This window comes from Lissotriton vulgaris, unplaced genomic scaffold, assembly GCF_964263255.1.
Source record: "Lissotriton vulgaris unplaced genomic scaffold, aLisVul1.2 SCAFFOLD_3302, whole genome shotgun sequence".
Lineage (NCBI taxonomy): Eukaryota > Metazoa > Chordata > Amphibia > Caudata > Salamandridae > Lissotriton > Lissotriton vulgaris.
Window position 1 is genome coordinate 86 of NW_028253576.1, and position 144179 is coordinate 144264.

General features: G+C 51.4%; 1 protein-coding gene across 2 annotated transcripts; it reads left to right on the top strand.

Moving 5' to 3' along the window:
* Positions 1-661: 661 nt before the first annotated feature.
* Positions 662-103440, top strand: LOC147660924 (uncharacterized). 2 transcript variants are annotated; one of them, XM_086951422.1, is made up of 6 exons: positions 662-683; positions 58966-59013; positions 65942-65989; positions 67457-67528; positions 94569-94593; positions 101965-103440. In XM_086951422.1, the coding sequence occupies exons 4-6, from the start codon at positions 67471-67473 to the stop codon at positions 102935-102937; spliced, it is 1056 nt and encodes a 351-aa protein (XP_086807548.1). In that variant the 5' UTR covers positions 662-683; positions 58966-59013; positions 65942-65989; positions 67457-67470; the 3' UTR covers positions 102938-103440. The 2 variants fall into 2 exon arrangements, with proteins under 2 accessions (XP_086807548.1, XP_086807547.1); XM_086951421.1 differs by lacking the exon at positions 662-683 and adding an exon at positions 1580-1668.
* The last annotated feature ends 40739 nt before the right edge of the window (positions 103441-144179 follow it).

A 144179-nucleotide genomic window follows, 5' to 3' on the forward strand; every position in this document is an offset into this window, starting at 1 on the left:
GGGGGGGGGGGAGGAGGGGGGACAAGCATTGGAAGAGGTGGGGGCAATGCAGCAGGTGGAGGCCCCGGGGGCCACAAGCATTGGAATAGGTGGGGCCATGCAGCAGGTGGGGCTGGGGCCCGGGGGGGGGGGGGGGGTACAAGCATTGGAAGAGGTGGGGGCCATGCAGCAGGTGAGACCCCCGGGGGTCACAAGCATTAGAAGAGGTGGGGGCCAAGCAGCAAGTGGGGCTTGGGCGGGGGGGGGGGGGCACAAGCATTGGAAGAGGTGGGGGCCATGCAGCAGGTGAGACCCCCGGGGGTCACAAGCATTGGAAGAGGTGGGGGCCAAGCAGCAAGCGGGGCTGGGGCCCCGGGGGGGGGGGGGGAGGCACAAGCATTGGAAGAGGTGGGGGGCATGCAGCAGGTGAGACGCCCCGGGGGTCACAAGCATTGGAAGAGGTGGGGGCCAAGCAGCAAGCGGGGCTGGGGCCCCGGGGGGGGGGGGGGAGGCACAAGCATTGGAAGAGGTGGGGGCCATGCAGCAGGTGAGACCCCCGGGGGTCACAAGCATTGGAAGAGGTGGGGGCCAAGCAGCAAGTGGGGCTGAGGCCGGGGGGGGGGGGGGTCACAAGCATTAGAAGAGGTGGGGGCCATGCAGCAAATGGGGGCTGAGGCCCCGGGGGGACACAAGCATTGGAAGAGGTGGGGGCCATGCTGCAAATGGGGGCTGGGGCCCCACGGGCCTTTGTCCCCGCCCCCCGCCCGCGTTGCGCCATTAATTAATTAATTTAATTAATTAATTGTGCGTCACAATTTTTACTACCTCAAGTATTTTGTTTGCTCACAATTGTCACTATTACCTTTACTACCTCATGTATTTTTGGTTGCTCACAATTTTTACTACCTCAAGTATTTTGTTTGCTCACGATTGTCATTATTACCCTTACTACCTCATGTATTCTTGGTTGCTCACAATTTTTACTACCTCATGTTTTTGTTTGCTCACAATTGTCACTATTACCTTATGTAACGTAACGTATGCTTTTGTAATCTGCTCTTTTGTAATGTTTCCCATTATGTTTCATTTCTGTTCCTTTTCTGAAGCGCTCTGACGCCCTCGGGTAAAGTCCGCGCTATATAAAAATGCATAAATAAAAATAAAATAAAATAAACAAGCATTGGAAGAGGTGGGGCCCATTCAGCAGGTGAGGCCCCCGGGGGTCTCAAGCATTGGAAGAGGTGGGGGCCATGCAGCAAATGGAGGCTGGGGCCCGACGGGCCACAAGCATTGGAAGAGGTGGGGCCATGCAGCAGGTACGGGCTGGGGCCCCTGGGGCACCAGGGCTCCATGAATTATGGTAGGGGCCATGAAGCAGGGGGGGCGGCACGTGAGGGGGGGCGATCCCTGTGGGTGATGCACAGAGGGGGGTGCACACGTCGGGTGCGGATTTTATTGGAGGAGTGTGAAGTGGGGGCGTCCGATGACGTCAGGTCACAGCAGCCTCACCCCCGCACTGTCCTTTTCCAAACTGTTGCTTTCAGTTGCGTTTCTTCCATCGCTAAAGCAAACCCAGCCTACAACTCCCAGAATGTACTGCTCTCATGAAGGAAAGTACAGGACACGAGGCGCCCGCACCGGCCCATCTTGGGCGCCGCACCCTTGAGAGCACACTGTGAAGTGCCGCAGGTACTGGGGGCCACGGGTACAGCTCTGGGGTACTGGAGGAGGCATATACTGCACTGGGGTACTGGAGACGGCAGGTACTGCACTGGGGTACTGGAGGCATCAGGTACTGCACTGGGGTACTGGAGACATCAGGTACTACGCTGGGGTACTGTAGGCAGCAGGGACTGCATTGGGGTACGGGGGCAGCAGGTACTGAACTGTGGTACTGAAGGCAGCAGGTACTGCACTAGGGTACTGGAGGCAGCAGGTACTGCACTGGGGTACTGGAGACAGCAGGTACTGCACTGGGGTCGTGGGGGCAGCAGGTACTGCACTGGGGTACCTGGGGCAGCATGTACTGCACTGGGGTACTGGAGACAGCAGGTACTGCACTGGGGTACTGGAGGCAGCAGGTACTGCTTTGGGATACTAGGGCAGCAGGTACTGCACTCGGGTACTGGAGGCAGCAGGTACTGCCACTGGGGTGGTGGGGGAAGTTGGTACTGCACTGGGGTGTTGGAGGCAGCAGGTACTGCACAGGAGTACTAGGGGCAGCAGGTATCGCACTGGGCTACTGGGGCCGCAGGTATTTCACTCGGGTACTGGAGGCAGCATGTACTGCACTGGGGTAATGGGAGCAGCAGGTACTGCACTGTAGTACTGGAGGAGCAGGTACTGCATTGGGGTACTGGGAGCAGCAGGTCCTGCACTGTGGTACTGGAGGTAGCAGGTCTTGCACCTGTGTACTCGAGGCAGCAGGTACTGCACTGGGGTACTGGAGGCAACAGATACTGCACCGGGGGTACTGGAGGCAGCAGGTACTGCACCGGGGTACTGGAGGCAGCAGGTACTGCACTGGGGTACTGGAGGCAGCAGGCACTGCACTGGGTATACCAGAGGCAGCAGGTACCTCACTTTGATACGGGAGGCAGCGGGTACTGCACTGGGGTCCTGGAGGCAGCAGGTTCTGCACTGGGGTACCAGAAGCAGCAGGTACTGCCCTGGGGTTCTGGAGGCAGCAGGTACTGGCCTGAGGTACTGGAGGTGGGAGGTACTGCCATGGGTAAGGGCTGCAGGTTTTGCACTGGGGTACTGGAGGCAGCAGGTACTGCACGGGGTAGTTGAGGGAACTAGTACTGTGCTGGGGTACTGGAGACAGCAGGCACCACACTGGGGTACTGGAGGCAGCAGGTACTGCACTGGGGTACTGGAGGCAGCAGGTACTGCACTGGGGTACTGGAGGCAGCAGGTACTGCACTGGGGTTGCTGGAGGCAACATGTACTACTCTGAGGTACTGGAGGCAGCAGGCATACTGCACTGGGGCACTGGAGGTAGCAGGTACTGCACTCGGGTACTAGAGGAACAAGTACTGCACTGGGTTAATGGCAGAAGAAAGTACTGTACTGGGGTATGGGAGGCAGCAGGTACTACACTTGGGTAGTGGAGGAGGCAGGTACTGCACTGGGGTTGTGGGGGCAGCAGATACTGCACTGGGGTCGTGGGGGCAGCAGGTACTGCACTGGGGTACTGGGGCAAGAAGGTACTGCACTGAGGTACTGGAGGCATCGGGTACTGCACTGGGATACTGGAGGCAGCAGGTTCTGCTCTGGGGTACTGGAGGCAGCGGGTACTGTACTGGTGTACTGGGGCAGCAGGTACTGCTTTGGGATACTACGGCAGCAGCTACTGCACTGGGGTACTGGAGGCAGCAGGTACTGCACTGGGGTGGTGGAGGAAGTTGGTACTGCACTGGGGTGTTGGAGGCAGCAGGTACTGCACAGGAGTACTCGAGGCAGCAGGTGCCGTACTGGGGTACTGGGGGCAGCAGGTACTGCACTGGGGTACTGGAGGCAGCAGGTACTGCACTGGGGTGGTGGAGGAAGTTGGTACTGCACTGGGGTGTTGGAGGCAGCAGGTACTGCACAGGAGTACTCGAGGCAGCAGGTACCGTACTGGGGTACTGGGGGCAGCAGGTACTGCACTGGGGTACTGGAGGCAGCAGGTACTGAACTGGGGTACTGGAGGCAGCGAATACTGTACTGGGGTACTGGGGCAGCAGGTACTGCTTTGGGATACTAGGGCAGCAGGTACTGCACTGGAGTACTGGAGGCAGGAGGTACCGTACTGGGGTACTGGGGGAAGCAGGTACTGCACTGAGGTACTGGAGGCAGGAGGTATCGCACTGGGCTACTGGGGCCGCAGGTATTTCACTGGGGTACTGGAGGCAGCATGTACTGTACTGGGGTAATGGGAGCAGCAGGTCCTGCACTGGGGTACTGGAGGCAGCAGGTACCGCACAAGCTTACTGGAGGCAGCAGGTACTGCACTCGGGTAGTTGGGAGAACAAGTACTGTGGTGGGGTACTGGAGATGGCAGGTATCGCACTGGGGTTCTGGAGGCAGCAGGTAGTTGACTGGGGTACTGGAGGCAGCAGGTACTGCACTGGGTTACTGGAGGGGACAGGTACTCTACCGGGGTACTCGAGGCAGCAAATACTGCACTGGGGTACTGGAGGCAACAGATACTGCACCGGGGTACTGGAGGCAGCAGGTACTGCACCAGCGTACTGGAGGCAGCAGGTACTGCACTGGGGTACTAGAGGCAGCAGGCACTGCACTGGGTATACCAGAGGCAGCAGGTACCTCACTTTGATACGGGAGGCAGCGGGTACTGCACTGGGGTCCTGGAGGCAGCAGGTTCTGCATTGGGGTACCAGAGGCAGCAGGTACTGCACTTGGGTCCTGGAGGCAGCAGGTACTGCACTGGAATACTGGAGGCAGCAGGTACTGTGCTGCGATACTGGAGGCAGCAGGTACTGCTTTGGGGTCCTGGAGGCAGCAGGTACTGCACTGGGGTATTGGAGACAGCAGGTACTGCACTGGGGTATTGGAGGCAGCAGGTACTGGCCTGAGATACTGGAGGCTGGAGGTACTGTCCTGGGTTACTGGGGGCAGCAGGTACCGAACGGGGGTACTGTAGGCAGCAGGTACTGCACTGGGGTACTGGAGGCAGCGGGTACTGTACATGTTGTACTGAGGGCAACGGGTACTACACTGGGGTACTGAAGGCAGCAGGTACTGCCCTGGGGTACTGGAGGAAGCAGGTACTGGCCTGAGGTACTGGAGGTGGGAGGTACTGCCATGGGGTAAGGGGCTGCAGGTTCTGCACTGGGGTACTGGAGGCAGCAGGTACTGCACGGGGTAGTTGAGGGAACTAGTACTGTGCTGGGGTACTGGAGACAGCAGGTACCGCACTTGGGTACTGGAGGCAGCAGGTACTGCACTGGGGTACTGGAGGCAGCATGTACTGCACTGGGGTACTGGAGGCAGCAGGTACTGCACTGGGGTGCTGGAGGCAACATGTACTACTCTGAGGTACTGGAGGCAGCAGGTATACTGCACTGGGGCACTGGAGGTAGCAGGCACTGCACTCGGGTACTAGAGGAACAAGTACTGCACTGGGGTACTGGCAGAAGAAAGTACTGCACTGGGGTACGGGAGGCAGCAGGTACTGCACTGGGGTAGTGGAGGAGGCAGGTACTGCACTGGGGTAGTGGGGGCAGCAGATACTGCACAGGGGTCGTGGGGGCAGCAGGTACTGCACTGGGGTACTGGAGGCAGAAGGTACTGCACTGTTGTACTGGAGGCATCGGGTACTGCACTGGGATACTGGAGGCAGCAGGTTCTGCTCTGGGATACTGGAGGCAGCAGGTACTGAACTGGGGTACTGGAGGCAGCGGGTACTGTACTGGTGTACTGGGGCAGCAGGTACTGCTTTGGGATACTAGGGCAGCAGCTACTGCACTGGGGTACTGGAGGCAGCAGGTACTGCAATGGGGTGGTGGAGGAAGTTGGTACTGCACTGGGGTGTTGGAGGCAGCAGGTACTACACAGGAGTACTCGAGGCAGCAGGTACCGTACTGGGGTACTGGGGGAAGCAGGTACTGCACTGAGGTACTGGAGGCAGGAGGTATCGCACTGGGCTACTGGGGCCGCAGGTATTTCACTGGGGTACTGGAGGCAGCATGTACTGCACTGGGGTACTAGGAGAAGCAGGTACTGCACTGTGGTACTGGAGGGAGCAGGTACTGCATTGGGGTACTGGGAGCAGCAGGTCCTGCACTGAGGTACTGGAGGCAGCAGGTCTTGCACCTGTGTACTCGAGGCAGCAGGTACTGCACTGGGGTACTGGAGGCAGCAGGTCCTGCACCTGTCTACTGGAGGCAGCAGGTACCGCACAAGCTTACTGGAGGCAGCAGGTACAGCACTCCGGTAGTTGGGAGAACAAGTACTGTGGTGGGGTACTGGAGACGGCAGGTATCGCACTGGGGTTCTCGAGGCAGCAGGTACTTCACTGGGGTACTGGAGGCAGCAGGTACTGCACTGGGTTACTGGAGGGGACAGGTACTGTACCGGGGTACTGGAGGCAGCAGATACTGCACTGGGGTACAGGAGGCAACAGATACTGCACCGGGGTACTGGAGGCAGCAGGTACTGCACCGGGGTACTGGAGGCAGCAGGTACTGCACTGGGGTACTGGAGGCAGCAGGTACTGCACTGGGGAACTAGAGGCATCAGGTACTGCACTGGGGTACTGGACGCAGCAGGTACTGCACTGGGGTAGCGGAGGCAGCATGTACTGCACTGGTGTACTGGGGCAGCAGGTACTGCACTGGTGTACGGGGGCAGCAGGTACTGCACTGGGGTCGTGGGGACAGCAGGTACTGCACTGGGGTACTGTGGGCAGCATGTACTGCACTGGGGTACTGTGGCAGCTGGTACTGAACTGTGGTACTAAAGGGAGCAGGTACTGCATTGGGGTACTGGAGGCAGCAGGTACTGCATTGGGGTACTGGAGGCAGCAGGTACTGCACTGGGGTACTGGAGGCGACAGGTACTGCACTAGGGTACTGGAGGCAGCAGATACTGCACTGGGGTACTGCAGGCAGCAGGTACTGCACTGGGGTAGGGGGCAAGAAGGTACTGCACTGGGGTACTGGAGGCAGTAGGTACGGCACTGGGGTACTGGAGGCGGCAGGTACTGCACTGGGGTACTGCAGACAGCAGGTACTGCTCTGGGGTACTGGAGGCAGCAGGTACTGAACTGGGGTACTGGAGGCAACGTGTACTGCACTGGGATACTGGAGGCAGCAGGTACTGAACTGTGGTACACGAGGCATCAGTTACTGTACTGTGGTACTGAAGGCAACAGGTACTGCACTGGGGTCGTGGGGGCAGCAGGTACTGCACTGGGGTACTGATTGCAGCATGTACTGCACTGAGATACTGGGTAAGCAGGTACTGCACTGGGGTCGTGGGGGCAGCAGGTACTGCACTGGGGTACTGGAGGCAGCAGGTACTACACTGGGGTACTGGGGCAGCAGGTACTGCACTGGGGTCATGGGGGCAGCAGGTTCTGCACTGGGGTACTGGGAGCAGCAGGTTCTGCACTGGGGTACTGGGAGCAGCAGGTACTGCACTGGGGTCGTGGGGGCAGCAGGTACTGCACTGGAGTACTGGAGGCAGCAGATACTACACTGGGGTACTGGGGCAGCAGGTACTGCACTGGGGTCATGGGGGCAGCAGGTTCTGCACTGGGGTACTGGGAGCAGCAGGTTCTGCACTGGGGTACTGGGAGCAGCAGGTACTGCACTGGCATACTGGAGGCAGCTGGGCTGCACTGTGGTACTGGAGGCAGCTGGTACTGCACTGGGGTACTGGGGCAGCAGGTATGCACTGGGGTACCAGAGGCAGCAGGTACTACACTGGGGTTGTGGATGCCGAAGGTACTGCACTTGGGGTACTGGAGGCAGCAGGTACTGCACTGGAATACTGGAGGCTGCGGGTACTGCACTGGGGTGATGGAGGCAGCAGGTAATGCACTGTGATACTGTAGGCAGGAGGTACTGCACTGGGGTCGTCGGGGCAGCAGGTACTGCACTGGGGTACTGGTGGCAGCAGGTACTGCACTGGGGTACAGGGGCAGCAGGTACTGCACAGGTCGTGGGGGCAGCAAGTACTGCACTGGAATACTGGGGCAGCAGGTACTGCACAGGGGTACTGGGGCAGCAGGTACTGCACTGGGGTCGTGGGGGCAGCAGGTACTTCACTGGGTTACTCGGAGCAGCAGGTACTGCATTGGTGTTGTATGGGCAGTAGGTACTGCACTGAGGTACTGGAGGCAGCAGGAACTGCACTGGGGTACCGGAGGCAGCAGGTACTGCACTGGGGTACTGGAGGCAACGGGTACCACACTGTGGTCCTGGAGGCAGCAGGTTTTGTACTGTGGTCCTGGAGGCAACGGGTACCACACTATGGTACTGGAGGCAGCAGGTACTGCACTGGGGTAGTGGGGGCAGCAGGTACTGCTCTGGGATACTGGAGGCAGTCGGTACTGAACTGGGGTATTGGAGGCAGCGGGTACTGCACTGGGGTACTGGAGACAGCATGTACTGCACTGGTGTACTGGGGCAGCAGGTACTGCACTGTGATACTAGGGCAGCAGGTACTGCACTGGGGTACTGGAGGCAGCAAGTACTGCAGTGGGGTGCTGGAGGCAGCAGGTACTGCACTGGGGTACTGGGAGCAGCAGGTACTGCACTGGGGTACTAGAGGCCACGGTTACTCCACTGTGGTACTGGGGGAAGCCGGTAGTGTGCTGGGGTACTGGAGGCAGGAGGTATTGCACTGGGGTACTTGGGCTGCAGTTACTTCACTGGGGTACTGGAGACAACAGTTACTGCACTGGGGTACTTGAGGCAACGGGTACTGCACAGGGGTACTGGGAGCAGCAGGTACTGAACTGTGGTACTGGAAGGAGCAGGTACTGCGCTGGGGTACTGGAGGCAGCAGGTACTGCACTGGGGTACCAGAGGCAGCAGGTACTGCACTGGGGTACCAGAGGCAGCAGGTACTTCACTGGGGTACTGGAGGCAGCAGGCACTGCACTGGGGTACTGAAGACAGCAGGTATTGCAATGGGGGAGTGGGGCCAACATGTACTGTACTGGGGGCAGCGGGTAGTGTGCTGGGTCCTGGAGTCTGAGGTATCTCACTGGGCTACTGGGGCCGCAGGTACTTCACGGGGGTACTGGAGGCAGCATGTACTGCATTGGGGTACTGGAGGCAGCAGGTATCGCACAAGCATACTGGAGGCAGCAGGTACTGCACGGGGTAGTTGAGGGAACTAGTACTGTGCTGCGGTACTGGAGACAGCAGGTACTGCACAGGGGTACTGGAGGCAACAGGCACTGCACTGTTGTACTGGAGGCATCGGGTACTGCACTGGGGTACTGAGGCAGCAGGTTCTGCCCCGGGATACTGGAGGCAGAAGGTACTGAACTGGGGTACTGGAGGCAGAGGGTACTGTACTGGGGTACTGGGGCAGCAGGTACTGCTTTGGGATACTAGGGCAGCAGGTACTGCACTGGGGTACTGGAGGCTGCAGGTACTGCACTGGGGTGGTGGGGGAAGTTGGTACTGCACTGGGATGTTGGAGGCAGCAGGTACTGCACAGGAGTACTCGAGGCAGCAGGTACCGTATTGGGGTACTAGGGGCAGCAGGTACTGCACTGGGGTACTGGAGGCAGGAGGTATTGCACTGGGCTACTGGGGCCGCAGGTATTTCACTCGGGTACTGGAGGCAGCATGTACTGCACTGGGGTAATGGGAGCAGCAGGTACTGCACTGTAGTACTGGGGGGAGCAGGTACTGCATTGGGGTCCTGGGAGCAGCAGGTCCTGCACTGCGGTACTGGAGGTAGCAGGTCTTGCACCTGTGTACTGGAGGCAGCAGGTCCTGCACCTGTGTACTCGAGGCAGCAGGTACTGCACTGGGGTACTGGAGGCAGCAGGTACCGCACAAGCTTACTGGAGGCAGCAGGTACTGCACTCGGGTAGTTGAGAGAACAAGTACTGTGGTGGGGTACTGGAGATGGCAGGTATCGCACTGGGGTTCTGGAGGCAGCAGGTAGTTCACTGGGGTACTGGAGGCAGCAGGTACTGCACTGGGTTACTGGAGGGGACAGATACTGTACCGGGGTACTCGAGGCAGCAGATACTGCACTGGGGTACTGGAGGCAACAGATACTGCACCGGGGTACTGGAGGCAGCAGGTACTGCACCGGGGTACTGGAGGCAGCAGGTACTGCACTGGGGTACTGGAGGCAGCAGGCACTGCACTGGGTATACCAGAGGCAGCAGGTACCTCACTTTGATACGGGAGGCAGCGGGTACTGCACTGGGGTCCTGGAGGCAGCAGGTTCTGCACTGGGGTACCAGAGGCAGCAGGTACTGCCCTGGGGTACTGGAGGCAGCAGGTACTGGCCTGAGGTACTGGAGGTGGGAGGTACTGCCATGGGGTAAGGGGCTGCAGGTTCTGCACTGGGGTACACTCCTGCATCAGGTACTGCACGGGGTAGTTGAGGGAACTAGTACTGTGCTGGGGTACTGGAGACAGCAGGCACCACACTGGGGTACTGGAGGCAGCAGGTACTGCACTGGGGTACTGGAGGCAGCAGGTACTGCACTGGGGTACTGGAGGCAGCATGTACTGCACTGGGGTACTGGAGGCAGCAGGTACTGCACTGGGGTGCTGGAGGCAACATGTACTACTCTGAGGTACTGGAGGCAGCAGGTATACTGCACTGGGGCACTGGAGGTAGCAGGTACTGCACTCGGGTACTAGAGGAACAAGTACTGCACTGGGTTAATGGCAGAAGAAAGTACTGTACTGGGGTATGGGAGGCAGCAGGTACCGCACTTGGGTAGTGGAGGAGGCAGGTACTGCACTGGGGTCGTGGGGGCAGCAGGTACTGCACTGGGGTACGGGGGCAAGAAGGTACTGCACTGAGGTACTGGAGGCATCGGGTACTGCACTGGGATACTGGAGGCAGCAGGTTCTGCTCTGGGGTACTGGAGGCAGCGGGTACTGTACTGGTGTACTGGGGCAGCAGGTACTGCTTTGGGATACTAGGGCAGCAGCTACTGCACTGGGGTACTGGAGGCAGCAGGTACTGCACTGGGGTGGTGGAGGAAGTTGGTACTGCACTGGGGTGTTGGAGGCAGCAGGTACTGCACAGGAGTACTCGAGGCAGCAGGTACCGTACTGGGGTACTGGGGGCAGCAGGTACTGCACTGGGGTACTGGAGGCAGCAGGTACTGAACTGGGGTACTGGAGGCAGCGGGTACTGTACTGGGGTACTGGGGCAGCAGGTACTGCACTGGGGTACTGGAGGCAGCAGGTACTGAACTGGGGTACTGGAGGCAGCGGGTACTGTACTGGGATACTAGGGCAGCAGGTACTGCACTGGATTATTGGAGGCAGCAGGTACTGCACTGGGGTGGTGAAGCAAGTTGGTACTGCACTGGGGTGTTGGAGGCAGCAGGTACTGCACAGGAGTACTCGAGGCAGCAGGTACCGTACTGGGGTACTAGGGGCAGCAGATACTGCACTGGGGTACTGGAGGCAGCAGGTACTGCACAGGAGTACTCGAGGCAGCAGGTACCGTACTGAGGTACTAGGGGCAGCAGGTACTGCACTGGGGTACTGGAGGCAGGAGGTATCGCACTGGGCTACTGGGGCCGCAGGTATTTCACTGGGGTACTGGAGGCAGCATGTACTGTACTGGGGTAATGGGAGCAGCAGGTACTGCACTGTAGTACTGGAGGGAGCAGGTACTGCATTGTGGTACTGGGAGCAGCAGGTCATGCACTGTGGTACTGGAGGTAGCAGGTCTTGCACCTGTGTACTCGAGGCAGCAGGTACTACACTGGGGTACTGGAGGCAGCAGGTCCTGCACCTGTGTACTCGAGGCAGCAGGTACTGCACTGGGGTACTGGAGGCAGCAGGTACCGCACAAGCTTACTGGAGGCAGCAGGTACTGCACTCGGGTAGTTGAGAGAACAAGTACTGTGGTGGGGTACTGGAGATGGCAGGTATCGCACTGGGGTTCTGGAGGCAGCAGGTAGTTCACTGGGGTACTGGAGGCAGCAGGTACTGCACTGGGTTACTGGAGGGGACAGATACTGTACCGGGGTACTCGAGGCAGCAGATACTGCACTGGGGTACTGGAGGCAACAGATACTGCACCGGGGTACTGGAGGCAGCAGGTACTGCACCGGGGTACTGGAGGCAGCAGGTACTGCACTGGGGTACTGGAGGCAGCAGGCACTGCACTGGGTATACCAGAGGCAGCAGGTACCTCACTTTGATACGGGAGGCAGCGGGTACTGCACTGGGGTCCTGGAGGCAGCAGGTTCTGCACTGGGGTACCAGAGGCAGCAGGTACTGCCCTGGGGTACTGGAGGCAGCAGGTACTGGCCTGAGGTACTGGAGGTGGGAGGTACTGCCATGGGGTAAGGGGCTGCAGGTTCTGCACTGGGGTACACTCCTGCATCAGGTACTGCACGGGGTAGTTGAGGGAACTAGTACTGTGCTGGGGTACTGGAGACAGCAGGCACCACACTGGGGTACTGGAGGCAGCAGGTACTGCACTGGGGTACTGGAGGCAGCAGGTACTGCACTGGGGTACTGGAGGCAGCATGTACTGCACTGGGGTACTGGAGGCAGCAGGTACTGCACTGGGGTGCTGGAGGCAACATGTACTACTCTGAGGTACTGGAGGCAGCAGGTATACTGCACTGGGGCACTGGAGGTAGCAGGTACTGCACTCGGGTACTAGAGGAACAAGTACTGCACTGGGTTAATGGCAGAAGAAAGTACTGTACTGGGGTATGGGAGGCAGCAGGTACTGCACTTGGGTAGTGGAGGAGGCAGGTACTGCACTGGGGTCGTGGGGGCAGCAGGTACTGCACTGGGGTACGGGGGCAAGAAGGTACTGCACTGAGGTACTGGAGGCATCGGGTACTGCACTGGGATACTGGAGGCAGCAGGTTCTGCTCTGGGGTACTGGAGGCAGCGGGTACTGTACTGGTGTACTGGGGCAGCAGGTACTGCTTTGGGATACTAGGGCAGCAGCTACTGCACTGGGGTACTGGAGGCAGCAGGTACTGCACTGGGGTGGTGGAGGAAGTTGGTACTGCACTGGGGTGTTGGAGGCAGCAGGTACTGCACAGGAGTACTCGAGGCAGCAGGTACCGTACTGGGGTACTGGGGGCAGCAGGTACTGCACTGGGGTACTGGAGGCAGCAGGTACTGAACTGGGGTACTGGATGCAGCGGGTACTGTACTGGGGTACTGGGGCAGCAGGTACTGCTTTGGGATACTAGGGCAGCAGGTACTGCACTGGATTATTGGAGGCAGCAGGTACTGCACTGGGGTGGTGAAGCAAGTTGGTACTGCACTGGGGTGTTGGAGGCAGCAGGTACTGCACAGGAGTACTCGAGGCAGCAGGTACCGTACTGGGGTACTAGGGGCAGCAGATACTGCAATGGGGTACTGGAGGCAGCAGGTACTGCACAGGAGTACTCGAGGCAGCAGGTACCGTACTGGGGTACTAGGGGCAGCAGGTACTGCACTGGGGTACTGGAGGCAGGAGGTATCGCACTGGGCTACTGGGGCCGCAGGTATTTCACTGGGGTACTGGAGGCAGCATGTACTGTACTGGGGTAATGGGAGCAGCAGGTACTGCACTGTAGTACTGGAGGGAGCAGGTACTGCATTGTGGTACTGGGAGCAGCAGGTCCTGCACTGTGGTACTGGAGATAGCTGGTCTTGCACCTGTGTACTCGAGGCAGCAGGTACTGCACTGGGGTACTGGAGGCAGCAGGTACCGCACAAGCTTACTGGAGGCAGCAGGTACTGCACTCGGGTAGTTGGGAGAATAAGTACTGTGGTGGGGTACTGGAGATGGCAGGTATCGCACTGGGGTTCTGGAGGCAGCAGGTAGTTGACTGGGGTACTGGAGGCAGCAGGTACTGCACTGGGTTACTGGAGGGGACAGGTACTCTACCGGGGTACTCAAGGCAGCAGATACTGCACTGGGGTACTGGAGGCAACAGATACTGCACCGGGGTACTGGAGGCAGCAGGTACTGCACCAGGGTACTGGAGGCAGCAGGTACTGCACTGGGGTACTAGAGGCAGCAGGCACTGCACTGGGTATACCAGAGGCAGCAGGTACCTCACTTTGATACGGGAGGCAGCGGGTACTGCACTGGGGTCCTGGAGGCAGCAGGTTCTGCATTGGGGTACCAGAGGCAGCAGGTACTGCACTTGGGTCCTGGAGGCAGCAGGTACTGCACTGGGGTACTGGAGGCAGCAGGTACTGTGCTGCGATACTGGAGGCAGCAGGTACTGCTTTGGGGTCCTGGAGGCAGCAGGTACTGCACTGGGGTATTGGAGACAGCAGGTACTGCACTGGGGTATTGGAGGCAGCAGGTACTGGCCTGAGGTACTGGAGGCTGGAGGTACTGTCCTGGGTTACTGGGGGCAGCAGGTACCGAACTGGGGTACTGTAGGCAGCAGGTACTGCACTGGGGTACTGGAGGCAGCGGGTACTGTACATGTTGTACTGAGGGCAACGGGTACTACACTGGGGTACTGAAGGCAGCAGGTACTGCCCTGGGGTACTGGAGGAAGCAGGTACTGGCCTGAGGTACTGGAGGTGGGAGGTACTGCCAAGGGGTAAGGGGCTGCAGGTTCTGCACTGGGGTACTGGACGCAGCAGGTACTGCACGGGGTAGTTGAGGGAACTAGTACTGTGCTGGGGTACTGGAGACAGCAGGTACCGCACTTGGGTACTGGAGGCAGCAGGTACTGCACTGGGGTACTGGAGGCAGCATGTACTGCACTGGGGTACTGGAGGCAGAAGGTACTGCACTGGGGTGCTGGAGGCAACATGTACTACTCTGAGGTACTGGAGGCAGCAGGTATACTGCACTGGGGCACTGGAGGTAGCAGGTACTGCACTCGGGTACTAGAGGAACAAGTACTGCACTGGGGTACTGGCAGAAGAAAGTACTGCACTGGGGTACGGGAGGCAGCAGGTACTGCACTGGGGTAGTGGAGGAGGCAGGTACTGCACTGGGGTAGTGGGGGCAGCAGATACTGCACTGGGGTCGTGGGGGCAGCAGGTACTGCACTGGGGTACTGGAGGCAGAAGGTACTGCACTGTTGTACTGGAGGCATCGGGTACTGCACTGGGATACTGGAGGCTGCAGGTTCTGCTCTGGGATACTGGAGGCAGCAGGTACTGAACTGGGGTACTGGAGGCAGCGGAAACTGTACTGGTGTACTAGGGCAGCAGCTACTGCACTGGGGTGGTGGAGTAAGTTGGTACTGCACTGGGGTGTTGGAGGCAGCAGGTACTGCACAGGAGTACTCGAGGCAGCAGGTACCGTACTGGGGTACTGGGGGAAGCAGGTACTGCACTGAGGTACTGGAGGCAGGAGGTATCGCACTGGGCTACTGGGGCTGCAGGTATTTCACTGGGATACTGGAGGCAGCATGTACTGCACTGGGGTACTAGGAGAAGCAGGTACTGCACTGTGGAACTGGAGGGAGCAGGTACTGCATTGGGGTACTGGGAGCAGCAGGTCCTGCACTGAGGTACTGGAGGCAGCAGGTCTTGCACCTGTGTACTCGAGGCAGCAGGTACTGCACTGGGGTACTGGAGGCAGCAGGTCCTGCACCTGTGTACTCGAGGCAGCAGGTACTGCACTGGGGTACTGGAGGCAGCAGGTACCGCACAAGCTTACTGGAGGCAGCAGGTACAGCACTCCGGTAGTTGGGAGAAAAAGTACTGTGGTGGGGTACTGGAGACGGCAGGTATCGCACTGGGGTTCTCGAGGCAGCAGGTACTTCAATGGGGTACTGGAGGCAGCAGGTACTGCACTGGGTTACTGGAGGGGACAGGTACTGTACCGGGGTACTGGAGGCAGCAGATACTGCACTGGGGTACAGGAGGCAACAGATACTGCACCGGGGTACTGGAGGCAGCAGGTACTGCACCGGGGTACTGGAGGCAGCAGGTACTGCACTGGGGTACTGGAGGCAGCAGGTACTGCACTGGGGTACTGGATGCATCAGGTACTGCACTGGGGTACTGGAGGCAGCAGGTACTGCACTGGGGTAGCGGAGGCAGCATGTACTGCACTGGTGTACTGGGGCAGCAGGTACTGCACTGGTGTACGGGGGCAGCAGGTACTGTACTGGGGTCGTGGGGACAGCAGGTACTGCACTGGGGTACTGGGGGCAGCATGTACTGCACTGGGGTACTGTGGCAGCTGGTACTGAACTGTGGTACTAAAGGGAGCAGGTACTGCATTGGGGTACTGGAGGCAGCAGGTACTGCATTGGGGTACTGGAGGCAGCAGGTAATGCACTGGGGTACTGGAGGCGGCAGGTACTGCACTAGGGTACTGGAGGCAGCAGATACTGCACTGGGGTACTGCAGGCAGCAGGTACTGCACTGGGGTAGGGGGCAAGAAGGTACTGCACTGGGGTACTGGAGGCAGTAGGTACGGCACTGGGGTACTGGAGGCGGCAGGTACTGCACTGGGGTACTGCAGACAGCAGGTACTGCTCTGGGGTACTGGAGGCAGCAGGTACTGAACTGGGGTACTGGAGGCAACGTGTACTGCACTGGGATACTGGAGGCAGCAGGTACTGAACTGTGGTACACGAGGCATCAGGTACTGTACTGTGGTACTGAAGGCAACAGGTACTGCACTGGGGTCGTGGGGGCAGCAGGTACTGCACAGGGGTACTGATTGCAGCATGTACTGCACTGGGATACTGGGTAAGCAGGTACTGCACTGGGGTCGTGGGGGCAGCAGGTACTGCACTGGGGTACTGGAGGCAGCAGGTACTACACTGGGGTACTGGGGCAGCAGGTACTGCACTGGGGTCATGGGGGCAGCAGGTTCTGCACTGGGGTACTGGGAGCAGCAGGTTCTGCACTGGGGTACTGGGAGCAGCAGGTACTGCACTGGGGTCGTGGGGGCAGCAGGTACTGCACAGGGGTACTGGAGGCAGCAGATACTACACTGGGGTACTGGGGCAGCAGGTACTGCACTGGGGTCATGGGGGCAGCAGGTTCTGCACTGGGGTACTGGGAGCAGCAGGTTCTGCACTGGGGTACTGGGAGCAGCAGGTACTGCACTGGCATACTGGAGGCAGCGGGGCTGCACTGTGGTACTGGAGGCAGCTGGTACTGCACTGGGGTACTGGGGCAGCAGGTATGCACTGGGGTACCAGAGGCAGCAGGTACTACACTGGGGTTGTGGATGCAGAAGGAACTGCACTTGGGGTACTGGAGGCAGCGGGTACTGCACTGGAATACTGGAGGCTGCGGGTACTGCACTGGGGTGATGGAGGCAGCAGGTAATGCACTGTGATTATGTAGGCAGGAGGTACTGCACTGGGGTCGTCGGGGCAGCAGGTACTGCACTGGGGTACTGGTGGCAGCAGGTACTGCACTGGGGTACAGGGGCAGCAGGTACTGCACAGGTCGTGGGGGCAGCCAGTACTGCACTGGAATACTGGGGCAGCAGGTACTGCACAGGGGTACTAGGGCAGCAGGTACTGCACTGGGGTCATGGGGGCAGCAGGTACTTCACTGGGTTACTCGGAGCAGCAGGTACTGCATTGGTGTTGTATGGGCAGTAGGTACTGCACTGAGGTACTGGAGGCAGCAGGAACTGCACTGGGGTGGTGGAGGAAGTTGGTACTGCACTGGGGTGTTGGAGGCAGCAGGTACTGCACAGGAGTACTCGAGGCAGCAGGTACCGTACTGGGGTACTGGTGGCAGCAGGTACTGCACTGGGGTACTGGAGGCAGCAGGTACTGAACTGGGGTACTGGAGGCAGCGGGTACTGTACTGGGGTACTGGGGCAGCAGGTACTGCTTTGGGATACTAGGGCAGCAGGTACTGCACTGGATTATTGGAGGCAGCAGGTACTGCACTGGGGTGGTGAAGCAAGTTGGTACTGCACTGGGGTTTTGGAGGCAGCAGGTACTGCACAGGAGTACTCGAGGCAGCAGGTACCGTACTAGGGTACTAGGGGCAGCAGATACTGCACTGGGGTACTGGAGGCAGCAGGTACTGCACAGGAGTACTCGAGGCAGCAGGTACCGTACTGGGGTACTAGGGGCAGCAGGTACTGCACTGGGGTACTGGAGGCAGGAGGTATCGCACTGGGCTACTGGGGCCGCAGGTATTTCACTGGGGTACTGGAGGCAGCATGTACTGTACTGGGGTAATGGGAGCAGCAGGTACTGCTCTGTAGTACTGGAGGGAGCAGGTACTGCATTGTGGTACTGGGAGCAGCAGGTCCTGCACTGTGGTACTGGAGGTAGCTGGTCTTGCACCTGTGTACTCGAGGCAGCAGGTACTGCACTGGGGTACTGGAGGCAGCAGGTACCGCACAAGCTTACTGGAGGCAGCAGGTACTGCACTCGGGTAGTTGGGAGAACAAGTACTGTGGTGGGGTACTGGAGATGGCAGGTATCGCACTGGGGTTCTGGAGGCAGCAGGTAGTTGACTGGGGTACTGGAGGCAGCAGGTACTGCACTGGGTTACTGGAGGGGACAGGTACTCTACCGGGGTACTCAAGGCAGCAGATACTGCACTGGGGTACTGGAGGCAACAGATACTGCACCGGGGTACTGGAGGCAGCAGGTACTGCACCAGGGTACTGGAGGCAGCAGGTACTGCACTGGGGTACTAGAGGCAGCAGGCACTGCACTGGCTATACCAGAGGCAGCAGGTACCTCACTTTGATACGGGAGGCAGCGGGTACTGCACTGGGGTCCTGGAGGCAGCAGGTTCTGCATTGGGGTACCAGAGGCAGCAGGTACTGCACTTGGGTCCTGGAGGCAGCAGGTACTGCACTGGGGTACTGGAGGCAGCAGGTACTGTGCTGCGATACTGGAGGCAGCAGGTACTGCTTTGGGGTCCTGGAGGCAGCAGGTACTGAACTGAGCTGGGGTACTGGAGGCAACGTGTACTGCACTGGGATACTGGAGGCAGCAGGTACTGAACTGTGGTACACGAGGCATCAGGTACTGTACTGTGGTACTGAAGGCAACAGGTACTGCACTGGGGTCGTGGGGGCAGCAGGTACTGCACTGGGGTACTGATTGCAGCATGTACTGCACTGGGATACTGGGTAAGCAGGTACTGCACTGGGGTCGTGGGGGCAGCAGGTACTGCACTGGGGTACTGGAGGCAGCAGGTACTGCACTGGGGTGGTGGAGGAAGTTGGTACTGCACTGGGGTGTTGGAGGCAGCAGGTACTGCACAGGAGTACTCGAGGCAGCAGGTACCGTACTGGGGTACTGGGGGCAGCAGGTACTGCACTGGGGTACTGGAGGCAGCAGGTACTGAACTGGGGTACTGGAGGCAGCGGGTACTGTACTGGGGTACTGGGGCAGCAGGTACTGCTTTGGGATACTAGGGCAGCAGGTACTGCACTGGATTATTGGAGGCAGCAGGTACTGCACTGGGGTGGTGAAGCAAGTTGGTACTGCACTGGGGTGTTGGAGGCAGCAGGTACTGCACAGGAGTACTCGAGGCAGCAGGTACCGTACTGGGGTACTAGGGGCAGCAGATACTGCACTGGGGTACTGGAGGCAGCAGGTACTGCACAGGAGTACTCGAGGCAGCAGGTACCGTACTGGGGTACTAGGGGCAGCAGGTACTGCACTGGGGTACTGGAGGCAGGAGGTATCGCACTGGGCTACTGGGGCCGCAGGTATTTCACTGGGGTACTGGAGGCAGCATGTACTGTACTGGGGTAATGGGAGCAGCAGGTACTGCACTGTAGTACTGGAGGGAGCAGGTACTGCATTGTGGTACTGGGAGCAGCAAGTCCTGCACTGTGGTACTGGAGGTAGCTGGTCTTGCACCTGTGTACTCGAGGCAGCAGGTACTGCACTGGGGTACTGGAGGCAGCAGGTACCGCACAAGCTTATGGAGGCAGCAGGTACTGCACTCGGGTAGTTGGGAGAACAAGTACTGTGGTGGGGTACTGGAGATGGCAGGTATCGCACTGGGGTTCTGGAGGCAGCAGGTAGTTGACTGGGGTACTGGAGGCAGCAGGTACTGCACTGGGTTACTGGAGGGGACAGGTACTCTACCGGGGTACTCAAGGCAGCAGATACTGCACTGGGGTACTGGAGGCAACAGATACTGCACCGGGGTACTGGAGGCAGCAGGTACTGCACCAGGGTACTGGAGGCAGCAGGTACTGCACTGGGGTACTAGAGGCAGCAGGCACTGCACTGGGTATACCAGAGGCAGCAGGTACCTCACTTTGATACGGGAGGCAGCGGGTACTGCACTGGGGTCCTGGAGGCAGCAGGTTCTGCATTGGGGTACCAGAGGCAGCAGGTACTGCACTTGGGTCCTGGAGGCAGCAGGTACTGCACTGGGGTACTGGAGGCAGCAGGTACTGTGCTGCGATACTGGAGGCAGCAGGTACTGCTTTGGGGTCCTGGAGGCAGCAGGTACTGCACTGGGGTATTGGAGACAGCAGGTACTGCACTGGGGTATTGGAGGCAGCAGGTACTGGCCTGAGGTACTGGAGGCTGGAGGTACTGTCCTGGGTTACTGGGGGCAGCAGGTACCGAACTGGGGTACTGTAGGCAGCAGGTACTGCACTGGGGTACTGGAGGCAGCGGGTACTGTACATGTTGTACTGAGGGCAACGGGTACTACACTGGGGTACTGAAGGCAGCAGGTACTGCCCTGGGGTACTGGAGGAAGCAGGTACTGGCCTGAGGTACTGGAGGTGGGAGGTACTGCCAAGGGGTAAGGGGCTGCAGGTTCTGCACTGGGGTACTGGACGCAGCAGGTACTGCACGGGGTAGTTGAGGGAACTAGTACTGTGCTGGGGTACTGGAGACAGCAGGTACCGCACTTGGGTACTGGAGGCAGCAGGTACTGCACTGGGGTACTGGAGGCAGCATGTACTGCACTGGGGTACTGGAGGCAGAAGGTACTGCACTGGGGTGCTGGAGGCAACATGTACTACTCTGAGGTACTGGAGGCAGCAGGTATACTGCACTGGGGCACTGGAGGTAGCAGGTACTGCACTCAGGTACTAGAGGAACAAGTACTGCACTGGGGTACTGGCAGAAGAAAGTACTGCACTGGGGTACGGGAGGCAGCAGGTACTGCACTGGGGTAGTGGAGGAGGCAGGTACTGCACTGGGGTAGTGGGGGCAGCAGATACTGCACTGGGGTCGTGGGGGCAGCAGGTACTGCACTGGGGTACTGGAGGCAGAAGGTACTGCACTGTTGTACTGGAGGCATCGGGTACTGCACTGGGATACTGGAGGCTGCAGGTTCTGCTCTGGGATACTGGAGGCAGCAGGTACTGAACTGGGGTACTGGAGGCAGCGGAAACTGTACTGGTGTACTAGGGCAGCAGCTACTGCACTGGGGTACTGGAGGCAGCAGGTACTGCACTGGGGTGGTGGAGGAAGTTGGTACTGCACTGGGGTGTTGGAGGCAGCAGGTACTGCACAGGAGTACTGGAGGCAGCAGGTACCGTACTGGGGTACTGGGGGAAGCAGGTACTGCACTGAGGTACTGGAGGCAGGAGGTATCGCACTGGGCTACTGGGGCCGCAGGTATTTCACTGGGATACTGGAGGCAGCATGTACTGCACTGGGGTACTAGGAGAAGCAGGTACTGCACTGTGGTACTGGAGGGAGCAGGTACTGCATTGGGGTACTGGGAGCAGCAGGTCCTGCACTGAGGTACTGGAGGCAGCAGGTCTTGCACCTGTGTACTCGAGGCAGCAGGTACTGCACTGGGGTACTGGAGGCAGCAGGTCCTGCACCTGTGTACTCGAGGCAGCAGGTACTGCACTGGGGTACTGGAGGCAGCAGGTACCGCACAAGCTTACTGGAGGCAGCAGGTACAGCACTCCGGTAGTTGGGAGAAAAAGTACTGTGGTGGGGTACTGGAGACGGCAGGTATCGCACTGGGGTTCTCGAGGCAGCAGGTACTTCAATGGGGTACTGGAGGCAGCAGGTACTGCACTGGGTTACTGGAGGGGACAGGTACTGTACCGGGGTACTGGAGGCAGCAGATACTGCACTGGGTACAGGAGGCAACAGATACTGCACCGGGGTACTGGAGGCAGCAGGTACTGCACCGGGGTACTGGAGGCAGCAGGTACTGCACTGGGGTACTGGAGGCAGCAGGTACTGCACTGGGGTACTGGATGCATCAGGTACTGCACTGGGGTACTGGAGGCAGCAGGTACTGCACTGGGGTAGCGGAGGCAGCATGTACTGCACTGGTGTACTGGGGCAGCAGGTACTGCACTGGTGTACGGGGGCAGCAGGTACTGCACTGGGGTCGTGGGGACAGCAGGTACTGCACTGGGGTACTGGGGGCAGCATGTACTGCACTGGGGTACTGTGGCAGCTGGTACTGAACTGTGGTACTAAAGGGAGCAGGTACTGCATTGGGGTACTGGAGGCAGCAGGTACTGCATTGGGGTACTGGAGGCAGCAGATACTGCACTGGGGTACTGGAGGCGACAGGTACTGCACTAGGGTACTGGAGGCAGCAGATACTGCACTGGGGTACTGCAGGCAGCAGGTACTGCACTGGGGTAGGGGGCAAGAAGGTACTGCACTGGGGTACTGGAGGCAGTAGGTACGGCACTGGGGTACTGGAGGCGGCAGGTACTGCACTGGGGTACTGCAGACAGCAGGTACTGCTCTGGGGTACTGGAGGCAGCAGGTACTGAACTGGGGTACTGGAGGCAACGTGTACTGCACTGGGATACTGGAGGCAGCAGGTACTGAACTGTGGTACACGAGGCATCAGGTACTGTACTGTGGTACTGAAGGCAACAGGTACTGCACTGGGGTCGTGGGGGCAGCAGGTACTGCACTGGGGTACTGATTGCAGCATGTACTGCACTGGGATACTGGGTAAGCAGGTACTGCACTGGGGTCGTGGGGGCAGCAGGTACTGCACTGGGGTACTGGAGGCAGCAGGTACTACACTGGGGTACTGGGGCAGCAGGTACCGTACTGGGGTACTAGGGGCAGCAGGTACTGCACTGGGGTACTGGAGGCAGGAGGTATCGCACTGGGCTACTGGGGCCGCAGGTATTTCACTGGGGTACTGGAGGCAGCATGTACTGTACTGGGGTAATGGGAGCAGCAGGTACTGCACTGTAGTACTGGAGGGAGCAGGTACTGCATTGTGGTACTGGGAGCAGCAGGTCCTGCACTGTGGTACTGGAGGTAGCTGGTCTTGCACCTGTGTACTCGAGGCAGCAGGTACTGCACTGGGGTACTGGAGGCAGCAGGTACCGCACAAGCTTACTGGAGGCAGCAGGTACTGCACTCGGGTAGTTGGGAGAACAAGTACTGTGGTGGGGTACTGGAGATGGCAGGTATCGCACTGGGGTTCTGGAGGCAGCAGGTAGTTGACTGGGGTACTGGAGGCAGCAGGTACTGCACTGGGTTACTGGAGGGGACAGGTACTCTACCGGGGTACTCAAGGCAGCAGATACTGCACTGGGGTACTGGAGGCAACAGATACTGCACCAGGGTACTGGAGGCAGCAGGTACTGCACCAGGGTACTGGAGGCAGCAGGTACTGCACTGGGGTACTAGAGGCAGCAGGCACTGCACTGGGTATACCAGAGGCAGCAGGTACCTCATTTTGATACGGGAGGCAGCGGGTACTGCACTGGGGTCCTGGAGGCAGCAGGTTCTGCATTGGGGTACCAGAGGCAGCAGGTACTGCACTTGGGTCCTGGAGGCAGCAGGTACTGCACTGGGGTACTGGAGGCAGCAGGTACTGTGCTGCGATACTGGAGGCAGCAGGTACTGCTTTGGGGTCCTGGAGGCAGCAGGTGCTGCACTGGGGTATTGGAGACAGCAGGTACTGCACTGGGGTATTGGAGGCAGCAGGTACTGGCCTGAGGTACTGGAGGCTGGAGGTACTGTCCTGGGTTACTGGGGGCAGCAGGTACCGAACTGGGGTACTGTAGGCAGCAGGTACTGCACTGGGGTACTGGAGGCAGCGGGTACTGTACATGTTGTACTGAGGGCAACGGGTACTACACTGGTGTACTGAAGGCAGCAGGTACTGCCCTGGGGTACTGGAGGAAGCAGGTACTGGCCTGGGGTACTGGAGGTGGGAGGTACTGCCAAGGAGTAAGGGGCTGCAGGTTCTGCACTGGGGTACTGGACGCAGCAGGTACTGCACGGGGTAGTTGAGGGAACTAGTACTGTGCTGGGGTACTGGAGACAGCAGGTACCGCACTTGGGTACTGGAGGCAGCAGGTACTGCACTGGGGTACTGGAGGCAGCATGTACTGCACTGGGGTACTGGAGGCAGAAGGTACTGCACTGGGGTGCTGGAGGCAACATGTACTACTCTGAGGTACTGGAGGCAGCAGGTATACTGCACTGGGGCACTGGAGGTAGCAGGTACTGCACTCGGGTACTAGAGGAACAAGTACTGCACTGGGGTACTGGCAGAAGAAAGTACTGCACTGGGGTACGGGAGGCAGCAGGTACTGCACTGGGGTAGTGGAGGAGGCAGGTACTGCATTGGGGTAGTGGGGGCAGCAGATACTGCACTGGGGTCGTGGGGGCAGCAGGTACTGCACTGGGGTACTGGAGGCAGAAGGTACTGCACTGTTGTACTGGAGGCATCGGGTACTGCACTGGGATACTGGAGGCTGCAGGTTCTGCTCTGGGATACTGGAGGCAGCAGGTACTGAACTGGGGTACTGGAGGCAGCGGAAACTGTACTGGTGTACTAGGGCAGCAGCTACTGCACTGGGGTACTGGAGGCAGCAGGTACTGCACTGGGGTGGTGGAGGAAGTTGGTACTGCACTGGGGTGTTGGAGGCAGCAGGTACTGCACAGGAGTACTCGAGGCAGCAGGTACCGTACTGGGGTACTGGGGGAAGCAGGTACTGCACTGAGGTACTGGAGGCAGGAGGTATCGCACTGGGCTACTGGGGCCGCAGGTATTTCACTGGGATACTGGAGGCAGCATGTACTGCACTGGGGTACTAGGAGAAGCAGGTACTGCACTGTGGTACTGGAAGGAGCAGGTACTGCATTGGGGTACTGGGAGCAGCAGGTCCTGCACTGAGGTACTGGAGGCAGCAGGTCTTGCACCTGTGTACTCGAGGCAGCAGGTACTGCACTGGGGTACTGGAGGCAGCAGGTCCTGCACCTGTGTACTCGAGGCAGCAGGTACTGCACTGGGGTACTGGAGGCAGCAGGTACCGCACAAGCTTACTGGAGGCAGCAGGTACAGCACTCCGGTAGTTGGGAGAAAAAGTACTGTGGTGGGGTACTGGAGACGGCAGGTATCGCACTGGGGTTCTCGAGGCAGCAGGTACTTCAATGGGGTACTGGAGGCAGCAGGTACTGCACTGGGTTACTGGAGGGGACAGGTACTGTACCGGGGTACTGGAGGCAGCAGATACTGCACTGGGGTACAGGAGGCAACAGATACTGCACTGGGGTACTGGAGGCAGCAGGTACTGCACCGGGGTACTGGAGGCAGCAGGTACTGCACTGGGGTACTGGAGGCAGCAGGTACTGCACTGGGGTACTGGATGCATCAGGTACTGCACTGGGGTACTGGAGGCAGCAGGTACTGCACTGGGGTAGCGGAGGCAGCATGTACTGCACTGGTGTACTGGGGCAGCAGGTACTGCACTGGTGTACGGGGGCAGCAGGTACTGCACTGGGGTCGTGGGGACAGCAGGTACTGCACTGGGGTACTGGGGGCAGCATGTACTGCACTGGGGTACTGTGGCAGCTGGTACTGAACTGTGGTACTAAAGGGAGCAGGTACTGCATTGGGGTACTGGAGGCAGCAGGTACTGCATTGGGGTACTGGAGGCAGCAGATACTGCACTGGGGTACTGGAGGCGGCAGGTACTGCACTAGGGTACTGGAGGCAGCAGATACTGCACTGGGGTACTGCAGGCAGCAGGTACTGCACTGGGGTAGGGGGCAAGAAGGTACTTGTAGGAAGGGGGAGGCTCCAGTTGGCGCAGTGTAACACTAGCGACAAGCAGGGACTCTCTCTTCCTCGTCAGGGCTGAGGGTTACCTTCCAGACAACCTCTGCTTACCCTCTAGGTAGTGTGGCTTAAGCAGTCGTAGGCTAATCTTTGGGGCACATAGGGTTAAACACTTGCAACAGTACACCTTTACAACCAACCCACCACACAACGAGACCAGACTGTATTCTTGTAAAAATATATATCTTTATATAGATTTTAAGCAGGCTTATGAATACAGTCAATAACTTTATGAAGACGGTTGCAGGTTACTTAATTTGGGTTACCACAGTTCTTATGGAAGTTCTCTTGAGGCCCGTAGGCCGGGGTTACTCAATGTTCTTGTGGAGCCGGCGGCTTCCAGGGGATCTGTCCCACGTCGCGTTGCCTTCCCGGGGTCGCTGATCGTTGCGGCTCTTCAGCCGAGCAGGTCACTGGTCGTCCGGGGCAGCGGTGTTCTGTGGCGGCAGGGTCCTTTCCTCGTCGTCCGCTCCGACCCTGGAGGCGGCGGCTGTGCGGGGGTGACAAGTGGCAGTACGGTCCCCAAGTGCAGGACGTACCCAGCCAAATGTCGGTGCAGCTGTGGGCTCACAGCTGGGCTGTCGGGCAGGCTTACCGACCTTGCGGATTCTCGTAGGGCAACTGTCCGTCTTTGCAGGTGAGTGAGGGCTCGCTATGCCGTCACCTCGATAGCTCGGACCGGACGGGTCCTCCTTTGCTTTGCTCTCGGGCTCCCGGTGCAGTTGCGGTCACGGTGTTCGGGCCAGCGGCGGCTGGTCCTCACTTTGCTTCTGCTGTTGGTTTGGGCCCCGGTCACGGTGGTCGGGAGGATGTTGATGCCTTAGAGGAGATTCCTCCGTCGGTGCTGCGGCGATGGTCAGCACCCGCAGTCGCTTTCCAAGGGGGTAGCGTCCACTGGTCCTGGGACGCTGGTCAGGGGGCAAGTTCAGTTGCAAGCCCTTGGAGATCTCTTTGCAGAATTTGGCACAAGTAGCACAACAGTCTTTTCGTAGTCTTATTGTCTTCCTCTCCTTCAGCAGCAAGGCACCAGACACAGGCAAGAGTCAGCACCCTTCCTTGTCTCTCACGGTCCTTCTCGTAGGGCAGAGTCTTTCTGTGGCCCAAACCGGATCTAAATTTCAAGGAGCAGGGCTCTGTCTTTTATAGGCCAATTCTTTTGTTCTCGCAGGCCAGGGGGGCCTTTGCATAGCCACTCTCAGTTCTGGAGTACCCCCGCGGGTGTACTCCGGCTTCTGCTTTCAGTGTGAGGGGCAGGCGCATCAGACGCCCCACAGGAGGTGGAGCCAGCATTGTCCGGACAGGAGTGGCCAGAGTACCTTGTTGATGGGGGCTTCGCCCTTCTTGGGCCAGGTGCCGGCAGAGTCATCCGCCGCTCCCCAGGAGGGTGGAGCCAGCATTGTGGAGGTCGAGCACAGTGACAGCTCGAGTCAAGAGGCACTCCTACCTCCCACTAAGGTGTAATCTGCGCATTCACCACCCGTCATCCCTCCAGCCCTGTCACTCACACATCCCAGACAGTCAGATACACACCAGCAGAGGCGGCTGAAATGGTTAAGCAAGCACATGCTAACTTTCTAAAAAGTAGCATTTGCAAACCCAGGACACTGAAATAAACTTGACTACAAGAAATATCTCATTATCCTGAGTTCAGGCATACTAAACATGACTCACTACCATGCTCCTTGAGCCTGTGGGGGTTATAGGGTGTAATAACCCTCGCAGCTCAGTCTGGCCTAATGGAGCAGGTAGCCTTCAGTAGTGAAATACGGTCTTCGTTGTAAGTCACTACTAGGACATGCCACGCACATCAGGGCTTGTCCTACCTTGCACCTACAACGCACCCTGCCCGCAGGCCTACCATAGGGGTGACTAATATGTATTCAAGGGAAGGGTCGGTGCTGGCAAGTGGGGACACTTGCCCAGCTAGCGTGACAGTACGAGACCGCACGCGGGTTCTGCGGTCGCAGTTCCCAGACACATCTTTACGGCTGCTTTGGTGGGTGGCGCAATCAGCGCTGCAGGCCCACCAGCAGTATTGGCATCTACAAGCCCCGGCACTCTCTCGTGCGCTTTACTAGGGACTAACAGTAAATCCAATGCACCAATCATGGATACCAATCGCATGTACAATTTACAGTAGGGAGCACTTGCACTGCGGCACGGATCAGCCGTGGCGCAGTGCCCTGAGTATCGGAAAACCAGCAAAACATCGGAGGCACATCAGCAAAAAGTGGAAGGGAGACTCACGCCAAGGTGCCAGGTCTAACATGTGTCCCCTCCAGCTGAAATGTGGGGGGAACTACCCTTCCCCAGGGAGTTCCACATCACTAAGGCGGAAAAATCTGGACAGACCGTCAGCGTTGGCGTGATCGGTGCCAGGGCGGTGTTCCACCGTAAAGTCCATACTCTGTAGAGAAATGGACCACCTCAACAGTTTCGGGTTCTCACCCCTCATTTGCATCAACCATCTGAGGGGCCTGTGGTCCGTCTGAACTCGGAAGTGAGACCCAAACAAGTAGGGTCTTAGCTTCTTCAGCGCCCAGACCACAGCAAATGCTTCACGCTCTATTGCACTCCACCTACTTTCCCGTGGAAGTAACCTCCGACTTATGAAGGCTACGGGTTGGTCAAAGCCCTCCTCAGTCATCTGTGAAAGAACAGCCCCTACACCATGCTCTGAAGCGTCTGTTTGCACAATGAACTCCTTGGAGAAATCTGGGGCCAGGAGCACGGGCGCCGTGCACATGGCAGTCTTCAGGGTGTCGAAAGCCTTCTGACAGGTGTCAGTCCAAATCACATTCCTGGGCTGCTTTTTCGAAGTCAGCTCTGTCAAGGGGGTCACGATCGTGCCATAGCCCTTGACAAACCTCCTGTAATACCCAGTGAGCCCCAGGAAGGCTCTTACTGCAGTCTGGGTCTTGGGGGGTTCCCAAGCCAGGATGGTTTCGATTTTGGGCTGCAAGGGGGCTACCTTGCCACTCCCAACTTGGTGTCCCAAGTACACCACTGAACCCTGCCCAATCTGGCACTTGCTTGCCTTGATTGTGAGGCCTGCTCTGCGCAGGGCCATCAACACTTCCCAGAGGTGTCGCAGGTGTTCGGGCCAGGTGCCGCTGAACACCGCGATGTCATCCAGGTAGGCGGCACTGAACTCGTCCAGTCCAGCCAACACCTGGTTGACCAATCTCTGAAAGGTGGCAGGGGCATTCTTCATTCCAAATGGCATAACCCGGAACTGGAAATGCCCATCTGGTGTAGAGAATGCCGACCTCTCCTTTGCCCCATCGGTCAAGGCGATCTGCCAGTACCCAGACGTCAAATCAAACGTGCTGAGAAACCGGGCAGCCCCTAGCCGATCAATGAGCTCGTCAGCTCTGGGGATGGGGTGCGCGTCAGTCTTCGTGACTGAATTGAGTCCTCTGTAGTCCACACAGAACCGGAGTTCGGGTGTGGCTCCCGGCACAGCAGCCTTCGGAACCAAGACCACGGGGCTGGACCAAGGACTGCTGGAAGACTCAACCACCCCGAGGGCAAGCATCTTGGAGACCTCCTCCTTGATGCAGGCCCGGACCCTGTCAGTTACCCGGTAAGCCTTGTGCTTCACCGGTAAGCTGTCTCCAGTGTCCACATCATGGACGCACCAATCTGTGACACTCGGAACCAGGGAGAACAGGTCTGGAAACTGTCCCAGCAACTGGCGGCAGTCCTCCTGTTGTTCGGCGGTCAGGGAGGGTGAGAGGTTAACTCCATCCACAGACCCATCCTTCTCACAGGCCACCAAGAGGTCAGGAAGAGGCTCCGACTCCTCCTCCATTCCGTCATCGGTTGCCAACAACATGCCCACTTCGGACCTTCGCAAGTGGGGCTTGAGGCGGTTGACATGTAGGACTCGCAAAGGGTTCCTGGCCGTCTTCATGTCCACCAAGTACGTCACGGGGCTCTTGCGCTCCACAACCTCAAATGGTCCTGTCCACTTATCTTGAAGGGCACAGGGCTCCACTGGGGCCAAGACATACACCTCCTGTCCAGGCTGAAGCTCGACCAGAGTGGCATTCTGATCGTACCACCGCTTCATTTCTTCCTGGCTCGCTTCCAGATTTGCCTCGGCAAGTTGTCTGAAGCGTCTGGTCTGGTTTCTGAAGGCCAGCATGTAGCTATATACATTCTGGGGAGGTTTCCTGGGAGATTGCTCCCAGCCTTCCTTTACCAAACTCAGTGGTCCTCTCACGGGGTGACCGTACAGCAGTTCAAAGGGGCTGAACCCTAGGGACTTCTGTGGTACCTCGCGATATGCAAACAGCAGGCATGGCAAGAGGACGTCCCACTTACGCCTCATCGGGCCTTCCAGGCCCATTATCATGCCTTTGAGGGTTCGGTTGAATCTTTCAACCAACCCGTTACCTTGGGGATGGTAGAGTGTGGTGAACTTGTACGTTACGCCACACTCCTGCCAGAGGGACTTCATATATTTCGATATGAAATTGGTCCCCCTGTCGCTCACCACCTCTAGAGGGAATCCTACTCGTGAGAAAATTCCCATCAGTGCACGCCCCACCACGGGAGCCATCACTGTCCTCAGAGGGATGGCTTCAGGGTACCGGGTGGCATGGTCCACCAAGACCAGGATGAACCTGTTGCCCATGGCTGTCTTGGGGTCCAGAGGCCCAACGATGTCAATACCCACTCGCTGGAATGGCGTACCGACCACAGGGAAGGGTTGGAGGGGAGCCTTGTTCTTCCCTCCCGCATTCCCACTTGCCTGGCAAGTTGGACAGGTTCCGCAATAAGCGTCTGAGCTTTTATGCATTTGGGGCCAGTAGAAGTGGGTGACAAGCCTGTCATAGGTCTTGTCCATCCCTAAATGTCCTGCTAAAGGCACATCGTGAGCCAGACCCAGTAGGAAGGCTCTGAACTTCTGGGGTACCACCAGCACACGGGCTGACCCAGGTTCAGCAGCCTTAGGCTCCGAATACAGGAGGTCGTTCTCCCAGTATACGTAATGTGTTTTGGCCTGAACACCATTGGCCTGGTCTGCAGCCTGCTGCCGCATACCCACGAGAGAAGGGCATTCTTTCTGCTCCCTGCAGAATTCCTCCCTGGAGGCTCCTCCTTCTTGCTGCCAATGGGTCAGCTCAGGCAGGTCCCCCAGTTCGGCGATCTGTTCCCCTGTAGGCCCCAGGGCATCCCCCTCAAGGTCTGCCTCCTCCTGGACCGTAGGAACTTCAGGGGCCGGTTTCCCGCGCCCCCTGCGCCTTCTCCCTAAAGCCGGTTCCTGGGCCTCTCCATCAGGCCCCAGGACCTCTCGATCACCCTTACTGGCTGCCATCGACCGGGTGGTCACGCACGCCCAGTCAGGCAGACCCACCATCCGCAGGTGAGTCGCTTTCTCCACCTTTTCCCAAGGGGAGTGCTCCAAGTCGTTCCCTAGCAAACAGTCAACAGGCATGGTTTTTCTTACACAGACCTGCAGAGTACCAGAGACCCCCCCCCACTCGAAGGGAACTTGAGCCATCGGACACTGACTCTCTGAATTATCAGCGTTGATAACCCTACAGTAGGCATGGGGTACAACCTGCTCTTGAGACACCAGGTGCTGCCTCACTGCAGTCACACTGGCTCCTGTGTCTCTAAGAGCCTCAGCTTCCTTACCATTGATGATCACCACCTGCCCATATTTCTTAGTGTTAGAGGGCAGGTAGTTCGTCGGGATCATCTCACTGTCTCCTAGCGAGACCAGGGTCATGTGAACGGGATCTCCACCCCCCGGGACCATCCTTTCTTCTCCCAGGTGAACGCTAGTCACTTGTCGGGGCGGAGCACCAGTGGGTGCAGGTTTTCCAAATAGGCGACACTTGGGGTCACTGGATATGTGCCCAGGCTCGCCACATTTGAAACAATTGAAGGGCCCCTTTGGAACAGGTTTACCTGTCGGGGCCCCATGCTGCTTCGGGGGTGGGGGAGGCTGAGAACCCTGCTGCGGACTCCCTTAGGAACTACTTTGGGGGCCTTTTTGGAACCCTTTCTGTTTTCCCCCTTTGTCCCCCCCACTCTTCTGCTGGGGACCCTGCCCACTCTTGGCGGAATCTCCCACGGGACCCTTGTGGACCCTGGTGCTGAGCCAGCGGTCCGCCTCCTCAGCAAGCTTCCTCGGGTTGGACAGCTTGCTATCGATCAGGTGTTGGCGTAACTCAGGAAAACAGTGATCAGACAAGTGCTCACATGCAATTAAATCAAAGAGACCTTGAAAATCATTCACTTTGTTACCTTTCACCCAACCATCCAGTGCTCTGCAAAAGTAAGTCACATACTCCACATACGTATTCCCAGGCCGCTTAGTACATCCCCTAAACTTCTGTCTATACATTTCAGGGGTAAGCCCGTACCTGTTTAATAAAGCTTCTTTCATGTGGGCATAGGATCTCTGATTCTCAACGGGCAAATCTAGCAAGGTATCTCTCCCTTCGCTAAGGAACCTTCCCCACAACCCCGCTCCCCAATCCTTGTCAGGGACCCGGTGGGAGGACATGGCTACCTCGTATGCCCTAAACCACTGTCCTATGTCATCCCCCTTAAAGAACTCCTTAACTACGTCCTTCGGGATGTGCACTCTTGACTCTACCTGCACTGGCGATGTGCTGCCACCAGAGGGAGGCCGATCCAAGTCTCTCTCCTTGAGACTTATCTCCCTCATCTTGATTTCATAATCCATCTGATGCTTTCGCTCTTCCAGCGCCATTCTTTTGGTTTCCAGCTCCAGCTGGATTTTCAATTCTGCCAACTTTCTTTCGTGATTCCGGGTTTCCTTCCTGTCCGCCAGCTCCTCTGGCGACAGGCCTTTACCCAAGCTGTGCTCGCTGTCTTGCCTTTCCAGATCGATCAGATCCCCAAGTGCATTCTGCTCCTCCGTCGTATTCTGCTCGGCGAGGACGTCTTGCTCTTCCGGGGTCTTTCTGGACTCCACCCAGGCTTTCAGGGCCTTGTAGAGCTCCGGCTTGTTTTTGCAACCAGCGTGCGGAACCTTTAGTTTCCTACAGAAAAACTTCAGCTCCATCTTTGAGTATTTGTCCAGCTTTGCGGCGTCCCATTCTATCTCCAACACCTCGGAGGTCGTGGACTCCGCTCCATCCAGGCTCTTTGTGCCAGGCATGGTTTCTGCGCTCGGAATCTTCTTTCAAAAAGCAAAGTCTGTGGTTTAGTAACTGTACCGTAATCCTTGTGTAGTGGTCAGAAGCTCAGGTATAACTATCGCAAGAGTAAATTCGAGATCCTCACCGCTGCGTCCAATGTAGGAAGGGGGAGGCTCTAGTTGGCGCAGTGTAACACTAGCGACAAGCAGGGACTCTCTCTTCCTCGTCAGGGCTGAGGGTTACCTTCCAGACAACCTCTGCTTACCCTCTAGGTAGTGTGGCTTAAGCAGTCGTAGGCTAATCTTTGGGGCACATAGGGTTAAACACTTGCAACAGTACACCTTTACAACCAACCCACCACACAACGAGACCAGACTGTATTCTTGTAAAAATATATATCTTTATATAGATTTTAAGCAGGCTTATGAATACAGTCAATAACTTTATGAAGACGGTTGCAGGTTACTTAATTCGGGTTACCACAGTTCTTATGGAAGTTCTCTTGAGGCCCGTAGGCCGGGGTTACTCAATGTTCTTGTGGAGCCGGCGGCTTCCAGGGGATCTGTCCCACGTCGCGTTGCCTTCCCGGGGTCGCTGATCGTTGCGGCTCTTCGGCCGAGCAGGTCACTGGTCGTCCGGGGCAGCGGTGTTCTGTGGCGGCAGGGTCCTTTCCTCGTCGTCCGCTCCGACCCTGGAGGCGGCGGCTGTGCGGGGGTGACAAGTGGCAGTACGGTCCCCAAGTGCAGGACGTACCCAGCCAAATGTCGGTGCAGCTGTGGGCTCACAGCTGGGCTGTCGGGCAGGCTTACCGACCTTGCGGATTCTCGTAGGGCAACTGTCCGTCTTTGCAGGTGAGTGAGGGCTCGCTATGCCGTCACCTCGATAGCTCGGACCGGACGGGTCCTCCTTTGCTTTGCTCTCGGGCTCCCGGTGCAGTTGCGGTCACGGTGTTCGGGCCAGCGGCGGCTGGTCCTCACTTTGCTTCTGCTGTTGCTTTGGGCCCCGGTCACGGTGGTCGGGAGGATGTTGATGCCTTAGAGGAGATTCCTCCGTCGGTGCTGCGGCGATGGTCAGCACCCGCAGTCGCTTTCCAAGGGGGTAGCGTCCACTGGTCCTGGGACGCTGGTCAGGGGGCAAGTTCAGTTGCAAGCCCTTGGAGATCTCTTTGCAGAGTTTGGCACAAGTAGCACAACAGTCTTTTCGTAGTCTTATTGTCTTCCTCTCCTTCAGCAGCAAGGCACCAGACACAGGCAAGAGTCAGCACCCTTCCTTGTCTCTCACGGTCCTTCTCGTAGGGCAGAGTCTTTCTGTGGCCCAAACCGGATCTAAATTTCAAGGAGCAGGGCTCCGTCTTTTATAGGCCAATTCTTTTGTTCTCGCAGGCCAGGGGGGCCTTTGCATAGCCACTCTCAGTTCTGGAGTACCCCCGCGGGTGTACTCCGGCTTCTGCTTTCAGTGTGAGGGGCAGGCGCATCAGACGCCCCACAGGAGGTGGAGCCAGCATTGTCCGGACAGGAGTGGCCAGAGTACCTTGTTGATGGGGGCTTCGCCCTTCTTGGGCCAGGTGCCGGCAGAGTCATCCGCCGCTCCCCAGGAGGGTGGAGCCAGCATTGTGGAGGTCGAGCACAGTGACAGCTCGAGTCAAGAGGCACTCCTACCTCCCACTAAGGTGTAATCTGCGCATTCACCACCCGTCATCCCTCCAGCCCTGTCACTCACACATCCCAGACAGTCAGATACACACCAGCAGAGGCGGCTGAAATGGTTAAGCAAGCAAATGCTAACTTTCTAAAAAGTAGCATTTGCAAACCCAGGACACTGAAATAAACTTGACTACAAAAAATATCTCATTATCCTGAGTTCAGGCATACTAAACATGACTCACTACCATGCTCCTTGAGCCTGTGGGGGTTATAGGGTGTAATAACCCTCGCAGCTCAGTCTGGCCTAATGGAGCAGGTAGCCTCAGTAGTGAAATACGGTCTTCGTTGTAAGTCACTACTAGGACATGCCACGCACATCAGGGCTTGTCCTACCTTGCACCTACAACGCACCCTGCCCGCAGGCCTACCATAGGGGTGACTAATATGTATTCAAGGGAAGGGTCGGTGCTGGCAAGTGGGGACACTTGCCCAGCTAGCGTGACAGTACGAGACCGCACGCGGGTTCTGCGGTCGCAGTTCCCAGACACATCTTTACGGCTGCTTTGGTGGGTGGCGCAATCAGCGCTGCAGGCCCACCAGCAGTATTGGCATCTACAAGCCCCGGCACTCTCTCGTGCGCTTTACTAGGGACTAACAGTAAATCCAATGCACCAATCATGGATACCAATCGTATGTACAATTTACAGTAGGGAGCACTTGCACTGCGGCACGGATCAGCCGTGGCGCAGTGCCCTGAGTATCGGAAAACCAGCAAAACATCGGAGGCACATCAGCAAAAAGTGGAAGGGAGACTCATGCCAAGGTGCCAGGTCTAACATGTGTCCCCTCCAGCTGAAATGTGGGGGGAACTACCCTTCCCCAGGGAGTTCCACATCACTAAGGCGGAAAAATCTGGACAGACCGTCAGCGTTGGCATGATCGGTGCCAGGGCGGTGTTCCACCGTAAAGTCCATACTCTGTAGAGAAATGGACCACCTCAACAGTTTCGGGTTCTCACCCCTCATTTGCATCAACCATCTGAGGGGCCTGTGGTCCGTCTGAACTCGGAAGTGAGACCCAAACAAGTAGGGTCTTAGCTTCTTCAGCGCCCAGACCACAGCAAATGCTTCACGCTCTATTGCACTCCACCTACTTTCCCGTGGAAGTAACCTCCGACTTATGAAGGCTACGGGTTGGTCAAAGCCCTCCTCAGTCATCTGTGAAAGAACAGCCCCTACACCATGCTCTGAAGCGTCTGTTTGCACAATGAACTCCTTGGAGAAATCTGGGGCCAGGAGCACGGGCGCCGTGCACATGGCAGTCTTCAGGGTGTCGAAAGCCTTCTGACAGGTGTCAGTCCAAATCACATTCCTGGGCTGCTTTTTCGAAGTCAGCTCTGTCAAGGGGGTCACGATCGTGCCATAGCCCTTGACAAACCTCCTGTAATACCCAGTGAGCCCCAGGAAGGCTCTTACTGCAGTCTGGGTCTTGGGGGGTTCCCAAGCCAGGATGGTTTCGATTTTGGGCTGCAAGGGGGCTACCTTGCCACTCCCAACTTGGTGTCCCAAGTACACCACTGAACCCTGCCCAATCTGGCACTTGCTTGCCTTGATTGTGAGGCCTGCTCTGCGCAGGGCCATCAACACTTCCCAGAGGTGTCGCAGGTGTTCGGGCCAGGTGCCGCTGAACACCGCGATGTCATCCAGGTAGGCGGCACTGAACTCGTCCAGTCCAGCCAACACCTGGTTGACCAATCTCTGAAAGGTGGCAGGGGCATTCTTCATTCCAAATGGCATAACCCGGAACTGGAAATACCCATCTGGTGTAGAGAATGCCGACCTCTCCTTTGCCCCATCGGTCAAGGCGATCTGCCAGTACCCAGACGTCAAATCAAACGTGCTGAGAAACCGGGCAGCCCCTAGCCGATCAATGAGCTCGTCAGCTCTGGGGATGGGGTGCGCGTCAGTCTTCGTGACTGAATTGAGTCCTCTGTAGTCCACACAGAACCGGAGTTCGGGTGTGGCTCCCGGCACAGCAGCCTTCGGAACCAAGACCACGGGGCTGGACCAAGGACTGCTCGAAGACTCAACCACCCCGAGGGCAAGCATCTTGGAGACCTCCTCCTTGATGCAGGCCCGGACCCTGTCAGTTACCCGGTAAGCCTTGTGCTTCACCGGTAAGCTGTCTCCAGTGTCCACATCATGGACGCACCAATCTGTGACACTCGGAACCAGGGAGAACAGGTCTGGAAACTGTCCCAGCAACTGGCGGCAGTCCTCCTGTTGTTCGGCGGTCAGGGAGGGTGAGAGGTTAACTCCATCCACAGACCCATCCTTCTCACAGGCCACCAAGAGGTCAGGAAGAGGCTCCGACTCCTCCTCCATTCCGTCATCGGTTGCCAACAACATGCCCACTTCGGACCTTCGCAAGTGGGGCTTGAGGCGGTTGACATGTAGGACCCGCAAAGGGTTCCTGGCCGTCTTCATGTCCACCAAGTATGTCACGGGGCTCTTGCGCTCCACAACCTCAAATGGTCCTGTCCACTTATCTTGAAGGGCACAGGGCTCCACTGGGGCCAAGACATACACCTCCTGTCCAGGCTGAAGCTCGACCAGAGTGGCATTCTGATCGTACCACCGCTTCATTTCTTCCTGGCTCGCTTCCAGATTTGCCTCGGCAAGTTGTCTGAAGCGTCTGGTCTGGTTTCTGAAGGCCAGCATGTAGCTATATACATTCTGGGGAGGTTTCCTGGGAGATTGCTCCCAGCCTTCCTTTACCAAACTCAGTGGTCCTCTCACGGGGTGACCGTACAGCAGTTCAAAGGGGCTGAACCCTAGGGACTTCTGTGGTACCTCGCGATATGCAAACAGCAGGCATGGCAAGAGGACGTCCCACTTACGCCTCATCGGGCCTTCCAGGCCCATTATCATGCCTTTGAGGGTTCGGTTGAATCTTTCAACCAACCCGTTACCTTGGGGATGGTAGGGTGTGGTGAACTTGTACGTTACGCCACACTCCTGCCAGAGGGACTTCATATATTTCGATATGAAATTGGTCCCCCTGTCGCTCACCACCTCTAGAGGGAATCCTACTCGTGAGAAAATTCCCATCAGTGCACGCCCCACCACGGGAGCCATCACTGTCCTCAGAGGGATGGCTTCAGGGTACCGGGTGGCATGGTCCACCAAGACCAGGATGAACCTGTTGCCCATGGCTGTCTTGGGGTCCAGAGGCCCAACGATGTCAATACCCACTCGCTGGAATGGCGTACCGACCACAGGGAAGGGTTGGAGGGGAGCCTTGTTCTTCCCTCCCGCATTCCCACTTGCCTGGCAAGTCGGACAGGTTCCGCAATAAGCGTCTGAGCTTTTATGCATTTGGGGCCAGTAGAAGTGGGTGACAAGCCTGTCATAGGTCTTGTCCATCCCTAAATGTCCTGCTAAAGGCACATCGTGAGCCAGACCCAGTAGGAAGGCTCTGAACTTCTGGGGTACCACCAGCACACGGGCTGACCCAGGTTCAGCAGCCTTAGGCTCTGAATACAGGAGGTCGTTCTCCCAGTATACGTAATGTGTTTTGGCCTGAACACCATTGGCCTGGTCTGCAGCCTGCTGCCGCATACCCACGAGAGAAGGGCATTCTTTCTGCTCCCTGCAGAATTCCTCCCTGGAGGGTCCTCCTTCTTGCTGCCAATGGGTCAGCTCAGGCAGGTCCCCCAGTTCGGCGATCTGTTCCCCTGTAGGCTCCAGGGCATCCCCCTCAAGGTCTGCCTCCTCCTGGACCGTAGGAACTTCAGGGGCCGGTTTCCCGCGCCCCCTGCGCCTTCTCCCTAAAGCCGGTTCCTGGGCCTCTCCATCAGGCCCCAGGACCTCTCGATCACCCATCAAAAAGTGGAAGGGAGACTCACGCCAAGGTGCCAGGTCTAACAGTACTGCACTGGGGTACTGGAGGCAGTAGGTACGGCACTGGGGTACTGGAGGCGGCAGGTACTGCACTGGGGTACTGCAGACAGCAGGTACTGCTCTGGGGTACTGGAGGCAGCAGGTACTGAACTGGGGTACTGGAGGCAACGTGTACTGCACTGGGATACTGGAGGCAGCAGGTACTGAACTGTGGTACACGAGGCATCAGGTACTGTACTGTGGTACTGAAGGCAACAGGTACTGCACTGGGGTCGTGGGGGCAGCAGGTACTGCACTGGGGTACTGATTGCAGCATGTACTGCACTGGGATACTGGGTAAGCAGGTACTGCACTGGGGTCGTGGGGGCAGCAGGTACTGCACTGGGGTACTGGAGGCAGCAGGTACTACACTGGGGTACTGGGGCAGGGGGTACTGCACTGGGGTCATGGGGGCAGCAGGTTCTGCACTGGGGTACTGGGAGCAGCAGGTTCTGCACTGGGGTACTGGGAGCAGCAGGTACTGCACTGGGGTCGTGGGGGCAGCAGGTAATGCACAGGGGTACTGGAGGCAGCAGATACTACACTGGGGTACTGGGGCAGCAGGTACTGCACTGGGGTCATGGGGGCAGCAGGTTCTGCACTGGGGTACTGGGAGCAGCAGGTTCTGCACTGGGGTACTGGAGGCAACGGGTACCACACTGTGGTACTGGAGGCAGCAGGTTTTGTACTGTGTCCTGGAGGCAACGGGTACCACACTATGGTACTGGAGGCAGCAGGTACTGCACTGGGGTAGTGGGGGCAGCAGGTACTGCTCTGGGATACTGGAGGCAGTCGGTACTGAACTGGGGTATTGGAGGCAGCGGGTACTGCACTGGGGTACTGGAGACAGCATGTACTGCACTAGTGTACTGGGGCAGCAGGTACTGCACTGTGATACTAGGGCAGCAGGTACTGCACTGGGGTACTGGAGGCAGCAAGTACTGCAGTGGGGTGCTGGAGGCAGCAGGTACTGCACTGGGGTACTGGGAGCAGCAGGTACTGCACTGGGGTACTAGAGGCCACGGTTACTCCACTGTGGTACTCGGGGAAGCCAGTAGTGTGCTGGGGTACTGGAGGCAGGAGGTATTGCACTGGGGTACTTGGGCTGCAGTTACTTCACTGGGGTACTGGAGACAACAGGTACTGCACTGGGGTACTTGAGGCAACGGGTACTGCACAGGGGTACTGGGAGCAGCAGGTACTGAACTGTGGTACTGGAAGGAGCAGGTACTGCGCTGGGGTACTGGAGGCAGCAGGTACTGCACTGGGGTACCAGAGGCAGCAGGTACTGCACTGGGGTACCAGAGGCAGCAGGTACTTTACTGGTGTACTGGAGGCAGCAGGCACTGCACTGGGGTACTGAAGACAGCAGGTATTGCAATGGGGGAGTGGGGCCAACATGTACTGTACTGGGGGCAGCCAGTAGTGTGCTGGGTACTGGAGTCTGAGGTATCTCACTGGGCTACTGGGGCCGCAGGTACTTCACGGGGGTACTGGAGGCAGCATGTACTGCATTGGGGTACTGGAGGCAGCAGGTATCGCACAAGCATACTGGAGGCAGCAGGTACTGCACGGGGTAGTTGAGGGAACTAGTACTGTGCTGCGGTACTTGAGACAGCAGGTACTGCACTGGGGTACTGGAGGCAGCAGGCACTGCACTGTTGTACTGGAGGCATCGGGTACTGCACTGGGGTACTGAGGCAGCAGGTTCTGCTCTGGGATACTGGAGGCAGCAGGTACTGAACTGGGGTACTGGAGGCAGAGGGTACTGTACTGGGGTACTGGGGCAGCAGGTACTGCTTTGGGATACTAGGGCAGCAGGTACTGCACTGGGGTACTCGAGGCAGCAGGTACTGCACTGGGGTGGTGGGGGAAGTTGGTACTGCACTGGGGTGTTGGAGGCAGCAGGTCCTGCACAGGAGTACTCGAGGCAGCAGGTACCGTATTGGGGTACTAGGGGCAGCAGGTACTGCACTGGGGTACTGGAGGCAGGAGGTATTGCACTGGGCTACTGGGGCCGCAGGTATTTCACTCGGGTACTGGAGGCAGCATGTACTGCACTGGGGTAATGGGAGCAGCAGGTACTGCACTGTGGTACTGGAGGGAGCAGGTACTGCATTGGGGTACTGGGAGCAGCAGGTCCTGCACTGTGGTACTGGAGGTAGCAGGTCTTGCACCTGTGTACTCGAGGCAGCAGGTACTGCACTGGGGTACTGGAGGCAGCAGGTCCTGCACCTGTGTACTCGAGGCAGCAGGTACTGCACTGGGGTACTGGAGGCAGCAGGTACCGCACAAGCTTACTGGAGGCAGCAGGTACTGCACTCGGGTAGTTGAGAGAACAAGTACTGTGGTGGGGTACTGGAGATGGCAGGTATCGCACTGGGGTTCTGGAGGCAGCAGGTAGTTCACTGGGGTACTGGAGGCAGCAGGTACTGCACTGGGTTACTGGAGGGGACAGATACTGTACCGGGGTACTCGAGGCAGCAGATACTGCACTGGGGTACTGGAGGCAACAGATACTGCACCGGGGTACTGGAGGCAGCAGGTACTGCACCGGGGTACTGGAGGCAGCAGGTACTGCACTGGGGTACTGGAGGCAGCAGGCACTGCACTGGGTATACCAGAGGCAGCAGGTACCTCACTTTGATACGGGATACAGAGGGTACTGCACTGGGGTCCTGGAGGCAGCAGGTTCTGCACTGGGGTACCAGAGGCAGCAGGTACTGCCCTGGGGTACTGGAGGCAGCAGGTACTGGCCTGAGGTACTGGAGGTGGGAGGTACTGCCATGGGGTAAGGGGCTGCAGGTTCTGCACTGGGGTACTGGAGGCAGCAGGTACTGCACGGGGTAGTTGAGGGAACTAGTACTGTGCTGGGGTACTGGAGACAGCAGGCACCACACTGGGGTACTGGAGGCAGCAGGTACTGCACTGGGGTACTGGAGGCAGCAGGTACTGCACTGGGGTACTGGAGGCAGCATGTACTGCACTGGGGTACTGGAGGCAGCAGGTACTGCACTGGGGTGCTGGAGGCAGCAGGTACTACTCTGAGGTACTGGAGGCAGCAGGTATACTGCACTGGGGCACTGGAGGTAGCAGGTACTGCACTCGGGTACTAGAGGAACAAGTACTGCACTGGGTTAATGGCAGAAGAAAGTACTGTACTGGGGTATGGGAGGCAGCAGGTACTGCACTTGGGTAGTGGAGGAGGCAGGTACTGCACTGGGGTCGTGGGGGCAGCAGATACTGCACTGGGGTCGTGGGGGCAGCAGGTACTGCACTGGGGTACGGGGGCAAGAAGGTACTGCACTGAGGTACTGGAGGCATCGGGTACTGCACTGGGATACTGGAGGCAGCAGGTTCTGCTCTGGGGTACTGGAGGCAGCAGGTACTGTACTGGGGTACTGGGGCAGCAGGTACTGCTTTGGGATACTAGGGCAGCAGCTACTGCACTGGGGTACTGGAGGCAGCAGGTACTGCACTGGGGTGGTGGAGGAAGTTGGTACTGCACTGGGGTGTTGGAGGCAGCAGGTACTGCACAGGAGTACTCGAGGCAGCAGGTACCGTACTGGGGTACTGGGGGCAGCAGGTACTGCACTGGGGTACTGGAGGCAGCAGGTACTGAACTGGGGTACTGGAGGCAGCGGGTACTGTACTGGGGTACTGGGGCAGCAGGTACTGCTTTGGGATACTAGGGCAGCAGGTACTGCACTGGATTATTGGAGGCAGCAGGTACTGCACTGGGGTGGTGAAGCAAGTTGGTACTGCACTGGGGTGTTGGAGGTAGCAGGTACTGCACAGGAGTACTCGAGGCAGCAGGTACCGTACTGGGGTACTAGGGGCAGCAGATACTGCACTGGGGTACTGGAGGCAGGAGGTATCGCACTGGGCTACTGGGGCCGCAGGTATTTCACTGGGGTACTGGAGGCAGCATGTACTGTACTGGGGTACTGGGAGCAGCAGGTTCTGCACTGGGGTACTGGGAGCAGCAGGTACTGCACTGGGGTCGTGGGGGCAGCAGGTAATGCACAGGGGTACTGGAGGCAGCAGATACTACACTGGGGTACTGGGGCAGCAGGTACTGCACTGGGGTCATGGGGGCAGCAGGTTCTGCACTGGGGTACTGGGAGCAGCAGGTTCTGCACTGGGGTACTGGAGGCAACGGGTACCACACTGTGGTACTGGAGGCAGCAGGTTTTGTACTGTGGTCCTGGAGGCAACGGGTACCACACTATGGTACTGGAGGCAGCAGGTACTGCACTGGGGTAGTGGGGGCAGCAGGTACTGCTCTGGGATACTGGAGGCAGTCGGTACTGAACTGGGGTATTGGAGGCAGCGGGTACTGCACTGGGGTACTGGAGACAGCATGTACTGCACTAGTGTACTGGGGCAGCAGGTACTGCACTGTGATACTAGGGCAGCAGGTACTGCACTGGGGTACTGGAGGCAGCAAGTACTGCAGTGGGGTGCTGGAGGCAGCAGGTACTGCACTGGGGTACTGGGAGCAGCAGGTACTGCACTGGGGTACTAGAGGCCACGGTTACTCCACTGTGGTACTCGGGGAAGCCAGTAGTGTGCTGGGGTACTGGAGGCAGGAGGTATTGCACTGGGGTACTTGGGCTGCAGTTACTTCACTGGGGTACTGGAGACAACAGGTACTGCACTGGGGTACTTGAGGCAACGGGTACTGCACAGGGGTACTGGGAGCAGCAGGTACTGAACTGTGGTACTGGAAGGAGCAGGTACTGCGCTGGGGTACTGGAGGCAGCAGGTACTGCACTGGGGTACCAGAGGCAGCAGGTACTGCACTGGGGTACCAGAGGCAGCAGGTACTTTACTGGTGTACTGGAGGCAGCAGGCACTGCACTGGGGTACTGAAGACAGCAGGTATTGCAATGGGGGAGTGGGGCCAACATGTACTGTACTGGGGGCAGCCAGTAGTGTGCTGGGTACTGGAGTCTGAGGTATCTCACTGGGCTACTGGGGCCGCAGGTACTTCACGGGGGTACTGGAGGCAGCATGTACTGCATTGGGGTACTGGAGGCAGCAGGTATCGCACAAGCATACTGGAGGCAGCAGGTACTGCACGGGGTAGTTGAGGGAACTAGTACTGTGCTGCGGTACTTGAGACAGCAGGTACTGCACTGGGGTACTGGAGGCAGCAGGCACTGCACTGTTGTACTGGAGGCATCGGGTACTGCACTGGGGTACTGAGGCAGCAGGTTCTGCTCTGGGATACTGGAGGCAGCAGGTACTGAACTGGGGTACTGGAGGCAGAGGGTACTGTACTGGGGTACTGGGGCAGCAGGTACTGCTTTGGGATACTAGGGCAGCAGGTACTGCACTGGGGTACTGGAGGCAGCAGGTACTGCACTGGGGTGGTGGGGGAAGTTGGTACTGCACTGGGGTGTTGGAGGCAGCAGGTCCTGCACAGGAGTACTCGAGGCAGCAGGTACCGTATTGGGGTACTAGGGGCAGCAGGTACTGCACTGGGGTACTGGAGGCAGGAGGTATTGCACTGGGCTACTGGGGCCGCAGGTATTTCACTCGGGTACTGGAGGCAGCATGTACTGCACTGGGGTAATGGGAGCAGCAGGTACTGCACTGTGGTACTGGAGGGAGCAGGTACTGCATTGGGGTACTGGGAGCAGCAGGTCCTGCACTGTGGTACTGGAGGTAGCAGGTCTTGCACCTGTGTACTCGAGGCAGCAGGTACTGCACTGGGGTACTGGAGGCAGCAGGTCCTGCACCTGTGTACTCGAGGCAGCAGGTACTGCACTGGGGTACTGGAGGCAGCAGGTACCGCACAAGCTTACTGGAGGCAGCAGGTACTGCACTCGGGTAGTTGAGAGAACAAGTACTGTGGTGGGGTACTGGAGATGGCAGGTATCGCACTGGGGTTCTGGAGGCAGCAGGTAGTTCACTGGGGTACTGGAGGCAGCAGGTACTGCACTGGGTTACTGGAGGGGACAGATACTGTACCGGGGTACTCGAGGCAGCAGATACTGCACTGGGGTACTGGAGGCAACAGATACTGCACCGGGGTACTGGAGGCAGCAGGTACTGCACCGGGGTACTGGAGGCAGCAGGTACTGCACTGGGGTACTGGAGGCAGCAGGCACTGCACTGGGTATACCAGAGGCAGCAGGTACCTCACTTTGATACGGGAGGCAGCGGGTACTGCACTGGGGTCCTGGAGGCAGCAGGTTCTGCACTGGGGTACCAGAGGCAGCAGGTACTGCCCTGGGGTACTGGAAGCAGCAGGTACTGGCCTGAGGTACTGGAGGTGGGAGGTACTGCCATGGGGTAAGGGGCTGCAGGTTCTGCACTGGGGTACTGGAGGCAGCAGGTACTGCACGGGGTAGTTGAGGGAACTAGTACTGTGCTGGGGTACTGGAGACAGCAGGCACCACACTGGGGTACTGGAGGCAGCAGGTACTGCACTGGGGTACTGGAGGCAGCAGGTACTGCACTGGGGTACTGGAGGCAGCATGTACTGCACTGGGGTACTGGAGGCAGCAGGTACTGCACTGGGGTGCTGGAGGCAGCAGGTACTACTCTGAGGTACTGGAGGCAGCAGGTATACTGTACTGGGGCACTGGAGGTAGCAGGTACTGCACTCGGGTACTAGAGGAACAAGTACTGCACTGGGTTAATGGCAGAAGAAAGTACTGTACTGGGGTATGGGAGGCAGCAGGTACTGCACTTGGGTAGTGGAGGAGGCAGGTACTGCACTGGGGTCGTGGGGGCAGCAGATACTGCACTGGGGTCGTGGGGGCAGCAGGTACTGCACTGGGGTACGGGGGCAAGAAGGTACTGCACTGAGGTACTGGAGGCATCGGGTACTGCACTGGGATACTGGAGGCAGCAGGTTCTGCTCTGGGGTACTGGAGGCAGCAGGTACTGTACTGGGGTACTGGGGCAGCAGGTACTGCTTTGGGATACTAGGGCAGCAGCTACTGCACTGGGGTACTGGAGGCAGCAGGTACTGCACTGGGGTGGTGGAGGAAGTTGGTACTGCACTGGGGTGTTGGAGGCAGCAGGTACTGCACAGGAGTACTCGAGGCAGCAGGTACCGTACTGGGGTACTGGGGGCAGCAGGTACTGCACTGGGGTACTGGAGGCAGCAGGTACTGAACTGGGGTACTGGAGGCAGCGGGTACTGTACTGGGGTACTGGGGCAGCAGGTACTGCTTTGGGATACTAGGGCAGCAGGTACTGCACTGGATTATTGGAGGCAGCAGGTACTGCACTGGGGTGGTGAAGCAAGTTGGTACTGCACTGGGGTGTTGGAGGTAGCAGGTACTGCACAGGAGTACTCGAGGCAGCAGGTACCGTACTGGGGTACTAGGGGCAGCAGATACTGCACTGGGGTACTGGAGGCAGGAGGTATCGCACTGGGCTACTGGGGCCGCAGGTATTTCACTGGGGTACTGGAGGCAGCATGTACTGTACTGGGGTACTGGGAGCAGCAGGTTCTGCACTGGGGTACTGGGAGCAGCAGGTACTGCACTGGGGTCGTGGGGGCAGCAGGTAATGCACAGGGGTACTGGAGGCAGCAGATACTACACTGGGGTACTGGGGCAGCAGGTACTGCACTGGGGTCATGGGGGCAGCAGGTTCTGCACTGGGGTACTGGGAGCAGCAGGTTCTGCACTGGGGTACTGGAGGCAACGGGTACCACACTGTGGTACTGGAGGCAGCAGGTTTTGTACTGTGGTCCTGGAGGCAACGGGTACCACACTATGGTACTGGAGGCAGCAGGTACTGCACTGGGGTAGTGGGGGCAGCAGGTACTGCTCTGGGATACTGGAGGCAGTCGGTACTGAACTGGGGTATTGGAGGCAGCGGGTAATGCACTGGGGTACTGGAGACAGCATGTACTGCACTAGTGTACTGGGGCAGCAGGTACTGCACTGTGATACTAGGGCAGCAGGTACTGCACTGGGGTACTGGAGGCAGCAAGTACTGCAGTGGGGTGCTGGAGGCAGCAGGTACTGCACTGGGGTACTGGGAGCAGCAGGTACTGCACTGGGGTACTAGAGGCCACGGTTACTCCACTGTGGTACTCGGGGAAGCCAGTAGTGTGCTGGGGTACTGGAGGCAGGAGGTATTGCACTGGGGTACTTGGGCTGCAGTTACTTCACTGGGGTACTGGAGACAACAGGTACTGCACTGGGGTACTTGAGGCAACGGGTACTGCACAGGGGTACTGGGAGCAGCAGGTACTGAACTGTGGTACTGGAAGGAGCAGGTACTGCGCTGGGGTACTGGAGGCAGCAGGTACTGCACTGGGGTACCAGAGGCAGCAGGTACTGCACTGGGGTACCAGAGGCAGCAGGTACTTTACTGGTGTACTGGAGGCAGCAGGCACTGCACTGGGGTACTGAAGACAGCAGGTATTGCAATGGGGGAGTGGGGCCAACATGTACTGTACTGGGGGCAGCCAGTAGTGTGCTGGGTACTGGAGTCTGAGGTATCTCACTGGGCTACTGGGGCCGCAGGTACTTCACGGGGGTACTGGAGGCAGCATGTACTGCATTGGGGTACTGGAGGCAGCAGGTATCGCACAAGCATACTGGAGGCAGCAGGTACTGCACGGGGTAGTTGAGGGAACTAGTACTGTGCTGCGGTACTGGAGACAGCAGGTACTGCACTGGGGTACTGGAGGCAGCAGGCACTGCACTGTTGTACTGGAGGCATCGGGTACTGCACTGGGGTACTGAGGCAGCAGGTTCTGCTCTGGGATACTGGAGTCAGCAGGTACTGAACTGGGGTACTGGAGGCAGAGGGTACTGTACTGGGGGACTGGGGCAGCAGGTACTGCTTTGGGATACTAGGGCAGCAGGTACTGCACTGGGGTACTGGAGGCAGCAGGTACTGCACTGGGGTGGTGGGCGAAGTTGGTACTGCACTGGGGTGTTGGAGGCAGCAGGTCCTGCACAGGAGTACTCGAGGCAGCAGGTACCGTATTGGGGTACTAGGGGCAGCAGGTACTGCACTGGGGTACTGGAGGCAGGAGGTATTGCACTGGGCTACTGGGGCCGCAGGTATTTCACTCGGGTACTGGAGGCAGCATGTACTGCACTGGGGTAATGGGAGCAGCAGGTACTGCACTGTGGTACTGGAGGGAGCAGGTACTGCATTGGGGTACTGGGAGCAGCAGGTCCTGCACTGTGGTACTGGAGGTAGCAGGTCTTGCACCTGTGTACTCGAGGCAGCAGGTACTGCACTGGGGTACTGGAGGCAGCAGGTCCTGCACCTGTGTACTCGAGGCAGCAGGTACTGCACTGGGGTACTGGAGGCAGCAGGTACCGCACAAGCTTACTGGAGGCAGCAGGTACTGCACTCGGGTAGTTGAGAGAACAAGTACTGTGGTGGGGTACTGGAGATGGCAGGTATCGCACTGGGGTTCTGGAGGCAGCAGGTAGTTCACTGGGGTACTGGAGGCAGCAGGTACTGCACTGGGTTACTGGAGGGGACAGATACTGTACCGGGGTACTCGAGGCAGCAGATACTGCACTGGGGTACTGGAGGCAACAGATACTGCACCGGGGTACTGGAGGCAGCAGGTACTGCACCGGGGTACTGGAGGCAGCAGGTACTGCACTGGGGTACTGGAGGCAGCAGGCACTGCACTGGGTATACCAGAGGCAGCAGGTACCTCACTTTGATACGGGAGGCAGCGGGTACTGCACTGGGGTCCTGGAGGCAGCAGGTTCTGCACTGGGGTACCAGAGGCAGCAGGTACTGCCCTGGGGTACTGGAGGCAGCAGGTACTGGCCTGAGGTACTGGAGGTGGGAGGTACTGCCATGGGGTAAGGGGCTGCAGGTTCTGCACTGGGGTACTGGAGGCAGCAGGTACTGCACGGGGTAGTTGAGGGAACTAGTACTGTGCTGGGGTACTGGAGACAGCAGGCACCACACTGGGGTACTGGAGGCAGCAGGTACTGCACTGGGGTACTGGAGGCAGCAGGTACTGCACTGGGGTACTGGAGGCAGCATGTACTGCACTGGGGTACTGGAGGCAGCAGGTACTGCACTGGGGTGCTGGAGGCAGCAGGTACTACTCTGAGGTACTGGAGGCAGCAGGTATACTGCACTGGGGCACTGGAGGTAGCAGGTACTGCACTCGGGTACTAGAGGAACAAGTACTGCACTGGGTTAATGGCAGAAGAAAGTACTGTACTGTGGTATGGGAGGCAGCAGGTACTGCACTTGGGTAGTGGAGGAGGCAGGTACTGCACTGGGGTCGTGGGGGCAGCAGATACTGCACTGGGGTCGTGGGGGCAGCAGGTACTGCACTGGGGTACGGGGGCAAGAAGGTACTGCACTGAGGTACTGGAGGCATCGGGTACTGCACTGGGATACTGGAGGCAGCAGGTTCTGCTCTGGGGTACTGGAGGCAGCAGGTACTGTACTGGGGTACTGGGGCAGCAGGTACTGCTTTGGGATACTAGGGCAGCAGCTACTGCACTGGGGTACTGGAGGCAGCAGGTACTGCACTGGGGTGGTGGAGGAAGTTGGTACTGCACTGGGGTGTTGGAGGCAGCAGGTACTGCACAGGAGTACTCGAGGCAGCAGGTACCGTACTGGGGTACTGGGGGCAGCAGGTACTGCACTGGGGTACTGGAGGCAGCAGGTACTGAACTGGGGTACTGGAGGCAGCGGGTACTGTACTGGGGTACTGGGGCAGCAGGTACTGCTTTGGGATACTAGGGCAGCAGGTACTGCACTGGATTATTGGAGGCAGCAGGTACTGCACTGGGGTGGTGAAGCAAGTTGGTACTGCACTGGGGTGTTGGAGGTAGCAGGTACTGCACAGGAGTACTCGAGGCAGCAGGTACCGTACTGGGGTACTAGGGGCAGCAGATACTGCACTGGGGTACTGGAGGCAGGAGGTATCACACTGGGCTACTGGGGCCGCAGGTATTTCACTGGGGTACTGGAGGCAGCATGTACTGTACTGGGGTAATGGGAGCAGCAGGTACTGCACTGTGGTACTGGAGGCAGCAGGTCCTGCACCTGTGTACTCGAGGCAGCAGGTACTGCACTGGGGTACTGGAGGCAGCAGGTACCGCACAAGCTTACTGGAGGCAGCAGGTACTGCACTCGGGTAGTTGGGAGAACAAGTACTGTGGTGGGGTACTGGAGATGGCAGGTATCACACTGGGGTTCTGGAGGCAGCAGGTAGTTGACTGGGGTACTGGAGGCAGCAGGTACTGCACTGGGTTACTGGAGGGGACAGGTACTCTACCGGGGTACTCGAGGCAGCAGATACTGCACTGGGGTACTGGAGGCAACAGATACTGCACCGGGGTACTGGAGGCAGCAGGTACTGCACCAGGGTACTGGAGGCAGCAGGTACTGCACTGGGGTACTAGAGGCAGCAGGCACAGCACTGGGTATACCAGAGGCAGCAGGTACCTCACTTTGATACGGGAGGCAGCGGTTACTGCACTGGGGTCCTGGAGGCATCAGGTTCTGCATTGGGGTACCAGAGGCAGCAGGTACTGCACTTGGGTCCTGGAGGCAGCAGGAACTGCACTGGGGTACTGGAGGCAGCAGGTACTGTGCTGCGATACTGGAGGCAGCAGGTACTGCTTTGGGGTCCTGGAGGCAGCAGGTACTGCACTGGGGTATTGGAGACAGCAGGTACTGCACTGGGGTATTGGAGGCAGCTGGTACTGGCCTGAGGTACTGGAGGCTGGAGGTACTGTCCTGGGTTACTGGGGGCAGCAGGTACCGAACTGGGGTACTGTAGGCAGCAGGTACTGCACTGGGGTACTGGAGGCAGCGGGTACTGTACATGTTGTACTGAGGGCAACGGGTACTACACTGGGGTACTGAAGGCAGCAGGTACTGCCCTGGGGTACTGGAGGAAGCAGGTACTGGCCTGAGGTACTGGAGGTGGGAGGTACTGCCATGGGGTAAGGGGCTGCAGGTTCTGCACTGGGGTACTGGAGGCAGCAGGTACTGCACGGGGTAGTTGAGGGAACTAGTACTGTGCTGGGGTACTGGAGACAGCAGGTACCGCACTTGGGTACTGGAGGCAGCAGGTACTGCACTGGGGTACTGGAGGCAGCATGTACTGCACTGGGGTACTGGAGGCAGCAGGTACTGCACTGGGGTGCTGGAGGCAACATGTACTACTCTGAGGTACTGGAGGCAGCAGGTATACTGCACTGGGGCACTGGAGGTAGCAGGTACTGCACTCGGGTACTAGAGGAACAAGTACTGCACTGGGGTACTGGCAGAAGAAAGTACTGCACTGGGGTACGGGAGGCAGCAGGTACTGCACTGGGGTAGTGGAGGAGGCAGGTACTGCACTGGGGTAGTTGGGGCAGCAGCTACTGCACTGGGGTCATGGGGGCAGCAGGTACTGCACTGGGGTACTGGAGGCAGAAGGTACTGCACTGTTGTACTGGAGGCATCGGATACTGCACTGGAATACTGGAGGCAGCAGGTTCTGCTCTGGGATACTGGAGGCAGCAGGTACTGAACTGGGGTACTGGAGGCAGCGGGTACTGTACTGGTGTACTGGGGCAGCAGGTACTGCTTTGGGATACTAGGGCAGCAGCTACTGCACTGGGGTACTGGAGGCAGCAGGTACTGCACTGGGGTGGTGGAGGAAGTTGGTACTGCACTGGGGTGTTGGAGGCAGCAGGTACTGCACAGGAGTACTCGAGGCAGCAGGTACCGTACTGGGGTACTGGGGGAAGCAGGTACTGCACTGAGGTACTGGAGGCAGGAGGTATCGCACTGGGCTACTGGGGCCGCAGGTATTTCACTGGGGTACTGGAGGCAGCATGTACTGCACTGGGGTACTAGGAGAAGCAGGTACTGCACTGTGGTACTGGAGGGAGCAGGTACTGCATTGGGGTACTGGGAGCAGCAGGTCCTGCACTGAGGTACTGGAGGCAGCAGGTCTTGCACCTGTGTACTCGAGGCAGCAGGTACTGCACTGGGGTACTGGAGGCAGCAGGTCCTGCACCTGTGTACTCGAGGCAGCAGGTACTGCACTGGGGTACTGGAGGCAGCAGGTACCGCACAAGCTTACTGGAGGCAGCAGGTACAGCACTCCGGTAGTTGGGTGAACAAGTACTGTGGTGGGGTACTGGAGACGGCAGGTATCGCACTGGGGTTCTCGAGGCAGCAGGTACTTCACTGGGGTACTGGAGGCAGCAGGTACTGCACTGGGTTACTGGAGGGGACAGGTACTGTACCGGGGTACTGGAGGCAGCAGATACTGCACTGGGGTACAGGAGGCAACAGATACTGCACCGGGGTACTGGAGGCAGCAGGTACTGCACCGGGGTACTGGAGGCAGCAGGTACTGCACTGGGGTACTGGAGGCAGCAGGCACTGCACTGGGTATACCAGAGGCAGCAAGTACCTCACTTTGATACGGGAGGCAGCGGGTACTGCACTGGGGTACTGGAGGCAGCAGGCACTGCACTTTGTATACCAGAGGCAGCAGGTACCTCTCTTTGGTACTGAGGGCAGCAGGTACTGCACTGGGGTCCTGGAGGCAGCAGGTTCTGCACTGGGGTACCAGAGGCAGCAGGTTCTGCACTGGGGTACCAGAGGCAGCAGGTACTGCACTTGGGTCCTGGAGGCAGCAGGTACTGCACTGGGGTACTGGAGGCAGCAGGTACTGCATTGGGGTCCTGGAGGCAGCAGGTACTGCACTGGGGAATTGGTGACAACAGGTACTGCACTGGGGTATTGGAGGCAGGAGGTACTGCACTAGGGAGCTGGAGGCAGCAGGTACTGGCCTGAGGTACTGGAGGCTGGAGGTACTGTCCTGGGTTACTGGGGGCAGCAGGTACCGAACTGGGGTACTGTAGGCAGCAGGTACAGCACTGGGGTACTGGAGGCAGCGGGTACTGTACATGTGGTACTGAGGGCAACGGGTACTACACTGGGGTACTGAAGGGAGCAGGTACTGCCCTGGGGTACTGGAGGCAGGGAGGTACTGCCATGGGGTAAGGGGCAGCAGGTTCTGCACTGGGGTAGTGGAGGCAGCAGGTATTGCCCCGGGGTACTTGAGGCAATGGGTACTTCACTACGGAGCTGGAGGCAGCAGGTAGTGTGCTAGGATACTGGAGGTGGCAAGTACTGCACTGGTGTACTGGAGGTGGCAGGTACTACCCTGGGGTACTAGGTCAGCGGGTAATGCACTGGGGTACTGGAGGTGGCAGGTACTATCTTTTGGTACTGGGGGCAGAAGGTACCACACTGGGGTACTGGAGGCAGCAAGTAGTATGCTGGGGTACTGGAGGCAGCGGTTACCACGCTGGAGTATTGGAGGGCAGCAAATACTGCATCTGGGTAATGGAAGCAATGGAATCCTCCCTCTATATGCAAATCAGTCTTGAACTTGCTACAACCTGAGGTGGCGGGTGGGCAAAGTAATGTTGAACTGGGATGCGGCCCAAGAAATTACCCATGGCGGAGATTAATCCAAGCATTCATCCATCCCATGTATACTTTATTGTTAAATGTAAATGTAAATGTAAATTGATACTTGTATAGCGCACTACTCACCCGCAAGGGTATCAAGGCGCTTGTACGAATACCGCTGTGGAACCCATCCTGGCTTTCCCTGTGAGGCGTCCACTCCTGGGCACCCCCAAGGTGGAGGCCAGGCATCCTTAGCGTTGTGTGGGCCGTTGTGGAGATTAAGCAAGCTATTGCCCAGAGTTGCAGAGTGAGACTCCATGATTGGAATAGGCACCGTGGCGAGAATATCAGGTCCGTGGAATTTTTGAGCCCAAGACCCGCCAAGGCGGGGAATTGAACCCTGAACCCGGGCTAGACCTCGGCATCAGAGTCTGCCGCTCTAATCATTGAGCCACACTTCTCCACCCTAAAGGGGTCGGGGATGCCGAGATGTGGTCCGTGCACCCTGTGTCACTAGAACCAAGCTGTACCCGGCTGGGGAGCCCTAAGAAGGGTGGAACCGGCTCTGGGGGGCTTGTGTCCCGGTTCAGGGAGGACCTGGCCTGGTGGATGGGGCGGGACTGTTCGCTCAGGAGCAGGTAAAGACTGATCTGCCTATGGCAGGGTCTCAACTGAGGTGGCATGGTGGGCAAAAACAATGGATTCAGATGCAGCCTGAGTGATTACCGGGGTGGAGATTTATCCAAGCATTCATCCATCACTTTTAGAATACTTTAGTGCATCAGGGAGGGGTTTGGGGCTGTGAAAAGATGGTGTGTGGATAGGCTGTGCTTATGAACAGGAAAAGGTGCATAGAGCATGGAGTGCTTAAAACAAGAGTTTCTGAAGTACGCCGTAGAAGGATACTAGTCATGAAATCAGAATGCTGTGAGAGCAATGTGAGAAGTTAGCCTGGCATATGATGTCCACTATTCTAGTGGGCAACTTGCACCAATCTAAACGACCCTTATTGATGGTAGTTGTAAAGTTAACCTTCTAGAAAGCTATCCTAGTGGTAGCATGGACCAGCAGTCAATAGGCTAAGACTTCAGAGAGAGCATTAAGCAAGTTGTTTAACCAATTATAATCCCTTGAGTACCAAATGAAAGGACACCACACAAGGTATATATCAAATATATATGTATTTATTCTAAACACAACCCCTCTGCACTCTTTATGAGGTCAGAGGTAAAAGCACAATACAAGTTACTTAATTAGCATACGATAAGTTGCACAATATACAGTAATGCCCTAGGGGCCTCACAAACCATGTACTAATATAGTGGTATAAGAACCAGAACAAAAATAGTAAGTAGGCCTAGGGCCTAGGGAATCTTTGGGGATACACTAAACAACCAAAGGTTAGGAAGTAGGAGACCCACGGGAGATGCATGCAGTGACTAAACACAGTCGCGAGTTACCATTGACTTATAATGGAGAACGTAAAAGTTACAAAGTTACTGTTTGAGGCCACTTCCGGATGGGAGCACCAGAGTACTTATGTTACCTCACCCAGGGAAGCCGGGTGCATAGATGCCTTTTGGTGTCGGGTTTCCTCGATATTTTCTATGGAGATCTGAAAAAGAAGTGCTGCAGGCGACCAGAGGAAAGGTGTCCGGGTGGCTCCAAGGGAGGATCGAAGGTGTGAAGAACCTGAAAGCAGAGGGGACAGAGTCTGGGTCACAGGTCAGTGACAGGAAGGAACAAGGTGATGTCGCAATGATCTCAGGTGAAAAGGTGAAGCTTGTCTCTGCAGCCACGAGGTCCAGGAGGTGTTGACGATGACCAGGAGCTGGATTCGAGCTGTCACACAAAGGATCTGGTTGACTGCTGTATCAGTATCCGGATTGGCCCCAACAAGCCTTGGCAAACTTAATCCACGCAGGAAGTGAAGATTGGATTTGGTGCAGACCAGAAAGGTCTGTGGCACTTCTCCTTTGCAGGGAAGCTGGTGCAAGCCTGGAGCAACAAGGAAAGCAGTTTAAATTTAAAGGAAAGTCTTCAGGGGGCTCACTAGCCAACGGACTAGGAACCAGGAAGACACGTCGAGCTGAAATGCAAGAGCAGGCCCCACGCAGCACTCGCGGAGTGTGGAGGGCTGAGCTTCGGTGCACATGGTGCTCCAGTCTGGGGTTTCTCGTACCCCAATGCACAACTTCGAGTTACCTCAGGAGTTGATGCAGTTAGCAAAATGCAGGATGTCCAGGAGTTCCGGTCCCACGTCTCTCGTGTCCACCACGGGTCTCAGCTTTGCTGTGGGTGTGGGTCAGGGTCAGTGATGTCTGGAAGTCTATGTCCTGTGTCGCTGAGTCTTTGGGTTCCAGCGGGAGCATCGACAAAGCAGACCGGCAAGTTACTGGTGGTGCCTGTTTGCACACGGTGGTAAGTACTTGACCACAAGGGAGATGTCTTCCGTCTTCTAGTCAGAATAGAATGTCGAAGGTCCAAGATTTCTATATCAAAGTTGCGTTCCAGGATAACATAAAGTCCTGGGGACACAGCCCCTATACTTATACTCAGTTAGGGGCTGGATTAGCTGCTAGGTCCCTCCTATGGGTGGACCTACGAAGGGGTGTTTACATCCCTTTCCCTTTGTCCAGTTTCGTGCCAGAGCAGGGCTGGAGTGCCACCGGCAACTGGTTTGAACCGGGCTATGCATGGAGCACCTTGTGTGCCCCCGGCAGTGTCTGGAAAAGCATTTCTGAATGCAGCCCTCCCTGCCCCTATACACTACAGGCTGTCTGGGGAGGTGCTGGCACCTCCCTTGACAGGAAATCTATTGTCCAGGCCTCCCCTACTGGAGTTTCATCGAGCATCAGGAGGTCAGACTCGTGTCTGTGGCAGCAGCATCCATTTTGTGATGCTGAGGCTGTTTAACTTTAACTGGGGTTAGCAGTAACTACATGTCTTCTCCCTCTAGAAGGGTGGAATGCTGTTAGACGGAGACCCGGAGGGTCGGCCGAGTACAGGGGGGAGCGGCCTCCGGAGAGGGCCGTCTCCGGCGATCGTACAGACAAGTAACTTCCCCCCCACAGATGGACACCACACAAGGATGAAGTATACACACTTTATATAAGGTTCTTGAGGCAAGGTTATCAGCGATACAGTGGGGTCAGGACACGAGGGTCCTCCCAATTCTAGTCTCTGTAGGGAAAGGGGTAGCGGGACAGTCTTGGTACCTGTCTGGTACAGGGGGCGCAAGAAGGAGCTCACAATCCTCGAGCTTAGGGGTCTGCAAGGTCGGGCCGCGGCAGCGCCAGCAGGCTAGGATGATAGTTCTCGGCAAGGAGGGCCGCGGCAGCGCCAGCAGGCTAGGATGATAGTCCTCGGCAAGGAGGGCCGCGGCAGCGCCAGCAGGCCAGGATGAATGCTTTACGACGAGGAGGGCCGCGGCAGCGCCAGCAGGCTAGGATGATGGTTCACGTTGCAGAGGGGCCGCGGCAGCGCCAGCAGGCCAAGGTGGTGGTTCATAAGGATGGGCCGCGGCAGCGCCGGCAGGCCAAGACGAAGGTGCACGTTGCAGAAGGCCGCGGCAGTGCCAGCAGGCTTCAGAGGTGGTTCACAAGGCAGGGCTGTGGCAGCGCCAGCAGTCCGTCCAGGATGAGTTCTTCTCGGTGTCTCTCGACTCCAGGATACAACTGCCTTCCTGCTCTGGAGCTTCCCCAGTTATAGGTCTGGTCTCCTTTGATGTCCGGACCCTCGCACTTGGAGGTCGGGAGGTCCGGGATGAGGGAGTCCAGACACCCAGCAGGGGGGTGTAGCCAGCACCCGGGGATGCCGGGGGCGATCAACACCTGGCGGGGGAGAGCCATCGACACTCCTTCTCCCATTGACCTGCCAAGTGGTCTCTTCACCTCCTGGGTGGATGGTGGCGCCTCGATGTCGGGGCCTGGCCAGGCCCAGGTTTGGGGTCGAGTCGAGGCCATGTGGCCTCGTGATGCAGTGTCCAAAGATGGCGGCTGGGCCGGGGCAATGGTGCTGACGGGGGCCCGGGCTAGCCGATACTGGGGTGTTCGGGAGCTGGAGTTCCGTTGTGGACGAGTTGCGGGTTGCCTCGGTGGGTTGCCGGGATGGTTCTTGTCGAGAATACAGGAGAGCAGGGGTCCGGTCCCCGTCAGGCGGGGAGGGAGCGGCCCTTCCACGAGGCCTGTCAAACAAATGCTACCCCCGCCACCAGAACTGGTGGGGGGGCTAGTATTCCAAAGTGTTTGACACCTTACAAACATGTTTTGATGAAGCCAAACAAAAGCTAGCATTAACCGCGAGGACTATAATGCACTTAAGAGTATATGGTATGGCTGTATCATAGAACAGCTACAAAGAGATGGTTCCGAAAGCTGCGGAGGGGCTCAGCTCATGCTAGGGCACTCTCTCACATAACACCAATCACTCTGCCTCCAGGATTGTTAGGACCTTCCATAGGAGTGAATTATAGGTGCATATGTGTCTATATATAAGGTAGACATAGGTATACTATATCTAAGTAAGGGGTGATTACACCACCTTACCCAAGCTGAGTGAACAGCCTGTGGTGTCAGTTTGGATGGCCAGCCAGGGGTGGCATAATACATGCTGCAGCCACTGGTAGGCCTTGGATGCACCTTTGCCCTGGGTACCTATGGTACACTATACAGGGGCTCAGAAAGGTGACCCAGTAACGAATATGGTATGTACCTAAAGTACATGGTATCAATTTAGAGAGAGAACATCTAGGCTGGGTTCCTGATTAGCAGGGCCACAGCCAGTCTAAAGTCGAAAAAACAGAATATCACAGCAAAAAGTGGGGGTGACCATAGGAAGCAGACCCTATTCTCCTACAAGCAGTTTGGTCATGCTTAAGGCAAAACAAACATAATGAAAGGTAGGAAAGCCTTTAAAAGGGAGATAGCTGAAATAGGCACCAAAGCCATCCAATCAGGACCAGAGGTCTGTGATACGCACCAACGCCGTCCTATCAGGATCAGAGGGCTGAGATAAGCACCAAAGCCATCCAATCAGATACGAAGGGCTGAGATAGACACCAAAGCCATCCAATCAGGATCAGAGAGCTGAGAGAGTCACCAACATTATCCAATCAGGATCAGAAGGCTGTGATACGCACCAAAGCCATCCAAGCAGGATAAGAGGGCATAGATATGCACCAAAGCCATCCAATCAGATTCAGAGGGCTGAGATAGACACTAAAACCATCTAATAAGAATCAGAGGGCTGAGATCGACACCAAAGCCATCCAGTCAAGATCTCAGAGCTGAGATAGGCACCAAAACCATCCAATCCGGATCAGAGGGCTAAGATAGGCACCAAAGCCATCCAATCAGGATCAGAGAGCTGAGATGGGCACTAAAACCATCCGATCAGGATCAGAGGACTAAGATGGGCACCAAAACCATCCAATCAGGATCAGAGGGCTAAGATAGGCACCAAAGCATCCAGTCAGGATCAGAGGGCTGACGCAGGGCCCACTTTTATGTTATGCGGTTGAAACATTAGCTAAAAGTGTGCACTTCCCAGACCTAAACAGCATAAGTCTGTATCAATATGAGAGAAAGTAATGCAATAAAAAGTGTGCATGGAACTGAACACTCAAACTCTCTAACAGCTTGTGGGACAGAAATACAATCCCTAATTGAGTATAGCATTTTAGAGACACTATGGGTTTCATTAAGCTATTCAGTCATTATAGTTTAAAGCGCGCCTGTTGGTGAGAATGTTGACGTGGCTACACATGTTTGAACCTTCAGCTCTTTGGCTCAGGGCTGCATACATAAAAGCGAGAACTGTCAGGGTCTATATACTTATTGCTGTCTGAACCACACAGGAGCAGAATGACGCTAGATCCCAATACCCTTCTCAGAACCAACCCTGCTAGGTCTTTTAGTATTCCATTGCAGGTACGTTCTCAGGGGGGAAAGGGGTTGGGACAGAGAAGAGACTGCTCCCAATATTCTGCCTGTTCAGCTACGTTGTCTTCTTCTCCTTACAGGACTGCAACAGTAAAATGTAAAAAACCTTTATTTACTGTGCCTTTCAACTTACTGTTTTCTTATATTGTGTATAAATAACTTATCTTACCCGAAGGTTTACTGAAGCTTACGTCTCTTCTACTTCTCATGTATTGTTTGCTAGGTTGTATGAGAAGTCTTCACTCAAATCTCTTTTCTTTCGTTCTCAGGTACAATCTGCACTTGAACCTGCTATTCCTTAAAGTAAGAAAGATAAGGTAAGTATTTATTTCTGTATTCCTAATTTAAATACTTTTTGGGTTTCTCTTTCTTTCTATTAACTCACTGTTAAGAGACTGGAGTGGTCCTTGAACTGGGGTTTCTGGAGTAGGATGACTGTTTTTTCTGTATTTAATTAGTTCTTAAACAATGCTTCAGAACCTTGGTTAAATGTTAAAAGGAAGCCTTCATTTTATTCAGGCCATCAGTTTTAATGTTTGCTGGAAGCACAATTTATTTTGCACTGGTTTTAATGTTTGCCGAAGAGTTAATTTATTCTGGCCATACATTACTGGAGTACTTTAACTGGGCCTTCACTTATTTATCTTCAAACTTAACACATGGCGGCTTTTGACCCTGACTTCACCTTTTAATGAATTCTCTGAAGAGTGAACAAGTTGCCGACTTTTGACCCTGACTTCACCTTTTAATTAATTCTCTGAAGAGTGAACAAGTTGCCGACTTTTGACCCTGAATTCACCTTTTAATTAATTCTCTGAAGAGTGAACACATTTGTAAAACACAGCGTGAAAGGTCACACCTGGGTCTGACAGATTCTAGAACAGCTGAATAAGACAGCTTGATTTAAAAAGCTTTGTATTTAATCTTCTCAGCTAAGGAAAGCTTTTACTTAAAGGTTGTTCCAGTTTTCAAAGGAAGGAAAATATATTCTGACTTCGTTTCCATTTATCTCTGACATGATAACCTTGTCTCACAGAATGTTTATATTAGCTACAAGTTTAATACTAACCTGATTAGTGAGGGAATGTAGTTCTGATGAAGATAACCCAGATCGCAACTACCCTATCTGACTTTCACAATGCTGGGAAAGCAGGTGCTCTTCCAATTATTTCTTCAGTGAAGTGCACAGTGGAATGTTGAAGCACACTTCACCAGGTGTTCTGAAGTCTACAAGACTAGACTGCTAACAGCGGTATGCTGTTTAAGCATGGGCGGAAAATCCGTTACGCTCGCGGATTTTGCGGATTTTCGGGAAATCCGCAATCCGCGAGATTTGCGAATTTCCCGCAAAATCCGCAAATCCGCGAGCAGCGGATTTTGCTCGCGCTGCTCGCACTGTTCGCGTGAGTTCGCGCCCCGCGAATAAGTGCAAAATTGCAGAAATACGATCTTAGCAAAACTGAAAGTAACTACTTACCAGGTTCAAAAGTTCAGGCACATCATTAGTCGCCATTTCCTGTAGTGCTTCCTGAGGGGCCCCTCCAGAGTTCAGTTGCCAGTTGAAACTATTATGTGACCCTGCTCTGAACCTCAGAATAGTTACACATATGCCACAAAGGTCCTGAATTACAGCTAAGGGATACAAGCAGGAGCCAGGCTGGAAGTTAAAATCCATTAATCAGCCCCTAATTCATTATTGTCAGTTGGGGCAGGGCAGGTGTTGTAACTAATTTTGCAACAATGAAAGCACTTAGCAAGTGCAAAAGATCACTAATCAGGGCGCACTAAGGAAGCAGGTGCCAGCTAAAAAAATATTCTGTGACACATTAATCAGCCCCAAATTAATTCAGGTCACTTGAGGCAGGGAAGGTGTGCTTTGCTTTGCCGAAAATAATGTACACTGGACAACCAGAGGGTGTGGTGATGAAACAGAGGGTGGCATGGGTGGGCCAGAGGGTGGCATGAGTAGTCAGAGAGTGGCAGTGGTGACAGAGAGTGGCAGTGATGAAGAAGAGTGTCCCAAACAGGCTGGACACGTAGAAACAACAAGTTCGCGAAACTTGCGACCCGACAGGTAAGTTCGCAATTTGCGAAATTGTAAAAACCCTCGCGAACTGGCAGAAACACGGGCGAACACAAAAAAAAAAAATCCGCAAATTCGCGGGAATTCGCGGATTTTGCGGATTGCGAATCCGCAAATCCGCAAAATTCGCGGATTGCCAATCCGCAAAATCCGCTCATGCTTAATGCTGTTGCAGAATGTGCATGTTGTCAGCCATCTTGGAGTTCCATCAGTGCCAACAAGCACTCCAGCTTGAGAGATTAACTGACTTTTGATAACTTAGTAGGAGGGAGGTGGTAGCCAGCATTGCGTTAAAAGGAAGAAACCTCCAGTGAGTCCTGACAGTACCCCCTCCCAACGGGGTTTCCTCCAATCGTGGTTTAGCAGGGAATTGTGCATGAAAAGCTCTAATTCATCGAGGGGTATGGACATTAGTACTCTTTTCCCAGGAACGTTCATCAGGTCCCTAACCCTGCCAATCAATAAGATAGAAAAATTCATTACGTATGAATCTAAAATGCGTTTAACTTCATGCTCTGCCTCACCATCAACAATCAGAGGATCAGGAGGGGAGGTCCTGCGCAACCCCGGTTGAAATGGTTTGAGGAGAGAAACATGAAAGACTGGATGAATGTTGGTAGTGTTAGGAAGAGATAGTTGATAAGTGACTGGATTTATGACTTTCTCAATTGGATAAGGACCCATAAAACGTGGCTGAAATCTACGGGGACCTTTAAGTCTAAGATTTTTTGTACTCAAGCAGACTAAATCTCCTACATGAAGCTCAGATTCTTTTCTATGTTTAGGGTCAGCAAAGTGTTTGTATCGATCCTTCGCGATCGACAGATTCTGGGTTACTGAGTGATGTATCTTAGTTAACTGTCGGGCGATATATTGAACTGCAGGGACGTTAACTTCATCAAAATTAGCATGAGAATTGGGATGTCTGCCTGAGTTTATAAAGAAAAAGGAGTGGCCAGTGGATACATTTATAGCATTATTGTGAGCATACTCCACAGTCCATAATGGTCAGGCCAGTCACCCTCCACGTCTAACAAATAAGGTCTGAGGTGTTGTTCTAAGTCTTGGTTAATGCGTTGAGTTTGACCATCAGTTTCTGGGTGAAAACTGGTGGAATACTGATGGTCAATATTAAGGCCCTTGATGTAAGCCTTCCAAAATTGTGATAGGAACTGGGAGCCCCTGTCTGAAATGAGAACCCTAAAGATTCCATGAAGGCGAATAACATGTTGATTGAAAAGTTGGGACAATTGTTTAGCAGTGGGTGTACCTTTGAAGGGTATATAATGTGCCATCTTAATAAAGGTGTCGACAACCACAAGAATGGTATCATACCCATGGGAAGAAGGTAGATCAACATTCAAATCTAAGGAGACAGTATGCCAAGGATATGGGGGAGTAGGCATGGGTTGTAGGGGACCTTTAGGAGCTTGCCTGTCCGATTTTCCTCGTGCACAAATCTCAAAGCCTAGCACATATTGACGGACGTCTCTGCACATATATGGCCACCAGAAACGACGTTTGAGTAATTCTTCAGTTTTCACAACACCTTTGTGGCCGGCCAGAGGGTTGTCGTGACATTCCTGCATCGCCTTCAACTGTAGCTCTTTGGTGGGCAAATATAAAGTGGTGCCGAAATAGGGAAGCCCGTTGCGAATGAAACATTGTGGATCTTCCATGGCCCAGATCTCCATTTCAAGGTCGGACATCAAATTCTGAATGTGATGTTCAAAAGGTTCCAAAGAAATAGTTCCAATGAATTTTCCATCAGGCATGATTTGCTGATTTTCAATAGCTGAAGTTTGATTTTCTGTATTGAGTCTTGAGAGGACGTCAGCCTTTCCGTTTTTTGATCCAGGACGAAAGGTGATAACAAAGTCAAAGTCTGCAAAGTAAAGAGACCAACGCAGCTGATGTGGTGTGAGAGTTCGAGCAGATTGCAAAAATTTGAGGTTGCGGTGGTCCGTAAACACTGTTACCGTGTGTTTTGCCCCAATTAAATAATGTCTCCAATCTTTGAAGGCATCCTTGATTGCCAGGAGTTCTTTTTCTGTACTAGTGTAGTTGCGTTCCGCAGGATTAAGTTTGCGGGACGGATATGCCACTGGGTGTAAGTGTCCTGTGTCCTTGTGCCTCTGAGAAAGTATCCCTCCGATGGCTAGGTCCGATGCGTCTGTCTCCAGATAAAAAGGCTCAGAGCATGAAGCAACACTGGTGCTGTGGTGAAACTGTCCTTCATCAACTGAAAGCCTCTTCTGCTTCTTTGGACCATTGGAACGGAACTCCCTTCTTCAGAAGACGAGTCAGCGGAAGTATCTCATTGGAGAATCTATTAATGAATTTTCTGTAAAAATTAGAGAATCCGATAAAGCTTTGAACCTCCTTAATACAGGTAGGAGATTTCCAATCTGTTATCACCTTCACTTTTTCTTCATCCATTTGAACTCCTGCAGGCGATAACACAAAACCTAAGAATTCTACGGTATCTGTGTTGAAAAGGCATTTTTCCAATTTCACGCACGGAGAGTTTTCTCGTAGAAGTTGTAAAATAGCTCTGACCTGGTTGTGGTGTTCTTCAACTGAGTTGGAATAAATCAGGATGTCATCTATGTAGACTATAGCACATCAGTCAATGAATTCACTTAAGACATCGTTGATAAAGTACTGGAATGCTGGTGGTGCTTTACAGAGACCATATGGCATCACAAGATACTCATAAAGGCCAAATTTGGTCCTGAACGCAGTCTTCCACTCGTCGCCTTCTCGAAGTCTAATCAAGTGGTATGCTCCTCGTAATTATAGACAAGTGTATATCTTTGCTTCCTTCACTTGATCAATTAGTACCAATATGAGAGGCAACGGATAATGATTCTTAACAGTTATCATGTTAATGCTTTAAAGTCAATACAAGGCCTGAGATCTCCATCTTTTTTCTGCACGAAAAAAAGTGGGGAAGAGACAGGAGACTGCGACGGTCGAATAAATCCGTTCACCAGATTCTTAGCTAGGTATTCCTTCAAATGAATGTTTTCCTTCTCCGTTAAGCCGTAAACCCTGCTGCACAGTAGATTAGCCCCTGGTTCTAAATCAATTTTGCCGGCATAGGGCCTGTGGGGGGGGAGGGGGGTAACGTCTCTGCTTTAATCTCATCAAAGACATCAGCAAGGTCTTGGTATTCTTCTAGTATCTTAGTAGTTTGGATCACACATACCGAACTTCCACCTTCACACAGCTGGATGGCTGCGCAGGACACAGAAAAATCTGTTTGATCATTGAAACAATTTTTGGTGCAGTAGTTTGAATTTAATTGAATAGTTCGGGCTCCCCAATCAATTAACGGGTTGTGCTCAGTTAACCATGGTAAACCTAGAATCAGTTGAAACTGGGGGGCGTCTATTAAATTAAATTGCAAGATCTCTTGGTGTTCCTCGACAGTAATCATGTGTACCAATTCTGTATGGCTTGTTATGGGCCCTAAAGTTAATTCTGTACCATCCACCACTCGGACCTTCTCACTTTTCTCCTTCTTGATAGCTTGTAAACCAATCAGGTTAGAGAATTTGTGGTCGCAGAAGTTACCTGTTGCCCCGGAATCCACCATGACGGTTATTCCTGTCAAAACCATACCTCTAAACCTTAATGTCACTGTCATAACCAAATGTGGTGAGGAGGCTTGTAGTGTATTTGCCAATTGGTGATTTGTTGGAGTTGTTTTTCAATTCGCATCCACAGGCCCAACTCCGCTTACCTGTGGTGCCTATAGTTTTCCTTCTCCTTTGCTGGCAGTTTTGGTCTCTTTTAACAGTTCTTGACAAAATGTCCACTTCCTCCACAATATAGGCACAGTTTGTTCAGCCTTCTCTTTTCTTTTTCTTCTTCTGACTACACCAATTTGCATGGGTTCAATTCCCGAAGAACTCTCTACTGTCTGTGTGGATTCAGTTTTTAAAACGGTCAAAACAGGGAACACTTGGTCTAAACTCCTTCCGCCGTTCTCCTTTCTGCTCACTTTACCGATAATCAATCTCTAAGGTTAAATCCATTAAGGCAGAGATATCAGTGGGGCGAATAGGGATTTGAGATAGTGTCCTTCAGTTCCTCTCGCAATCCTCTATAGAATACTGCTGCTCTTTTATCCTCGGGCCAGTTGGTCTCGACCACTAGTTTATTAAATTGGGCTAGGTAAGACACAAGTTCTTGGTTTCCTTGTTTTAACTCCAACAGTTCGTTGTCTGAAGCTTCAGATGCTTTTCTCCTATCGAAAATTCAGAGTAATTCCTTCTTGAATTCATCTAAACTGTACAAAATCGGGTCATCCTTAGTTACTAGTGGCATGGACCATGAGGTGGCATCCCCACTAAGGTAGGACAAGATAAAAGCCACTTGTGATTGAGCATCGGGGAAGATCGTTGGGCGGCACATAAAATGCAGAGAGCATTGGGTCAAAAAAACGTGTGCTTTCTGCGGGTCTCCATTGAATCGCTCTGGAGTGGAGAGAGGAATGACTGGGGATAATGAGTCGATTACTTGTGCGGGGGCAAAGGATGAAGTGCTGATTTTAGGACTCTGGGTTTCAAAGGATGTGGTTCTTGGCCTAGATTTCAAAACGGGTGTTCCTGTTTTAAAGGTAATTATCTCCTCTCTTAGTATTTTATTTTCCTCTCTAACTGCCACTAAGTCCCTTTGTATATTACTCAAAATATCGTCCACATTTTTAAAATCAATTCCTTCTGCCATTCTGCTCAGGTGCTGTTACCAACGTGGATACTTCACTCTGTCAGGGTCTATATACTTATTCCTGTCTGAACCACACAGGAGCAGAATGACGCTAGATCCTAATACCCTTCTCAGAACCAACCCTGCTAGGTCTTTTAGTATTCCATTGCAGGTACGTTCTAAGGGGGAAAGGGGTTGGGACAGAGAAGAGCTCCAATATTCTGCCTGTTCAGCTACGTTGTCTTCTTCTTCTTACAGGACTGCAACAGAAACATGTAAAAAACCTTTATTTACTGTGCCTTTTAACTTACTGTTTTTTCTATTGTTCATAAATAACTTATCTTACCCGAAGGTTTACTGAAGCTTACTTCTCTTCTACTTCTCATGTATTGTTTGCTAGGTTGTATGAGAAGTCTTCACTCAAATCTCTTTTCTTTCGTTCTCAGGTACAATCTGCACTTGAACCTGCTATTCCTTAAAGTAAGAAAGATAAGGTAAGTATTTATTTCTGTATTCCTAATTTACGTAATTTTTGGGCTTCTCTTTCTTTCTATTAACTCACTATTAAGAGACTGGAGTGGTCCTTGAACTGGGGTTTCTGGAGTAGGATGACTGTTTTTTCTGTATTTAATTAGTTCTTAAACAATGCTTCAGAACCTTGGTTAAATGTTAAAAGGAAGCCTTCCTTTTATTCAGGCCATCAGTTTTAATGTTTGCTGGAAGCACTATTTATTTTGCACTGAGTTTTAATGTTTGCTGAAGAGTTAATTTATTCTGGCCATAGAACATTACTGGAGTACTTTAACTGGGCCTCCACTTATTTATCTTCAAACTTAACACATGGCAAGAGAAAGAAATATGCCGGCATTTGACCCTGACTTCACCTTTTAATTAATTCTCTGACGAGTGAACAAGTTTCAGTCAAAGAAGACATGTGTGAAAGGTCACACCCGGGTCTGACAGATTCTGGAACAGCTGAATAAGACAGCTTGATTTAAAAAGCTTTGTATTTAATCTTCTCAGCTAAGGAAAGCTCTTACTGAAAGGTTGTTCCAGTTTTCAAAGGAAGGAAAATATATTCTGACTTCGTTTCCATTTATCTCTGACATGATAACCTTTTCTCACATAATGTTTTATATTAGCTACAAGTTTAATACTAACCTGATTAGGGAATGTAGTTCTGATGAAGCTAACCCTGATTTTATCGCAACTGACTTTCACAATGCTGGGAAAGCAGGTGCTCTTCCAATTATTTCTTCAGTGAAGTGCACAGTGGAATGTTGAAGCACACTTCACCAGGGGTTCTGAAGCCTAAAAGACTAGACTGCTAACAGCGGTATGCTGTTGCAGAATGTGCGTGTTGGCAGCCATCTTGGAGTTCCATCGGTGCCAACAAGCACTCCAGCTTGAGGGATGAACTGACTTTTGATAACTTAGTAGGGGGGTGATGGTAGCCAGCATTGCGTTAAAATGAGGAAACCTCCTGTGAGTCCTGACAAGAAGCTACGAAAAGGGTACTCTTATTTCGCGTGTTCCCAAGCCCTAGCCGTACACTATTCATGCAGTCAGTGAGAATCGGGGGCTCAGCTACAACAAATGACACGGATTACACAGGGAGGGATGGTAGACCGGCTCCTTACTGCGGTGCCGGTAGCATGAGCTGCATACCGCAACCATACACCCGCAATCAACAATTAGTACCGTCATGTCTCCATCAGTGTAAAATGACAGCCATGTTAGGTGAACTTCATCAGCTAACAGAGCCCTGTGCTTTGCTCATGAGCAGCATCTGTGTGTGTACTGATGCGCTGCCTGCGGTATCCACCATAAATATGTGTCCCCAGCTGTCCGAGATTCTTAAAGTCTATGAGCTCCACGGTATCTATACGTAGCCGGTAGGACTATCTCACCTTCTGGCACATCTTCAACTCCCCTCTCTCTCACTTGGTCTCTTCCTGCAGATAATTTCACAACCATGGAGCTAACGCTGCTGGTGCTGGTGCTGGTCTTGGTCGCCGCTGGTGTTTCTGAAGGTAAGTTCTACACCAGGTTACTCATAGTATTTCATAAAGCAAGCAACTGTCGATAGAGCCTCTGGGATCTCACTAGGTCCATGGGACCGACTGCAGGTCTGAGAGCCTCTTGGATCTCACTAGGTCCATGGGACCGACTGCAGGTCTGAGAGCCTCTTGGATCTCACTAGGTCCATGGGACCGACTGCAGATCGTAGAGCCTCTGGGATCTCACTGGGTCCATGGGACCGACTGCAGATCCTAGAGCCTCTGGGATCTCACTAGGTCCATGGGACCGACTGCAGGTCTAAGAGCCTCTTGGATCTTACTAGGTCCATGGGACCATCTGCAGGTCTGAGAGCCTCTGGGATCTCACTGGGTCCATGGAACCGTCTGGAGTTCTGAGGGGTTCTGGGATCTCACCGGGTCCATGGGACCATCTGCAGATCCTAGAGCCTCTGGAATCTCACTGGGTCCTTGGGACCGACTGCAGGTCTGAGAGCCTCTGGGATCTCACTGGGTCCATGGGACCATCTGGAGGTCTGGGGGCCTCTGGGTCCATGTGACCGACTGTAGATCCTAGAGCCTCTGGGATCTCACTGAGTCCATGGGACCGACTGTAGATCGTAGAGCCTCTGAGATTCCCATAGGTCCATGGGACCAACTGTAGATCCTAGAGCCTCTGGGATCTCACTGGGTCCATGGGACCGACTGCAGGTCTGAGCGCCTCTGGGATGTCGCTAGGTCCATAGCAGCATCTGCAGGTCTGAGTGCCTGTGTCGCTTTCAGCAGTCAGATACTGTATGTCTACTCGTTGATCCCAATGTCCTGCAGAGCAGCCCTTGAAATAAGCTGCTAGAGGCAAACACGAGGTTTTAGTTTGGAGGCTTTGTTCAGCCACCGAACCGCAATCTAGACACGTAGGAACGACCACCTGGGAACCCCCAAGGCACAGTCAAAGGTAAAGTTACAAAACTAGAACCAGATGCAGTCACGTCGATAGGCTGAACTCACACCTCGGACACCCATGCTGGCGATGCCCCAGCAGTCATTGCAGCCTCTTCACCATCAGCCCATAACAGCCACTTCCCAGCATCCTTCACGTGCACCCACGTATGACGCATTTTGAATTCTACCACCCCTCATCTTCACTGCTTTGCTGCTCAGCTTGGCTACCGTGATGGGCTCCTAGAACTTGGACCATGCTGCACAACCCACAGCCTTAGTGGTGAGTCACTCGTATTATGGGAAGGCTTTACCTGCCTCTATTACTAAATGTGTGGTGCAAATCACAGCAGACCGCCTTATCTGCCATGCTCCTGCGAGGGTCTTGTCTGCCCCTCTTTTGCAGTCTTTACATTGGTTACCGGTTCATTAGAGGATTGTCTTCAAGATCTGGTTAATGGCTCACAAAGCCCTAATGGGGAAGTGCCCTAATACTCAACCTCGATGCTTTCCATGTACAGTCCTGAATAATTTCGTCCCTCTCTGTGGGATGAGGCTGCTCGTACTCCCTCGGATTAAAAAGTCTTGTCCCGGTGCTAGAGGGCTTTCCTATCTTCCCCTCTCTACTGGAATACCCTCGCAGTTCATTTACGTTTCTGTATGGAGCATCTCAAATTCGGAAAATCGCTTAAAATTGAATTGTTTTAGGGATAGTTTTGCGGTGACTGTGGTATGATGTTGCGAGGCTTCCTGCACAGAGAAACCGCTCAGGGGGTAATTCATGCGCAATATAAATGATTGTAACATGACATAACAGCTGCCACCACCCACACCCATACCCCCACCTATACAACACCTTCTCCAGTGGCTCATCTCCTATCATACTTTTCCTATTTTTCTCATGTTCAAACTGTTCAGGAGGATTTGATGGTCCTGGGGACTGGACCAGGGCAGCTTAATTTGTGGTGGTGCTTCTACAAAATATGAGAAAATACATGTGCAAACAATGGAAGCTGAATCAGGTTTGTTTGCACTTTATTGCCAGTAAATCATCTCCTTTATAAAGCTAAGGAGTTAGGCCCATATGGAGCATGGGGCAGGCTGGACCTTATTATATAAAAAACACAACAACTTGCCCACACCAACATTGATTTCGAAGAGTCGTAATCATCAAGATCAAGCACCGGTTTATTTGGTTTGACCCGGTATTTTTATTTACACCCTTCTATTCTATAATTCTTTTAGACTATCTTTTTCACATTTATGCACGAAAAGGAAAGACTGTACATTCATATATATATATTATTATACAATGCAATTTACAAACGTATATTTACATTCCACATATTCAATAAAAAATAAACATCATACATCTCAGAAACAGTACTTTATACAAACAAACATCATATCTTTATGTTTTTCTTTCAATGGAGTGAATCACTATCCAACAAATAAAGGACAAAGTCAAAAAAAGGAGCACAGTCACTAAAAGAAAACCACTTTTGTAACTAGTGAATGCTAGTTCACACTATAAATGACATTGCTCACTCCTTCAGGTGTGCCGACACGTTTCGAACCCAGGAAAACCAGTTCCCGGATGCTCATCAGGGCGTTGTCACTTTTCTGTATTACTCTGGCAAGCTGGACCTGGCAGCTTTTGAAAGAAGGCTTAGATTACACTGTGTCTCTCCTCATTTTGGAGGTAATGGCTCATTGTATTGATGAGGGATATTAATTCCATCTATTTCCCTAGTTGAGGTCTCTCTAGTGAAATAGAGGGAATTAATATCACTCATCAATACAAGGAGCCATTACCTCCAAAATGAGGAGAGACACAGTGTACACCTGAAGGAGCGAGCAAGTCATTTATAGTGTGAACTAGCATTCACTAGTTACAAAAGTGGTTTTCTTTTAGTGACTGTGCTCCTGTTTTTGACTTTGTCCTTTATTTGTTAAAATAAAAATACCGGGTCAAACCAAATAAACTGGTGTTTGATCTTGATGATTAAGACTCTTTGAAATCAATGTTGGTCTAGGCAAGTTTTTGTGTTTTTTGAGAAAATCATTTCCAACATGAAGTGAAAAAGAAACACTTTAAAATGTAATAATGAGCCTGGAAGTCTTAACAAAGACTTGGCATTTAAAGACACATTTCTGGAGTGAAGAACAAACGCATGCAACGCAAATATATTTTAGATCCATGGAAATGCAGAGAAGAGAGAAAGAGACAAATTTCCAAATGCACTAAGCTCATGCAGAGGAGAGAGAGAAGACAACATTTTCAAAACAAACTAAGCATTATAGCCTCAGCCAAGCATCCTAGAAAGATAGCTGAGGGGAACCAAACATGCACCATGATCCAAGGGGTCATCTCAGTGAGGTAGTTTGACAAATGGACTCTGGGCAGATTATTCATACTCCTTTAACAAAATCACAACATTATCAGGTGCTTTGGCCGCATGACGCACTTTGGTCACTTCTCGGAAATATTAGGAAAACAGAAGTGACGCCCACACCACGTTCCTTACCAATAGGTCACTTGATGTTTGACCGTGAATCGTAATGAAATTGAACAGGATTTGCATCACTTCAGGGAAAATTTTGCACGTTTATAAGAGTTCCTCTTAACTTGAGGAGTTCCCTGTTCTTGCGGAATGTACATGGGTGTAAAGGAAGAGGGGGACATCGAGGGAGTGGGGGCCTTACAGGCAGTTTGTTTACAAAGAAGTCTGAGCTAAAGCATTGTATGTGTCGCAGAAGAAATAACTTGTATTTTAGCAGAGAGGCATTTGGGCCTACTGAGACAGTATGGTCAACTTAACAGATTCCTATTTGCTAGCTGGTGGGGCCTTAATGAGGGTCTCATGCCTCAGGCGTGGGTAGGAATAGGCTAAGGCGTTTATACGGTAAAACTAGACCCTGCTTCAAAACTTTCCTGATATAAACTTCTTACACACATCTACCCAACCTTTGCTCCATACCATCAACCTAAAGTTAAGCTTTTCCTTAAATTCTGACTTTTCATTACTAGGATAAGTTTCCTTTCTGTAGTTAAAAATTAACTTCTCAGCATTTTCCTTCCGGTTGACCTTGTTCGTATGAGCTAGCTTGCTTCCCTGCTTGAGGCTGCTGTTAAACCGCACACTTGCACCACTGGACTAAGGGTGGAAGAAAGCACCATTATGCTTAGTGACGTTCTTCTCTAGAAAAACTGTTCACAACTGTGTCACGTTATCAGTTGCTCTAAAAATGTTGACATGTCAAGACTCAACGTGACTCACCCAAACCACTTCAGGTCACTGTGAAAGGATGTCTGTCAATAGCAACACATATTGTGCATGCCTCTTCCTTCTCATGGGTCCCATGTTTTCCATGGCCGTCTCATCTCAAGGCTAATTTATTTCGGTTGGACAAAGTGGTGGTGGAACTCAGGGACTCAGGCCATCTAGCAGTTTCCACACCTACAGACTACTGTCTCCAGATACAGGTCCAAAATAGGCCACGGAAATCCAGGACTAACTTTCCTGTGACCATGCCTAAACTTTCCCTATGTGCCAGGTTGATCAGAGACAGTAAAACACACAAAAGGTGATGGGAGGCTGCTTGCAATGTATTTTTTTTATTTATTTATTTATTTATTTATTTATTTACTTATTTATTTAGTGTTTTATAGCGCACAAATGTGACCTGTTAGGGTATCAGAGCGCTTTACAGAGCTAAGCAAGATGTTTACAAAAGTTCAGAACAGACGAAATCATGTGAACGTTTTGCTGTGATAAAGAGGATATTGCAATGAGTGAATAGGCAACATGGGTACAACTTATGAGAGAAAAACAAATGCTAAAAAAGAACAGCAGCCATGATACAAGGCATTGCATAGGCTACATCAAGGTGCAGATTGGCATACACTGGTAGAGGTCAAGAAGAGAGCATATGGCTAGGCAGCTGCTCTGTATATTAGCTGAGAGTGTTGCCGAAGGAATTTGCCCATTAGGAAAGTCTTTGCTTCCTTTTTGAATCCAGACAAGAAAGGTATTCTTCTGACGTTGGGTGGCAGCGAGTTCCAGATTCTGGGTGCGGCCCCAGACAAAGCTCTGTTGTGTTGTATGTGATAAGTCTAACCACCAGCAATGCTCGGGTAACATACCAACCCATCATTCTTTCACCCACCATGACACCTCAACTTAGACCCAGACATATGCAAATCAGTCTTGACCCGGCTCCTCATGGGAATAGTCCATTCTGAGCTGCCACGCCAGGCCCTCCCTGGACTGGAACACACGCAGCCCCGCGCTGGATTCCCCTGTGACTTCCAGAATAGACTATGGGAATGTGCTTCTGCTCGGAACATCGCAAAATAACATCAGGAGACTTCAAGTCCTGCAGAACACAGCAGCACGTCTAGTCCTTAGACTTCCCAAGAGAGCTCCTTCCAAACCTGCTCTGGCTACCCATAAAAAAGAGAATTCTCTTTAAAGCACTACTAATATGCTATAGGATCATCTCCCAAAAAGCTCCTTCCTACATGAAAGACTTAGCCATTCCTTATGAGCCCAATAGAACTCTTCGCTCCAGGGGAACTGGCTTGCTCACAGTACCCCGTATCAGGAAGGCCAGAATGGGTGGCCGCTCTTTTCGGGTTATGGCCGCCAAGGAATGGAATGCTCTCCCTATGGAGATCAGACTAGCGGACTCGGAGACCGCCTTCAGGAAAAGCTTAAAAACTCACTTGTTTTCCCTGTAATTCCCTACTATGCACCTGACTTCTTTCCACAGCGCGGGGACACGCCGTGATGGCGTCACCAGGCGCTTTATAAACTCCTTTGTTGTTGTTGTTGTTGTGATGGGCTCATCCGACGGGCTCATGTTTATGTCTGGGTCCAAACTGAGGTAGCATGGTGAGCAAAAGAACAGTGGGCCGGCCCACGAGGACTCTTGTACTCTTAACTCAAGTCATACATGTATCTCTTCATTGGCTTTCTTTGCCCATGACTATAAGGGCCTACTACTCCACAGCATTCTTACACAATCTCTCTACTCTTTCTTAACTAAATCGGCCATTTCTGAAGGTGGCTACCCCACCCTCGAACAAACCCCTTCTGGCATCATAACGCATTAACGAAGACCCCAGGAAAAGCCAATTGAACAGTCGCACTGAAATTATTCAGTTCAGATCCTGTGTCCTAATGTCTCAACTGTAGCACTATCTCTTCACAAATGTCACCTTGCTTCCTTTCTTGAATTACACTTCTGTAGCATTTCACGGACTGCGTCTCTCTCCCGTATGCATTACATAGCATGTGTTTGTAGAGCGCAGGTTCATTCATGGGCACTTTGGAGCTGAATAACAGATGTTTATTGTTACCCAATTCAATGGTACTCATCATATTGACTTCAGATGGATGAAAGGCTGAGTTGACCCCCAGGATTTGAACCTGTCACCATGAGGTTGAATGCAGGCCCCTATTGTGGATGCTTTAGTCCACTGAGCCACCAGATCTTGCAGACCCGGCCCATTACTGCTCACCATTGAGACATGAAAAGACTTCTTTGCTATGTGTTCCAGATCAACGCACCAATAATGTCATTTAGTTTTTCTCTTACTTTTCATAATGCCTAAGAGTTCTTCATACATAATCTCTAATACTTTTCCTCTTAGAGTTTGGGGTGGAATCCCCCTGATCCCTCTCAAGAACAGTCCATCATCTTCCCATGACAATTCCTCTTTTATTTCCCAGAGAGCTCTAATTTCTGCCGCCACACATCTCTTCCCAGGCCACCCATCCAACAAGTAATCTCTCACTTGACATAATTTATTGTCTGGTTCACAACCCTTAAGACAATCTCACTAACCTATGCGTAGCCTTCTCTATTCCGGCTGTGGGGGGTGTTTTGGTGAGTGGTTTGGGGTCAGTACGAATTGAGAATTCCGAGCACCAAATATAAAGCTGGAATTTATCAATTCCCCACACACACCCGGCCATTTCTCTCTCCATAGTACAGAAAGTTTCTCTGCAGGAGAAAGTCAACGTAAAGCGCACACAATTGTTATTGTTATGAAGTTTTCCCAATTTGTGAGAGAACTACGCCCAATCCATGCCCACAAGAGTTGGTGCTTATAATGGTTATAACCTATTATCAAGGGTTGCCTGCGATGCAAGCCATATATATTTAAGTGCTTTATAACCTTGCGGTACATGCTAACTTAGAAACCGCTTTTAGGAAACATATCGTGTTTGGTGTCAAGCACCTTGGAATCATACCTCCCACACCAGTAACTGGGGTGGGAGGTATGGATCCTCGCTTCAAGAACTAGGATCAGATCCCTGTAAATAAATGACAAGGCAAATGTCCTTCTTGAGGCAATCAAAGCAATTTAAAAGAATACTGTTTTACTAACATTTTCTAATGTTTTTGTTCCAAATCTTTAACAAATTGTGCATAAAATTCTGCTAACCTGAGAAAAGATCTGACATCCTCTTTAGAAGTGTGAGTGAGAGCTTTCTTCACAGCTTCAACCAATTCTTTCTCTGGAAAAAACAATTCTCAGCAATGCCATGTCCCAAATATGTGATGGAATTAAGTACAAAATGACAGGTCTTCATTACTACAGTTAACCCTTTGCTGCTCAACACGGGTCATGCACACTTCTCATTCTTCCGGATCTCTTGCCTTGATAAGGATATCTTCTTAACACACAGACTCAGGACCTTTGGACTTTTGGTACATCAAGTGTTGAATCCGAGACCCAGATGATGCAGCCCCAACACCACGCGTGTATATGGCAAACGCCAGAAAGGTGTGATAAAAGTAGACACATGCTCACTTTTTGGCTGAAGAGGCACTTGATGGTCAACCTAAGTGTGATCTAGAGATTCAACCTACTTGAACAGGAGTGGTAATGTCTTTCAACGCAATCTTATGACAAAACGCTGTAATTTGGGAAATGATTCTAGATTTGTGGTGGAAAACAATCTTGACTGTCTGAGGTCAAAACTTGTTGTGGACAATTGAGAATGAAAGTGATATCAAGACTTCTCGGTTCCAGCTTCCACAAAGACAACTCCTCTCTTTTTCAGCAACAAACCGTTCCCTTCTGCTTTTCTATCTTTATATTCAGACTTGACCAGACAATACCGGGCCATATGAATCCGTTATACGTTATCTCCAAAGGTATCCTTACATTTTTCATTCCATCTAATGACAATTGTACGATAGAACCAGAATCAGCTGCTGTGTCAAGTTGGACCCCACCCTAAGTGATAGGATATACTGATTCATTTCTTTATTTGAGAGTTTTATTTAGTGCTGACTATACCCTAGGGTATCAGAGACGTTTACAAGGCATGTGATTTGAGACCATAGACTTAATACAAGGATTCTGGGTTGACATAGGATATCCAAAGGTGAAAAATAATAGGAATATTATTAATGACAGATTTAGTGCTGAATTGGGTCAGGTGACCATATCGAAGGATCCTGTTGGTGTAGCTCAGGCGAGTCTTTTGAAGTCTTTGTTCAGCTGTAGTGATTTCAGGTTCCAGTTGAAACAAATGTAGGAAGCAGAGGTCTTTAGGAATTGATTTCCAAATCCATGGTGCATTACCTAAGGGAGAACGTTTCAGTTTTTTTTCTCCAGTTTGGGAGGGATGAGAAGGAGTGAGTTGAAGCTTTAGGGCCCAATTTCTACCTCGTCTCTATAATTTATTTTGTAAATATTTAGGGTTTTCAGTGTAGTGTGAAGCACTTTGTGGGTTATACAAGCTGTCTTGAAAATGCATCATCCTTCGTTCTGGAGCTAATTGAGACTATTGAGAGCAGGTGAGATGTTGTCAAAATGTTTGGCACCTCTGAGGAGTCCAGCGGCTGCAGTGAGTTGTTCTTAGAAGCACATGGTGGCTTGTTGAGTTTCCAGTGATTATGCTGTTGCTGTAGTCAAGTTTCAAGAGGACCAGTGATTGTACTAAGGTTTTTAGGTGGTAGAGCGCCCCTTTGGGTGAATTGTTGATGTGTTCTTTCATTGACATGTTTTTGTCTATGATGGTTCCAAGGGAATTCACGTAGTGGGAGAGTGCAAGAGATCCGTTATGAGCACCCATGCTCATGAGCCATCCTTGGATTGGCAAAGGCTTGTCATTGGGGGAAAAGAGTAGAAGCTCAGTTTTAGGTAATTGGTGCTTAGCCAGGTTTGTATCTTTTTTAGTTTGGTATTCAGATGGCAAAAGCCACTGTGGGCTGATATTTTGTAGTAAAGTTGTGTTTTGTCTGCATATAGGTAATATTTTACACCTGTTTGTTTCATGATAATTGTGAGGGGTTTCAATGGAGAGGTAAAAAGAACTGGGTCATGGACGGAGCCTTGTAGAACTTCTTCCGGAACTGAAGTAGGTTGTGAGAGACAACCGCTGTTTTTATTTGTTGAGCTCGATGCTGTAGATCGGGCGGAGACCATCTCAAGAATGTGCCAATGACACCACATACGATTCTTGAGGGTCTCAAGTAAAGCATGCTGGTTAACTGTGTCAAATGCCGCCAATAGATTAAGTAAGATCAAGATACAAGGGTCGCCTTCATCTAAAGTTCTGAGAATATCATCTGATATATTGAGCGTACCAGTTTCCGTGCTACGCCCTTTTTTGAACCCTGATTGGCAGGTGTCGTGGAGGTTGAATTTCTCATTGTGTTGGTTCAGTTGGATCATTTGCAGTTGAAGGTTGGTGACCGGTCTAAAGTTGTTGAGGTCATTAAGATCTGCTCCAGATTTTTTGAGAGTAATTGCGACTTGGCCTAGCTGGAGAGAGTCAGTAACACAGCCCGACGAGAGAGAAGCGTTGATGATTTTGGTCCATAAAGGAGAGATAATGTGGTTAAGGTTCTCTGTTGGTGAAGATGGGAGAGGATCAGTGGTATGGGATGTGGGTTTTAAGTTAGCAATTATCTTGTGAACTTCTCCTTCTGTCAATGATTTGAAATCCGATCAATTAGATTTTTTCTTCGGTGGTCAAAGTTCTTTCTTGATTTGGTTTTGTTGTGGGTTCCTCATATCTGAGGTAAACCCTGGAGAGGGAGTTATCCTGGAGATTGGTCCGTCATCCAAACAGGAGAGCTGATGTGTCTGACTTGCGACGTGGATAAGTGATTGTTCAATTTTCATTATTTTCTCAGTGAAGAAGTTCACTATTTCTTCACTGCGTTCATTAGTGGATAGTGTTTCCTTTTGGGAAGATTGATGTTTAATTATGTTGTAGATATCCCTCAGTCTATTCTTCACCTGGTCCAGTTGATTGTGAAAGAAAGCAACCTTTTCTCTAAAAATGTGTTTCTTGCAGGAGAGGCATTTGGATCTGAGGAGAGCAGGGTGTGTTGGTGTAGGGTTCTCTCTCCATAATCTTTCAGTCATGCTTAGTTGCCTCCTCTCTGTTCTTAGATCCACATTGAACCACAATCTAAACTGGGTCTTTCTGGATCTCTTGAGTTTAAGCGGGCCACTTGGTTGAGCATGTTTGTCATCATTGATTGATAGTGGTCGGTGATGTCATCTACCGTGTTCAGATGAGGCTGTAAATGAAGCTGGGCATTGATCTTGAAGTCGAGCGCGGAATTTCTTTGATCTTCATTGCCCAGTGTGTGTTTATTGGGTGTGTTTTGGTAGGGTGTCTGGTTGACTTTTAGGATGAAGTGTATGATGTGGTGATCTGACCAGTAGATGGGCGTGAAGGAATAAAGAGAGACAAGTTCACTTCTAGTAACTATCGCATCTAGAGCAGCATCTCTGTTGTGGGTCTGTCCTTTGCAGAGTGGCCTGAAGTCATTGACTCAGAGTCATTCTAAGTTACAAACCATTTGTCATCACTGCCATTTCAGTGAAGATTGAAGATTCCTAAGAACACGTCATGGGTGTCAGTTAGAGACACCCTTCTTTTCAGGTCAAATAGCTCTTCGGTGTAGGTTGAGCGATTACCAGGGTGTGATGGATGGTATGGAATTTGATAGGGGTTGCAACTTCTAGGTCTTCGAAAGTTGAGTTGTTTGTGGTCTCAAAGGTGTTGAGGTGTTGACATCTTCATGAATGATTGCGAGTCTGCCTCTTGTGTGTTCTGATCCATCCAGCCCAATAATGGAATAGCTAGGTGGTGAAATCATGTTGAGTAAGGGGGCTGAGTGTTCATTCAGCCAAGTCTCAGTTAGGAATGTAATGTTAATTCCACCCACTGCATAGTGTCAGCTGTTTCAGTTGTGTGCTTCATTGATGATCCGCAGTTCAGGCGCAGATCTCCCACAATGCCCCTCATCATCCTCTACAGCTGCCCAGCACTTTGTGGGCAGCTGCTACGTTTAGGTCTTGGCGCAGTGGCGCAACCTGGACCCTGGACTTTGATATAAATCATGTGCTATTATGATTCCTGCGCTAACTGTGGTTTAGATGCTGTTATGATCTATGTCCTATTGCTTTTGGGTGTTAGGAAATTTACTGCGTGTTGTATGTTTTGCGCACCCTGTGTCCTGCACCTCTGAATGTGTTTTTATGCGTCATGTGCCTTTTCCTTACACCGCTGAATGTAGGTTCTGCATCATGTGTTTTCCTGCCCTACACCGCTGAATGTGTTGTAATGCATCATGTGTAAATTAAGCATGGGCGGAAAATCCGTTTCGCTCGCGGATTTTGCGGATTTTTGGAAAATTCGCAATCCGCGAGATTCGCGAATCTCCCGCAAAATCCGCAAATCCGCGAGCAGCGGATTTTATGGCTTGCTCACACTGTTCGCGTGAGTTCGCGGTTTCTCAGTACAACTTCGCGCCCCGCGAATAAGCGCTAAATTGCAGAAATACGATCTTAGCAAAACTGAAACTACTTACCAGGTTCAAAAGTTCAGGCTTATCATTAGTAGCCATTTCCTGTAGTGCTTCCTGAGGGGCCCCTCCAGAGTTCAGTTGCCAGTTGCAACTATTATGTGACCCTGCTCTGAACCTCAGAATAGTTACACATATGCCACAAAGCAGGTCCTGAATTACAGCTAAGGGAGACAAGCAGGAGCCAGGCTGGAAGTTCAAATCCATTAATCAGCCCCTAATTCATTATTGTCAGTTGGGGCAGGGCAGGTGTTGTAGCTAATTTTGCAACAATGAAAGCACTTAGCAAGTGCAAAAGATCACTAATCAGGAAGCACTAAGGAAGCAGGTGCCAGCTAAAAAAATATTCTGTGACACATTAATCAGCCCCAAATTAATTCAGGTCACTTGAGGCAGGGAAGGTGTGCTTTGCTTTGCCACAATAATGTACACTGACTGGACAACCAGAGGGTGCTGTGATGAAACAGAGGGTGGCATGGGTGGGCCAGAGGGTGGCATGAGTAGTCAGAGAGTGGCAGTGGTGACAGAGAGTGGCAGTGATGAAGAAGAGTGTCCCAAACAGGCTGGACACGTAGAAACAACAAGTTCGCAAAACTTGCGACCCGACAGGTAAGTTCGCGTTTGCGAAATTGTACAAAACCCTCGCGAACTGGCAGAAACCCGCGCGAACACAAAAAAAAAAAAATCCGCAAATTCACGAGAATTAGCGGATTTTGCGGATTGCGAGTTCGCAAATCCGCAAAATTCGCGAACGCGAGATTCGCAAAATTCGCCCATGCTTAGTGTAAATGTGCCTATGCCCCTACTTGTATTGTGATACTTAGGTGGTTGTTCTTGCTAGTACTGGTGGTGCTAGTGAGGTCCTGGTTCCCTGCGTGACCTGTTCCTAAGGTGGTTAGGATTGCATAGGTGGTACTTACCCGATTACCAGTAGTTACTTGTTTTGTGCTACAGTGATTTTCTGTTATGTTGTAAGTGATATTCCAAGGGCTTGATACTGAGCTCGCCCCCTGACCAGAGTCCCAGGACCAGTGGACTCTATTGTGCCTTCCCTGACAAATTGCTGGGACTTGTCTGATCTCCCTGGGCCACTGGGGCCTCGCTGAAGTGTGCCTCGCTCACTCCCCTCAGCAGCTCGTGCCCGGCCGCCCGTCCAAGCCTCGAGCCGCGCCGCTCTCCCCTGAGCCGCGCCGCTTCGCTGGGTCGCCCGCATCCTGCCTCCCCCTCCTCCTCTGAGCCGCACACATTGGTCGCCCCAGAGAAACGCTTGTAGCTAGCCGGCCGCCTGCTCAAGTTTACTAAGGAGATCACTCGCATTATCCCGCGCAACCAGGACGGGAGGTACTGTCCGTTAGGCTCTATGTTCTAAGTTCTAGGCCTACAAGTATTGTATTCTAAGTTCTAAAAGTGCTGATTCCTGACAGTGGTCCAAGTGGCCCTGTCTTGTACATATCCCTTGTAAATTCTGCCCGTGCCTGTTGGCACATTGTAAAGTGTGTGTTTTATCTAATGTGTTTTGGTGTAATACAAAGGCTATTTTTATATATAACCTTGTGTGGAGTTTCATTCGTGGTGGGCCTTGGGTGTTGTTCCTGGTGTGCGTGTGCAAATACTTAACTCACATCGCCTCCAAGTTTAGACTTGCTGCTTGCGCCACGTTACCTAGAGGGTGAGCAGGGGTTATCTTGGCGTGTAACTCCCTTGCCCTGACTTAGGAGTGGTGGTCTCTGACTGACTTTGGCGCAAGCCCTGGCCAGCCAGGGATCCCATTTCTAACAAGGTGCAGATGGTTTACGGGATCAGGTCTCTTTTCAGGGAGTGGAGTGTATGGGGGTGTATTGAGCTGGGGTCTGGGTCCTGTGTTTGTTTGATGGATTCTGTTTGTATGGATAATTACTGGGATACTGGAGGGGGGCTTGGGGTTCATTTGAGGTGCTTTTGTGCAGTTTTATTCGCTAAGTAATATCGCTTCAGATAGAGAGAGTCGCATAAGGGCTCGGTGAGGACTTCGAGAAAAGTGACAATTGAGCATAGAGGTCCAAAAGGTTTGCTGTTATCACTCATGGACAGAACAGAAGGAGTCAGGTCCTAGGCGGGACTGAGGGGGGCTGGACCGTAAAATAATGCAGAACAATAGAGACTGCCCACACCTCATAGATTGGAATTATTTCAAAAAAAGGGGGTACAAGTGTAAATCAATGACACATGTATAGGTACTTTTATTTATACCCACTACTCATAATATTTTTTATCTCTGAAAACTTTAAGAACAAGAAAAAGATGTACCAAAACAATCAACACAATAGTTGTACAGTTATAGACAATCATGAAGAACAACAATTCATGAAAAACGTGAATACACAGAACAAAAAATATTGACACATTTAGTGATATGTAGTTACAAATAAATTCCTGTTTTGAGACAACCAAAGCTAAGTGAAAAAGCAAGAGCTCGTATAACGTTCAATCATTAACATAGACACACTTAATGTTTTGATTAGCTCTTGCGGAGTGCCGACGCGTTTCAGGTTCGAATCAAACGTGTTTGAACCCTCATCAGGGCTTTGTGAGTTGTCTGTGTAAGGTAAAGAATAGAACAATATTGAAAGCCAAGACTCACATGAATAAGTAAAATCCATGAGGTTGTGAAAAAAAGGGGGGGTACCTGTGAATATCAGGCTCCTAAGAACTGATCGGTGGACAGGGGGCGGCACCTCAATGGTTTGTTTCTAGAATGGATAAAGCATGTGTTGTTTGAGGAGTTTCAAAAAATACATTCTCATTTTAAAAAAATGGGGAGGCATATTATCATTGAAAGCCTACCTCTCTATGCACCGTCCGGCGCCTCTTAGAGGGTGGCGGTAGAGGTTGTGAATCTTTAAATCCTGTTAAATGAAAGCAGAGGCTAGTATTGTGTAGTCATATGAACCTTACTGAAAAAATATTACATTATTTCGAGAAGGCCCCGTACCTTGCGTCTTGTATTTGCAGGAGAGAAAGGTTTCCCATCTGAAATAATTTGCGAAGAAATTCTTGAACCTATAAAATTAAAATGAGTGTCACAAAAGCTTGGAGTTGCCGGAAATTGTGTAAATAATTTGATTCAGGCGGACAAGAGCCTACCTGGGTTGGCAGCGTGTGTCGTTGCAGCCCAGGCGTCGTTAAGGGAGTGCTTGAATTAAACTCTGTATGCGTGGCGCGCTGTATTAAGGAACGAGAAGGGAAATAAATGCCGGGACCGGCAATGGTTGGTTTTAAATGCGTGCAAACCAAGAAAGGGAGCTACTTCTTACCTGTCCGAGGACAGCTGATGTCCACAGTGCGAGGCTTCTGGGCGAATGCCTGGCGTTACGTGGGGCCATCTTGAATGGGTTTTAAATCGGAGGTGATCAGCGTCCCATTGCATTTTGGGATCTGTAGTCCCATTGTCGATGCTCAGCGCGCCGAGTATAAATCAAGTAACTGCATGTCTATTGGAATTGCAGAGGAGTGTTCAACGATAGTAGAAACACTCAATGAGACTCAATCTCCTCAACCTCCTTGAGGCATAGACGTTGTTCGGTCTCTATGGTATGGACCATAAGGTCCCGACTACATTTCGTATTTATGAAACTGAACCCTTTCTTGAACTCTTCGTCTTCGGTGAAGATGACAGGTATATTTTTCACCTGGAGCCCCCAAGGTATGGTCCCTCCTTTTAAATGTCGAAGGAGAAAGTGACCGTGGAGCTCAGTTCTGACATGCTTTTTGCACAATCTTATGAGTTTCTCGGATTCGTTTTGCTGCTTCGCAGTAGAGCTTAGTGTAATCGAAGCAAATGGTGACGTTGCAATGAGTGATTGAATATGGCTTTCGCTGAAAGAGAGGGTATCCTTTTCTGCCATACTATTTGAAGGGAACAAGGCCCTTCACCCAATTAAGGGAAATATTTTGTGTCCCTAACACTCTCGCGGGTGACAACCCGCTCTATATTGACAGAACAGAAGGAGTCAGGTCCTAGGCGGGACTGAGGGGGGCTGGACCGTAATATAATGCAGAACAATAGAGACTGCCCACACCTCATAGATTGGAATTATTTCAAAAAAAGGGGGTGCAAGTGTAAATCAATGACACATGTATAGGTACTTTTATTTATACCCACTACTCATAATATTTTTTATCTCTGAAAACTTTAAGAACAAGAAAAAGATGTACCAAAACAATCAACACAATAGTTGTACAGTTATAGACAATCATGAAGAACAACAATTCATGAAAAACGTGAATACACAGAACAAAAAATATTGACACATTTAGTGATATGTAGTTACAAATAAATTCCTGTTTTGAGACAACCAAAGCTAAGTGAAAAAGCAAGAGCTCATATAACGTTCAATCATTAACATAGACACACTTAATGTTTTGATTAGCTCTTGCGGAGTGCCGACGCGTTTCAGGTTCGAATCAAACGTGTTCAAACCCTCATCAGGGCTTTGTGAGTTGTCTGTGTAAGGAAAAGAATGGAACAATATTGAAAGCCAAGACTCACATGAATAAGTAAAATCCATGAGGTTGTGAAAAAAGGGGGGGGTACCTGTGAATATCAGGCTCCTAAGAACTGATCGGTGGACAGGGGGCGGCACCTCAATGGTTTGTTTCTAGAATGGATAAAGCATGTGTTGTTTGAGGAGTTTCAAAAAATACATTCTCATTTTAAAAAAATGGGGAGGCATATTATCATTGAAAGCCTACCTCTCTATGCATCGTCCGGCGCCTCTTAGAGGGTGGCGGTAGAGGTTGTGAATCTTTAAATCCTGTTAAATGAAAGCAGAGGCTAGTATTGTGTAGTCATATGAACCTTACCGAAAAAATATTACATTACATTTACATTTTTTACATTGAAGCCAAGAATTCTGTGCGTTCGTAACCGCCAGTTGGGGAGAACGCTGTTCACAGGGTTAGGTATGCTATGTATGGGATCAAAACCTAATGTCGTTTTGATCCCATACATAGCATACCTTTTTCACATATACTTTTGCGTTTAAACACTCTCTAAGATGGCGGTCATAGATCCCTTTAGAGTCTAGTCCGCTTTCACTGTTGACTAATTTCACGGCAATTTATTATTCCCCGACACACTAACCCTGTGAACAGCGTTCTCCCCAACTGGTGGTTACGAACGCACAGAATTCTTGGCTCCACGAGTAAGTTCATGGGACTAACTTTTATAATTTTTGGTGAGCGGGCACACGCGTAATTCACGGTCTGATTTCCATTAACTTTTGATGATGTAAGAGACTCAAACTGAGCTTCAGTTTAACCCACGCCATAACTGGTCATTGATTTTCTGATATTTGACATAACTACCTTTTGGCACCTTTTTCGTTACTTTCTCCTTTTTTTAATTAGGGCACTACCAGACTTCGTTACATCGTTTTTAACCGCATCACTCCAACTCACGTGGTGTTTCCTTCTTTATTAAATTACCCGACTAGTTCAACGTTTACTGTAGCGTCACCTGATACAGTTTTACTATGTGCACCTATGAAACCAGTAGTAATTTGAATACATATACTCTGATATATCCTTATACGTGATGGTATATATTGTTTGATTTGTAGAATCCAGTCCCTGATGAAGGCTATTCATTAGCCGAAATGCATTGGATAATGAAGTATTGGATATAAGGCTGGATGCCATTGATTATTTTTCGAACCAGTTTGAAGATCTGAAAATACCATAATGATGGAGAATAAAGAATCTTGGAACATGAAAGTTTCGGATTTGTGTTAAAAGATTCGTAGTTTCATACCGTGAAGAACTTCACAACCCTATTATAGGGATTCAGCTGTGACTAAGGGACGTCACCCAATCAAGGGTCACGCTAGTCATTGAGACTTCAGCAGGAGGCAAGCTGTGTTCGAAGCCGTTGGAGATCCTTACAAGTTGATGAAAGTACACAAAGTCCCTTTCTCCTCTCTTTGGCAGTCAGGCAACCACTGCAGGCCAATCCCCCAAGCAGCACTTCAGCTTAGGGATAGTCTCTCCTCAGTTTCTTCTGGTTTCACTCCTCAGCAAAGGTTTCTTCTTGTTGTCCAAAAGTGATCGGAGTCCCAATACTTATACCCCAAAATCCTTTGTCCTCTGAGGGCAGAGGGGCCTTGCCCAGTCCAAACCAGTTCTGGAGCACTCTGTGTACATGACTCCTTCTTTCCTTTCACAGTGCAGAGCAGAAACATCAGTCGCCCCTCAGGAAATGGAGCCAGCATTGTGAAGGAAAGGCACAGCCCTATTCAGGTCCCAGGTGCTACTCCTCCCTCCCATCTAGATGCAGATCTCTCTATTCACCACTGGGCTGACACATTCTATGTCCTGGAATCCCCTAGCCCTGTCACTCAAAACTCCAGACAAGGAATACACAACCTAGCAGAGACAGGCTTGGATAGTTAGACAAGAAAATACCTACTTTCTAAAACTGGTATTTTGAAACTTAGAATGTTAAAATCAACCTCACTAAAAGTTGTATTTTATACTAAACTCGAAGTTCTACCATGTTCTCCGAGTCAGTTAGGATTATAAGATGTAATAATCTAACTGCCCATTCTGGCCTATGGAGAACAGGTAGCCTTGCAATAGTGAAAAACGAAAATGGCTGTAATTCACTATTAGGACATGCCACACACACCAGGGCTTGTCCCACCTTATACTTTCAATGCACCCTGCCCTTGGGCCTACCATAGGGGTGACTAATATGAAAAAAGGGAAGGTTTAGGGACTGGCAGGTGGGTGCACGTGCTCAGTCAACATGGTAGTACCAGTCTGCACATAGGCTCTGCAATGGCAGACCTTAGACACACTTTTAAAGGCCGTTTCTTTGGGTGGCACAACCAGTGCTGCAAGCCCACCAGCAGCATTTGGTTTACAAGCCCTGGGCTCTCCTGGTGTACTCTACTAGGGTCTGACAGGTAAACCAAACCGGTCAATCATAGAATCACCAATTCATACATTGATTTACAATAGGGAGCACTTGCACTGTGGCACTGGACAGCAGTGGCACAGTGCCCAAAGCACCTTACACCTTCAAAAACACATGAGGCAACAACAAAAATGGAAGGGAGGCCCACGCCAATGGTGCCAGGTCTAACATTTATGATCATAGTTACCATATTTACCGAAAATGTCCTGTATTTAGATCGAGCCTGCACTCAGCACGCAAATTGCTACTGTCACTCAACGACCTATTGCGACTAACAGAAATAAATCTAAAAAAAGACTTTTAGCCTGCTCATTACGTAACATTTGTTGTCATTTTATCACTCTTTTTTGCTGCTTTCTGTGTCGGCATCGCGTGCAGGGCGTCACTTCCTTTTCTTTGGGCGGTGCCCGGCAGCCCGTGCAGGACATCACTTCCTTTTCTTTGGGTGGTGCCCGGCAGCATGTACAGGGCATCACTTCCTTTTCTTTGGGTGGTGTCCGGCAATATTGCAGGGCCTCACTTTCTTTTTTTTGGGTGGCGCCCTGCAGCAAGTGCAGGGTGCTGCTCTATTTTCTTTGGGTGGACAGCACGTGTAGGGCCTCACCCGGCAGCATGTGCTGGGCGTAACTTTCTTTTCTTTGGGTGGTGCCCGCCAGCACGTGCAGGGGGTCACTTCCTTTTCTTTGAATGGTGCCCTGCAGCACGTGCAGGGCGTCACTTTCTTTTCTTTGGGTGGTGCCCTTCAGTACGTGCCGGGTGTCACTTCCTTTTCTTTGGGTGGTGCCCTGCAGCACGTGCAGGGTTTCACTTCCTTTTCTTCGGGTGGTGCACGTACAGGGCGTCACTTCCTTTTGTTTGGGCGGTGCCCTGCAGCATGCGCAGGGCGTAACTTCCTTTTGTTTGGGTGGTGCCCTGTGGCACGCGCAGGGCGTCACTTCCTTTTCTTTGGGTGGTGCCCTGCAGCACGTGCATGGCGCCACTTCCTTTTCTTTGGGTGGTGCACGTACAGGGCGTCACTTCCTTTTCTTTGGGTGGTGCCCAGTGACACGTGCAGGGCATCACTTACTTATCTTTGGGTGGTGCACGCGCAGGGCGTCACTTCCTTTTCTTCGGGTGGTGCCAGGCAGCATGTGCAGGGCATCACTTCCTTTTATTTAGGCAGTGCCCGGTAGCATGTGCAGGGTGTCACTTCCTTTTCTTTGGGTGGTGCCCGGCAGCACGTGCAGGGCATCACTTCCTTTTCTTTGTGCTGTACCTGGCAGCATGTCCAATGCATCACTTCCTTTTTTTTGAGCAGTGCCCAGCGGCACAAGCAGGGCGTCACTTCCTTTTCTCTGGGCGTTGCCCGGCAGCACTTGAAGGGCGTCACTTCCTTTTCTTTGGGCAGTGTTTAGCAGCACGTGCATGGCACCACTTCCTTTTCTTTGGGGGGTGTTTGAGTTATGACTGTGTGCCCATTCAACCCTAGGCCTCTCTGCTGAAAGTACACAGGGTGTTTATTTTACATTTTAACTTCTTTAGGATCTGATTTCACCTATTAGGTACCTGGACCTATCAAAAGTTGGCATCTGAGAAGCAACATGAGGCTTCTTTCTATTTACTCCTAGAGAGGAGAGTGGTGCAGTCACACCCAGCCCGCTATATCGCTTCAGGCCTCCTGGCTCAGGACCAAGCCGCCTGCGCTGGGCCTTTCATGGACCTGAGCCCTGGTCACAGGCCCTGCTGCTGCCTTTGTCCTAAAAGAAGAGCCTGCAATGGCTTTCCTTTCCCCGCCCTGGGCAGCGGCCTCAAATATGAACTGTGAAATGCTGCTGACGGTGAGACGGGGTCATGTCCCTGGAAACCAGATGTTTTATGTCTAGGTGTATCCAGTGTGAAAGAGAGGGGCGTGTCTATGAGAACAAAACATCGATGACAGTAACTTCCTTTTCAGGTCTTTAAGTCAAATTTGGGCCTTTGGCCTCTGCTCCCAGCTAAACATGCCCCATGTATTCATTTATTCCCTTATAGTACTTTTATAAAGCGCCATTGAGTAGCTTGACAGCCACTTCCAAGCGCTCTCACCAGACTCATAACTACGTACAGTGTGATTGCTGTCAGGGCTTAGTAGTTTTCTAGTCCTGAAGGTGGTAAGTATTCTCATTCTAAACCATTTTACCCAGGACTGCATACCCTGGAAGGATGAAAGGCAGCGTTGGTCTGCCCTGACTTCTACCTGTAACCCATACAATAATCTTGGCATTAACCCACTGAACTATTGTGCAGGTTAATTACATAACTGCTGTGTTTTTTGCTTTATTAAGGGCCAGATGTAGGAAGCCTAATACCGGTCCGTAACGGCCAAAATTACCGAATTTTGGCCGTTTCCGACCGGTATTAGGCATTTGAGACGTAGGGGCCCTATTTAAGGATTCGGTAATTTACCTACTCGGTAATTTAAGGAATCTGTAAATTACCTAGGGCTAGATGTAGGTAAATCTAATTTACCGATTCATAAATACCGAATTTTACCGATTCGGTATTTATGAATCGGTAAATTAGAAGGAGGCAGATGTAGGTAATTTTTAAAACACAATTACCGAATCTGTAAGATTCGGTATTTACCGATTCGGTAAATACCGAATCGGTATTGCCCATTGATTCCTATGGGCCTTGAAGCCCATAGAAATTAATGGTAAATACCGAATCCTGCAAGGGTGCAGGGGGTGTCACTTTGACCCCCTCTAGCACCCCAAGTACAGGTTTGTGTGACATGTGGCACACATACATGCCCTAAGGGCATGTCTGTGTGTCACATTGCATAGGTGTGCATGCACAGATGTGCATGCACACCTGAATTCGGTATTTTACCACACAAAAGGATTGTGTGGTAAAATACTGACTCTTAAGGGCCTGTGGCACTCTTAGGAGTGTCAGCTACATATGGATTTACCGAATCGGTAAAATTACCGAATAGGCCCCCTACATCTCAAAAGCCAAATGCCAGTCGGTAACGGCCGAAATCGGCCGTTACCGACCGGTATTAGGGCTCCTACATCTGGCCCCTAATTGTTAGATACCGATTCGGTAAATTACCGAATTCTTAATGTAGGGAGCACTCAAGTGAGTGCTTTTCACTTGTAAGGATTCGGTATTTACCACCAACTGCAAGTTGGTGGTAAATAACGAAAACCGTTAAAAAAGCAATTTTGTGCTTTTTTAACAGTGCCATGTGGGAGACATTCATGCCCTTAGGGCATGTATGTGTGCCACATGTGCACCCATGCACTATGCAGGGGTGCAACAGGGTGTCAATGTGACACCCTGTCACCCTTGTAGGTCTTCCCCCTCTTACCGATTCGGTATTTACCGATTCAGTAATTCCCTTTCATTCCTATGGGCCTCCAGGCCCATAGGAATAAATGGGGGATACCGAATCGGTATTTACCGAATTTTACCGATTCGTTAAAAATTACCAAATGAATAGCTACATACCATTTACCATTTACGATCAGTAAAATTCGGTATTTTAGAATCAGTAAATGGTATTTACCTACATCTGGCCCTAAGTGTGCTTACGTGTAGCACGTGCCTCGGGCATCTTAAGAGCTGGCTTCACCTGGGCAGGTGTGAGCAGGTGTTTGTAAGTGTCTGGCGAGGGTGTAAAGCAGCAATGCAGTCAAAGTTCAGGGAATGATTCTAAATGTTTTTTCTCACCTGCCACTGCCCACCAGTCTCACCCTTGCCGCAAGCCCACCCTCTCTGTGGGATCATGACATTCACCAATAGCAGGTATTGTCAGGAGATGTTGAACCCCTTTGAACATGGAGCTCAGAGGCCCTCGCCACTCAGCGCCTCATAATGTACCCATCACCACTGTCGTGGTCAGAGGACTTCATAGCAGGGCGCGGCGTGTAGCGCGCACATTAACATCATTGCTCTTTGCTTTGATTGACCAAAAAACCACATTTAACATTTACACAAGGAGCAGACAAACCAAGGACATCACCACTGCTGGTAGCCAAAAAGATGGAATCCATTCATTTTGCTCCTCTCAAGCGTGTTTTTGAGGACCACAATGCCAGCCCTCAGCCAGGCATTTGCTGTACGTTAATATCAAGGGGTGGCACAAGGGGTGGCTCAAACAAGGTGTAATTCACGCAGTAGCTGGAAGTGCACACTGTAACTGTAAAAAAAACAGTAGGAGCAATTGGGGAAGGGCACGGCATAACGGTCAGAGATGCAGACATGCAAACTGGGGAACCAGGTCCGAGTCTCAGCGTCGGCTCAACATCTTGTTATTGTGGCTAAATCACTTAGGGCTAGATGTATGAAGCTGAAATGGGTTCGCAAACGCCGAATTTCGGTGTTTGCGAACTCATTTGAGCAAAATGGTATGTATGTATCAAATTTCAGTGCAAAATAAGGAATTGCAAATTTGCGATTCCTTATTTTGAGATTGTATGTAAGGAATCGCAAAATTTGCGATTCCTTAAATGGAATGTATGATGCAAAAAAAAATGATAAATGTCCCTAAGGAATTGCAAATTACCACCAACTTCAAGATGGTGGTAATTTTCGAATTTCTTGAAAATGCCCATTTTTTCATTTTTCAAAGTGCAATGTGATGCACATACATGCCCTTAGGGCATGTATGTGCACCACATGTGCACCCATGCTTAGTTCAGGGGTGCAACAGGGTGTCCTTTGGACACCGTTGCACCCTTGAAATTATTCTCAATTTGCGATTAGCAAATTGCGAATCGCAAATTGAGAATAATTTCACATTCATTTCACATTCATTCTTATGGGCCTCCTGGCCCATAGAAATGAATGGGAAATTATACCTTAATTGCGACTAGCAATTTGCTAATCGCAATTAAGGAATTTTAAGAAATCGCTAAAATATAGAGAATTTCTACATACATACCATTTTGCAATTCTCAAATAGCGATTCCTTAAAAATTGCTTTTTGAGAATCGCAAAAATGTATCTTGATACATCTGGCCCTTAATCTCCCCATGCCTACCAAAAAAATGAATATGTTGTTGTTTTTAGAGTGATGGTGTGCACTAGCAGTGACAGAATTACAAAACAACAACCAGGAGTGAGCATATCTCATGTGCAACTCATTAAAACAAGGCAACGTCCTAAGAGGCGGCCATATTAAAGTCAGGCTGTTCAAGCATTACAAAGACAAACATAATATAAGAGCTGGCGCTGAAACTGACCAGGCACATGCAGTTCATATGAGTGGGGCAGGGCTGTGTTGAGAGATTTCAGGAAATGCACGCAAGTCTGGTGCAGGCAAAACATAAAAAAAAAAAAGTTCAGCTACAAAAGTGGATGGAAACAGTAATTGGGCTTCAGGAAACTGATAAAAGCAAACACATGAGGAAGATCAGGAAATAGCATGCTACATGTGATAGAAATTGCAGAAAAGTAAGTGAAAAAAGCACAGGCACCAATGAAAAGCAACGAGGAAGAATGTGAGCCCCTTTTAACATTTATGTTAACAATAGATTTCACAAGCACAGTGCATGCGCACTGCAGGTGAAACCAAAAAACACTGTGCAGTCATGCAATTAATTTTTATAGGCTTTACACGTGCAACCAGCTATTGTCTCCTAATACTCTTAACAATATTTTAAAGCACTACATTTCCAGGCATAGTATGTATTCTATCTTTTTTCCGGGTCAGTGTTTTGAATACTTTGGTGACCCAACGGGCCTTTGTGAAAGGCGCATTTTACAGAGAATAGAATAAGAATTGAATTAAAAGACCTCCATTGTCCACTAGGATTCAAACACCAGTTGTACACTGCGGGGGTGCTTTAAGTCGCATGCACCTTTGTTACCTTCTCCATAGGCACTGGATTGAGTCTGTCAAGAAAGTAGTCCCCACCCATGAGCCTGATGCAGCACCCGATGACTTGATGGGGCCACCAATTCCTAGGGCCACGATGGACACTACCCTCTCCTCCAAACCCCACGGCAAGGCCGCGGCAGCCGCCTGTTTCCGTCTGGTACATTTGCTGAGGAAGTTGTTAAAGAATGTGCACATGGAAAAGCACAAGGGGATTGTCCACACACTTATCACCTCCAGGCTGGACTATGGCAACATTCTCTACCTGGGTATCCCGCAGAACCAGCTGTCCCCGCTGCAGCATGAGCGAAAAGCTGCCGCAAGGTTTATTTTGAATATCCCCAAACGTCGTTCGTTCAGACTAGGGCTCAAAGAACTTCACTGGCTACCAATCAAGTCGAGGATAAAGTTCAAAACCCTTATGATCACTCATAGAGCCCTCCATAAAAGGGGTCCTGTATACATCCAAGACATGCTCAAACACTACTCTCCGGTCGTATAAGCTCAACCTCCTGTGCATCCCCAGAGATCACAGCACCGGAGCTGAGGGCAGATCTTTATCAATTCTGTCGCTAGGACTCTGGAACCCTCCTCCCCCCACTCTCTGCTCCATCTCTTTGAAAAGCCTGTTTAAGGTGCAGTTCAAAACAGCACTGTTCTGCGAAATGTATCCCCCCGGTACCAGTCTCTCACAAGCACCAGGGGGCTTCTTCTGAAGCACCAGTTGCACTCTATAAATATCTCTTCATTCATTCATTCATTCATTCATTCATTCATTCATTCATTCATTCATTCACAGCTCACTCTTTCTCAGAGGAAGGCATGGCACTGCAGCCCCTGTGAGCAGAGTTTCAGTCACAGTAACAGATCGGTCGCTCCTCGGACAAGGCACTGACTGAGGTCAAGGGAGAACAGCCACATCATGGTGTCAGGCTGCTAGCCTTGAAGTGCCTGTGTCCAGGCGCTGTGTGCCGCGGCTGCATGCTGTTTCTCTTATCTCCAGGCTTGACCCTCTGCAAACTGAAGCTAGCTTTTTATAGCGGTCTTCTGTTGCCGTTCCGCAACTGTGTACCCGGCTGCATGGCGGTGGAAATTAGACGTCATCAGGACAATCCTGACATTTTCTTTCCTTTGGTCACCTTTGGAGAGCTGCAGGAGACGGGAGTGAATTAGTGAACGGAAAATTATTTGTATGGGCAATGAAACTTGGCAAAGCTCGTTGTTGCGTGACAAAATATTTTTTTGTGGAAATGGGGCAACACAAACACATTTGCATTGCCTTAACCCCCGATGAGTGGCACTTGGCAAGGCTGTCATTACACTTGTATTCCATCAGAATGTGTTGAAAACTGAAAAACACAACATCAGTCACCAGAATTGTATACTCCAGCCCTTGTGTGGGAGCTTGACAGAATATTGAGCATGTGTGTGCGTGTGTGTGTGTGTGTGCATGCATACATGCTCAGGCTCTGGTCGAGTGAAATTGAAAAAAACTCAGGGGCATATTATCGCTAAATGCACTTAGCACATTTTTTTTTATCACCGCACATCGCCGGATATTATCGCAGAGATAACTTGCTATTAGTAATGTTTATCTCTAATGCGATAAAATATCTGGCGATAGCGGCTCACTGCGTGAATATCGGTGGAAATCCAGCGATATTCAGGCATTTACGCTAATGGGTACTTAACCTGAATATCCACTTCCCATTGGATATACAGGTTAAGAAGTGGTGTGAGCAGGTGTTAGGTTCTAGCGATAATCGTGCTTAGCGCAACTTTTTTTATCGCTTCGCCTGCCTTGCTAATAGGTGGTAGCTGTGTTAGCGACTGTTTTCAATCGCTAACAGGTTGTGTATGCCCACTTTGCATGTCATTAGCGATAAATATCGCTGACATGCAAAGTGGGCCCCAAACTGGTCGCTATCGCCTAAAAGCTGTCGCTAACTGCTGTTAGCGACAGCTTGCTAATAGGGTGATAAAATTATCGCCGCTTTAGCGGGAAAAAGTCCTGCTAAAGAGGTGATAATGCCCTTGCTAATAATCCCCTCAGTTGCAAGATTTGGAACTAAATCCCATCTCCCACTGAAGCCATTCAGGGCCTGTGTGAGGAAGTTCTGGCCATAGTCATATGTATATGGGTGTGTGAGAGATTGCTCAGGGTGGGTACTAGTTCTGTGCATAAGCTTCTGGTTATGTGTGCCTGCTCGCATGCATGCACATGAGCTCAGAGCATGGTCTAGAACTATGTGTGTGTGTCAGTTCAGAAGGATAAGATCTTCCCCTGGAGTCCAGGTTCCCTCAGAATGCATTCTAGGCCTGAGGAGTAAGCTATCTGCGCATAGTAATATATACGTGTGAGAAATTGCTCAGGTCAGGGCATAGTTCTGTGCTTCTGGTTGTGAGTGTCGATGTAAGATGGTATCTCTGGCCACCTCCTAACCTCTTTATCTTTTCTTCCGCAGGTGACCAACTGCAGTTGGAAGACAGGTAAAGCATTACGGTCATCCATGCCTATATAATAAAAGAAAACCTAGGTGGGAATTCACAGTACAAGTTCCCTGTTATCAAATATATTCATTGTAGAGCAGAATGTCAAGCTAGAGGCAGAGAAGTGGGTGTGAGGCTGGAACCAAGATGGGGCCGAGAAGTGAATGTGATGCAGGAGCCAAGAACTGAGAAGTGAGTGTGGCGCAGGAGCCAAGATGGGGCCGAGAAGTGAATGTGCGTCAGGAGCGAACATGGAAAAGAGAAGTGAGTGTGAGAAGTTGGTCTGGCATATGCTGTCCACTATTCTAATGGGCACCTTGCACCAGTCCAAATGAGCCCTATTGATGGTAGGTTTAAGACAACCTATATAGAAAGCTATCCTAGTGGTAGCTGTGGAGAGCAGCCTTCAGGCTAAGTCTTGAAGGAATGTAAAGCAGCTTGTTTTACCAGTCGATAATCTCATGAATGACCAAATGAAAGGAGAACCACACCAGGTATATAAATAAAATATATATATTTATTCTAAACACTTACCTCTAGTTTCTTTAAGAGGCTAGAGGCAAAAGTACATTCAGTAAACTTAATTAGCACACAATAAATTAGCAGAATATATGATTAGACCTAGGGGCGTCACAAACCATATACTAAGAAAGTGGTATAAGAACCACGAGATGCGGTCCGGAGGTTGCAGCATAGGTGATTGTACCACGCTATCCTGAGTTTCAAATTGAACACGATACGAGCAACTCTCTGCAGTCCATGGGGCCCAGTTAGGTCCCGTTATATGTACTACGTGATTATTTCCTATACGTATGTATTAATGCATGCTTTATTTTTGCAGCATTTAACTTGTTCTTTATAAATATCTCACTCGAGCACAGTTTAGGATTGGCGAACACAGGGCTGGTCCCTGTGTAGTCCTGAGGAAGAGCTTAGGGAAGCTCGAAACATGATGACGACAGAAGTGACTAGGCATACCTGACTCATTACCAGTAGATCCCTAGTCCTCTACCCCGTTTTTAACATATACCCCCCAGGAGCAAGAGTAAATCATTTGTAGCTCACTAGGAAGGTATTTTTAACTCACATAGATTAGACCACCCCACCTCACAATTACACCACTTACACCACACATAGTCCATCACTTTCAAGTGCTCCTACGTAGTTCGCAAGTCGCAGCACGCCTCAGTCTGTAGAGGGCTGGGATGGCCCCTATGATGAAGCATGTCACTGTGGGAAACCCTGGTGAGTGAGGGGACTCAAGAAAGGGACATTTTTTGTTTCTTTCTTTTAACAAACATATAAATTCCAACCCTTGTAGCCGTTGCGAATACTAGACACTAACGGTCCAGGCTCTTGACCTTTGGTTTCAAAGGTTTTCTGTTCACAGTTAAATATAGGAGGGTGAGCCTGGTTCCTTTTTTTCCCTCTTTCTCCCCCCTTTTTTTGAAAATAAGAACCACGACTGACATAGATACAAGGCCTAGAGCCTTTAGAACTGCTGGGGCCACCAGAAACCACCCAAGGTAGTGACACAGGGTACCCACGGGGACGCGTGCAGTGTCTAAACACAGCCGCGAATCACCATTAACCATTAACTTCTATGGGGAAAGTCGCGGTTGGAAAATTACAGATAAAGGACACTTAGAAGAGGACTTGGAGCAAACCCCTTTAGAACTAGGCAGTTCTAGAGTCAATACACACGGGAGCATCAGAGTACTCGAGTTACCTCACCCAGGGAAGCCGGGTGCATAGGTGTCTTTTGGTGTCGGGTTTCGTCGTCGTTTTCAATGGCGATCTGCTGCAAAGTGCTGCTGGCCACAAGTCGAAAATGTTGGGTGGATCCAAGGGTGGATCGAAGATCTGAAGAACCTGAAAGCAGAGGGGACAGAGTCTGGGTCACCAGCCAGTAACCAGGAAGACGACAAAAGATGCCAACAGATGTTGGGTGATTTCAGGTGAAGAAGGTGAAGCTTGACTCTTCAGCCACGAGGACCAGAAGGTGTTGATTATGACCAGAAGCTGGATTCGAGCTGCCCACGAAGTATGTAGTGTTGGTTTCTGAATTGGACCCAACAAGCCTTGGCAACAGCAACCCACGCAGAAAGCAAATATTGGCTTCGTTACAGACCAGCAAGGTCTGAGGGACTCACCTTTTGGAGGGGAGTCAGGGCACGTCTGGAGCAACCAGATAAGTCTAAGAAATGGAAGAATTACCTTTGTGGGGACCCACCAGTCGACAGACCAGGGATTGCGAAGGAGCCTCGAGTGGAAATGCTAGAAGCGGGCCCACGGAACACTTGAGGAGTGTAGGCCCACAATCTTCGGTGCAAATGGTGCTAGGGGCTTGGAATACAAGTAGCCCAATGCACAACTTCTGAAAAGCCCAGAAAGTTTTTGCACTTGCAAATGTGCAAGGTGTCCAGGAGTTCCGGTCCCACGTCACTCTTGAGGGCAGCTGGTCTCAGCTTTGTTGGGACCTCGTGTCGGCCTCTGAGAAGTCTGAAAGTCCATGTCCTGAGACACAAATCCATCGGGATCCAGAAGGAGCCTTGGAAATGCGGACCGGCAAGATGCTTCTTTGGTGCCTGTTTGAACAGGGGATTAACTCCTTGACCAAAAGGGAGATTCTTCCATCTTCTAGTCAAAATAGAAGGTTGAAATCCCAGGATATATGTTACAGAGTTTTGTCCAGGATAATCTGAAGTCCTAAGGACTTGGTTCCTATACTTATACTAAGTTTAGGGGGTGGACTTATTCTAGGGACCCACCTATGGGTGGATCCGGGGAGGGGGGTGGTTACACCCCTTTCCCATTGTCCAGTTTGGCACCAGAGCAGGGGCTGAGTGCCCCTGCAACCGGTTTGTACTGGGGTATGCACAGTGACTCCAAGTGTGCCCCCAGCACTGTCTGAAATGCATTCTCTGAATGCACCCACCCAGCGCGAATACACAAAAGCCTGTGTGGGAGGTGGTTACACCTCCCTGTGACAGGAAACCTATTGTCCAGGCCTCCCCTGCCCGAGTTGCGTCTAACAGCAGGAGGTCAGACTTGTGTCTGTGGCTGCAGCATCCATCTTGTGATGCCGGGGCTCTTTTAAACTACTACCGGTTAGGTAAGTGTGTACATGTCTTCTCCCTCTAGAAGGGTGGAATTCTACCCCGCCGCCAGAACTGACGGGGGTGGGTAGGATTCCAAAGTGTTTGACACCAAACACGACATGTTGGCATGCAGCCATTTCAAAGTTAGCATTAACTGCAAGGTTATAATGTACTTAAGAGTATATGGTCTGGCTGCATCACAGAACAGCTACAGAGAAATCTGGAGAGGGGTCATGCTCATGCATGGGCACCCCGTCACACAAAACCAAGTACTCTGCCTGCAGGCTTGTTAAGGCCTGCCATAGGAATGACTTATAGGTTTATATGTGTCAGTGATACAAGGTAGATTTAGGTAACCTATATCTTAGTAAGGGGTGCATGCACCATCTTACCAAGGCTGCAGTAGCAGACCTGTGGTGCCATTTTGGAAGGCTTCCCAGGGGTGGCATAAGGCCTCTGGGGGGTACCTATGCCCATAGTACCTAAAGTACCATATCCTAGGGACTCACAAGGGTAACTCAGTAACCAATCTGGAGTGTACCTAATATACATGCAATCAATTTAGAGAGGAAGCAACTAGGCTGGGATCCTGGTTAGCAGGGCCCCAGCCAGACTAAAGTAAAAAAACAGTGAAACACCAGCAAAAAGTGGGGGTTACCATAGTAAGCAGATCCCACTCTCCTACAGTGAGTGTGGGTCAGAGGCCATGATGGAACAGAGAAGTGAGTGCGGATCAGGAGCAAAGATGTGACAGAGAAGTGAGTGTGGGTCAGGAGCAAAGATGTGACAGAAGTGAGTGTGGGTCAGGAGCAAAGATGTGACAGAGAAGTGAGTGTTGGTCAGGAGCAAAGAGGTGACAGAGAAGTGAGTGTGGGTCAGGAGCCTCAATAGAACGGAAAAGTGAGTGTGGGGCAGGAGCCACTATGGAACAGAGAAGTAATTGTTGGTCAGGAGCCACATGGGACAGAGAAGTGAGTGTGAAGTAGGAGGCACGATGGAACAGAGAAGTGAGTGTGAGGCAAAAGCCAAGAATGGGCAAAGAAGTGAGTGTGAAGCAGGAGCAGAGAAGTGAGTGTGGGGACACAACAACACAAACAGACGCACCGACAGAAGAGCCATCTGGTTCACCACTGACCTCCAGATATCCAAGCAGACCTGCCGGAGGCTAGAGAAGAAATGGCGCCACGAGCAAACACCGACAACCAAGCAGCCTTCAAGAACGCCAGCTGCAGACACCACCAACTCATCCGAACGGCCAAAAGGACCTTCTTCAAGGAACGCATCGACAACAATGCACACAATAGCAAAGAGCTCTTCAACATCGTGAAGGAACTCGGCAAACCCAGCTCCAGCTCCAACAACATCCCACCATCACAAGACCTCTGCGAGTCACTAGCAACCTACTTCCACCGCAAGATTGCAGACATCCACGACAGCTTCAACATCCAGACCTCTCCTACATCCACCAAGGTCACAGACTCAACTCTCTCCAGTCACACCGGCCATCTGATCTGGCACCACGTCAACGATGAAGACACCATCAAGACCATGAACACCATCCCCTCCAGCTCACCATCAGACCCCTGCCCCCACCACATCTTCAACAAAGCGATCTCCGCCATCACTCCCCAACTCCGTAAGATCTTCAACAGCTCATTCCAGACGCCACCTTCACGGAAAGCTTGAAACACGCAGCGATCAACACCCTACTCAAGAAACCCAAGGCAGGCCCAAAAACTTCAGGCCCATCTCCCAACTCCTGTTCCCAGTGAAAGTCATTGAAAAGAGCATCAGCAGAAAACTGACCCAATTCCTCAAAGAGAACAACATCCTGGACTCATCCCAATCCGGATTCCGCAGCAACCACAGCACAGAAACCACCCTCATCGCCGCCACCGTCGACATCAGGGCCCTGCTGGACAATGCCGAAACTGCGGCCCTTATCCTCCAGGACCTTTCGGCTGCCTTCGACACCGTCTGCCACCACACCCTATGCACACATCTCTTCAACGCGGGGATACGCAACAAAGCCCTGGACTGGATCACCTCCTTCCTCACCAACAGAACCCGGAGAGTCCGCCTCACTCCATTCCGATCAGAAGCCACCAAGATCACCTGCGGCATTCCCCAAGGATCATCCATCAGCCCGACACTCTACATGACACCGCTCGCCAACATTGTCTGATCTCACGACCTCAACATAGTCTCATACGTCGATGACACCCAGCTGAACCGCTCCCTCACCAAAGACCCCACCACCGCCAAAACCAACTTTCACACTAGGATGAAGGCCGTCGCTGAATGGATGAAGAGCAGTTGCCTGAAACTGAGCTCGGACAAGACAGAGGTCCTCATCCTCGGCTCCAACCCTTCTGCCTGGGATGACTCCTGGTGACCAGCCTCTCTGGGAACTGCACCGACACCCACCGATCATGCACGCAACCTGGGTTCATCTTGGACTCCTCTCTGTAAATGACCCAACAAGTCAACGGCGTTTCCTCCTCCTGCTTCAACACCCTCCATTTGCTTCACAAGATCTACAGATGGATCCCCTCCGAAACCAGAAGGATGGCCATCCAGGTCCTAGTCACCCGCAGGATGGACTATGGCAATGCCATCCACGTGGGAACCACGGCCAAACTCCAGAAAAGACTCCAACGCATACAGAACGCCGCTGCGTGCCTCATCCTTGACATCCCCTGCCACAGCCAAATCACCGCCCACCTGAAGAACCTGCACTGGCTTCCGGTCAACAAAAGTATCATCTTCAAGCTCCTCACCCACGCTCACAAAGCAATCCACGCCGGACCAGAATACCTCAACAAGCTACTCACCTTCTACAACCCCAGCCGCCAGCTCCGCTCCACCAACCACGCCCTTACTACCAACCTCGCCCTCACCACCGTCCCACGCATCGAGCGAACAACCACCTGTGGCAGATCTTTCTCCTACCTCGCCGCCAAGACATGAAACACCCTCCCCATCCACCTGCGACAGACCTGCTGACCTTCAGGAGACTCCTCAAGACCTGGCTGTTTGATCAGTAGCTACCCCCCGAACCCCCCCTCAGCGCCTTCAGACCCTCACAGGTGAGTAGCACGCTTTACAAATATCTGATTGATTGATTGATTGATTGATTGATTGATTGATTGATTGATTGACAGGAGCCACAATGGAACAGAAAAGTGAGTGTGACGCTGGAGCCAAGATGGGGCAGAGAAGTGAGTGTGGGGACAGGACCCACGTTGGAACAGAGAAGTGAGACTGTGGCAGGAGCCACACATTGAAACAGAGAAGTGAGTGTGGGGAGAGGAGCCATGATGGAACAGATAGGAAACTAGGGGGCATAATAACAGGGGCTTTATCTCTGCTTTTTTTACTTTAAAAGCCAGAAAAGCAGAGATAAAACTAGCGCCCTATCAGCAACAGGGTGCTAACACGCAAAATCGCATGTTAGCACCCTTTTACTCTACGCTTCCCCTTGCATCTCTAATGAGATGCAAAGGGGGCTTTCTGGAGTAAAAAAATCGGAGAAATGTTGCTAAGCGACATTTCTCCTATTATCAAGGATATCGCTAACCCTGTTAGCGTTAAAAAAAGCAGCTCTACCCGCGGTTAACGCTGCTTTTTTATGTCTGGTATTTTTCTGACTTAACCATGATATCCTATGTAAGGTGGATATCATGGCTAAGTATGTCTATCCCTATCAGCAAGCTATCGCCAAACCTTGTGCGATTATCGCTGTATTTCCAGCGATAATCTCACAATTGGCAGCTTGCGCTCTGAATTTTATCGCTTTGGAGATAATCGTTGCTGATAGCTCGCTATCTTTGCAATAAAATTCAGAGTTAGCCGGCGATAATTATCCTAGCGCTAAGTGCGCTTAGCGATAATTATCGCCTGGCCTTGTTAATATGCCCCTAGGTTTGGGACAAGAGCCAAGTTGGTGTAGAGAAGTGAGTGTGGGGAAAGATACCAAGACAGGGCATTCCCCCCATAGTTGCAACAAGAAGGGGAAGGGCGGGCCACGTTGACTAGCGAAGCTCTAAAAACAGAGGTTGCATGGTTGTCATAGGTCAACCACTTTTCATACACGAGAGTGTAGTACTTCACATCAGATCAATAGGGTGCATGCACAGATGCTTGGAGAGATAGCATTCCTTCAGGATTGTCCAACAGCAGTACAAGGAGTAACTCCTTGTAGCCAAAGATTTTGCATAATTTCTTATACTGCATTTACAATAACATGTTTCTTTTACACATTTTGCAGGTTGTATAAAAAACTGGAAACATTTACTGAAAACCTTGAAGATTTCAAGGAGGTTGTGTCCAGGAATAGAGAATCCTTGGAGAGACATGCAGCCTCTTTCCGCTTCTTTGCTGATGAAATAGACAAAGTCCATAAAGACGTTACAGAGGACGTGGTCTTCTGGTCCGGTGTATCCGTAGGTGGTGACCTCATCAATGCTGGTGGAATCATCTTGGATTATATGGGCAAAGCCTCACCGATGATCTCTCTTATTGGAATGGGACTATCCTCCATAGGGGAGTACGTTAGAGAATCCGCGTGTTCCGGTGAGCACCAGATGAAGAATGAGATATTTGCTGACAAGACATTTAAAGAATGTGAGGAGGACCTGCACGAGATATCCACCCTCATTCATGAACTTGAGGGGAAAGCTCAGGATCTGGCAGATGAAGAGGGTCTCTCTGGGACAAAGTTTCAGAAAAAGATCATGGAAATAAAAAGAAGGTTGTCTTACCTTCAAGCAGCTAGGATTGAAAAGAAGTACTCGGACTTAACATCACAACTGTTCAAGTCTATGCTGACTTTGGCCAAAAACTATGGGCAGATATTAGCAGTCAAAGACGCATTCCACAAATCAACACCTGTTGGTGTTTTCCAAAAATCTAAGGTGATATCACCCGGTCGTCAACAATCCAAAGGTGAAATGCCCCAGGGTGCATCTGTAGAGCCTCTACCCATAGAGACAGTCCCTTTGCACGATGGAGCCTCGAAAGAAGTAGCTGCAGTACCAAGGAAGAAGGGAAATGACGAGTACCTCGCCAAGGCTGTTACAGCAGCAGCCTCCCTCTACCAAGATGGCAAAGAGCTCTACAAAGGGATCATGCACCTCAATGAAGGAGCCCGATCAGATCTGGCAAATAACCTCCGCGAAGTGGCCACCTACCTCGATAATGTCATTCTGAAGCTTGGTCGCAATCTCCCTAAAGAGGAGTAGAGGTTCAGGTTTTGCTGGTGGCACCAGAGAGACTCATGGGGGACAACTTAGGTCCAGGGATACTGAGAACTACTGTTTGCTGCTGATGACTGGAATGTAGTGCTGCCTGCTACAAATGAGACCTCAAAGTTCAGAATTATCATTAAACATGAACATCTAAATGCTGTGATAATGGCAGGTTTTGTAAGAGTTCAATTAATTTTGGGTGGTGGAAGGAACAGATGGCTGTTTGGAGATAGTGTCTTTTTGTCTCCCATCCTGGACCTCTTAAAGCATTGGCCCAGATTCGCTGAATGAGGAAGCAGGGACCTCTTCTGTTATACAGATAGTGCCAGTGGACCTAGTTAAAGGTGTGCTGATACGCAAACTGGGACAGTGCACCCTAGTGTAGTTCAGCCCCTAGCGGCCAAGAAAGGCATCGGATATGCTAGCGATTGTTGATAAAGATGCACTTGTTGATATTTTGGTAAAATATGTAAATAAATACATATTGTTGTAATTCATCTTATTGTTTTTGGGAAAAAAATTAATCTACTTATTTATTACCAAATTTTCTGTACAAGTGAAGTCTGTCTTCTATTTCTCTTTGTTTTTGCCACACACAGTCATCCCCTTTTTGAATGGGGTTATATTTATATTTCTCTATGTCTCCATGTGCTGGGGAGAGTACTCACCAAAGGACCTCAGTAATTTGTAATTGGAATGAATCTGTAAGGATGGAAGGTGTTTGTTTACAGGTAAGGCGTGCTGACACCAGGTGAAGTAGTCTCAATGCAGAAGAAGGCTATTTAAAAATCTGTGGCTTCGAAAGTGGAGCCACTTGTCTTTACCTCTCTGTCTAATATAGTTAAGAATAATCCGATGAGAGCCAGTATGATTTTCCAGTCTCCCTCTATTGAAGGGAAGACTTCCAGCAGGGTCAGGAGCAGCCAGACACTGCAACCTTGTTTGTAGTTGCCACAGCGCTATTTTATTATTGCAGTAGCCTTTTTCATATCTTGGGTGGGCTGTTTATTGTATTGTAGATTTATATAGCGCAGACTGTCACACTACGGGTATCCTGGCGCTTAGACTTAAGAATATTCGGCAGGTGAGCAAATCTAAGATGGCAGTAAAGGTCTAGTTTCTCCGTATCAAATGCGACCGACATATCTAGCAACACTAGGACAGTAGCATCTCCTTTGTTGGCACACATACGTAGATAGTCCATTACGGTAGCCAGGGCAGTCTCAGTACTGTGGCCCGGGCCGAAGCCAAATTGATCCCGATCTAGCAGATGGTTATCCTCTAGATAGCATGACAGGGTCTTGCTAACTACTTTCTCTAGGATTTTAATCTGGTATAGCAAGAGAGCGATGGGTCTGAAATGTGCCGTGACTGTGGGGTCTAGGGAGGATTTCTTAAGCAGAGGACTTACTAGTGCTTGCTTCCATGCCTCCGGTACCGCTCTTTTCCAGATTCTGTGTGGAAGAGGATTCAGAGGAGAGCCCAGGTGATGCTTTCACTACTCTGGTGTACCAAAGGCAAGCCCATCAGCACTGGTTCATGTCAAGGGCCCCAAACCTTTGCTACCTTGGAGACAACTGTAAGAGTTGCAACCTTTGGGTGAGGATGTTTGCCATTGTAAATATGTGACCTTAGAAATACGTATGAATGGGTCTGTAAAAATAGGACTTCTGTCTCCAGGGTGAGTCAACAGTACTTCCAGTATCCAGAGAGAGCAGAGACAAGACTTCCTTTTTGTGTATTAGATCTTCTTTTTAAGTTATGAACACATGCTTTCAGTTCTTGAGAGACACAAATAATACAGTACTTTTCTCACCATGTTTCCTGATCCAAGAGTCAAAAGAAGAACAAACGCTATCCCCAGCACCCGTAAATCCCATAACGATCACTTAAAATAATGGATGAACTTATATCATCACATCGGTAGTTCCAGATACTTATATGGTTTGCTTCAGAATTCTATTGACCCTTTCCACCATTTCATTCTGTTGTGGGTTATAAATGGCAAACAATAGATGTTTGATACCTTGGCAGCTGACAAAACTAGAACATTGCACTAGACTTACATTGCCCACCATTATCAGTGACCATTGCTTGGGGAAACCTTCTCTTCTGAATAGTGAAGATAGAAAATCAATGACAGCCACGGTGTGGGGTTTCCTCATGAACTTGCATTCTACCCATTTAGGAAAAATAGTCTACAACCACCAAAGTGTATCACGTGGTTGCTGGTGAATCGTACATGGGGCCCACAGAGTCCATACCCAGCTTTTCCATGGACCATTAGCAAACTCAACTGGGCGTAAGGGGGTCTTATAAATTCACAAGACTGTCCGTGCCAGGCCACAGTAAACAATGATGTACTCTTTTCTTTGTGCCTGTCGTACCCACATGACCCAGATGAGCCTTTCTCATCAACCAAGCTCTAAGGGTAACCAGGGGAATCAACAGCCTTCCACGCAGCTCCAACCTGCCCTCTATGGACACCTTATTGATCCTAAAATAAGGCTGGAAATCATTGCTCACATTCCCTTCATGGGGCCAGTCCCCAATGATGAATCTCTTCAGCGTTGGTTGGCAACTGTCAAGCATGACACATTCTTCCCATTCCCAGAAGGATACTGCTTACCCCGAGAGCCACAATCTCATCCCCCATCCAGCTTACCAACAATGCATTTGATGTCCTCCTCTCTGGACCCACCATCACTGCTGCTGACCGGACATCTGGACTGGAAATCTGCCCTCGCGTCCTTAACCCCAGGAATGTGTTTGCCATGGAAGTTGAATTCATACAAACTAGCAAGAAGTCTTTCTAATCCAGGACTTGGCTTGTTTAATGTCTTTTCAGAACAGGTATCCTAGAGGTTTATAGTCCATGATAAGCGAAAACTTCCATCCCCACAAATATTTCACGAAAGGCCTTGTTGCCCACACACATGCCAGCGCCTCCCTTTTGATCATGCTATAGTTGTGCTCCGTTGAGGACAGGCACCTCGAGGTGAATGGCAACAGCACTTTCTTTCCCATATAGCATCTGGGAAAGACCAGCGCCCAACCCAACTCCACCGGCAACTACTGTCACAATGGAGATCACAGCATCTCTGAGTGGGTGAAGTGCCCGGGCCTCCAAAAACTCATTTCTTTAAAGCTGCGAATGCTTTGTGCTCCTCAACCCCCACTCATAGATTTCCCCTTTGCGTAAATGTTTCCAGAGTGGTCCTGTTTGAAGAGCAAAGATGCCTATGAGCCTGGAGTAGTGCTCGCAAACGCCCAGAAATTATCTTAGTTGGTCCTTACCTGCAGCCTCAGGACTGCATTTGATCAAGCTCCAGATACTCGACCGCTGGTTCCCTAAAACAATATTTTGATTCCTTCACAGTGAACCCTTGGACTCTTAACATGCCCAGAACCCTCAAGTGCTCCTCTTCACTTTCAGTAAATACCAGGATATCATCACTTCCTCCCAACACTTCCTTACAGTTCCCAAAAAGCCAAAACGTTAACTTTGGAAGACTGGTGCAGCTGAAGCTAGACCGAATGGTAACCTCATCAATCTATAGGTATTAAAGCGGGTATTGAACGCATTTGATTATCTGGAGTACATGTTTAATTCAACCTGGCGGTGAGCTGCCATCGGGTCTATGGTGGAGAAAACCTTGGCGCCACCCAGTTATCCCAACATCTCCTGAATCTTGGGTAAGGAGGAACAATGCACTAGGATGTTTTTATGAAGTGACCTGAGGTCAACAGAGGTCCCATTCTTCTTTTTGGCCAAAACGATGGTGGATATCCACTGGGAGAAATCAACCGGTTCTGTAGCTTTTTTCTGAACACAGGCTAGCTAACTCATCTTTCAACTGATCCTTACACTCGGAGGAACATTTCTAACCGCGTGCACCACCGGTACAGTATTTTCCTACAGCAACATTTCATGTTTAAAGCACTTGACTAAGCCTAGTCAGTCTCCGAACAGTCCTTCAAGCGCATCCAACATTTGGTAACCAGGTAACAAAGGAACAACAGGCCAGACTACAGAAATGGGACGTCCGCGCCCGGCCTCCACAACATCCCTAATGCACCATGGTCTTTCCACCCCAAAATGCTGTCTCCTTTCTTTGCGACATACATTCTGTGACTCGTCTCCACCATTGTAATGGACAGAACAACTCTGCTGCCTGAACCCTCCTCCGCTGAGTCGCTGTGGCTTCCGGCGACCTCCTAGTCCATGATGGATGCCAGCTTCTGCACAGTCCTGCACAGAGTAAAAAATGCCCCATTTGTTTACATTTTAAACAAGTTTCACCGACAGTAGGACACCCTTTTGCATTGGCCTTGTGAGTGGAGGACCCACCCCTGAGGCATTCCTTAGAGCTACTATCTGTCTTCTCGCCCTTCCTGTTGTCCTTTATTGCACTGTAGGTTTACTTGGGTTTGCACTTCTTACAGCTCAGCCACACCCTGCTTCTTGCCTTTATTCCGAGCTTGGAACCTATTGCCAATGCACCTGAGAAGGTTAAATCTGAAACACAATAAAGAAAAGCACTAAAAACTTGGGGGCATATTATCAAGGGGTTTATCTCCACTTTTTTGGCTTTAAAAGCCAAGAAAGCGGAGATAAAATGATCTCCCTATTACCTAGCTGTCGCTAACACCAGTTAGCGACAGCTAGTAGGAGATAGCGACCATCTTGGGCCCTGCTTTGCATGTCAGTGATATTTATCACTAATGACATGCAAAGTGGGCGTGCCAAGATGTTAGCGACTGAAAACAGTCGCTAACATCGCTATCTCCTATTACCAACTTCTGGAGATATTCGCGCTAAGCACGAATATCTCCAAAAGCTAACACCTGCCCTGAGCAGTTCTTAGCCATGTTATCCAATGGGAGGTGGATAACATGGCTAAGAGCATTAGCTCGGTAATGCATGAATATCGCGGACTTTTCAGCGATATTCATGCATTGCGGCCGATTTTTATCGCATTTGCGACAAACCTTGGTAATACCAAGGTTTATTTGCGGTAAAAATCGCCGCAGCTCAGCGGTAAATTTTTGTCTCTAACCAAGCAATAGCGATAATTATCGCTATTGCTTGGTAATCTGCCCCATGGATTTTCGGATCCTCAGATGAACTCTGTCTCTCTCACTTAAGACCATCAGAGCTTCTTCTCTCCTCCATACCAGCGCCAGGGGGTTCCTTTGGGAGTGGCAGTCAGCGCTTTAGAAATATCACTTTTCATTTCATTTCATCCAGCTGTTTGGAAGCCTGAGTCAGCCTTTTGATCTCCCTGGCTATTTCTAATGTTTCATTAAGTTGTGGTTTCTTTTAAAAGCGCTTTTGACCACAATTGGGTTCCTAAAATAGTTATCTAAATTACCATCGAACTTTGCACGTCGAAGACAGAATTCTAAATTCTGCAAGAAAAGCCTTGATGGCCTCAAATTGTGACTGCCTCCTCGTGAAACAAGTTTGCGCTCCAGAATGATGCGGATGACGCCCCTGCAATGTTCCTTAAGTCTATTGATACATTTGGTGTGTGCATCCCACTCCGGTATACGACTGGGGGACTGGCAACCAACTGAGGTGGAATCACTTCATCAGAATTGATTGGTTGCACGAGGGCATCTCCTTTTGATCATGGGCATTGGCCAGAAATGAATCAAATGTGTCCCCCCTTCCTGAGAGCGGCTGTAGGAGAGTAGGGTCTGCAATCCTATGATCACCCAGATTTTTTGCTTTTGTTTCACTGGTTTACGACTTTCTCTGGCTGTGGGCCTGCCAATCAGACCCACAGCCTGGCTGTTCTCTTTCTAAATTACCTCATGTACCCTAGGTGCATCTACCAATTGGTACTGGGCCACCTTATCAGACCCTGTAACTCAGGGCATAGGTGTACCCAGGGCTGCCAGGGGCTGCAGCACGTATTGTGCCACCCCTGGCTGGCCTCCTAAATTTGACACAACTGGCTGCATGACAGCTGGGGCAAAGTCGTGTAATCACCCTTTGCTGTAGGTGTAGTATACCTATACCTAACCCTAAAAGGGACACACAGATTCCTATCAGTCACTCCTATGGCAGGCCTTGACAATCCTGAAGGCAGAGTGCTTGGAATCGTGTGAGATGGTGCTCTGGCATGAGCTGAGCCTGTCTGCAGCTTGCGGAATCAAGTCCTAATAGCTGTTCCATGATATCGCATACCATATACTCTTAAGTGCATTATAATCCTCGCGGTTAAATGCTATCTTTGGTATTGCTTTATCAAAACATGTCGAGTAAGGTGTCATACGAATTGGAATACTAACCCCTCGCCAATTCTGGCGACGGGGTTAGCATTCCACCCTTCTAGAGGGACACGACATGTATGTAACTGTGAACCCCGGTTAAAGTTAACTGAAGCCTCAGCTCCACAAAATGGATGCTGCCACCACAGACACGAGTCTGACCCCCTACAGCTGGGAGTCCTTCCAGCGAGGGGAGCCTGGACAAAGGGTTTCCTGTCAGGGGCGGTGCTAGCACCGTCCCAGACATGGTTTTGTGTATCCTGGGTAGGCAGGGCTTTTCAGGAAGGTGACTGCTGAGTGGCACCCCGGTGCTCACTACGCATAGGCCAGTCAGAACCAGTTCCAGGGGCACACCAGCCCCTGGCCTGGGGAAGTCCGGCAGGGGAGAGGGGTGTAACCACCCCCCTCCTGGTCCCACCCATAGGCAGGACCTAGTCACCGGGTCAGCCCCCTTTTTTAGTATAAAGATAGGAGCGGGCCCCCTGTTCAAATTAGATCATCTTTGGAATCAAGATACCACTTTCTTCGAAAGGACTTCACGATTTCTTCTTCAAGATTCTCCCTTGTGGCTAAGGAGTAGTCACCCTGCATCCGCAGGCACCATCCTAAAGAACACTGCGGTCTGCTGCAAGTCCTTCATCACGAATCCGACGACCCAGCTCGACGAGACCCGGCTTCCCTGGCCCCTCTGACCTCTACTCACCTCTACAGCCCAGCTGAGAACCGTGAGTGCGACGAGACCTCAAGGGACCGACGATCGCCAAGACTGCACGACATCTTTACTGCAAGCCCACCGTGTCCTCCACTGGTGAGTGCTTTGGGGTCCGAGAAGCCCCGACCCTGCGCAGCTCCAGCACCCAAGATCAGCCCCCCTGCATCTCCACGATCTGCGTGGGGCCCTTCTGCTGTTTGCTGTGCACCGCGTTGTTTGGCTACTAGCCGGCTGGCTTGTGGCCCTCTGAACGACGCCCAACGACTTCACGACTGCTGGTCTGGTTGCTCCAGGCTGGCCTTTGCTTCCTTCTTCAAGAGAGGCACCCCGGACCCTCCTGGTCCACTCCAGACGCCATTTTAGGTCCACCGCGTGGGCTTGAATTTGCCAAGGCTTTGTTGCCCAATCCTGGGTCCAGCGACGCCGACAGCTTCTATCTTCGTGGGACAGCTCGATCCTCCATCCTGGTCGCCGACAACGCCTCCTGGTCCGTGAGATCTTCGAGTCAAGCGTCACCCACTCACCTAGTCGAGGTGGCTACCATCCGGTGCCCTCCTGGTGCCCACTGACTACTGGCTAGTAGTCTCGAACTTGGTCCCCTCTGCTTTCAGGTGTCATCTATCTTCAAGATCCAGGCTTGGATCCGACTGAACTTTCTTCACTGGTCACCGGCCAGCATCTTTTCTTCCGGCTCCTGGTCCGTCTACGAGGATTCCCGACGTCTTTTCAGACCTATGCAGCTGCAGCCCCTGGGCTAGGTAACTTCGGCATTTCGGTGCCCCAGCATAGCCTCACTATCCAAGGGTCAGAATCTACTTTCGTTTTCTCCCTACCAGGTCGGGTTCGCCCGAGAACACTAACTTTCTAATTCCTAGCTACCATAGACTTTTGTCCCGCATCTCGCGTGAGAGTGCACACACTGCACCCGAGTCCCCTAGGCCTCCTAGACATAATCTAACGATTCCCTAGTCAAGTCCTAGCGATTCCAAAAGCTATTAGTACTGTACTTACCTGCTAGGAATTTCGCATTCCACTTTCAGAGTATATGGTTTTCCGTGCCCCTCGGGCATTTGTATATACTGTGCTAACTTAAGTATTTTTGTAAGAGTTTTGGTTTGTGCTTAGTACCCTGTCCTCATAAAGAGTACAGGGCTGTTGTGATCTTTAATAAATAACTGTTTATTTTCATAACACTTGTGTGGTGTCCTTTCACTGGGTATTCAAGGGGTATATGTGTGGTAAACAGCTGGCTTAACACGCCCTCTCGAGTCTTTAGCCTTAGACTGCTCGTATCCATGCTACTAGGATAGCTGGTCTATAAGGTTGACTTACAACCAATCATCAATAAGGGTTGCTGGACTGATACATAGTGGGCACTAGAAAAGTGACCACTGCATATCAGGCCACCTTCTCACATTGGTGGCAGCGGTGGGATTTGAGCTTGCTGTTGTTTTACCACACGTATCCTAAGAATATCTTGTTGAAAGATCACATAAGTACTGTTAGGTACACATAACTAAAGCTTAGAATACTCTGAGTTCTACTGAACCAGCTGTTGTAGCTCCTCAAGGCTTAGCACACCTTGGCTGCAACTCTTAGCAAGGGATCAGTAGGTAAACACATAGTGTAGGTAGGTGCATCACTTACACCACACTAGAAACAGTATGTCGGACAAAGGAGGAAACACTGAGGTTCCCCTTGTGTCAGTTGACCCTCCACAGGTCATCCCTTCAAGATATACTGCGCTTAGCTTCCATGAGTTACGACAAGTGTGTACCTCTAGGAAGATTAAGCAGGGGTCTAACCCCACAACTGCCTTTCTGATTGGTCTCTTAGAGACTCATGATGCAAGGAGGGCTGGTAACCCAGACCCTTCTAATTCAGATGGCAACATGCCCTCCTTACAGGGTCCCTTTGATGCCCAGGACCATCCCCTTCAGGAAGCAGATGATGCTGATGATGAGGATGATGATGTGGTATCAGGGGATGAGGCAGAAAAGGAACAGGTAGAAGTCAGCAGACTAACCAGGTCCAACTTAAGCAGACATGAGATGGGCACTAGGGGACCCTTGGGGCCACTCTCAGGTCAGCTTAACATTGGGAATGGACGAGATAGATCTCTATCAAGAGGCTCTATCAGATCCCTTCATACCAATGGCTCTCAACGTTCCTCTCAAAGGGGAATGACATCTCCCCAGAGGAGAATGTATGAAGCTAAGGAAAAGGCAGCCAATCTGAGGATTGAAAGGGAAGAACTTGCCCTGGCCAAAGAGAGGCTTGCCTTTGCTAGAGAGCAACAATTGAGTGGGACAGTCCCCACTGGTGGCAGCATTGTACCTAGCAATAGGGAAAGGAGTTTTGATACAAAACACCTTGGTAAGATAGTGCCCCCCTTTAAACAAGGGGATGACATCCACAAATGGATTACTGCTTTGGAGAGGGCCTGCACTGTGCAAGGTGTTCCCCCAAGTCAGTGGGCAGCTATCTTGTGGCTCTCCTTTGAGGGTAAAGGAAGAGACAAGCTCCTCACCACAAGGGTGGAGGATGCTAATGATTACCAAGTCTTGAAAAATGCACTGGTTGATGGGTTTGGCCTAACCACTGAGCAGTACAGGGTGCTGTTCAGGGATACCCAGAAAACTCAGTCTCAAGATTGGGCTGACTTTGTAGATTGTGCCACTAAGGCTTTTGAGGGCTGGTTGCTGGGCAGTAAGGTTACTGATTATAAAGGATTGTACAATTTGATGATGAGAGAGCAAATTTTAAACAATTGTCAGAACCAGTTGTTGCATCAGCATCTTGTTGACTCAGATCTGACCTCTCCCCAAGAATTGGGAAAGAAGGCAGACAGATGGGTTAGAACAAGAGTTAAACAGAACCAGGGCCAGAATCAAGGTGGTCAGAAGAAAGCAGACCAGAAGGGTAAGGATTCGAAAGGGGAACAAAATGACCAGAAGTCTTCGACAGGTCCCCAACAACCCAAAGAGGGTGGGGGTCAGGCTCCCCAAAAGAAGAAAGAAGGCCAATCTAAAAGGTGGTGCCAATACTGCAAAAGTAAAACTCACTGGTTTAGTGAGTGCACCAAGAAAGGAGGAGGGCAGACTCCTGCCACTGCAGCCCCTAAGGCACCTGTGCCCCCTAGTACAGCCAGCAGTGGTAGTGCACCTCCCAAGGGTTTAGTAGGGTTAACCCTGGGTTCTGAGGGGAGTGACAACTTAGTTGGCACCCTCACTCAGGCTGTCCTTGTCAGTACAGGGGATATGGATATGTCCCCTGACATAAGTCCCAATACTTTGGGCAAATACAGACAGACACCTTTTATTAATGGAAAAATGGCTCAGGCCTATAGGGACACTTGTGCCAGTGTCACAATGGTGACACCTAGCTTTGTGGACCCTGGACAGATCATGCCAGGTACAGAATTCCTGGTGACCAATGCAAGCAATGTCACTACCAATCATAGTATGGCAATTGTAGCTTTCTCCTGGGGAGGGGTAACTGGCCAAAAGAAGGTTGTAGTTAGTTCAGACCTCCCAGTGGATTGTTTGTTGGGCAATGATTTGGAGTCATCACAATGGTCAGAAGTGGAGCAGAGGACTCATCTGGAAATGTTAGGTTTGCCAGCACATGTGTTTGCTGTGACTAGGTCACAGGCCAGAAGATGCCCCACTGAACAGGTGCTGGATCCTGGAACAATGGACCAGACACCTTCCAAGAAAAAGAGCAGTAGGGTTAAGGCTGTGCCTTCCCCCTTGCCCCAGGTTGTGGATCAAGTCTCAGAGGAGGCTGACCTGCAGGAATTGAGGGAAACTGAGCCTAGAGAGTTTGAACTTGATCAAGTTGAATTCTTGGGTTCAGGGGGACCCTCAAGGGAAGACCTGGGGAAGGACCAGTTAGGCTGCCCTTCTCTTGAACCCCTCAGACAGCAGGCTGCTGCTGAGGCTGCTGGGAACGCCACAGGTACCCACAAGGTATACTGGGAAGATGGACTCCTGTACACTGAGTCAAGAGACCCCAAGCCTGGCATGACCAGGAGGCTGGTTGTACCCTTGTCTCAGAGAGGTTTCCTACTTACCTTGGCCCATGAGATTCCCTTAGCAGGACACTTAGGCCAGACAAAGACTTGGGACAGGCTTGTCTCACACTTTCACTGGCCTCACATGAATGAGGATACCAAGGAGTTTTGTCGCTCCTGTGTCACTTGCCAAGCCAGTGGTAAGTCAGGTGGCACAACAAAGGCCCCCCTTATACCAATGCCTGTGGTGGGGGTGCCCTTTGAAAGAGTGGGGATTGACATTGTTGGTCCAATGGAACCCCAGACAGCATCAGGGCACAAGTTTATACTGGTGGTAGTGGATCATGCCACCAGGTATCCTGAAGCTATTCCACTTAGGACCACCACAGCCCCTGTGGTGGCAAGGGCCCTAGTTGGAGTGTTCTCCAGAGTGGGCTTCCCTAAGGAGGTTGTCTCTGACAGAGGTGCAAACTTCATGTCAAGCTATTTAACTGCTATGTGGAAGGAGTGTGGTGTCAATTACAAATTCACTACACCCTATCACCCACAATGCAATGGGCTTGTTGAAAGGTTCAACAGGACCCTAAAAGGGATGATTCATGGACTACCTGAAACACTCAGGCGTAGATGGGATGTCCTGATGCCCTGCCTTCTGTTTGCTTACAGAGAGGTCCCACAAAAGGGGGTTGGCTACAGCCCTTTTGAACTTTTGTATGGGCATCCTGTGAGAGGCCCCTTGTGTTTGGTGAAGGAAGGATGGGAGAGACCTCTCAAAAAGCCTGCAACCAACATAATGGACTATGTACTTGGTCTCCGCTCCAGGATGGCTGAGTATATGGAGAAGGCATCAGAAAACCTTAAGGCCAGTCAAGAACTTCAAAAAGCTTGGCATGACCAAAAGGCTGTCCTGACTGTTTATCAGCCTGGACAGAAGGTGTGGGTGCTGGAGCCAGTGGCCCCAGCAGCACTCAAAGACAAATGGTCTGGGCCCCACACAATCCTTGAGCAAAAGGGAGAGGTCACCTACCTGGTGGACCTTGGAACTCCCAGGAGTCCCCATAGGGTACTCCATGTCAACAGGCTCAAAGCATATGTCGACAGGAAGGACATGAGCTTGCTCATGGCCATAGATGAGGGACAGGAGGAAGAGAGTGACCCTCTCCCAGACCTGCTCACTCAGAATCCTGATGATGGGTCAGTAGATGGTGTTGTCTTTTGTGGCAGCCTCTCTGAACATCAGCAGAAAGACTGTAAACAGGTTCTTCAGTCTTTCAGACGTATGTTCTCTCTGACACCCAGTCAGACCAATTGGTGCACCCATGAGGTTGACACTGGTGACAGCCTGCCAGTCAAGAGTAAAATCTACAGGCAGCCTGATCATGTTAGAGACTGCATAAAAACTGAAGTGCAGAAAATGTTGGAATTGGGAGTCATTGAACCCTCAGATAGCCCTTGGGCTAGTCCAGTAGTTCTAGTGCCAAAGCCTCACACCCAAGATGGTAAGAGAGAGATGAGGTTTTGCGTAGACTACAGGGGTCTCAATGCAGTCACTAAGACTGATGCCCATCCAATACCAAGGGCAGATGAACTTATAGATAGATTGGCTTCTGCCAACTACTTAAGTACATTTGACTTAACAGCTGGGTATTGGCAAATCAGGTTAGCTGAGGATGCCAAGCCCAAAACAGCATTTTCAACCCCTGGTGGGCATTATCAATTTGTGGTAATGCCCTTTGGTCTGAAAAATGCACCTGCCACCTTCCAAAGGTTGGTGAATCAAGTCCTTACTGGGCTGGATGACTTCTGTGCAGCATATCTAGATGATATTGCTGTCTTTAGCTCCACCTGGGAGGATCACCTGGTCCACCTGAGGAAAGTGTTAGAGGCTCTGCAAGCAGCAGGCCTCACTATCAAGGCCACCAAGTGCCAGATAGGGCAGACACAGGTTGTATACCTGGGCCACCTTGTAGGTGGAGGCCAGGTTCAGCCACTGGAGAGCAAAATACAGTCAATCAGGGACTGGGCTCCTCCAACCACCCAGACTCAGGTTCGAGCTTTCTTGGGCCTGACTGGATACTACAGAAAATTTGTCAGGAACTATGGTTCCATTGTGACACCATTAAATGAACTGACAAGTAAGAAAATGCCAAAAAAGGTTCAGTGGACAGCAGGCTGTCAAAAAGCATTCGATGACCTAAAGCAGGCCATGTGCACAGCACCTATCCTTAAGAGTCCAGACTACTCCAAACCATTCATTGTCCAAACAGATGCTTCTGAGTTGGGTGTGGGAGCTGTTCTTTCTCAACTGAATTTTGATGGTCAGGATCAGCCCATTGCTTTTATAAGCAGAAGGCTGACCCCCAGAGAGAAGAATTGGTCAGCTATTGAGAGGGAGGCCTTTGCTGTGGTTTGGGCCCTGAAGAAGCTGAGGCCATACTTGTTTGGCACTCACTTCAAGATTCAGACCGACCATAAGCCCCTCTTGTGGCTAAATCAGATGAAGGGTGAAAACCCCAAACTGCTTAGGTGGTCCATTTCCCTACAGGGGATGGACTTTACAGTGGAACATAGACCTGGTACTGATCATGGCAATGCCGATGGGCTCTCCAGATATTTCCACTTAGAACAAGAAGACTCACCTGGTCAAGGTTAGCTTATTGTCCCAAAGTTTGGGGGGGGGTCATGTAGGAGAGTAGGGTCTGCAATCCTATGATCACCCAGATTTTTTGCTTTTGTTTCACTGGTTTACGACTTTCTCTGGCTGTGGGCCTGCCAATCAGACCCACAGCCTGGCTGTTCTCTTTCTAAATTACCTCATGTACCCTAGGTGCATCTACCAATTGGTACTGGGCCACCTTATCAGACCCTGTAACTCAGGGCATAGGTGTACCCAGGGCTGCCAGGGGCTGCAGCACGTATTGTGCCACCCCTGGCTGGCCTCCTAAATTTGACACAACTGGCTGCATGACAGCTGGGGCAAAGTCGTGTAATCACCCTTTGCTGTAGGTGTAGTATACCTATACCTAACCCTAAAAGGGACACACAGATTCCTATCAGTCACTCCTATGGCAGGCCTTGACAATCCTGAAGGCAGAGTGCTTGGAATCGTGTGAGATGGTGCTCTGGCATGAGCTGAGCCTGTCTGCAGCTTGCGGAATCAAGTCCTAATAGCTGTTCCATGATATCGCATACCATATACTCTTAAGTGCATTATAATCCTCGCGGTTAAATGCTATCTTTGGTATTGCTTTATCAAAACATGTCGAGTAAGGTGTCATACGAATTGGAATACTAACCCCTCGCCAATTCTGGCGACGGGGTTAGCATTCCACCCTTCTAGAGGGACACGACATGTATGTAACTGTGAACCCCGGTTAAAGTTAACTGAAGCCTCAGCTCCACAAAATGGATGCTGCCACCACAGACACGAGTCTGACCCCCTACAGCTGGGAGTCCTTCCAGCGAGGGGAGCCTGGACAAAGGGTTTCCTGTCAGGGGCGGTGCTAGCACCGTCCCAGACATGGTTTTGTGTATCCTGGGTAGGCAGGGCTTTTCAGGAAGGTGACTGCTGAGTGGCACCCCGGTGCTCACTACGCATAGGCCAGTCAGAACCAGTTCCAGGGGCACACCAGCCCCTGGCCTGGGGAAGTCCGGCAGGGGAGAGGGGTGTAACCACCCCCCTCCTGGTCCCACCCATAGGCAGGACCTAGTCACCGGGTCAGCCCCCTTTTTTAGTATAAAGATAGGAGCGGGCCCCCTGTTCAAATTAGATCATCTTTGGAATCAAGATACCACTTTCTTCGAAAGGACTTCACGATTTCTTCTTCAAGATTCTCCCTTGTGGCTAAGGAGTAGTCACCCTGCATCCGCAGGCACCATCCTAAAGAACACTGCGGTCTGCTGCAAGTCCTTCATCACGAATCCGACGACCCAGCTCGACGAGACCCGGCTTCCCTGGCCCCTCTGACCTCTACTCACCTCTACAGCCCAGCTGAGAACCGTGAGTGCGACGAGACCTCAAGGGACCGACGATCGCCAAGACTGCACGACATCTTTACTGCAAGCCCACCGTGTCCTCCACTGGTGAGTGCTTTGGGGTCCGAGAAGCCCCGACCCTGCGCAGCTCCAGCACCCAAGATCAGCCCCCCTGCATCTCCACGATCTGCGTGGGGCCCTTCTGCTGTTTGCTGTGCACCGCGTTGTTTGGCTACTAGCCGGCTGGCTTGTGGCCCTCTGAACGACGCCCAACGACTTCACGACTGCTGGTCTGGTTGCTCCAGGCTGGCCTTTGCTTCCTTCTTCAAGAGAGGCACCCCGGACCCTCCTGGTCCACTCCAGACGCCATTTTAGGTCCACCGCGTGGGCTTGAATTTGCCAAGGCTTTGTTGCCCAATCCTGGGTCCAGCGACGCCGACAGCTTCTATCTTCGTGGGACAGCTCGATCCTCCATCCTGGTCGCCGACAACGCCTCCTGGTCCGTGAGATCTTCGAGTCAAGCGTCACCCACTCACCTAGTCGAGGTGGCTACCATCCGGTGCCCTCCTGGTGCCCACTGACTACTGGCTAGTAGTCTCGAACTTGGTCCCCTCTGCTTTCAGGTGTCATCTATCTTCAAGATCCAGGCTTGGATCCGACTGAACTTTCTTCACTGGTCACCGGCCAGCATCTTTTCTTCCGGCTCCTGGTCCGTCTACGAGGATTCCCGACGTCTTTTCAGACCTATGCAGCTGCAGCCCCTGGGCTAGGTAACTTCGGCATTTCGGTGCCCCAGCATAGCCTCACTATCCAAGGGTCAGAATCTACTTTCGTTTTCTCCCTACCAGGTCGGGTTCGCCCGAGAACACTAACTTTCTAATTCCTAGCTACCATAGACTTTTGTCCCGCATCTCGCGTGAGAGTGCACACACTGCACCCGAGTCCCCTAGGCCTCCTAGACATAATCTAACGATTCCCTAGTCAAGTCCTAGCGATTCCAAAAGCTATTAGTACTGTACTTACCTGCTAGGAATTTCGCATTCCACTTTCAGAGTATATGGTTTTCCGTGCCCCTCGGGCATTTGTATATACTGTGCTAACTTAAGTATTTTTGTAAGAGTTTTGGTTTGTGCTTAGTACCCTGTCCTCATAAAGAGTACAGGGCTGTTGTGATCTTTAATAAATAACTGTTTATTTTCATAACACTTGTGTGGTGTCCTTTCACTGGGTATTCAAGGGGTATATGTGTGGTAAACAGCTGGCTTAACACGCCCTCTCGAGTCTTTAGCCTTAGACTGCTCGTATCCATGCTACTAGGATAGCTGGTCTATAAGGTTGACTTACAACCAATCATCAATAAGGGTTGCTGGACTGATACATAGTGGGCACTAGAAAAGTGACCACTGCATATCAGGCCACCTTCTCACAGCGGCGTCCCCCATATACCCTCCTCCTCAAGGTTCATTTTAACAACGTTTTGTTGGATTCCTTGCGTGTAATCATCCCTCTTGAACCAGAGTGTTGTTTGTTTCTTCACTTTTTCATCCTGATGCATTGACCTTCATTCCAGGTGCACAGCATGGTGGCCTTCCCTTAAAAAGGCCATGGTGTGCCCACACACTTCCGATGCATTTCGGGCCGCGCCCTTCTTCAGGGGTACACTATCCTAGGGAATGGTAAAACAACCAATAAACAAATGATACTCTGAAAAGGAGCGCACAACAAATGCTGCTAAACCCTGATCACTTAAGGATTCATTTATGAGACTATGCATCACTTTTACGCCGCCGGTGCGTCACTTTTTGTGCCGCACCAGTGGCATAAACAATGTGCCTTGTTGCACCATATTTACAAAGTGACTCATCTAGGTAGATACGTCACTGTGTAAACCCCTGCGCTACATTATACCTGCGTCAGGTATAATGTATGCAGGGGGGCGTTCTGACGCAAGAAAGGGTCATGGGAGTGACACAGTTAAATCTATGAGATTGCACTGCGCCACTTCTAGGATGCAAATGCGTCAATATCATATGCCTGCCTCACAGCAGGCATAAGACTGACGCAAGCCCTTTCACATGAGGCTGGCCCCAAGTGAAAGGATGCATTGCTGGAGTTGCATCACTTTTGGACACACTCCAGCAATGCGTCACTTTTGCGCCTACAGATCCGTCCAATATATTAACGTATCTGTAGCTCCTGGCGACATGATGCGTTATATTATAAATATGAAGCATCAATCATGTCACAAGGAGGGCACAATGAAGAGTGACACATCTGTTTTCACACAGCGATGCGTCATTTCTCATAAACGAGGCCCTTAACATTTATATAGTTGAAACAGTCAAGGTACTTATTGGGAAATTTAACATTTATAAGTCCTATTGGTGCAGAGATGGCCCAGCTGTAGTACTTTTGTAGGTAATGTGTTTACATAGTCAAAACAAGGACGTACTTCAGGAGCCATAAACAGCGAAGCGACCTGTGGCCCTATTACAGACGGTGCCATGGGGGCGCAGCAGGTGTACGCCTTACATTGCAGAACTGTAAATCTCAATTGACTGGCGCTGTGCCCATAGCTGTTGAAATGTGAGGCTACTTTAGATTTCTCATTTCTTGTGCGAATGCTGCTTTTGTGTGCAATCCATTTCGTTTTTATCTTTCGATCATTCTTGCCAACATAAGCTATACCCCAGGGGCATTTCAGGAGGAAAACTATGGGGCATATTATCAAGAACAGGCGATAAAATTATCACCGCTTTAGCAGCAGGAAACTGCCGGTAAAGCTGTAATAATGGGCTTGATAATACGCTGTAGAGGATTCCAATAGAAGCCCATGTTCTGGTGGGAACCTGGGCTGCTATGGGAATTCACAAGGACATATTATCAAGCCCATTATCGCCGCTTTAGTGGCAGTTTCCTGCCGATAAAGCGGCAATAAGTTTATCGCCTGTTCTTGATAATATGCCCCTACATTTTTAAAATCACATGTGGAAGTTGTATACAATTTGTTCTTGGTCCCCTGAGACGGTTGGGTGATATGAACTTCCGCAATTTATACAAGCAATTGTGCCTTTATGCTTCTGGTGAAATGTTTAGAAACTCTTATATAGAACTCCTGGCTCTGCCTTAAACAGCGTTGGGATGTTTGCATTATTCATCTGAAGAGCCATACAATACCTTTGCCAGGCACAAGTACCTTATATGGGTCAGGTAAAATATGACATCAAAGGGTAAATAAAGCCAGAACCATGTACTTTACTGTAGATAAATGCAACTAATAACCGTGCCTGTTGCTGGTAAACACATACCATCCATGTTGGAAAAAAAGAGCGACTGTCACTTGTCGTATTTTGACGATGGCTGGGTTAGCGCTTAGCTTTGCTACACGATTCCCGCTTAAATTAGCTATACGTAGAAACGCCATTTTGTATGTGTTGGCGGCCATCTTAGATCATGAACGGCCTCGTGGCCTGCGTGCCCTTTAGTCCATTGTCCGTTCCACTGACCACTTCAGTCTGCCCAGCAACAGGCTATTTTTAGTACTGGTCAAGCCACACATGCGCAGTTCACACTGACCAGTCGTTCCTCAGGAATGTGCCGCAAACTGACCAGTGGGTTTGAAACCCTCCAATGAGCTGGCAGTATTCCAAAATATGCCCTTATATGTACATGATGTTCTGTAACTTTGTGCCGCGTGTACGTTTTATTACCTGTAGAATCATATAAAAGAAGGGTCACACCGATGTTCGGTGTGATACCTCTTGCATTACCGAAGGGTGCTGTATGAGTGTACCACCACCCCATGGGGTCTTAATAAACTTGTTCTTTGACTTTTACAGTTTCCGTGCCAACAGTTCTTGAATGTAAGTGGGTCATCCTTGGAACATGTAGGCTTTGGGAACCCTGATTACTTCAAATTGGCGACCATGAAGGGACTCATCGGCGACTCGGATGCCCGAAGGAGAGGTCGTGACGAAGGCTTGGAAACTCGCCATGGGCGCTCGCTGCCACGAGTGACCCGAGTCTTGGCTGCCACGGTGTTTTTTCCTTTCCTTCCGATCTGACCTTCCAGGTGGCGCCGGTCTCCGACTGAGTTTTCGAGTGTCCGTATCGCTGAGAAAGTGCCGTTTGGCTGATTTGGCTTACAAGACCTTGGCAGTTGGAATCTGGACATTTGAGAATTTGGGTAAGCTTTGTGTTCGGTGAGGTAGTCTTCGGACGCTTGCTGAAGTTCTATGATTTGTGATCGGTAAGGTAGTCCTTGGACGCTTGCCGAAGTCCTACGTTTTGATTTGAGTTAGCTAACATTGTGAATTTGTGATCTTTGAACTTATATGTGTAGTGCAGTTCACATAGGCAGGCATGTAGAGATGTTTCTCTAACTTTCTTTTTTTTTCCTCTGAGCGGCACATTTGTGTGAAGTACTGTAAGTGGCTTTTTATACGGTGTCACGCTTTCGTGATACTTTTTGAACATGCCTGTTTTCAGCACACTCCGAGGGATGTGCTGTCTTGGAGAGGGTACCTCAATTAGGTTAGCGGAATCACAGCCGGCTCCCCCAGAGGGAACACCAAATCGTGAGATGTACATCAAGCATGGCCTTCCCCCTATTATGTACAGCAAATTATGGCATAAGTATACAAAGGCCGATCCTGAATTGCAATGGCCTCTACATGGGTCGTTCGATTTACGTAAAGTACAGTTTGTAGAGCAATGTTTGTTTCAACGCAGGTCTAGACAAAATATGTTTGATTGCGTGCGAATGTGGGAGAAAGCGGTGCGCGAGCGAATGAAGCGTGAGGTTGCCTTGGCGGACAAAGAGCAGCGCAAGGCTGCTCGGGATAAGGCTTTACAGCTTGAGGAACAGGAGGCTCAGGAGAAGAAAGAAAGGGAGGAACGGGAACGTAAATTGCAGACGACTGGTCAATTTCCTATCCGCCGACCACTTTATCCTGTCCTTAATAATGAAATTGATGATTTTTCTTTGTTAGATCGGTCACCGCCTCCGTATGTTTCGCCGACGGCTCCAGCTGGGGATTCAGAGGACGATGGACAGGATAAGTGGGATCACAAGGGTATATCTGCTCTCAGGTTTACTACGGCGAGGTCCGCTCATTTGCGTAGTTGGGCTCGTAAAGTGAATAAGAATTGTGTTTCTCAGGAGCAGTTGTTAACAGAAAAGAAAGCGTGGTCGGATCTTGAATTAATGTATTTTCTGTCTAGTTTGGCGGATGAAGTTGTAGGCGCGTATCGGGAACTTTCAGACACGTTAGAATCTAAATCGTTGTCAGTGTATCGTGAGAATTTGGCTAAAGGTGATTTTGATCTTTCAGATGTTGACGACCTATTCAAGCAACTGATCGCGCTACGGGATGAGACAGCCGGATTGCGGGAGGAGCGGAAAAGGAGGCAAAAGGAGTCCGGTTTGGGAAATAATGGGCAGATTAAGGAGTGCTCTCTCCGTGGTTCAGATAAGAGTTTTGCATTGCATGTTATGCCTATGCGTGAAGCCGCGCCTTTGTATGTTCCACCTAAAGGGGAAGGTACGGATGATGATAAATTGTCAAAGGATGCGAAAGGGTATTTTGTGTATAATTGGGTATATACGCCGTGGAATAGAGCAGACGTTATGGCGTTGAAAAATTCGTTACCTGATCTTCGAAAAAATCCGGCGGCATTTTATGAAGGGGTGGAAGGGGCTATTTCGTCTTGTGTGATGACTCTTGTGGACATAGATTTGTTCTTTGGGTTAATTCTGCCACCTGATATGTGGCGGCAAATTCGTAAAAATAATGATGAAACGATATTGGGGGGCACCTGGAAAGAAATTAATGCTGCAGATTTAGACAGGGAACCAGCATGTAAGCCTTGTCAGTTAATTCTAGATCTCCCGGCAGCTATTTTGACTAAATTAAAGACGCTTGTTCCCTCTAAAAAGATTGATTGGACCATGCTAACGTCGTGTAAGCAGAAACCCGATGAAACGGTCTCAGATTTCTTTACACGCTTCGAGGAGGCATTTCATGATTACAGTGGTCAATCTTTGACAGACGATACGGGTCGACATTTGTTTGTAGATAAGTATGTGGCTAATCTCCTACCGGAGATTGCGAAACGATTGAAGTCGAGTGAAAGTTCCTGGGCCACGGCGACCCCTGCGTCCTTGTTAACTATGGCTCAGTACTATGAGCGGCAGGAATTGGAGGCTAAAGAAAGTGTAGAGAAAAAGGCGAAGGAATTGAAAACGAAGGTGATGTTGGCGCAGGTTCGGGGAACACAGGGTAGAGGGAATGATAGAGGTAGACGGGGTGGAGGAAATACATCGTATGGTCGTACGGACATAGCGGAGGATCAATGTGCTTATTGTAAGGAGTTTGGGCATTGGGCCGAAGATTGTCCGGTACTTCGTGAGCAGCGTAGTCAGCGTGGTCGAGGTGGCGGAAGGTCAAGAGGAGGTTATACGGGAGCGAGAGGTGGCGGAGGTGATCGTGGAAAGGTTGAGGAGAGGGGCCGTGGCCAGGATGAACGAAATACGTTTGATAGGCGGAATCAATATCAGATTTCGGAAGGAGAGAATGTGGAACACCAGGATTATGTGCACGCATAGGACTGCGTAGGATGGGGTAAGGAATCAGTTGAAGTGCCGGTAGATCAGCAGGGTCCATATGTAACAGCGGGTATTCTGGGTTCTACTGATCAATTTCTAGTCGACACAGGAGCTACACGTAGCGCTTTGTCGAAAAACTTGGTTCCGAGGGCTCCCCTGTCTGGCGAAATGATTACATGTGTAGGGTTTGATGGCACACCCTCCCCCAGCCCATTGTCCAAGCCCCTTGCACTATGTCTTGACAAATACTTTAGTTTTGGTCAATTTTTGTTATCACCGCATACCCCAGACAATATCCTGGGTATTGATTTGCTTAAATATTTTCGAGCGACAATACGTTGCGCTCCGGAGGGAGTACGGGTTATCCTGAATGACAATTATCCTGACCCCGACAGGTTTTACGCCATCTCAGATATTTCAGCTTTGGCCTCTCTCCCGCACACGTTGTGGGCGACCTCAGATACGGATGTGGGAGAGATGCGTATTCCACCGATACATATTACTGTTAAGGAGGGGGCCCCTCTACCACGTGTACCACAGTATAAGATTTCGAGAGAAGGTGAAATTGCATTGACACATATTGTTCAGGATTTGATTTCTGCAGGGGTTGTGGAGGAGGTCCCTTATAATGTTTGCAACAGTCCTATTCTTCCGATCCTTAAGAGAGATACTGACGGCAAAATCTATCGCTTTATTATTGACTTGCGAGAGATCAACAAAATTGTCATTCCTCAATACCCGGTGGTGTCCGATATTACGACCCTGCTTACTTTGGTTCCACCAACGGCCACCACGTTTAGTGTAATTGATTTAAAGAATGCGTTCTTTTCCATCCCTGTTCATCCTGATAGCAGATACTTGTTTGGCTTTACGCTAAATAATAAATCGTATAGATTTTGTCGAGTTCCCCAGGGATATACTGAAAGTCCTAGCATCTATAGTCAGGCTTTGAAAAGGCAGTTGGATTCCTTTAAATTGCAGTCTGGCGTTGCTCTTATCCAGTACGTGGATGACCTTCTGCTGGCTGCTGACTCTTATGCACAATGTGAACAGAGTACACTTGCGTTGCTTTCCTTTTTGGCACAGAATAATCATAAGGTTTCGAAGAAGAAGCTTCAATACTGTAGACCTCAGGTGACCTACCTCGGTCATCTGTTGTCTAAGGAGGGGCGTGCATTAACATCTGATCTAATTCAAGCAATTTTAGACACACCAGTCCCACGCACGCAGAGAGATGTACGTGCCTTCATAGGGTTGACGTCCTTCTGTAGACAATGGATCATGGGTTTTTCACATATCATAAAACCTTTGCTAGCATTACTGTCCAAAGCTACACCAATGCCCCTTGAGTGGACAGATGAATGTCAGAAGGCTTTTTAACAGTTGAGGCAGGCCCTTTGTTCCGCACCCGTGTTAGGCACACCAGACTACACGAAACTTTTCACATTGTACGTGCACGAAAATGATGGGTGCGCATTGTCAGTATTAGTACAATTACATGGGGATAAGCAGAGACCATGTGCATACTTCTCTGCCATTCTGGATCCTGTAGCGCGAGGGTTGCCTGGGTGTTTTCGAGCGGTAGCAGCAACAGCAGTGGCCATACGGCAGAGTGAGGGAATAGTGTTATCACACAAACTGTTGGTGTTAGTTCCTCACGCAGTAGATGCCCTGCTAAACCAAACGAAGACCCAATACCTCACGAGTGCACGGCTAACAGGATATGAACTGACACTTTTGGCGCCACATATTACACTGAAAAGATGCGCTACTTTGAACCCTGCCACTTTATTGCCCTATCCGGCCGAGGAGGGTCAGGAAGAAAAACACCACGATTGTGTTTTCCTGACCGAGGAACAGACAAAGGGTTGTGTCGACTTACAGGATGTCCCACTTCCAGATGTGGATGGGGAACTGTGGGTTGATGGATCGTGTTTGAGGCTGCCAGATCGCATGACTTCCGCAGCCTATGCGATCACGACACTTAAGACAGTGGTAGAAACAGCTAGGATACCACAAAAGTCGGCTCAGGCAGCGGAGCTGATAGCCCTAACAAGAGCCTGCGAACTGAGTGCTGGTTTATGTGTGAACATATACACGGACAGCCGGTACGCCTTTGGAGTGGCACATGACTTTGGGCTACTTTGGAGAGAACGTGGGTTTTTGACATCTCACGGAGAGCACATTATGCACGGAGAACTAGTGTGTGATCTCCTAAATGCGCTGCTAGGCCCAAAGAAAGTAGCGATAGTAAAATGCAGTGCCCACAAAAAGATTACGGATAAAGTGGGTCAAGGAAATGCTTTTGCAGACAGCATAGCAAGACAAACGGCTATGTCCCGAACTAGCTCCCCCATGTATGTGGTACAATCACAGGCTGAGCGATGGAGTGATGCTAGAGCGGAAATATTAGACATTCAAAAATCAGCTACTGAATCTGAACTTGCGACGTGGGCAGCAGATGGGGTACTAGATGACGAGGGTTGTTGGAGAAGCAAAGACATGGAAAAGTGGAAATTGCCTGCAGCTTACTTGCAGGCGATGGTCCAGATGACACATGGACTGGCGCATGTCGGAGCTCTTGCAATCACTCGGCTTTTAACACGAGTTTGGGAACATCCCGAGATTGCTAATACTGCAAAGAGAGTAGTGCAGACCTGCCTGGTATGTTTGCAACACAATCCTGGAAAGGGGACCCATACTCCGAAAGGAGGGTTCGTTCCACCTTCTGCACCATTTGAGGTACTCCAAATGGATTACATCCAACTTGAGCGCTGCAATAACCTGAAGTATGTCCTAGTGGTGGTATGTGCTTTTAGCAAATGGGTTGAGGCCTACCCCACGAAAGACAACATGGCTTTGACAACAGCTAAGGTGTTGCTTAAGGAATTCTTTCCTCGCTTTGGAGTTTGCAAATTTCTGTGGAGCGATAATGGGCCTCATTTTGTTTGAAAGATTGTGGAATATGTACTGAAGGGGTTAGGGATTCAGCAGAAGTTCCACGCTGTATTCCACCCTCAGTCAGCAGGTCTGGTCGAGCGGTACAATGCAACGTTGAAGCTTAAGCTGGCCAAAATTGTGGCGTCTACATCGTTGAAGTGGCCAGATGCTTTGCCGCTAGCACTACTCTCTCTTAGATCAGTACCCCACTCACGAACTGGCCTTACGCCTTATGAGGTGGTGTTTGGGCGCCCTATGAATATCTGGGGGGTGCCCAAGCCGCGATTAATACATGATGTGCCTTGTGTTATGATGAATGATTATTTGGCACGATTAACAAATGATTTGCTCTCTATTCACCAACAGGTTCGAGAAGCGCTCCCTGACAACTCTACTGGAGAGGGCCATGATCTCCGCCCTGGTGACCACGTGATGATTCGCTCGTTTGAGAGAGCAAGCAGTCTGGAGCCCAGGTGGAAGGGCCCCGAACAGGTCCTCCTTGCAACCCGCACCGCTGTACGAGTGACCAACAGGAAGCGGTGGGTGGATTCGACACATTGTCGCCGTGTCTCTCCGGACCTGGTGACTCCTGCTGTACTGACTGACTACAAAGAGATTTTGGAGAAAGAAAAGAGCCCAGCTGTGACGTCGGCCGAAGTTGAGGGAGCCTTCCCGGACCACACTGTTGCCGGACGAGAGCGCTATAACTTGCGCTCTCAATAAGAAGATTTTTGTATTTTTAATAACTGGTTGGTTACCGCTCCAGGTTTGTGAAACGGAAACCGGGAATTCCAAGGGGGGGGGATCAGTTCTGCCAGAGTAGCGACACCCGTCTTGGCCCGGAGAAGAAAACAACGGCTACCTCGGAGTTCAGCACCACATTTTTCTTTTTTAGGTATACACGTATGTGTATGTGAAACTTTGTGACTAAATCGAATTATTGAGACTCAGCGAAGGTTTTCAGAACTATGGCATTATCAGCAGTACGAGATAAGAGACTCTTGGGTGCCATTCTCTTTGTTCTGACTATTGTAGTGATTGCGGTAATAGCCTGGGTAGTCGAACTTGTGGTACCTGCACGTGAACATTTGCTGCCGACTACCCCGGCTCCATCTGAACATTTCCTTTTCACCCTGCCTTATCATGAAGAACGGCACCGACAGACTTATCTGAACAATAGTTTTATTCAGATCCTACATCACACACACAATATGACAAACACTTCAAATTGCTGGGTGTGTGGGATGTTGCCTGGGCATCAGAAGAAAGGGGGTACTCCACTCATCCCTCTCCCGTTTTCGCATAATGGGTCCTGTAATGCATTTTATACTCTCCTCTTTACTTTGAGATGGCCCACAAAAGGGGGAGTGCTTTTTCGTTTGAATAAATTGTGTCATCATGATCGGGATGGGTATCCACAAGCTGAGGGTACTCGATTTGAATATGAAGAGTACCGCCCTGACAATGTGTCTGCTTCACGAATGTATAGCAACCAACGGAATGTCAATGTATCGAATGCACATGTCATCAACGTTATCGCTACCAAAGCAGACCTATGTATACGCAATAAAGGTGTAATTTCTGTTGGGAGAAGTGAATGTAACACTACACTTACGTTTGATAGTCCTACTGGTATATCGTTTGTCACTTCCCGAAATACTTACTTCATCTGTGGAACGAAGGGTTATCATCAGCTTCCTTTGGGATGGTCAGGCACTTGCTACGTGTCTTTTGTATTGCCGCCTGTATTCATTGCCCCACCCATGTACCACAACAACTATATCCTCTATCACGACTTTGTTTTAAATCGTGATAAGCGCTCCCTTGTCTTGGATGATGTTGACCAAACGGACACTACCTTGCAACAATATGTGGACTTCAATTTGGGTTTGTTCTCTTTCGTTGGGGCAGCTTTGAACAGTCGAAAGATCCGACGACTAACTCATGTTGTTGAGGCTGTGGCTAATGATACCGCAATTGCACTTGGAAATATCACTGAAGAAGTACAGATTTCTAGAATTGTTGCGCTTCAGAATCGGATGGTTCTGGATGTAGTGTTAGCTGATCGTGGGGGGGCATGTAGAATCATCGGAAGTAGCTGTTGCGTTTACATACCTGATAATGCACCTTCTGTATATGATGCTATCACTAAACTACATAAGATAGCGGCTGAAATACATCCCGATAATGGCACTTGGACTCTGTCAGGATGGTTCTGGTCAATACTCACCACCTGGGGATGGAAACTGTTAACTATTTTATGTATTATTGTAGGAATTCTGTTTTCTATTTGTTTATGTATCCAGTGTGGCCCAGTTTTTTGTTCTATGTGCTTGTCAGTTTGTGTACCCTCAAGACGAGCTCTTGCCCATGACAAAATGATGCTTCATAAAGAAGCAACACAAATAATGCTAATTGACGTAGAAGATGAACACCCTGACTATGTCCACTATGAGGTAGCTTCAGCTAAACGCTAAAAGGGTCGTCTGTCGTATTTTGACGATGGCTGGGTTAGCGCTTAGCTTTGCTACACGATTCCCGCTTAAATTAGCTATACGTAGAAACGCCATTTTGTATGTGTTTGCGGCCATCTTAGATCATGAACGGCCTCGTGGCCGGCGTGCCCTTTAGTCCGTTGTCCGTTCCACTGACCACTTCAGTCTGCCCAGCAACAGGCTATTTTTAGTACTGGTCAAGCCACACATGCACAGTTCACACTGACCAGTCGTTCCTCAGGAATGTGCCGCAAACTGACCAGTGGGTTTGAAACCCTCCAATGAGCTGGCAGTATTCCAAAATATGCCCTTATATGTACATGATTTTCTGTAACTTTGTGCCGCGTGTACGTTTTATTACCTGTAGAATCATATAAAAGAAGGGTCACACCGATGTTCAGTGTGATACCTCTTGCATTACCGAAGGGTGCTGTATGAGTGTACCACCACCCCATGGGGTCTTAATAAACTTGTTCTTTGACTTTTACAGTTTCCGTGCCAACAGTTCTTGAATGTAAGTGGGTCATCCTTGGAACATGTAGGCTTTGGGAACCCTGATTACTTCACACTGACTCAAACTGCTAAAATCCAAGCAAAATACTATAACAAGGAGCGCCAGTCACTGAATATAACTCTCTACTATACATACATTTTTCAAAAATGGATGCCAGACTAAACCAGGGAGAAACATGCCTGTTGCTGTGAGACGGGCAATTGAGAGCAGACTATGGCGTGCCTGTCGCTGAACAAAATCACCACCTGCATCCCCAAAGCGTGTCTATTGCCTAAATGCAAGCGCAGGCTAAACTCTTTCCTCAAAAGATGCCCCCTGAGAGGGACAAATGTGGCTTCTACAATGGGTGGGTCTTGTTCTGTAAGCATGGCGAGTGTGTGTGCTTGCTTTGGCAATATCAACAGTGGGAGAGTGACACGAAGCAGGAGCTCGGATTCAAACTATGCTGGTCAATGAGGCCTAGTAGCGCATTTGTACTGGACCTTGCGTGGCCAGCTTTTCGCATAACTAGGCTTTCCTGTTTACAGTTTCTATTTTTGGCAAATTCTGGTGTTTTTTCCCAGTGTTTTCCAGTGAATTCAATAACTTAAAAAAACAGTGGTTATCAGTGGGTACAAATATTAGCATTAAAAAAAACAACAAAAATAGTCTTTCTTTGGTTTTTATGGAATGTGTTGCTTTTATTTTCACTTGCTTTCTGAACTGATCGTGCATGGTATATGGACACTATACGTATAGTAAGCCCGTCTGCGCCCGTCCGTGCCTGGACCGGGCCCAGCGCCAGGACCCCTGGCCCCCGCAGATCCCAGCCCACCCGCCGGATGTACGATGCCGCCACCCTCATCGCACTCAACGACGGACGAGTCCCGGGATGCTACCGTGCCACCCCGAGGCGCTCCCACGGACCCTTCTGCTGCACCGCCTGCAAGTTCACCTGCATCCGGACCTGCCTCGCACCAGCACCCGCCAAGACGAACACCAGCAGCAACCACCTCAAGTGCATCCTGCTCAACACCCGCTCAGTCCACAGACACGCCATCGAACTCTGGAACCTCATCGACACCACAGCTCCTGACGATGCCTTCCTCACGGAGACCTGGATGAACGCCTCTTCAGCGCCCGACATCACCATCCCAGAGGGCTACAAGATCACCCGGAGGGACCGCACCGCTAACCAGATGGGAGGAGGCATCGCCATCATCCACAGGGACACCATCCGCATCACGACCTACACCGACGACATCCTGACTACCGCCGAACACCTACACTTCCAGATCCACACCGACCCGAAGACCACCCTCAGAGGCACCCTGATCTACCGACCCCCGGGACCACGCACACAATTCAGCGAGGACATCGCCGACTTCGTCAGCCCGCATGCCCTCCCCTCCGCTGACTACATCCTCCTGGGGGACCTCAACTTCCACCTGGAGAACAACAACGACCGCAACACCACCACCCTGCTCGACAACCTCGACAACCTCGGACTCAAGCAGCTGGTGACCACCCCCACCCACCTCGCCGGACACACACTCGACGCCGTCTTCTCATCCAGCAAAGACATCACCTTCAGCCACGCCACAGGACTCCACTGGACGGACCACAGCTGCGTCCACTTCACCTTCAGAAGAACGACGATCCACCACCACCAGCAACAGGTCGCCCGCAGAAACTGGAGCAAGATCACAGTCGACCAGCTCGCCGCTTCCCTGAGCCAGCACCCTCCCGCCAGCTCAGCGAACCCCAGCCAGGCCGCCGACAACCTCACGAAGTGGATCAGCAACTGCGCGGACGAACTTGCCCCACTGAAGACCCCGCCCAGCAGACCCGGCAGCAAGAAGGCCCCATGGTTCACAGACGAACTCAAGAGCTCCAAGAAGAACTGCCGAGCCCTCGAGAAAGCCTGGAGAAGGGAGCCAACACCGGACAACATGACCACCCTCAAGCTTGCCACCCGGAAGCACCACCAGCTGATCCGCGACACCAAGAAAACTGCATTCAAGGACCGACTGGACAACAACGCACACAACTGCAAGGAACTCTTCAACATTGTGAAAGAGCTCTCCAACCCCAACGCCGGAAACAACGACATCACCCCATCGCAAGAACTCTGCAACTCCCTCGCCTCCCACTTCCACAACAAGATCGCGGACATACACAACAGCTTCAACACCCAACCGATGAACGCCACGTCCGACTCAACCGAACCACCGCCCCCCACCACCACCCTCCACGCCTGGACTCCTATCAGCACCGAAGACACCGTCCGCATGATGAACTCCATCCACTCCGGATCTCCGACCGACCCCTGCCCTCACCACGTCTTCAACAAGGCCGACGCTGTCATCGCACCCCACCTGCGGGACATCATCAACACCTCATTCGACACCGCCACCTTCCCTGAGAGCTGGAAGCACGCCAAACTCAGCGCTCTACTCAAGAAACCAACAGTGGACCCCACCGAACTCAAGAATTACCGCCCCATCTCGCTCCTCCCGTTCCCAGCCAAAGTCATCGAGAAGACCGTCAACAAGCAACTGGCCGCCTTCCTCAAGACGAACGGATCTCTCGACCCCTCACAGTCTGGCTTCCGAGCCAACCACAGCACCGAGACCGCCCTCATCGCTGCCACCGATGACATCCGAACCCTGATGGATAACGGAGAAACAGCGGCCCTCATCCTCCTAGACCTCTCCGCGGCCTTCGACACCGTCTGCCACCGCACCCTAGTGCAGCGCCTCTACAACGTCGGAATCCAGGAGAAGGCACTGGAATGGATCATCTCCTTCCTCGACGGAAGAACCCAGAGAGTCCGACTACCACCGTACAAATCAAAGGCCACCGAAGTCATCTGCGGCGTACCCCAAGGATCCTCGCTGAGCCCTACCCTCTTCAACGTCTACATGAGCCCCCTCGCGGCCATCGCACGCCAACACAACCTGAACATCATCTCCTACGCCGACGATACCCAGCTGATCCTCTCCCTTACCAACGACCCGCCACCGCCAGAGCCAACCTTCAAGAAGGAATGAAAGAAGTAGCCGAGTGGATGTCGACCAGCCGCCTGAAGCTGAACTCGGACAAGACGGAAGTCCTCATCCTGGGATCCTCGCCCTCCACCTGGGACGACTCCTGGTGGCCCCCCGCCCTGGGAACTGCACCCAAACTGACAGACCACGCACGCAACCTGGGCTTCATCCTGGACTCCTCCCTCTCCATGACCAAGCAAGTCAACGCAGTCTCCTCGTCGTGCTTCAACATCCTGCGCATGCTACGGAAGATCTTCCGGTGGATCCCCACCGAGACCAGGAAGACTGTCACCCAGGCCCTTGTCACCAGCCGACTGGACTACGGCAACGCCCTCTATGCCGGAACCACCACCAAGCTCCAGAAGAGACTCCAACGGATCCAGAACGCCTCAGCCAGACATCCCACGACACAGCCACATCTCCGGACACCTAAGAGACCTGCACTGGCTCCCGGTCAACAAGAGAATCACCTTCCGTCTCCTGACCCACGCACACAAAGCCCTACACGATCAAGGCCCGAGCTACCTCAACAACAGCATCAACTTCTACGCTCCCAAACGACACCTCCGATCAGCCAGTCACACCCTCGCCGCCGTCCCCCGCATCCGAAGAACGACAACAGGAGGAAGGTCCTTCTCCTACCTGGCCGCCAAGACCTGGAACTCCCTCCCGACCGACCTGCGCCTGACCCAAGACCACCTCGCCTTCAGGAAGAAGCTCAAGACCTGGCTGTTCAGGCAGAAGCAGCACCCCCCCCCCAGCGCCTTGAGACCCTCCGGGTAAGTAGAGCGCTCTATAAATGTCTATGATTGATTGATTGATAGTGTATATAGATGTCCAAATACATTTTTACAAATCAAGCGTATTGTAGTACACCGAACAATACTTCTTCAGTAAGTCTTTGGTTATGCACGCTTGCTCTTTCCTCTCCATGTACATTTTATCTGTGAAAAGGCCCTCCCAGCATTGGCAAAAACAGCCAGTGCACAATTTGCTAATTCCGGCCACTGACACAGCTTTCCGTGCCAATACTGGTGCACCTGAAGACTGCAATTTTCTGGGACAGGTTCTGCATCAAATGCGTTGAACTGGGCTCATATGCACTCAGAGTTATTGAAGTGGTCAAAAATTAAGTAGTACTTTTCAAAGTCTGGGGAAAATACCCCTTTACCGAAGGGATCTTGAACTCGTGCAGAGTCCCACTGAGAGGCCTCATTGACTTCAGATGCCGGTGGTTGGTGAAGGGATCTAGAACTTGTGCAGAGTCCCACAGTGAGGCCTCATTGACTTCAAATGCCGTGGCTGGTGAAGGAATCTAGAACTTGTACAGAGTCCCACAGTGAGGCCTCATTGACTTCAGATGCCGTTGGTTGGTGAAGGGATCTAGAACTTGTGCAGAGTCCCACAGTGAGGCCTCATTGACTTCAAATGCCGTGGCTGGTGAAGGGATCTAGAACTTGTGCAGAGTCCCACAGTGAGGCTTCATTGACTTCAGATGCCGTGGCTGGTGTAGGGATCTAGAACTTGTGCAGAGTCCCATAGTGAGGCCTCATTGACTTCAAATGCCGTGGCTGGTCAAGGGATCTAGAACTTGTGCAGAGTCCCTCAGTGAGGCCTCATTGACTTCAGATGGCGTGGTTGGTGAAGGGATCTAGAACTTGTGCAGAGTCCCACAGTGAGGCCTCATTGACTTCAAATGCCGTGGTTGGTGAAGGGAAACTAGAACTTGTGCAGAGTCCAACAGTGAGGCCTCATTGACTTCAAATGCTGTGGTTGGTGAAGGGATCTAGAACTAGTGCAGAGTTTCACAGAGAGGCCTCATTGACTTCAGATGCCGTGGTTGGTGAAGGGATCTAGAACTTGTGCAGAGTCCCACACTGAGGCCTCATTGACTTCAGATGCCGTGGCTGGTGAAGGGATCTTGAACTTGTGCAGAGTCCCACAGTGAGGCCTCATTGACTTCAAATGCCGTGGTTGGTGAAGGGATCTAGAACTTGTGCAGAGTCCCACAGTGAGGCCTCATTGACTTCAAATGCCATGGTTGGTGAAGGGATCTAGAACTTGTGCAGAGTCCCACAGTGAGGCCTCATTGACTTCAAATGCCGTGGTTGGTGAAGGGACCTAGAACTTGTGCAGAGTCCCTCAGTGAGGCCTCATTGACTTCAGATGCCGTGGTTGGTGAAGGGACCTAGAACTTGTGCAGAGTCCCTCAGTGAGGCCTCATTGACTTCAGATGCCGTGGCTGGTGAAGGGATCTAGAACTTGTGCAAAGTCCCTCAGTGAGGCCTCATTGACTTCAGATGCCGTGGCTGGTGAAGGGATCTAGAACTTGTGTAGAGTACCTCAGTGAGGCCTAATTGACTTCAGATGCCGTGGCTGGTGAAGGGACCTAGAACTTGTGCAGAGTCCCACAGTGAGGCCTCATTGACTTCAGATGCCGTGGCTGGTGAAGGGATCTAGAACTTGTGCAAAGTCCCTCAGTGAGGCCTCATTGACTTCAGATGCCGTGGCTGGTGAAGGGATCTAGAACTTGTGTAGAGTACCTCAGTGAGGCCTAATTGACTTCAGATGCCCTGGCTGGTGAAGGGATCTAGAACTTGTGCAGAGTCCCACAGTGAGGCCTCATTGACTTCAGATGCCGTGGCTGGTGAAGGGATCTAGAACTTGTGTAGAGTACCTCAGTGAGGCCTAATTGACTTCAGATGCCGTGGCTGGTGAAGGGATCTAGAACTTGTGCAGAGTCCCTCAGTGAGGCCTCATTGACTTCAGATGCCGTGGCTGGTGAAGGGACCTAGAACTTGTGTAGAGTACCTCAGTGAGGCCTCATTGACTTCAAATGCCGTGGCTAGTCAAGGGATCTAGAACTTGTGCAGAGTCCCTCAGTGAGGCCTCATTGACTTCAGATGGCGTGGTTGGTGAAGGGATCTAGAACTTGTGCAGAGTCCCACAGTGAGGCCTCATTGACTTCAAATGCCGTGGTTGGTGAAGGGATCTAGAACTTGTGCAGAGTCCAACAGTGAGGCCTCATTGACTTCAAATGCTGTGGTTGGTGAAGGGATCTAGAACTAGTGCAGAGTTTCACAGAGAGGCCTCATTGACTTCAGATACCGTGGTTGGTGAAGGGATCATGAACTTGTGCAGAGTCCAATACTGAGGCTCATTGACTTCAAATGCCGTGGCTGGTGAAGGGATCTTGAACTTGTGCAGAGTCCAACAGTGAGGCCTCATTGACTTCAGATGCCGTGGTTGGTGAAGGGATCTAGAACTTGTGCAGAGTCCCACAGTGAGTCCTCATTGACTTCAGATGCCGTGGCTGGTGAAAGGATCTAGAACTTGTGCAGAGTCCCACAGTGAGGCCTCACTGACTTCAGATGCTGTGGCTGGTGAAGGGATCTAGAGTTTGTGCGGAGTCCCACAGTGAGGCCTCATTGACTTCAGATGCCAGGGCTGGTGAAGGGATCTAGAACTTGTGTAGAGTACCTCAGTGAGGCCTAATTGACTTCAGATGCCGTGGCTGGTGAAGGGATCTAGAACTTGTGCAGAGTCCCTCAGCGAGGCCTCATTGACTTCAGATGCCGTGGCTGGTGAAGGGATCTAGAACTTGTGTAGAATACCTCAGTGAGGCCTAATTGACTTCAGATGCCGTGGATGGTGAAGGGATCTAGAACTTGTGCAGAGTCCCACAGTGAGGCCTCATTGACTTCAAATGCCGTGGTTGGTGAAGGGATCTAGAACTTGTGCAGAGTCCCACAGTGAGGCCTCATTGACTTCAGATGCCGTGGCTGTTGAAGGGATCTAGAACTTGTGCAGAGTCCCACAGTGAGGCATCATTGACTTCAAATGCCGTGGTTGGTGAAGGGATCTAGAACTTGTGCAGAGTCCCACAGTGAGGCCCCATTGGCTTCAAGTGCCGTGGTTGGTGAAGGGATCTAGAAGTTGTGCAGAGTCCAACAGTGAGGCCTCATTTGCTTCAAATGCCGTGGCTGGTGAAGGGATCTAGAACTTGTGCAGAGTCCCTCAGTGAGGCCTCATTGACTTCAGATGCCGTGGTTGGTGAAGGGATCTTGAACTTGTGCAGAGTCCAATACTGAGGCTCATTGACTTCAGATGCCGTGTTTGGTGAAGGGATCTAGATCTTGTGCAGAGTCCCACAGTGAGGCCTCATTGACTTCAGATGCCATGGCTGGTGAAGGGATCTAGAACTTGTGCAGAGTCCCTCAGTGAGGCCTCATTGACTTCAGATGCCGTGGTTGGTGAAGGGATCATGAACTTGTGCAGAGTCCAATACTGAGGCTCATTGACTTCAAATGCCGTGGCTGGTGAAGGGATCTTGAACTTGTGCAGAGTCCAACAGTGAGGCCTCATTGACTTCAAATGCCGTGGTTGTTGAAGGGATCTAGAACTTGTGCAGAGTCCCACAGTGACGCCTCATTGACTTCAGATGCCAGGGCTGGTGAAGGGATCTTGAACTTGTGCAGAGTCCCTCAGTGACGCCTCATTGACTTCAGATGCCAGGGCTGGTGAAGGGATCTTGAACTTGTGCAGAGTCCCACAGTGAGACCTCATTGACTTCAGATGCCGTGGTTGAGGAAGGAATCTTGAACTTGTGCAGAGTCCCTCAGTGAGGCCTCATTGACTTCAAATGCCGTGGCTGGTGAAGGGATCTTGAACTTGTGCAGAGTCCCACAGTGAGACCTCATTGACTTCAGATGCCGTGGTTGAGGAAGGGATCTTGAACTTGTGCAGAGTCCCTCAGTGAGGCCTCATTGACTTCAAATGCCGTGGCTGGTGAAGGGATCTAGAACTTGTGCACAGTCCAACAGTGAGGCCTCATTGGCTTCAAATGCCGTGGCTGGTGAAGGGATCTAGAACTTGTGCAGAGTCCCTCAGTGAGGCCTCATTGACTTCAGATGCCGTGGTTGGTGAAGGGATCTCGAACTTGTGCAGAGTCCCACAGTGAGGCCTCATTGACTTCAGATGCCGTGGCTGGTGAAGGGATCTAGAACTTGTGCAGAGTCCCACAGTGAGTCCTCATTGACTTCAGATGCCGTGGCTGGTGAAAGGATCTAGAACTTGTGCAGAGTCCCACAGTGAGGCCTCACTGACTTCAGATGCTGTGGCTGGTGAAGGGATCTAGAGTTTGTGCGGAGTCCCACAGTGAGGCCTCATTGACTTCAGATGCCGTGGCTGGTGAAGGGATCTAGAACTTGTGTAGAGTACCTCAGTGAGGCTTAATTGACTTCAGATGCCGTGGCTGGTGAAGGGATCTAGAACTTGTGCAGAGTCCCTCAGCGAGGCCTCATTGACTTCAGATGCCGTGGCTGGTGAAGGGATCTAGAACTTGTGTAGAATACCTCAGTGAGGCCTAATTGACTTCAGATGCCGTGGCTGGTGAAGGGATCTAGAACTTGTGCAGAGTCCCACAGTGAGGCCTCATTGACTTCAAATGCCGTGGTTGGTGAAGGGATCTAGAACTTGTGCAGAGTCCCACAGTGAGGCCTCATTGACTTCAGATGCCGTGGCTGTTGAAGGGATCTAGAACTTGTGCAGAGTCCCACAGTGAGGCATCATTGACTTCAAATGCCGTGGTTGTTGAAGGGATCTAGAACTTGTGCAGAGTCCCACAGTGAGGCCCCATTGGCTTCAAGTGCCGTGGTTGGTGAAGGGATCTAGAAGTTGTGCAGAGTCCAACAGTGAGGCCTCATTTGCTTCAAATGCCGTGGCTGGTGAAGGGATCTAGAACTTGTGCAGAGTCCCTCAGTGAGGCCGCATTGACTTCAGATGCCGTGGTTGGTGAAGGGATCTTGAACTTGTGCAGAGTCCAATACTGAGGCTCATTGACTTCAGATGCCGTGTTTGGTGAAGGGATCTAGATCTTGTGCAGAGTCCCACAGTGAGGCCTCATTGACTTCAGATGCCGTGGCTGGTGAAGGGATCTAGAACTTGTGCAGAGTCCCTCAGTGAGGCCTCATTGACTTCAGATGCCGTGGTTGGTGAAGGGATCATGAACTTGTGCAGAGTCCAATACTGAGGCTCATTGACTTCAAATGCCGTGGCTGGTGAAGGGATCTTGAACTTGTGCAGAGTCCAACAGTGAGGCCTCATTGACTTCAAATGCCGTGGTTGTTGAAGGGATCTAGAACTTGTGCAGAGTCCCACAGTGACGCCTCATTGACTTCAGATGCCAGGGCTGGTGAAGGGATCTTGAACTTGTGCAGAGTCCCTCAGTGACGCCTCATTGACTTCAGATGCCAGGGCTGGTGAAGGGATCTTGAACTTGTGCAGAGTCCCACAGTGAGACCTCATTGACTTCAGATGCCGTGGTTGAGGAAGGGATCTTGAACTTGTGCAGAGTCCCTCAGTGAGGCCTCATTGACTTCAAATGCCGTGGTTGGTGAAGGGATCTAGAACTTGTGCAGAGTCCAACAGTGAGGCCTCATTGGCTTCAAATGCCGTGGCTGGTGAAGGGATCTAGAACTTGTGCAGAGTCCCTCAGTGAGGCCTCATTGACTTCAGATGCCGTGGTTGGTTAAGGGATCTCGAACTTGTGCAGAGTCCCACAGTGAGGCCTCATTGACTTCAGATGCCGTGGCTGGTGAAGGGATCTAGAACTTGTGTAGAGTACCTCAGTGAGGCCTAATTGACTTCAGATGCTGTGGCTGGTGAAGGGATCTAGAACTTGTGCAGAGTCCCACAGTGAGGCCTCATTGACTTCAGATGCCGTGGCTGGTGAAGGGATCTAGGACTTGTGCAGAGTCCCTCAGCGAGGCCTCATTGACTTCAGATGCCGTGGTTGGTGAAGGGATCTTGAACTTGTGCAGAGTCCAATACTGAGGCTCATAGACTTCAGATGCCGTGGTTGGTGAAGGGATCTAGAACTTGTGCAGAGTCCCACAGTGAGGCCTCATTGACTTCAGATGCCGTGGCTGGTGAAGGGATCTAGAACTTGTGCAGAGTCCCTCAGTGAGGCCTCATTGACTTCAGATGACATGGTTGGTGAAGGGATCTTGAACTTGTGCAGAGTCCAATACTGAGACTCATTGACTTCAAATGCCGTGGCTGGTGAAGGGATCTTGAACTTGTGCAGAGTCCAACAGTGAGGCCTCATTGACTTCAGATGCCGTGGTTGGTGAAGGGATCTAGAACTTCTGCAGAGTCCCACAGTGAGTCCTCATTGACTTTAGATGCCGTGGCTGGTGAAAGGATCTAGAACTTGTGCAGAGTCCCACAGTGAGGCCTCACTGACTTTAGATGCCGTGGCTGGTGAAGGGATCTAGAGTTTGTGCAGAGTCCCACAGAGACGCCTCATTGACTTCAGATGCCAGGGCTGGTGAAGGGATCTAGAACTTGTGTAGAGTACCTCAGTGAGGCCTCATTGACTTCAGATGCCGTGGTTGAGGAAGGGATCTTGAACTTGTGCAGAGTCCCTCAGTGAGGCCTCATTGACTTCAAATGCCGTGGTTGGTGAAGGGATCTAGAACTTGTGCAGAGTCCAACAGTGAGGCCTCATTGGCTTCAAATGCCGTGTCTGGTGAAGGGATCTAGAACTTGTGCAGAGTCCCTCAGTGAGGCCTCATTGACTTCAGATGCCGTGGTTGGTGAAGGGATCTAGAACTTGTGCAGAGTCCCACAGTGAGGCTTCATTGACTTCAGATGCCGTGGCTGGTGTAGGGATCTAGAACTTGTGCAGAGTCCCACAGTGAGGCCTCATTGACTTCAAATGCCGTGGCTAGTCAAGGGATCTAGAACTTGTGCAGAGTCCCTCAGTGAGGCCTCATTGACTTCAGATGGCGTGGTTGGTGAAGGGATCTAGAACTTGTGCAGAGTCCCACAGTGAGGCCTCATTGACTTCAAATGCCGTGGTTGGTGAAGGGATCTAGAACTTGTGCAGAGTCCAACAGTGAGGCCTCATTGACTTCAAATGCTGTGGTTGGTGAAGGGATCTAGAACTAGTGCAGAGTTTCACAGAGAGGCCTCATTGACTTCAGATGCCGTGGTTGGTGAAGGGATATATAACTTGTGCAGAGTCCCACAGTGAGGCCTCATTGACTTCAAATGCCGTGGTTGGTGAAGGGATCTAGAACTTGTGTAGAGTACCTCAGTGAGGCCTAATTGACTTCAGATGCCGTGGCTGGTGAAGGGATCTAGAACTTGTGTAGAGTACCTCAGTGAGGCCTAATTGACTTCAGATGCCGTGGCTGGTGAAGGGATCTAGAACTTGTGCAGAGTCCCTCAGTGAGGCCTCATTGACTTCAGATGCCGTGGCTGGTGAAGGGACCTAGAATGTAGAGTACCTCAGTGAGGCCTAATTGACTTCAGATGCCGTGGCTGGTGAAGGGATCTAGAACTTGTGCAGAGTCCCACAGTGAGGCCTCATTAACTTCAGATGCCGTGGCTGGTGAAGGGATCTAGAACTTGTGCAGAGTCCCTCAGCGAGGCCTCATTGACTTCAGATGCCGTGGTTGGTGAAGGGATCTCGAACTTGTGCAGAGTCCCACAGTGAGGCCTCATTGACTTCAGATGCCGTGGCTGGTGAAGGGATCTAGAACTTGTGTAGAGTACCTCAGTGAGGCCTAATTGACTTCAGATGCCGTGGCTGGTGAAGGGATCTAGAACTTGTGCAGAGTCCCACAGTGAGGCCTCATTGACTTCAGATGCCGTGGCTTGTGAAGGGATCTAGGACTTGTGCAGAGTCCCTCAGCGAGGCCTCATTGACTTCAGATGCCGTGGCTTGTGAAGGGATCTAGGACTTGTGCAGAGTCCCTCAGCGAGGCCTCATTGACTTCAGATGCCGTGGCTTGTGAAGGGATCTAGGACTTGTGCAGAGTCCCTCGGCGAGGCCTCATTGACTTCAAATGCCGTGGTTGGTGAAGGGATCTTGAACTTGTGCAGAGTCCAATACTGAGGCTCATTGACTTCAGATGCCGTGGCTGGTGAAGGGATCTAGAACTTGTGCAGAGTCCCTCAGTGAGGCCTCATTGACTTCAGATGACATGGTTGGTGAAGGGATCTTGAACTTGTGCAGAGTCCAATACTGAGGCTCATTGACTTCAAATGCCGTGGCTGGTGAAGGGATCTTGAACTTGTGCAGAGTCCAACAGTGAGGCCTCATTGACTTCAGATGCCGTGGTTATTGAAGGGATCTAGAACTTGTGCAGAGTCCCACAGTGAGTCCTCATTGACTTCAGATGCCGTGGCTGGTGAAAGGATCTAGAACTTGTGCAGAGTCCCACAGTGAGGCCTCACTGACTTTAGATGCCGTGGCTGGTGAAGGGATCTAGAGTTTGTGCAGAGTCCCACAGAGACGCCTCATTGACTTCAGATGCCAGGGCTGGTGAAGGGATCCAGAACTTGTGTAGAGTACCTCAGTGAGGCCTCATTGACTTCAGATGCCGTGGTTGAGGAAGGGATCTTGAACTTGTGCAGAGTCCCTCAGTGAGGCCTCATTGACTTCAAATGCCGTGGTTGGTGAAGGGATCTAGAACTTGTGCAGAGTCCAACAGTGAGGCCTCATTGGCTTCAAATGCCGTGGCTGGTGAAGGGATCTAGAACTTGTGCAGAGTCCCTCAGTGAGGCCTCATTGACTTCAGATGCCGTGGTTGGTGAAGGGATCTAGAACTTGTGCAGAGTCCCACAGTGAGGCTTCATTGACTTCAGATGCCGTGGCTGGTGTAGGGATCTAGAACTTGTGCAGAGTCCCACAGTGAGGCCTCATTGACTTCAAATGCCGTGGCTAGTCAAGGGATCTAGAACTTGTGCAGAGTCCCTCAGTGAGGCCTCATTGACTTCAGATGGCGTGGTTGGTGAAGGGATCTAGAACTTGTGCAGAGTCCCACAGTGAGGCCTCATTGACTTCAAATGCCGTGGTTGGTGAAGGGATCTAGAACTTGTGCAGAGTCCAACAGTGAGGCCTCATTGACTTCAGATGCCGTGGCTGGTGAAGGGATCTAGGACTTGTGCAGAGTCCCTCAGCGAGGCCTCATTGACTTCAGATGCCGTGGTTGGTGAAGGGATCTTGAACTTGTGCAGAGTCCAATACTGAGGCTCATTGACTTCAGATGCCGTGGTTGGTGAAGGGATCTAGAACTTGTGCAGAGTCCCACAGTGAGGCCTCATTGACTTCAGATGCCGTGGCTGGTGAAGGGATCTAGAACTTGTGCAGAGTCCCTCAGTGAGGCCTCATTGACTTCAGATGACATGGTTGGTGAAGGGATCTTGAACTTGTGCAGAGTCCAATACTGAGGCTCATTGACTTCAAATGCCGTGGCTGGTGAAGGGATCTAGAACTTGTGCAGAGTCCAACAGTGAGGCCTCATTGGCTTCAAATGCCGTGGCTGGTGAAGGGATCTATAACTTGTGCAGAGTCCCTCAGTGAGGCCTCATTGACTTCAGATGCCGTGGTTGGTGAAGGGATCTAGAACTTGTGCAGAGTCCCACAGTGAGGCTTCATTGACTTCAGATGCCGTGGCTGGTGTAGGGATCTAGAACTTGTGCAGAGTCCCACAGTGAGGCCTCATTGACTTCAAATGCCGTGGCTAGTCAAGGGATCTAGAACTTGTGCAGAGTCCCTCAGTGAGGCCTCATTGACTTCAGATGGCGTGGTTGGTGAAGGGATCTAGAACTTGTGCAGAGTCCCACAGTGAGGCCTCATTGACTTCAAATGCCGTGGT

What these genes read in the sequence shown, in the direction of transcription:
- LOC147660924 (XM_086951422.1), top strand. Translation starts at nt 67,471, where the DNA reads ATGGAGCTAACGCTGCTGGTGCTGGTGCTGGTCTTGGTCGCCGCTGGT. An exon ending in CGCCGCTGGTGTTTCTGAAG is followed by an intron (nt 67,529 to 94,568) that starts GTAAGTTCTACA and finishes TTTCTTCCGCAG; the next exon opens with GTGACCAACTGCAGTTGGAA. An exon ending in CAACTGCAGTTGGAAGACAG is followed by an intron (nt 94,594 to 101,964) that starts GTAAAGCATTAC and finishes CACATTTTGCAG; the next exon opens with GTTGTATAAAAAACTGGAAA.